Here is a 136,400-nt window from a genome sequence, read left to right as displayed (position 1 = left end):
ATAATATATATTTAAAGCTTAAAATTTATTTTAATATATAAATTAATTATTAATAATATTTTTATAATTAAATCTTAATTATATTTAATAAATTATAATTATATTAATAAGCATTTAATATACTTTATTAAGGAAATAGCTTTTTATAAATAACAATTATTTATATTTATATAAATATAATATAGTTTATTAATAAATAATAAATATTAATAAATAATAAAGTTTTATAATTTTACTTAACTTTAATTAATATTAATATTATCTTAAAGTTAATAAATAAATAAAAAGTTAATATTAATTAATATTAATTATTTTTAATTAATTTAATTAATTTAAAGTAATTAAAAGTAATTATATTAAAGTTTAAAGTAATTAACTTTTAATAAAAGAGTTTTATTTTAATATTAATTATATTTTAATCTTTTATATTAATTGTATTTTAATTTACTTACTTAAATATTTAATATATTAAAAATTAATAATTATTAATATATTTTTATATAAAAAAAATAAAATCCTTTTAATTATTTAAATAATTTAAAAATTTAAAAAAATAATGCAAAACCTTTATTTATAACTTAAGCTATTAAAATCTTTTATATTTTTAAAAATATACTTTATTATAAAATAAATTATTAATGCTTTTATAAAAAATTATATATATAATATATATAATTTAATTAAATTAAAAAATAAATGCTTATTTAATATATTATTAAATAAAAGGCTTAAAGATTTCCTTTATAATTTTTTATTAATATTATATAATATTAACTTTATTAATAAATATTAAGCTTAATACTTTATAAATTTATAATTTACCTTTAAAATTAAGTTTAATTATTTTTATAATTATTAAAAAGCTTTTTATAAAGATTTAAAGATTATTAAAAATTAATTTAAGCTATTTTATAATATAATAATTAAATATAAAAGTATAAATAATAATTTTTATAATTTTAATAAAATTAACTTTATAATAAATATAATTATTATATTAATAATAATTATATATATTAATAAATATAAAAAGATTAAATTAATTTAATTTAATAATTAAAAATAAGCTATAATTATTAAATATATTAATATAAAAAGTTAATATATTTTATTATTTATAATTATTTAAAATACTTATTATTTTATAAGCTAAGTTATAAAATTAAGTTTTTTAAATAATTAAATTATTAAACTTACTTTAAATAAATAAATAAATAATAAAATTAATTTAAAATAAATTTAATATTTTAATAAATATATTAAATAATAAATAAAGATTATATATTAAATATTAATATTAAATAATTATAAAAGCTATATATTAATTAAGTTTAATTAATATTATAAAAATAAGAATATTATTTTTATTAATATATTATTATATTCTTTTTATTTATTTTAATTATTAAATATTATATTATATTTATCTTTAAAATATATATATAATAATTAAATTAATCTTTTTATTTACGTATTTATTAATTATATTATTAAATTTAAGTTCTTTCTTATATTTATAATAACTTATAATAAAATCTTTAAAAAGAATAATATTAAGATAATATTTAAAAAAGCTAAAATCTTACCTTAGAATTTAAATTTTATTATTTGTAAGCTTAATATATATTTATAAACTTTTATATAAATTATCTTTATTTCTTTTTAATATTAAAAGTTTTAAATATTATTTAATGCTTAATAAATTATTAAATAATTAAGCTTTATTAAAGATAAAATTTTTACTTATTAAAAAAGCTTCCTTATATTAATTATAAAGACTATTAATTAAATAGCAAAAAATATATAAATAATAATATATAAACTTATTATTTTAAAGAATTAAGTTTATATTTTTAAAAATATTAATATAATATTTATGAAATATTAAAGAGTTAAAATAACTTAAATATAATTTAAAAAAGCATTTATTATTAAGGAATTTTAAGCTTTTATTTAAGAAAAATAAAAGGAAAAGTAATTAATTAATAAAATAAATAATAATATTAAAAAAGCAATTTATAATACATTAATTAAATAATAATATAATAATTATAATAAAATTAAGCATAATATAAACATTTATAAAAAAATAAAAAAGAGTTAAATTAATTAAATTTTAATTATATTATAATAAATTTAGCTTAATTAAAATTAAATAATATAAATATATTTATTTTAATAATTTATAATAAATTATATTTTTAATAATATAATTAATATTATTTAATATAAAATATAAATTTTTTATTAAAAGTTATTTATTTATTAACTTTAAAGTAATGCTAATATTAATTAAAATTAAATAAAGTTATAAAAATCCATTCTTTATTAATATTTATTACTTATTAATGAATTATATTATTAAAAATATAATATATATTATTTAATTTTAAATATTTATATAAATTATTATTTTTAAAATTAAGATTTTTTTTTAAATTTAATTTTTAATATAATATTAATTAATATTATAATAAAAATAATTAAAATATTAATAATAAAGAAAATAAAATATATTATATTAATTATTAATATTAAAACAATAAATTATTAAATTATAATAACTTTAATTAAAATAATTTTAATTAAAATAACTTTAATAATAATAGTTTTTATTTTTAATATAACTTTTATTATAATAATTAATAAAATACTTTAAAAAATAAAAAATATTATATTTATAATAAAATTAATTATTAATTTTTAAATTAATTATTAATAAAATATTAATAATATTATAATTAATACTTTATATAAATAAAGTATATTAATTATAAAATTATTAATATTAATTATATTATATTTTTTATTAAATATAAGAAATTTAATATAAAAATTATTTTTAATAAAAAAGAAAATAATTATAAAAATAATATAATATATTATTAAATTATTATAAATAATACTTTTTTTTATAATTTCTTTTTAAAAATTATAATTATTAAAGAAAATAATATTAATAAAAATAAAAAAATATAATATTTATTTTTATTTTTTAATTTATTTTAATTAAAAAATATATTTATATTTAATTTTAAAATATTATTCTTAATATAAATATTATAATTTTTTTTAAAATAAAATATAAATAATATTATATTTTTTAATATAAAAACTTTTTTATTTAACTTAATATATTATAAATAAAAAAAGTATTTATTAAGTTTAATAAAGAATTCTAAGCTTTATTTTTAAAAATAATAATAATAAAAGTTATAATTAATTTAATTACCTTTTATATTATTAAAAAATATATTTTTTTTTTATTTTATGTAAATAATATAAATAAATAATATATTTATTTATAAAATATAATAAATAAATTAATTTAATAATAATTAAATAATTTTAAAAAAATATTTTTAATTACTTAAAAATAAGAATATTTATAATATTTTTTATATATTTTTATTATATTGTTTATAAAAAAAGAATTATATTAATTATATTAATATTTTAAATATTTATTAATTAAATATTTTAATTATTTATTAAAAAATATTAAATATAATATAAAAATAAAAGCTTTAAAGATTATTATAAAGTTTTATTATTATTATTAATTTTATAATTTTACTTTATAAAAATTTAAGTTTATTTTAAAAAATAATTATAACTTTAATTATAAAATTATTATTAATATTATATATTTTTTATATTATTAATTTAATAATAATATTTTAAATAACTTAATTCTATAAATTATTTTTCATTAAAAATATATAAAAAGTATTTTATAAATATTAAATTAATATTTATTTTAATTCTTTTAATTAAATCTTTTATAATATTAATATAAACTTTATATTTATTAAATTTTAAAAAATAATATAAATAATAAAAATTATTTATAAATAAGTTTTAATAAAAGATTATTAATTTATTAATAAAATTAAATATTATTATATTTTTTTAATAAGTATTTAATATTTTATATATTAAGTTAATTATTATTTATATATTTAAAGTTATTTTTTAAATAATAATAAAGAATATTAATAATATTTATAATTTTTAAAGCATTATATTTATATTATTTATTTTTAAAGCTTATTTATATTTTATAAAAAGCTTAAATTTTATTTATTTAATATAAAAATAAATTAAAATTATTAAAATAATAATAAAGTTTTTAAAAAAAATAAATATTAAATAATAAATAAATATAACTTTTAATATTTATAATAAACTTAATATTATAAAAACTCTTAATTTATTATTATAAAGTAATATAAAAATATAATAAAAAAATAAATAATAAGGCTTATATAAACTTTTTATTATTAATAATTATAATTTTATTTTATATTTTTTAAATAACTTAATAATCTTTTAATTTATAATAATATATATTATATTATTATAATAAAATAAAAGATATTATAATTTAAATTTTATAATTAAATAATAATTTATAATATATTATATATTTTACATTAAAGTTTTTAAATATATATTTAAATTCTTTAAAATTAAAATAATAAGAATAAGTTTTAAAAATAAAAAATAAATTAAAAGCTTTTATTAAAATATTTTTAATATAAATATTTATTATTTAAGCATTTTTTAATTAAATATTTATTATTTAATATAAAAAAGATAATTATAAATTTATATTAAAGCTTTAATAAAATAATATAATTATTACATTTAAAAACTTATTTAAGAAATTTAATTATAAGAAAGTATTAAACTTAATTAAATATAATATTTTTAAGTTTATACTTTATAATAAAAAAATATATAATAATATATAATTTTTTAAATTTTAAATAATATATAAACTTAAAAATAAAATTAAAAACTTTTATTAAAAATTATATTTTATAATAGTTAATTATAATAATTATAATAAAAAAGAAGTTATATTTAATTCTTTATTATTTAATAATTAAGCCAATAACTTTTAATTATTTTAGCATTATTTCTTCTTTAATAAGAAATATATATTAAGCTTTAAGATATTACTTAAGCTTATTTATAATTAAAGTTAAAGCTTAAATATATAATACTTATAAGGTTATTATTAAAAATTTATAATAAGTATTTTTTTTAATATTATTATATATAAATTATTAAATCTTTATATAATATTATTAAGTTTAATATATATTAATAAATAATATATTATAAATATTATTATAAAGAATTAAGCATAATTATCTTTATTTATAATTTATATTTTTTTATTTTAAATAATAATATAAATAAATAATATTTTCTTTATTATTATTTTAACATTTTTAATAATAAAGAAAAAAAAAATTAAAAAAGTAAATATTTAATATAAATTAAAAATAATACTTATTCTTAAAATTGTGGTTATGGACGTGCCATAGGGGGACAGCAGCACTGGGCACGATAGGCACTATGGGCGATAGGCACTATGGGCAATTGGCACTAGAGCACCGGCAGGCAAGGGTCACGTGCGGCAATACGTGATCACCCCTAGATAGTTTATAGCCAGAGGGAGGTTTTGCAGCTTACAGCCGCAACCCTCCTTCCTTCTATATAGCCAATTTAAATACAACCAGTTTGCTATTAACCAACGTATATTAACCCAGCCAATATAATTAATAGTTTTAATATAGCTATAATATTAATAATTACTTTACATTAAATTATTATATATTTAAATATTATAATAATTCCTCTTATAATATATATTAATTTATACTTTTTATATAAATATTTAATTAAGCTTAATATAATAAAAGAAAAGTACTTTATAATTAATATTATAGCTCTTTAATAATTATATAAAAAGTATAAAATTTTAAAATTTATTAAATTATTAAAAACTATAACTTAGTTAATGCCTTTATAAAAAATGCCCTTAATAATACTTTTTAATACTTTATAAATATAAATAACATTATAATTAAGATGCAAGGCTATATAAATTATAGTTAAAAAGATAAGGTAATTATTTAAATATAGTAAAAAGATAAGAAAATTATAATATATTAAAGCTTAAACTTAAATTGCTAAAATATAATTTAATAATTTATTAATAAATTATATTAATATAACCTTAAATATTATTATTATATTATATATTATAAGGTTATTATATTAATATTAACGTAATTAACTTAAGTATATATATTATATAATTATAAAAATAAAATATTATTAAAAGTTTTTAATAAGAGATAATAAAATAACTTTTTTAATTAAAGGCAATGTATAATAAAAATATAAAAATTTAGTTTATATTTATTAATTACTTATAAATTATTTTATAATACAATGTAATTAGCTAACTTTAAATTATATTTTTTTTTCAAGAGTAAATCTTATATTTAAGATTTTTATAATAATGCTTATATATTAAGGGTTTAAATAATAAGGGTTATTATTATTTTATAAGCATTTAAATTACTAGCTTATATTTAATAAATATCCTTAATTAAATTTTATAATTTAATACTTATATATTAAAATTAAAAGTATTATTATTTATTAACTTAATTAATAATCTTTATTTTATACCTTACTTTTTCCTTTATTTAAATATCTTATTTATTAATTTTCATAGCTTATTAACTTTATTTACTTAATTTTATTAATTCATTCTTTAATCATACCTTTTAATTTCTTTATTTAATGCATGGCATTAAATATAATAAAGCTTAAGCTAAGTTAAATTAAGAAATTTTAATTATTTAAAAATTAAATAATTATATTAGCAATTTAAGGGTTTAATTTAATCCTTATTTAACTTAAGCATTATAAGTAATAAAAGTATAAATTTATAAAATGCATTATAAATAAAATATTTATATAGTAATTATAACCCTTTAAGCTTTTTAACTTTATATAATTAAAACATTTTAATGCATATATATATTTAATTAATCTTTACTTATTAATTATATACTTTAATAAATTAATTAACCTTTAACCCCTTAATAATAACTTAAGCCTTTTTATATACTTACTTTTTATAATAATATAATATAGTAAAATAATAATACATTTATAATTTAACTTATATATATAATTGATTAATTACTTTTTAATCTTAAGTTTAATTTAATTTAATACCTTTCTTTCTTTTATACTTTTTAAAAGTAATACATATTTATAAAATAAAGACTATTAATATAGGAATAATAAGTATTATTTATATAAAGAATTATTTAAGATTAAGTAGCTTTAACTTATTAAAATACTTAATAAATAATAGCCTTAGCGCTATATATAAAATAGCTAGCATAATTAAGCCTTTTACCTTCCTTTTTTTCATAATTAATAACGATTAACCATTATATTAACCAAACGTTGTATTGTAATACGTAACCCAGCTAATAATAAGGAATTCTTTATTAATTTATTAAGAAATTATAGTTTTATTATAAATTCATAAGTAATATAATTATAAATACTTAAAGTATTAAAATTTATAAATTAAAATTAGCCCTTTTGTTATTAATTAGCCTTAAAATAATAAAAATTAAAATATTTTTATATTAACTATTAATTTTAATTATATATATAAGGATTTTATTATAAATTAAGCATAAAATTCAATAATAACTGTGTTAGTAAATTTAAATATTATTTAACTATATATAATCCTTTTTAAGAGTTTTATTATACTTTATATTTTAGTTAAACTTATTTAAATTAATTAAGAGTACTTATTATAGCTTATTATAAAATTTATATATTATATTTAATATCTTTTTATAGTTTAATAATAATTTTAAATAAGTATTATATAATTAAATTTATTTATCTTTCTTATATACTTAATTATAAATATTATTATCTTTTAATTTTTTTTAAAAATAAAGCTAATTTATTAGCTTATATTACTTTCTTAATTATAATTAATATTATAATTATAAATTAAAATAGAAAATATAAAACTTTAATTATAAAGTTATTATTAATTTAAGTTTATTTCTTTATTAAAAGCTTTTTAAGTTATTAAGATTATTATAATATTAAATATTGTTTAAAAAGTTGTAATTTTAATTATATTTATAAGATTATTATAATATAACTAGTTTATAATCTTATAAAGCTATAAATGTTTTAATAATATTTATTTATCTTTCTTTTTAATCTTTTATAAAACTTAACTTTTATTAATAGCTTAAATTTTTATTAACTCTTTTATAAAATTACTTATTAGCTAAATTTATTAAATTAAATTCTTTTATTATTAGCATTTATTTATTTATAATATTAAATTTAAGAATATTAAAATGCTATGGTAATTTTTTTTTATTTATTCCTTACCTTATTAAAGCTATTATCTTTTTTTTCCTTAGCTACCTTTTAAGTTCTTAAGCGTTAGTAAAGTTTAAATAGTATCTTAGCCTTATTAAATATAATTCCTAATTGAAGAATTAATATACTAATTAGTTCTTTTACTTAACTTAAGAATATTGATGTTAACCTTAATTTAAAATCCCTAATTATTAAAATAGTAGGGATTAGAATTATTATTAAAGCAACTTTAAGGTAATAATTCTTTATTAGCCTTATAAACTTCCTGTAAATCCTTATAAGCAATGCTAAAGTAATTACTAGCCTTGCAGTAAATTAAGTCTTGTTAAATTATAAGGAGAGGGTAATTACTAATCTTATGCTTAATAACTACCTGGCAGGCCTTATTATAATAAGCCTTATAGTGTAATTTATCATTATTAAAAGGGTTGTTTAGCTTAAATTTTATTTTACCCTTAATATTTATTAGCCTAAAGGCATTGATATTAGCATTGTAAATTCCATCTTAATTTTCGCAATAATAACCTTAAGCTTAGGCATTTCTTTCCTATTAACTTTACTTATAATAATTAGCTTAACTCCTGTAATAATAATTAGCGCAATAATCTTGCCTTTTATTATTAATGCTTTTAGTATATTAATAATAACTATATTAATAGCCTTAAGGATAATTCCAATATCTTTCTTAATTATAATTATAATATAAGGGCAAGCCTTTGCTATTGAATTTAATCCTTATTATAAGTACTTAACTGGGGATATTATTATCTTATCTTTAATGAAGCTGTAGGTTAATTGGATTTGTCTTAATTAGCCCTTATTATTTAAAGCGTAATAAGTTATTAGCACTATGCTTATTATGCAGCCCCTAGCTTTAATAGTAATAACTCTTTTAATTTATAAATAAGGTTTAAATATTTAAAGATAATATACCCTTATATTTATTATTATTATAATTATCGTTATTATAAATACGCCGTTATAACTTCGCTATTATGCATAAAAATCCATTTAAAGTTAATTATTTAATTAATATTTGAATTTAAAATAGAATTGCATGCACTTTTATTAATAAGATTAAAATCTTTCTTAGGATTTTAATATGCAGTAAATGGTTTTTCGTTAAAGATATAATTAAGCTAGAAAATTGCTTAATGGCTTTAACTATATATGGGCTTATAAAACATAGCAAAACTATTAAATGTTATAATAAATGTATTTATAAATTATATAAAGTTTATTTAATTATTAACTTATTCCTTTTTCTACTTTATATTTTATTTTTTTGTAGTTGGTTCTCTTTCCTATACCCGTTCTTGGCAGCGCTTTGGGCCTTGGTTGCGGTAAGGTGCCTATTTTGCTGCTTCCTTTAGAATTGGCTAAAGGGCAAGTTTATCTTTATATTTTAACTAGGTTTTATTTTGCCTTTAGCTTAGCTAATTAGCCTTAACCCTTATGCTTATTAGCAATAAGAAGAATAAGTATAAATGGGTTGGTATTATATCATTTATTAATAAGCGTAATGCATTTTAAGGTGCTATAGTTAAGGAGATTATTATTATATAAAATAAATAAGGTTGCTATTTATATGGCTTATTAAAGGCACTATGCTAAGTAAACTTATAAAGTATTTAAGCTTTATATACTTATAATTTAGGGCTAAAAGTTTGCTTATTATACCTTGGAAAACTATCTTGCTAATATTATAAAGGCTTGCTAAGGGTATTTATTAAATAAGGGTAGCTGCTATGAATTACTAATTATTTTTAAGGAATAATTAATACAGCCTTCTTTATATAGCCCGGCTTTATAATTATACTTCTACTTATCCCCTTTAATACCTAATATTAATATAAAAGGGTCTTTAAAATAAAGAAACCCTTAAAGATATTAAAATATTAAACTTATAGCCCCTTTAAGTAACTATATAATAACTTTATTATAGCAAATACTTATTAATGCCGCTTTAATTTAGGTATTATTCTTTAATAGGCTAATAAAGTTAAGGGCTTATAATTTTATTTACCTTCCTATATATTTTAATAATTCCTCTTTACCTATACTTAAATCTACTTCTTAGGATTTATCTTTGCAGGGGGCTTGCTTAACTTTGCAGCAGGAGGAGCCTTTGCCCCCATCTTAGTAGTGGTAGTCTTGGCCCCCGTTGCAGTAGCGGTAGTCTTGGCCCCCATCGCTGTCTGCTGGGGCTTGCCCGCTAGCTGCGCGGCTAGCCGCGCAGGGAGGGTGGTTGTTATGGTTATTATGGTGCCTTCGCGGATTGGCGCGTTGGTGCCGGGAGCCTTGGCCTTATATATTTTGCGAAAGGCAATATCCAGGCTAATACCTAAGGTTTTGGGAAACTTTGCTAAAGCATGAGCAGGAAAAGTTAGTAATAAGGGCATGTTTATGGGTAGAAAATAAATGCGGCTTTATGGATAGGCGGGGAAATATTATTATTATGCAGGAGCGTTTACGTACCCTTAAACTAAGTACTTATAGGCTTTGCTAGTGTTTTTCTTATAATTGCGTTTATTTTAAGTTGCCAGTTTATGCTATGATTATTATTAAGCTAATATAAGTATAGTAATTTATAAGGATAATGAAAAGTAAGAAATATTATGATAAAGTAGCTTATAATAGTTTGGTTTATTTAGAGAATAGGTTTGGAATTTTAAGCTTATAATTATAAGTTTTATATTTAAATTAATATGGAGTTTTTTGCTAAATATAATGCATCGCCCCTTATATATTTAATTCTTAAGCTTTAGCCGCTAAGAATTAACATTAATTAAATCTTTTAGCTAATAGTTATAGGCCTAATCTTACATTATATATAGCTTTTGCGCCCTATTAATGCTATCCTAAATTGCATTATTATTGTGAATTTCAAGCCCTATAATATTATTCTTAGGGTGGTTATCTTGAAATAGGCTAGTTTCCTTCCTAAGCTATTTAGGTTATTTAGATTTAATATAAATATCTCCCTTAGCTTAAAGCCATGACTTTATTGTTAGAAATAGATTTATAAATTTATATTATTGTAAACTAAGTATATTTTAAACCTTTAATTATTACTTAAGTAACTTTTTATATCTTTATCTTTATATTTATTCTTTTAAATTTTAATATTAAAGATTAAAGTCTTTATATTAAATTTAATTCCATTTCTATTTTATATATAATTAAAGCTATATATAGCGCCTTTATATAGTTATAAATACTTAAGATTTAGTATTTAAAAAAAAAGACTTTATATAATTATTTTCCTTTTCTTTAAATGTTTTGTTTTTATTTTAATTTATTATCTATACTGCTTTATTTTTTAAAAAAAAACTTTATTAAATTACTTTTATCCCTTTTTATATAATAATTATGCCGGCCTAAACCCTAACTTAATTGGCTAATGCTTATTAAAAGGCCATTTTTAATAAAAACCTATATATAGGGGTTATTATGCTTAACTACTTATGTATTTAAGTTGGCGTGCATAATTAAGTTAATGTTTTAAGGGGTGGATTTATTAATAAGAAAGGCCTGCTTGCTCTTACCTTGGCGGTAGCGAGGATGGTAAATATTATGCAGGACTTAGGCTTGTTTAGGATTTGGGCTAAGCAGATGGGGAAATGTATCTTTTTTATCGTTAAGATTATTACTATGCTTAAAAAGGCGGCATTAAAGATCTTTAGCTTTAATATTTATAATATTAGCAATTATTGCATAGTGAAATGTAAGAAGATAGGCATTTTAATTAACTTAAGCGCGAAGAATGGGGCGTTTTAGCTGTTTAAGGGTAAGTGGGTTTGGCTTAAAGGGAGTAATATTAGCTGGAAGTAGATTAAGGGTAAGAGTAAGTTTAAAAGGGCTGTGGGCTTATTAGGTGTTGTAAGTTATTCTTCTTTATTTTCCTCCTTGCTAAAACTTTTAGGCTTTCTTATATTGCTTAACTTTTATATAAGTTTTAATATATTAAGTTTTTGGTAAAAAGAGTTAAGGATAATTATTAGTAAGGTAGAAGTCTTGGTAACTTGCCTTTTTAAATTAATTAAGGTAAGCTTAATTCCTATAGTTTTTTAATAAGCTAAACTTTCCTATATTTAACTTAGTAACTTTATAAATTAATGCAGCTGCTATGCTTCTTAATATTAATGCTTTATATAATTTTGCTATAAGCCTTATTGATAGTTGCGTAGATTTATTAATTGATAAATAAATTAGGTATCGTTTTATTGCTTGATTAAGTAATTATGGAAGATAAAGTTCTTGGATATATTCCTAAGTATGGTTAAGAAGCGGAAGATCGTTATTATGTTTGGAGCTGGCATGGATTAAATTAATATATAATGTATTGAATTCTTGGTTAATATTGTTAAGAATAATGGTGATCCTTTTAATATATAGTAGTAAGTAATTATGCACTTTGTTTAATTGGTTATTTAGAATGCTGCTATTTTAGTTTAAAGCAAGCTTATTATGGTTAAGATTATGGGATAAGCCTTTGCTGTTATATTATATTTATAGTGTGCTTAAGTATGGCTTGTAAAATTTACTTTGATAGTTATTTCTTTAATTTATAGATAGATATAAATAGAGGTAGATCTTGGGAGTTTAAATATTAGCCATAATTTGCTAGCCGCGGAGATTAATGGTGTTATATTGGTTGCAGTGGGCAGCCGCTGTTTATGCCCTATTTCACAAGACCAAAGCGATTAGAGATTTAGTTAAGAGGGCTAGCTTCCCTTAGGTGGGGCTTTGGTAAATGATTTTATAGAGTGATGCTTAACAGCTTGAATTTTAGAGGCTAAAAAGGTCTTAGGTTGGGCCTTGCGATTTAAAACCCTCTACGCCGCGAGGTAATTATCTTGCTTATCTTAGCGTTTTACTAAGGGCGCTAGGCTTATTTTAAACCCCTTAAAGTCCTTCTTTAATTCTTTACCCTGGGCCTTAGCTTTATAACTTCCCGCCGTACTTAGGGCCGTTAAATATAATTACCTTGCCTATTTAATTAAGGTTTTATAATCCTAAAATTAATGCATTTCCGCCTTAATGTTTATTAATATACTATTTATTAAGTCTAAGGCAGCTTTAATTAGTTTTAGCAAGGCTTTTATTGCATTAGGATCATTAAATACTTAAAACCTGCCTTAGAAGAAGGATATATTAACTTTATTTTAAGAGGCGTTTAACTAAGTGATAAATAGCACCTATAAGGAGATTTTGGCGCGTTACCCTTCTTAAAGTAAGTTAATAAATATAAAAATAACGCCATCTTAATTTAAGACTTTATATGTTATGTTTGCTAATTATTATAGGTTTTAACTTATATAAAGAATATGCCTTATCGTGGGGTAAGCCTAGATATAGCACTTTGCTTTATAAAGGAGATGGAGAAGGAGGATTGAGAGTTGCTTAATGAAATGGAAGGCGATGAGATGGAAGGAGGCGGAATAAGAGTAAACGGCATGCATAACACCTTATAAATGTAAAGCTGGATTTAATTGCAGTTATTTAGGCTGTTTATAATTATTTCTTGCAATTTTATGAAATAAGAGAATGCATTATAATTTAGCATAAATGCTTAATTTTATTTAATCCCTATTAATTATTGATAATTTAATAATAAGCATATTGTTAATAAAATGGAAAGTGTTCTTATAGGATGCAGCTTTTAAGTACTTTATTAATAATAAGGACTTAATAATAAAGAAGCATGGTATTCTTAATCTTTAATTGGCACTCTTTGGTAAATAAAAAAATCTATTGCTAGGTTTTAAAGCGTGTGTTGCTATATTTAGGGATGGATAAGAGAATAACGCTGTTTGCATATTACTTTATTACTTTTATTTAGCTAACTATGTAATTTACTCTCTTGCTAAATAATTAATTATTACTTTATCTATATATTTAAGTTAAACAGTTTAATAATTAATTATAATTTTATAATATATTATTAATAGTTTATAATATTAAAAGGCGCTTATAATATAATAGCCTTTATACTTAATTATTAATATAAACTATAAAAAATATATAATTTTAATAAATTAACTTATTTAAATAAGTAATAATTATAATATAATATTATAATTATTAATATATATTAATAACTTATAACGTGGTTTACCACTAAGTGGCGGATATCACTAAGTAGCGGATTTTTTACAACTTAGCTAAGTTTAAATATTAATTATATTTTAATTAAATTTAAATATTAAAATAAAAATTATATCATTAAATAGCACCTCTTTTAAATAAGGGTTTTATATAGTTTTAGGGTTAGGGTCATAGGGTTGCAGCTATTTTAAATTAAATTAAAAACTGGGATTTAAGGTATAGCTATAATAAAACAAAAGAAAATAAGCGAAATTAGCCTATATACCTTACTTAATAATAACTTAAAAAGAATGCAAATTTTACTATATATACCTTATTATATATTTTAAAATATATATTATATTTTAAGTTAAAATTAAATCTTTTATAAAGATAATTATATTTAAAATTTAATAGTAAATAGCTTAAATTTATTAGCATTTCTTAACAGCTCTTTAAGTACCTTTTGCTTGCATTCCCCGCAAAAAGCTATAAAAATCCGCTACTTGGTGATATCCGCCACTTGGTGGTAAACCACGTTAATTATAAATAGATTTATAAAAATAAAATATAAAATTATTATAAAATAAAAATTATTATATTATTTTTTATTATATTTTATTTTTTAAAAACTAAATATATCTTTTGATTTAATAAAAAACTTTAAAGCTTATAAATACTTAATATTATTATTTATATTATAAAATAAAGTATTTTTATATTATAAAATAAAGAAAAAAAAGTAATTAAAGATATAACTTATTAATAAAGCTAATTATTAATGATTTATATTATTTTAAAAATAAAAAGCAATTAACTTTTATACTTTTATAACCGCTTAATAAGAATTTTATATAATTATATATAAACCTTTTTAAGAATACTAAGGTTTTAATAATTTATAATAAGATTATATAAATTATATTTTATAAATTACATATTTATTTACTTTGCTAAGGATTATTAACATAATAAGCAGTTATTAAAATTTAAATATTAAAGTTTACTTATAATGTATTATTATAAATTATCCCTATGCTTATTTTTTATTTAATCTTTTCATTACTTTACTCTTTATTTAACTATTCTTTACTTTATAACCTTTTTCTCCCCTTAAAGTAATCCATTAAAATAACTTAAGAAACTAATACTTATTAAATATTAAGAGCTAAGCAAGACTTTTTATTACTTAACTTTATATAAAGTAAAGTATAGCTTATTTAAGTATTTTTAAGAGTTTTAATATTAAGGTTATTAGCTATAATTTTTAATAAATAAAGATAATAAGACTTTTAATTATTAAATTTTATATTTAATTTATAATAAAATTCTTATATATATAATTAATTTTAATAATTAATATAATAATATTTTAATTCTTATTATTTTAAAACTAGTTAGTAATAAAAAGCTAATTTTAACTTATAAATCTTAATGCTTTAAATATTTATAATTATATTACTTATAAATTTATAATAATATAGCAATATAAATAATAAAGTTAAAAGAGTTATTATGCTATTTAAGCTACTTTTAAGTTTATAAAAACCTTATAACCTTATTTTCTTTTTAAAACTAAGAATTAATTTCTTTCTTTTTATTATTTAAATACTTAAAATTATAAAGTTTTATTTCTTTAATAAAGAGCTTTATAATTATATTTTCTTTATAACTTTTAAGGTATAAATAACTTTCTTAAGCTTATAAATAAGCTTATAACTTTATTTAATATAATGCTTTATTTTATTAATAAATAATTATAAGAATTTACTTAAATAAGTTTATTTTTAAATAAAAAATAAACTAAATTTTAAATTTAAAAAAAATAAGTTTATTATTAAATTATAAAATTTTAAAAGTATTAAAGGTTTTAAAGGTTTTTTATTAATAAAAAATAATTTCCTTAGCTTAAGCTTAAAACTTTTTATAAAGTGTAGTTATAAACATGCCATAGGGGGACAGCAACACTGGGCACGATAGGCACTATAAGCAATAGGCACTATGGGCAATTAGCATTAAAGCATCGGCAGGCAAGGGTTATATATAGCAACACATAACTACCCCTAGATAGTTTATAGCTAAAGGGAGGTTTTACAGCTTATAGCCGCAACCCTCCTTCCTTTTATATAGCTAATTTAAATATAATTAATTTGCTATTAATTAATATATATTAACTTAATTAATATTAATTAATAATTACTTATAAGTAGTTATAAATAATAAGATAAGTAAGCAATAAATTTATATCATTATTAATTAAGCAATAATTATTAATAACGGGAATTACTATAATTAAGTTATAATATTTATATTAAATAATTAATATTAATATTATAAAGGTAAGCAATTATTAATAATAAAACCTTATTTAACTAAATATTAATAGCTATACTATAATTAAAATTAATAAAAAAAGATTAATAATATTTTATCCTTTTTATTATAAAGATTTAACTTATTAATTAATAAGTTCTTAATAATGCCTTAAATTTATTAATTATATAATGCATTTTATTATATAATTAATGCTAAAAGTACTTATAATTACTTTACTTTAGCATAAATAATAATTTATATTTACTAAAGTTAATAAATACTTTTTAATAAATATTCTTTTATTATATAATTAATACTTTCTTTTTATGCTTTAAAATAACCTTATTATATTTTCTTAATTACCTTCTTTCTTTTCCCTTATATATAAATTACTTAAATATTTTAATAGCTTAGCAAAATAGCTAAATTTAATAATAATGCTAAGGAAATACCCTTAAATATTAATAATGCTTTTATATAAAAACTTTAATTACTCTTTAACCTTAATAAAAGGTTTTAAAATTAATAAATTAATTTTAGCTATTAAGATAAATTAATAATAAAGGTAAATAATATAATTAATTAAGTAAATATTGCTATTCTTAAGTTTATAAAGGAAATAATAAGATATTAAAATATAAATAATAATTTATTTTAATGCTTTATAAAAAACTTTGCTTTTTAAAATATAATAATATTTAAAAAGTTAATTATTATTTAAAACTTTAAGAAATTCCTTTAAAAAAGAGGAATTAATATTAAAGGAAGCATTAATAAGTAATATGCTAATTTAAAAGTATTACTTATATATAATAAGTATTTTTTATAGTAAGAAAAGAAATTATATAAGGCAGCTAATATATATAAACTTTTTAAGTTTTATATTTAATAGCTTTAATTTTAAAAGCTAAAAATAATAAATACTTAAAAAATACTTATTATTTAAAAAATTTAAAAAAACTTTAGCTTTTAATATAATTCCGCTATTTATAGCTTTTTTTTATTAAAACTTAAAGCAATTAATTCCTTTTATTAAAAATAATAAAAAATCTTAAAAAAATATAATTTCTTTATTTTTAATTATTTATAAAATTAAAATAAAACATTATTTAATTAACCTTTTTATAATAAATATTATAATTATTATCTTATAAAAAAGAAACCCTTAATTAATTAAATATAAGGGCTTTTTTAAAATATTAAGAAATATTATCTTAATAAAGATTAAATTTATTAAAATACTTAAAAACTTTATAACTTAAGGGATAATTTATAAGCATTCCCCTTAAAAAGTTAATAAAGACTTTATACTTAATATTATTATTTATTATAACATTAAAACCTTTATAAGTATATAATTTATATTAAAATCTACCTCCTTAAGAAATAATAAATAATCTTTTTAATATTAATAATAATATATAATTTAGCAAGATATAAAATAAAAATAAGAATTAAGGCAGTAAATTATATAATTTATTAAATAATAAAATAAGGATCTTTCTTAATATTTATTAAATAATAAATATTAAATTTAAATAATTTTATATAATATTTCCCTTAATTCTTAAAAATTATGCTAAAATTTATTATATTTATTATATTAATATAAAGTCCTTTATTTATAATATATACTTAAAGCCTAAAGTTTATTTTAATATAAAGATTAATTATTAATAATACTTTTATAATTAAATCTTAATTATATTTAATAAAATATATATTAACTTAAAAAATATTAATAAGCATTCTTAAGAAGTTTTTATTATAATATTTAATAAATTATAATTATATTAATAAGCATTTAATATACTTTATTAAGGGAATAATTTTTTATAAATAATAATTATTTATATTTATATAAATATATTAAAATTATAATATATATTTTTTAATTTTAAGTATTTATATAAAGCATTATTTTTAAAATTAAAATCTTTTCTTAAACTTAGTTTTTAATATAATGTTAATTAATATTATAATAAAAATAATTAAAGTATTAATAATAAAGAAAATAAAGCATATTATATTAATTATTAATATTAAAATAATAAATTATTAAGTTATAATAAATATAATTAAAAAGACTTTAATTATAATAATTTTAATTAAGGTAATTTTAATTAAAATAATTTTAATAATAATAGCTTTTATTTTTAATATAACATTTGCTATAGCAATTAATAAAATATCTTAAGAAATAAAAAGTATTATATTTATAATAAAATTAATTATTAATTTTTAAATTACTTATTAATAAAATATTAATAATATTATAATTAATACTATGCATAAATAAAATATATTAGCTATAAAGCTATTAATATTAACTATATTATATTTCTTATTAAGTATAAGAAACTTAATATAGAAATTACTTTTAATAAGAAAGAAAATAATTATAAGAATAATATAATATATTATTAAATTATTATAAATAATACCTTTCTTTATAATTTCTTTTTAAAAATTATAATTATTAAAAAAGATAATATTAATAAGAATAAAGAAAATATAATATTTACTTTTACTTTTTAATTTACCTTAATTAAGAAATATACTTATACTTAATTTTAAGGCATTATCTTTAATATAAGTATTATAATTTTTTTTATAATAAAATATAAATAATACCTTACTTTTTAATATAAAAATCTTTTTATTTAATTTAATACTTTATAAATAAGAAAAGCATTTATTAAATTTAATAAGGAATTATAAGCTTTATTTTTAAAAATAATAATAATAAAAGTTATAATTAATTTAATTACCTTTTATATTATTAAAAAATATATTTCTTTCTTACTTTATATAGGTAATATAAATAAATTATATATTTATTTATAAAATATAATAAATAAATTAATTTAATAATAATTAAATAGCTTTAAAAAAATATTTTTAATTATTTAAAAATAAAAATACTTATAATACTTTTTATATATCTTTATTATATTCTTTATAAAAAAGGAATTATATTAATTATATTAATATTTTAAATATTTATTAATTAAATATTTTAATTATTTATTAAAAAATATTAAATATAATATAAAAATAAAAACTTTAAAAATTATTATAAAGTTTTATTATTATTATTAATTTTATAATTTTGCTTTATAAAGATTTAAGTTTATTTTAAAAAATAATTATAACTTTAATTAAAAAATTATTATTAATATTATATATTTTTTTGAAAATAGGCTTATTTTTTAGATTATTAATTTAATAATAATATTTTAAATAGCTTAATTTTTTAAATTACTTTTAATTAAAGATATATAAAAGGTACTTTATAAATATTAAATTAATATTTATTTTAACCCCTTTAATTAAATTCTTTATAATGTTAATATAAACTTTATATTTATTAAGTTTTAAGAAATAGCATAAGTAATAAGAATTGCTTATAAATAAGTTTTAATAAAAGCTTATTAATTTATTAATAAGGTTAAATGCTATTATATTCTTTTTTAATAAGCATTTAATATCTTATATATTAAATTAATTATTACTTATATAAAAAAAGCTAATCTTTAAATAATAATAAAGATTATTAATAATATTTATAGCCCTTAAGGCATTATACTTATATTACTTATTTTTAAGGCTTATTTATATTTTATAAAAAACTTAGCTTTAACTTTTTTAATATAAAAGTAAGCTAAAGCTATTAAAATAGCTATAAAATTTTTAAAAAGAATAAATATTAAATAATAAGTAAATATAGCTTTTAATATTTATAATAAACTTAATATTATAAAAATTCTTAATTTATTATTATAAAGTAATATAAAAGTATAATAAAAAAAGAATAAATAATAAGGTTTATATAAACTTTTTGCTATTAATAATTATAATCTTATTTTAAATTTTTTAAATAGCTTAATAATCTTTTAATTTATAATAATATAATTATATTATTATAATAAAATAAAAGATATTATAATTTAAATTTTATAATTAAATAATAATTTATAATATATTATATACTTTAAGTTAAATCCTTTAAATATATACTTAAATTCTTTAAAATTAAAATAATAAGGATAACCTTTAAAAGTAAAAAATAAGTTAAAAACTCTTATTAAAACGTTTTTAATATAAATATTTATTATTTAAATATTCCTTAATTAAATATTTATTACTTAATATAAAAAAAATAATTATATATTTATATTAAAGCTTTAATAAGATAATATAATTACTATATTTAAAGATTTATTTAAGGAATTTAATTATAAGAAAGTATTAAACTTAATTAAATATAATATTTTTAAATTTATACTTTATAATAAAAAAATATATAGCGATATATAATTCTTTAAGTTTTAAATAATATATAAGATTAAGGGTAAAATTAAAAAGCCTTATAAAAAGTTATGCCTTATAATAATTAATTATAATAATTATAATAAAAAAGAAATTCTTATTTAATTCCTTATTATTTAATAATTAAGCTAATAACTTTTAATTATTTTAACATTATTTCTTCTTTAATAAGAAATATATATTAAGCTTTAAAATATTATTTAAGCTTATTTATAATTAAAGTTAAAGCTTAAATATATAATACTTATAAGGTTATTATTAAAGATTTATAATAAGTATTCTTTTAACATTATTATATATATTATTAAATCTTTATATAGCATTATTAAGTTTAATATATATTAATAAATAATATATTATAAACATTATTATAAAAAATTAAGCATAATTATTTTTACTTATAATTTATATTTCCTTATTTTAAATAATAATATAAATAACTTTAGCATTATAGCTATATAAATAAATAATACTTGCTTTATTATTATTTTAATATTTTTAATAATAAAGGAAAAGAAAATTAAAAAAGTAAATATTTAATATAAGTTAAAGATAATACTTACTCTTAAAATAATACTTAATTTTAATAATATAAAGATTATTATTATAAAAAACGGTATTATTAATATGCATTAAAAAAGCTAAGGTATAAAGATTGCCCTTATTTAAACTACCTTTCTTAATTAAGAATAATAATATACTAAGCAATAAGCCTATAATACTTATTTAGCTTTTATTTATTAATTAAAAGCTGCATTTAACCTATTTATAGCTGCTTAAATTATTAATTTAAGTAAAGAAAATTATATTAAGCTTAATAAAAGGTTTTAATAATAAGCTAATTATTTTAAATGCAATATATAATATATATTATTTAACTTAATTATAGCTAAATTGCTTATCTTTATTAATAATTCTTTTATTAATAATTAAGATTTTAGTTTTTAAATAAGCTTTATTATTACTTTTATTAATAAAACTTAAGCTAATAGCTTTATAAAATTAAATATTTATAATAATATTATTTATTAATTCTTTATTAAATATAAGAGAATTATTAAAAGCATTTTAGCTTTTAAGATTTATAATATAGTTTATAAATTTAATATAGGTATTATTTTAATAGCTACTTTATATTAAATTACCATTTATTTTAGCATTAATATTATTCCTTTTATAATTTATATAAATTTATACTCTTTATATAAGTACTTAGTTAAGCTTAGTATAATTAAAAAGAAATGCTTTATAATTAACTTAATAATACTTTAATAATTATATAAAAGATATAAAATCTTTAAAATTTAATAAATTATAAATAATTATAATTTAATAAATGCCTTTATAAAGAATATATTAAATAAAACTTTTAAGCAACTTATAAATATTAATAAGATTATAATTAAGATATAAGGATATGTTAATTAAGGATAGTTATTTATTTAAGTAAAAGGAAAAGGTATATTAAGGCTTAATTCATTACTTATTATTAAAAAAAAAAAAAAAACGTTTAAATAAAAGTTAATAAAAGTTAATAAGTTAAGTTAATTATAAATAAGGTTGCAAAGAAAAGATTGCTAAAGCAACTTAATCTTTGCTTTTATTTAATAAAAGTATATAAAATTAATAAAAGTTTAAATCTTTCTTTTATTAATTAATTATAAATTACCTTAAGGAATGATATAATATAGTTTATATTTAAAATTACTTTCCTTTTAAGAGCAAACTTTATAACTAAGATTTTTATAATAATGCTTATATATTAAGAGTTTAGGTAATAAGGATTATTATTATCTTATAAATATTTAAGTTGCTAGCTTATATTTAATAAGCATTCTTAGTTAAATTTCGCGATTTAATATTTATATATTAATCTTATATATGTTTTTATTTATTAACTTAATTAATATTAAATAATTTCTTAATACTTAACTTTTCTTTTTTATTTAAATACCTTATTTATTAACCCCTTATAACTTATCTTGCTTATTCTTTCTTTATAATTAATTAATCTTTATTTAATTATAAAGATTAAGTATAATTAAGCTTAAGTTAAATTAAATTAAGGCATATTATAAGCTAAAGATTAAATAATAATATTATTAATTTAAGGATTTAATTTAATCCTTATTTAATTTAAACGTTATAAGCAATAAAAGCATAAGTTTATAAAATGCATTATAAATAAAATATTTATATAATAAAAGTAATAATTTATGCTTTATTAATTAATATAATTAAGATAATTTATTATATATAATTATTAAAATAACCTTTATTTATTAATTGCGCATTTTAATAAAATAATTAACCTTTAACCCCTTAATAATAACTTAAGCCCTTTTATATATTTACCTTTTATAAGTACTTAACATAATTAAATAAGCGCATACCTTTAATTAAATTAATTAATTAATAAATTTAAACTTAGCGGTTTTAAGTTTAATTTAACTTCTTTTTCTTATATACTTTTTAAAGGCATATATTAATTATTTAATTAAAGATTATTAATATAATTATAAATATATTATAAGGGGATAATAACACTAGGTATAATAAGCATTATAAGCAATAGGTATTATAAGCAATTAGCATTAAAGTATTAATAGGCAAGAATTATATGCAGCAACATATAACCACCCCTAAATAGTTTATAGCCAAAGGGAGGTTTTGCAGCTTATGGCCGCAACCTTCCTTCCTTTTATATAGCCAATTTAAATACAACCAATCTGCTATTAACCAACATATATTAACTCAACCAACATAAAGCTTAATATTATAAATTACCTTATTTACTTTAAAAAAATATATTATTATAAAGTATATTTATAAAAAAAAACTTAAAGTAATTTTATTATAATTTTAATTTAAATATATAAAAACTTATAATTTTTATATTTTAAAAGAAAAACTTAAATTTAATAAATAACTTAATTTTAAAAATTAAACTTAATAATATAATGCCTTTAAATCTTAATTATTACTTATAACTTAAGGATTTTATAATATTAAAACTTTAATTTCTTTTTAATTAATATAAAATTATAATATATAACTTATAATTACTTTTTATAATATCTTTTATAAATAATATTAATAATAATAATAATATAACTTAAAATAATTCTTATAATACTTAATATTAATATTAATAATATAACTTAATAATAAAAGCTTAATAAAAAAAGTTATTAAATAAATTAAAGCTTTTTAAAGGAATTAATATATTAAAATATTTTTTAAAACCCTTTATTTTTTTGTATGTTAAGGTTTTTAGCTTTTATTACTTTTTAACTTAAGGGATATATTTAAGCTAATATAGTAAATTACTTTTAATTAAAAAATTATTATATTAATTTAAAAAAAGTTATTTTTTTATTTTATTTCTTTTTATTTTATTTAATCTTTTCTTATAAAATAGTTTTTTTTAGTTTAATAATATTTTAAATTTATATTTAATAACTATTTTTTTATAATTTTTTATATTTTTATATAATTAATTCTTTTATTTATTTAATTACTTATTTATAATAATAATATATTTATTTTTTTACTTTTATCTTTCTTAACTTATATTAATTAATTATTTCTTTTAACTTTATAATTTTATAAAAGTATTTTATTAACTTTTTAAAAAATAACTTTATTTATTTGAATATTAATAAAGCTAAATTATATATAATCTTTAAACTTATATTAATTATATAACTTAAAATATATTAATATTTAATATATAATTAATAATCATAATTATACTTATAATTTATACTAATATTATATATATAATTTTATATATTTATTATCATTAAAAGTTAAATAAAAGATATAATAAAAAAAAAAGAAAAATTAATATTAATATAATAAGTTTTATTTCTTTTATTTTTAAAGATATAAATAATATTTATATATTTTTTATATAATAATTATAAGGGGTAATATTATAATAATTAAAGATTAATATAATATATAATAATTTAATGAGTTATAATTAAGTTAAGAATGGAAATAAATATATTATAATTATAATTAATATTTATTATAAGAAAAAGGAACTTAAAAGTAAAAAATAAAACTTAAATATTATATAAAAAAACTTTAATATTATTTATTATAAAACAAATAATAATTAATATAAGAATAAGCTATTAATTATAAGTAAAATAATAAAAGACAAAAGAAACTTAAATATTTAATAACTAATAATATATTAAGCTTATCTTTAATATAAAGAAATACTTTAATATAAAATATATAATCTTATTATTAATAAAAAGAGAATTATTATTATTAAGTATAATAATAAATATATTATTATTAAAACTTAATAATTAAAAAAGAAAAAGAAAAAAAGAAAACGTTATTTTAAAAAAAAATAAAAAGATTAAAAAGAGCTTATTTAAATAAATAATAATTAAAGGAGTAATTTAATTAAAAGAAAAATAAGTAACTTATTAATTTTCTTTTATTATTATTTTTCTTAGCTAAATATTATTAATATTAAGAATAATTAAATTATTAATAGCTAATTAAATATAAAAATATAACTTTTAAAAGTTAATAATTATTAATTACTTCTTTTTTTTAATAACTATTTATCTTTTTAATAATTATTTATATAGGAATAAAGGTATTATTAATACTTAATAATAAGTAAATACTGGCTTATAATTAATTAAATTTACTTAGCTTTAATAATTAAAACCTTAAGGCCTTAACTATATATAGCTAAATAAACCTTTATAACTTAGCCTTTTTAAAGGCAATTTAAAAATAATAATTAATTATAACATTAATTAAATAAACTCTTTATATTTAAATATATAACTTAATTAATATTAATTAATAATTATAAAGATAATTATAAATTAATAAGGCTTAAAGAAATAATATTTTCCTTAAGGATAATTATGTTAATTAATATTATTAATATATTATAAATCTATATATATATATAAAATATAATATTAATAATACTTATTATATACTTTTAATAAATATAAAGGTAATAATAAACTTTCTTATTAATATTATATATATATTTATTATACTTTAAATAATTATTAATAATAACTTTTAAACTTATTAAATATAATTAAAAAAAAGAATTATTATTTATTCTTATTAATAATATTTACTTATATTAAATTATATAAATAAATATAAAGAAATAATTTTAATTTTTTATTTATAACTTATAAAAAAGCTATTTCTTAGCTTTTTTATTACTTTATCTTTTATCTTAAAATATTTTATTTATTATTATAATTACTTTATTAAAATAAAAAAAACTTATAATATTATAATAAATAATAATAATAATGTTAAATAATACTTTTATATTTTAAAGTATTATTAAAATACTTAATTCTTAGCTTTAATTAAATATATTAACTTTTAATAATACTTAATAATAATTTAATACCTTTACTTAAAGGTAAATTTAAGCCCTTATATATTTCTTTAATAATAAGATATATAAGGTATTTATTAAGAACTTTAATAACTAAATAAAGTTTATATTCTTATTATTAAATAAGGACTTACTTTAAATCCTTAAGAAAACTTTTTAAGTAAAAGGTATTTATACTTAAGGAATGTTTAATATAAAGAGCTTAATATATATTTTTAATATATTAAGCTATTTTAAATAATTTAAAAATAAACTTTAAGAATATTATATTATAAATAAAGTTAATTAAATTTAAAACTTTATTATAAGTAAATACATAATTTTTAACTTTAATTATAACTTTAATAATACTAAAGAATTATAACTTAATAATGCTTATAATAAAGATAATAATAATCTTTTTAATTATTTTAAAAGTAAGCCCCTTAAGCTATTTAATCCTTTAAAAAATAAAAGTAATAATAAAAATAAAAATAATAATAATAAAAATAATAAGGGTAGTAATAAACCTTTAAAACCTTTAAACTTTTTTAGCTTATTTAATAATAATAATAATAATAATAATAAAGGTAATAATAATAGCATTCCTTTAATAAATTTCTTTTATATAATATATAATTATTATATTAAATTTCCTTTTATAAAGATAAAAAGTTATCTTTTAAAATTAAATATAATAATTAACTTAAGTAAATATTATTATAATAATAAAATGTTTATTAAAAAACTATATAATATTTTTCATAATAAATTTTTCCTTTTTTATAAAGTATATAATATTTTATATTTTTAGCTTTAATAATTTTAAGTAATACTTTCTTATAAACTTAAGCGATTAATAAAGATATTTTATATTTAAGCTATTGATTAAAATAATATATTTATATAAGTATATAAGAAACTTAAGAATTACTTTAATATAAATAATAATTATTATAATGACTTTATAAATTAAAATACCTTAACCTTTTTTACCTTTTAATAAAAGTATTTAAATAAAAGTTATATAAATATTTTATAACTCTTTATTAATAAAATATAACTTTATTATAAAGTATTTAAATATAATATATAAGGTAATAACCTTTTAAAAGATATAATTTTATATATTATATAAAGTATCTTTAAGCTTTATTATATAATCTTAGTTATGTTAATAAAGATTAAGGAATTATATTTTATTTTATAATAATATATTAAGGTATTAAAGGCTTAAAACTTAAATTTATAATATATAATTATTAAAGGAATTAATTAATAAGCTTATAAGTAAGGCTATGTTAATAATATTAATAATTAAGGTAAGTAAAATAATAATAATGCTTTAAATAAAATAAATATTAATATATAATATTATTTGAACTAATAATATAATAATAATTAATAACCTTAATTTATATAAGCTTTTTTTAAAAGTAATAACCTTTAACAAAACTTTTATTTAAACTACTTTTATTAATTTAAAGAAAGTAATTATAATAAAGAACCTTATGATAATAATTATAATATTAAATATTAACTTATTAATAATAATTATAATAAGAATATATTATATAAAAAGAAGTATTTTATATATTTAAAGGAAAGCTATTAATTAATAAATTACTTATTAAAAGATTATTAATATATAAAAGCTACTTATATATATTTATATAAAGATATAAGGTAGTAAATTAATAATAATAACTTTAATACTTTTTTTATTAACTTTAAAGGTTTAATTTTAATGCTTTTAATATAATAATAGCTATAATTATAAGGATTAATAAGAAAGATTAAGCTTATTATATTTTTTTTAATAAATTAAGCGTTTCTTTATAGTTTTTTTTAATAATTTAAAGATATTTAAATTTCCTTTAATTATTAAAACTTAAATAATAGCTAAGATATTTATTATAAAAAATTAATACTTTTATTAAAAGTTTTAAGGTATTATATTAAATATAAGTATAATAAAATATTTAATAACTAAGTATAAGTAGTTTTAAGCTTTTTAATAATAAATACTTTTATTATACTTAAATACTACTTATATTAATAAGGCATAAATTTAATTTAACCTTATAATAAAAATAAGTTTTCTTAATATAATAATTATTAATACTTTTATAAAATAATTTATATTTTATATAATAAACATAATTACTTCCTTTTTTTTATGTATTTAAAATATAAATAAGCATTCTTTCTTTCTTTAAAATATTATTAATAAAGTAATATAGCAAAAAAATAAATATTTAAAGAAAACTTTCCTTATTACTTAAAAGTAAAAATACCCTTAAATATTTCTTAATATAAGTAATAAAAATATATTAATAGTTTTTTTTATTAAAGCTAAACTAAGGTAGCTTTATTAAAGGTTTAAATACTCTTTTATTAATTATCTTTTATATCTTTTTAAAAGAGCTAAATATAATAATATTAATTCTTTTCTTTAAAAGTAATTTTTAAGTTTTATTATTATTATTAACTTTAATTATAAGATTATTATAAATATTATATATTTAATTAACATTTTTATTTTATATATTATTAATTAAATAACTTTCTTTTAAGCTAAATGCTTTCTTTTTTCTCTTTTTATAAAGAATATATAAAATATACTTTAATAATATTAAATAAATACTTATTTAAAACTCTTTAATTATATTATTTATAATATTAATATTAATTTTACTTCTTTAAAGTTTAAGGATATTATATATATTATAAGTATTATATATAAATAAGTATTTATAAAGGTATATTAATTTATTAATAAAGTTAAATAATATTATACTTTAATTTAATAAGTATTTAATATTCTTTATATTAAACTTATTAAAATATATAATAAAGATATTATTTTATAAGCATCTTTTAAGGCTATGAATAATATAATTAGCTTTAATAATATTATTTTAATACTTTTTATCTTTAATATATACTTATAAATTATAAAAAACTTAATTTTAATATTTTTAATTTTAAAGTAAGTAATAATAATATAAAAGGTAATAAAGGAGCTATATAAGATTTATATAAAATAATAAGTTAATATTGCTTTAAATACTTAAAATAAGTTAAATATAATAAATATCTTAAGTTTTCCTTTATAAAATAACGTTTAAATATAATATAAAAAATAAGGTTAATAAGGATTATATAAGCTATTTAATATTTATAATTATAACATTACTTTAAACCTTTTTAATAGCTTAATAATCTTTTACTTTATATTAATTCAATTATATTATTATAATAAAGATAATAAAGATAATATTTAAGCTATATTAAACCTTAATAATTCTTTAAATAAGCTTATTTAATTTAAGTTAAATTTAGTTTTAATAATCTTAAAGCTTATTTAGCCTTAATAATGTAAATAACTTAAGGGTTTAAAAAGTAAGCTAAAAGAAATATATATTATATAATAAAAGAGTAATAATTATAAACTTTTTTTAAAGCTTTATTATAATAATATAATTATTATTTTTAATAACTTATTTAAAGAATTTAATTATATAGAAATTATAAAATTAATTAAAAATAATGTTTTTTACTTTAAGCTTTTTAATTTAATAATATATAATAATATTTAATGTTTTAAGTTATAAATTACTTATAAAGTTAAAAGTAAAATTAAAAAGCTATATAAAAAGTTATAATTAATTATTATTAATTATAATAATTAAGATAAATATAATATTCTTACTTAATCTTTAATTATTTAATATATTAATTAAAAAAGTTTAATTATTTTAATACTTTTTTTATTAAAAGATATTACTTAAGTATATTTTTAATTAAAAAGTAAATTAAAATAGCTTATTTTATATTATTTACCCCTTAAAATTTAAAATAAATATCCCTTTAAAACTATTATATATATTATTAAGTTATTATATAATATTATTAACTTAAATATATATTAATAAATAATATATTATAAGGACTTAAGTATAATTATTTTAGCTTATAATTTATATTTTTTAATTTTAAATTATAATAAAAGTTTCTTTATGTTTTTTATATAAATAAATAATACTTTATTTTTAAATACTTTAATATTTTCTTAATTAAAGGAATAATAAATTAAAAAGGTAGGAATTTAATATAAATTAAAGTAAATTCTTTCTCTTATTATATTACTTAATTTTATTAATATAAAAATAACCCTTTTTAATAATAATATTATATATTTTTATTAAAAGAGCTAAGGCATAAAGATTATTCTAATAAATAATAAAGTAGTTAATTAAGCTTAATAATATATAAAGTAATACATAAAAAAAGCATATTTTACCTTTATTTATTAACTTAAAATAATATTTAATTTATTAATAATAGCTTAAATATAAATAATTAATAATAAAGATTATATTAAATTAAATTAATATTTTTTATAATAAGTTAATAACTTAAAGTATAGCTTTTATTATATTTCCTTAAATTTATTTATAATTAAATTAATAATTTTTATAAATAACTCTTTTATTAATAATAAGAATCTTAGCTTATAAATTAACTTTATTATTATACTTATTAATAAAATATTAGTTTAATAAACCTTTAAATAAAATATTATAAGTAATATTATTTAATACTTTTTAATAAAGTATTAAAGAATTACTTAAAGTATTCTTACTTTTAAGATTTATAATATAATTAATAGCTTTAATATAAATATTATATTAATAATTACTTTATATTAAATTATTTAATATTTTAATATTTTAATAATTTCTTTTATTATTTATATTAATTTATATTCCTTATATAAATATTTAATAAAACTTAATATTATTAAAAAAAAGTAACTTATAATTAATATAATAATGCTTTAATAATTATATAAGAAATATAAAATCTTTAAGATTTAATAAATTATTATTAATAATAATTTCATAAATACCTTTATTAAAAGTATATTAAATGAAATATTTAAGCACTTTATAAATATAAATAAAATTATAATTAAGATATAAAAATATATAAAATATAAGTAATTAAATTTATTTCTATAAAGGTAATATAATTATAAAATAAAAAACTATTAAGGAATAATAACTTTAATTTATATTAATAAAAAAATAATTAATTAATAAAAGTTTAAATTATCCTTTAATTAATTATATATATTTTAAAGTTATATATACTTAATTTATATTTAAAATTATATTTCCTTAAGGATAAACCTTATATTTAAGACTTTTATAATAATATTTATATATTAAGAGTTTTAATTATAAGGGTTGCTATTATTTTATAAGTACTTAAGTTGCTAGCTATGTTTAAAGAACGTTTCCTAATAAATTTAATAATTTAACTTTTATTTTATATAAAAAGAAGTATATATAAGTTATAACCTTAATTAATTAAGGGCTTTTATAGCTTTACTTAATAAAGAGCTTTTAATTAATTAAAAATAACTTTATTAAAAAAGAGCTTTATTTTACTTTATTTTAATTAATTATTATAATTTATTTAATATTAATATTATTAAGTAAGTTAATTAATATTAACTTAATTTAATTTATTTAATCTTAAGTTTTAATGTTTATTTAATATTATAAATAATAAAAGCTATTTATAAATAATCTTAAAATAAATTTACTTATAAAGGTAAAGTAATAATTAATTTTAAATAAAAAGGTATTTAAGTAATAATATATTTAATTAACTTTAATATATAAAATTATAAAGTTATGCTTTATATAACTTTTAAATTAACTTTAAATTGTTTATATATTTACCTTTCTTAATAAAATAATTAAATAAAATAAGTAAATATATTTAATTAATAAATTAATAATAATAACTTATAAAGTTTAATTTATAATAATATTACTTTTTTTTTAAAATAACTTTATACTTATAAAATAAAAGGTTATTAATATAAAAATAAAGATATTATTAATATTTAATAATAAGTAAATGCTAGCTTATAATTAATTAAATTTACTTAGCCTTAATAATTAAGCTTTTAAAGCCTTAATTATATATAATTAAATAAACCTTTATAACCTAGCCTTTTTAAAGATAACTTAAAAATAAAAATTAATTATAATATTAATTAAATAAACCTTTTATATTTAAATATATAACTTAATTAATAATTTTATTAGTTTGGCTTTTGTATAGTTGGTGATAAATAAATAAAGTATGTAATTAATTTAGCTATGATATATAAAGGGTAGGTTATAATAAAGCTGCAACCTTCCCTTATTTAGCTATAAGCTAGCTATAATGATTTATATATAAAGTATGTAATTATTAGCTAGTAGCTAGCTAGCATTAGCTGGCAGCTATTATTAATAAGATTAATTTAAACCTTGCACCTTTAAATTTATGCATTATATATATGCACTCATTGCATAAGCACGCTATGCTTATATATATTATTCCCATATTAATAGTCTTTTATATATGCATATATACATGCTTTAAAATCATGTTTTTCTTTATAAATTATTTGCTTTAAGCTAATTAAATCGCTTGGTTAATGCAAATATCTTATCCTTTAAGAAGTTATAATGGGTTAAGTATCTTATGGTTATTGCTTTAATGGGTTGAGTATAAATGTTTAAATGCAAGTATGCTTAAATATTTTAAGTGCTTAAATTGCTTAAAATCGCTTAATTAAATCATTTAATTGTTAATACTTTAAAGCTTTAAAGTATTTAAATGCCATGCTTTAATTAATTAATTATTATTTTAATAGCTTCTTTCTTTTTTTTTATTAAGTTGGTTAAGGTGCTTAAGGGATAAATTAAGCCTAAGCTAATAATAATTACTGCCATTATGTTTCCTAGTAAGGAAGAGGTTATTATTATAAAAGAGGCTATTGCCATAGGGCTTGCGTTAAGGGCATTGCTAATTAAGGAAAAGGTTGTAATTAATAAAGAAAAAGAAAAGGTATTGGCTTTTTAATAATTAGCTTTATAATGGTTAGCTTTATTTTAATTAACTTAGGCTTCTTTTAATATTTATATACTTTTAATTATAAGTAAAAGGTTATTATTATAAATTCCTTTTAAGATTATTAAAGTAATTCCTAATTATTTAATTAAGTTAAAATAATTAATGCCTTTATTATTAATATATAATTATATTTTATATATACCTTATAATAGCAAAGTATTTATTTAAATTTATAAAAAAGCCTTTAATTAATTTTTTAAAAGCATTTCTTTATTTATTTATAAAACTTATATTAAAATTTATTAAAAAGATCTTTATTATAGCTTAAATAACTTTTAAAGCTTTTAATTATATTAATAACCTTTTCTTTATTAAAGAAAGGGGTTATTATTAATGCAAAGATTATTGCTATTAAGGTAAATCTTATAATAATTAATTATAAGGTAAAAAAAAAGGAAAGAATATTTTTATATTATGCTTATAAATTAATAATTAGCTTTTAAATTATTTATTTGCAAGTAGTAATACTTAAATGCTATTATTACTTAATAAATTAACCTTTATTAGCTTTAAAGCAATTTATGCTTAAAATTTTATTAAAAGGCATTAATAAAAAGAATATTAAAAAAAGAAAAGATTATATTTATTAATTAAATATTAATTATTATTAAAAGATAAATATTTTAAAGGTTTAATTAAGTTATTTATATAGCTAAACTTATAATAAATTTTAATTATTCCCTTTAATGGTTTTAAGCTAACTAAGTAAATAAAATAATTGCATTAATCGCTTATTTTTTTTTATTAATTAATACTTTAAAGTATTTAATTAAGCATGTTAATTAAATGTATAAATTACTTAAAAGAAACATTATTTATCAATACTTTAAAGTATTTAAGCGCCTTATGCTTTATTAAGTGCTTAGGGGGTCTTTAAAAAGTTATAAGCCCTAAGAGTATTATATGGGTGCCTTAAAAGGTGTTAATTGCAAATAAGGGCTTCTTAAGGGTATTAATTGCAAGCAAGGGCTTTTTAAGGGTGCTAAACAAGGGCTTTTTAAAAATATTAAGCAAAGGCTTCTTATAATAATTATAAGCAAGGGCATTAATAATTAAGGGTGCTTTATAAAGGGCTTTTAAGAATATTATAAGGAGGGCTAAGGGTATAAAGGCAATATAATTAAAAGTTAAGCATTTACTATAAATTAGTTAATCTTACTTAAAAGTTAAGTATTTATTATAAACTAAATAAGATTAAGTAAAGCTTATTGCTGGTTTATTTAATGATTAAGGGTATCGTGATAGGGAAGGTTGTAATTGCTTAAGAGTATTGCAAAAAGGCTTTTAATAATTAGGAAAGGTTATAATTACTTAAGGGTATATTAAAGAAGGCTTTTTAACTAAGGCTTATCATAATTATTATCATTACCGCTAATAATTTGCATTAATAAACATAATTAAAGATTAAGTATTGTTGCCATGAATTGGTTTTTAATACTTAATTAAGCTTTTTAGCGGCTTATAGCATTATTATTAGCATAAAGTCCCTTAATAAAATCATTGCAAGCAAACAAGCTTTTAAGGGATAAAATCTATCTCTTTAATACCTAACTATTTATACTTATTAAGCAAGCATTAATTAGTATTGATTTAGCTTTCATATAAATAATAATAAATAAATAAAGTGTATAATTAATTTAGCTATAATGTATAAAGGGTAGGTTGCAGCGAAGCTACAGCCTTCCCCCGTTTAGCTATAAGCTAGCTATAGTGGTTTATGCATAGGGTATATAACCGCTAATTAGCAGCCAATTAATACCAGCTAGCAGCTGCTATTAATAAGATTAGTTTAAACCTTGCACCTTTAAATCTATGCATTGCATATGCGCACCCACTGCGTGGGCACGCCACGCCCATACATACTATTCCTATAAATTTAGCTTATAATAATTTAATTATTTAATTATTTAATTATATTTTATATTTATTTAATATAATCTTTATTAAATTAATATTTTTTATAATTAAGTTAAGTAATTATTATTAAAAAGTTATTTATTAATATTTTAAGGTAATATAATAATATTAAGTTATAAAGAATTATTTATAATTTTAATTTTACTTTTTTATTATAACTTTTTTTTACTTTTTTTTTCTTTATTTTTTATAACTTAATTATTTATATAATAACCCTTAAAAGTATAAGTTTCTTTTTCTTTTTATTTTATTAATTCTTTATTATTTACTTTTATTTACTTTAATATTATTTATTTTATTAATAATTATAATAATTCTTTTAAGTTATTATACTTAATTAAATTATAATTATATAAATTATTATAATATCTTTTTTAAGTAAAGTTAATTATACTTTTACTTAATTATATTATTATAATTAAAAACGCTTTAAAAAAATTAAATAACTTTAATATTTTTTACTTAATATTAATAATTAAATTATAACTTTTTCTTTCTTATATTAATAAAATAATACTTACTTAAGCTATTTAAATAATTTAATATTATTTTTTTAAATTATTATTTTAATAAAGTTATAATAAAAGAATTTTAATAATAATATTTATAAATATTTATTAATTATTTATAAGCTTAAAATATATATTTATAAAGAGTAAAATTTATAAAGTTATTATATTATTATAAATATAAGTTATTTTATATAATATATATAAGATATTATTTATATTAATTAAGTTTTAATTATAATAATAATAATAATAAAAGTTTAATTATTATAGCTTATAAAAAGGCTTATATAAGAGCTTTTTTTAAAGTAATTAATTATTTTCTTAATTAAAGATATAAAAAGGGATTAATTTTACTTAAGCTAATATAATAAGAAATATTTAACCTTTATATTATTAATATTAACCTTAAAGGCTATAATTAAATATTACTTAAATATTAAATTTACTTTAAAGTTAACTTATATAATTATTTAATTAAAAATAATTATAAAGTACTTATAATAAAACTTTATTTCATTAAAACTATTAATAAATAAATTAATTAAATAAATAGCTTTTATATTATTAATTATATATATATATATTATTATTTAAAAATAATAAATATTTAATTAAGTTAACCTTTTTAAATTATATTAATTAAATAAATAACTTTATTTTCCTTATTAATTATTTAATATTTATTAATAATAAAAAAGAAAATATAAAAAATATAATAATTATTACTTTTAAAATAAAGCTAAGTAATAAAAGCTAACTTTTTTATTAATTAAAAAAACCTTATATTAATATTTTTAATTTAAAGCCTTATATTATTTTTAATAATAAGCTTTTTTAAAGTATTATTTTTAAAGTTAATAAGGAATTAATAAGGCTTAATATTAACTTTATAAAACTTTTAATTAAAAATAAAGTAAATATATAAAAATAATAAATATAATTTATATTAATTATAATTATTTATTATTTTATAATTAATAAGTAATTAAGTATAACTCTTTATATACTTTTAATATAAGGAATACTTATATTATAAATTTTTATTATAAGCTTTTTTATATATTTATATAATTATAAAAGCTAATATATAATATTAATATAATTAATATTAATAAAAGCTTTAATATATAAATAATTAAGTTAAATTTATTATTATAATAAAGTTAATAATCTTAATTAATAAAAGATTTTATAAAAATAAATAATTTATTTTAATAATATTTAATATTGTGGGAATAATATGTATAAGCATTATATGCAGCATGCCTATACAATAAGTACGCTGCAAGCAATGCATAAATTTAAAGGTGCAAAGTTTAAATTAATTTTATTAATAACAACTATTAATTAATGCTAGCTAACTACTAGCTAATAATTATATGCCTTGCATATAAATTATTATAATTAGCTTATAATTAAATAAGAAAAGGTTATAACTTTATTACAACCTATTCTTTATATTATAATTAAATTAATTACATATTTTATTTATTTATTATTAATTATATAAAAGCTAAATTAATATTAATTAATGCTTACTTAATAAGCATAAATAGCTAAGTTTAAAAAAATAATTTATTACTTTTAAAAGCAATTATGCTAATTAATAATTATTATATATTATAAATTTACATAACGCAATTTATAATATTAATAAATACTTATTAATTTAATTAATTGCAATAGCAAATTATAAATATTATTTCTTAATTAATAATTGCTTTATATATTTATAATGCCTTAAATAAAGCTAATAATAATAGCTTTTAAGATTAATAGCTAGCTTTAAGTAAAAATATATATTAACATTTACTCTTACTAACCTTTTTTAATCTCTTTATTAAATATACTTAAAAACACCACATTAAATACTTTCTCGCGATATTTTTAAGCCATTGCAATCTTTTCAGCTTATTAAAAGCCCTTTCGCAATATCCTTACATTAAAAAGCCTCTCTTATAATACCCTTAAAAAGCCCTTACTTAGCATTTATAAGAAGCCCTTAATCAGCACTCTTAAGAAGCCCTTGCTTGCAATTAGCACCCTTAAAAAGCCCTTGCTTAATACTCTTAAAAAGCCTTTATTTGCAATTAATGCCCCTTAAGATATCCATATAATACTCTTAGAGCCTATAATTCTTTAAAAAGCCCCCTAAGCACTTAATAAAGCATAAGGCGCTTAAATATTTTAAAGTATTAATAAATAATGTTTTTTTAAGCGATTTATATATTTAATTAGCATTTTTAATTAAATATTTTAAAGTATTAATTAATAAATAAGCTATTAATATAATTATTTTATTTACTTAATTAACTTAAAATCATTAAGAGAAATAATTAATATTTATTATTAATTTAGCTATATAAATAACTTAATTAAACCTTTAAAATATTTACCTTTTAATAATAATTAATATTTAATTAATAAACATAACCTTCCCTTTTTTTAATATCTTTCTTATTAATGCTCTTTAATAAAATCTTAAGTATAAATTATCTTAAAGCTAATAAAAATTAATTTATTAAGTAATAATAGCATTTAAGCATTATTACTTATAAATAAATAATTTAAAAGCTAATCATTAATTTATAAGCATAATATAAAAACGTTTTTTCTTTCCCCTTTGCTTTATAATTAATTATTATAAGATTTACCTTAATAATAATAACAATAATAGCCTTAATGACAATAACAATGCCTTGCTATTAAGCAAAAGTAACGCTTATTATTAAGTAAAAGTAATGTTTATTACTAAGCAAAAATGGCCTTGCTATTAAGTAAAAGTAGCCTTATTATTAAGTAAAAGTAATAATTGCTATTAAGAATAGCATTTAGCATTAATTATTAAAAAAAAACTATTAAAGTAATAATTAACTAATTAAAGCACAGCATTTTAAACACTTTAAAACTTTAAAATATTAGCAATTAAATAATTTAAATTAGGTAATTTAAGCACTTTCTTTAAATAATTATAAATACTTTAAAGTATTGTTAAATAAATGATTTAATTAAGCAATTTAAGCACTTAAATCATTTAAACATATTTATATTTAAATACTTGCACTTAACTTATTAAAGCAATGATTATAAGGCATTTAACCCATTATAGCTCCCTAAAGAATAAGATATTCACATTAACCAAGCAATTTAATTAACTAAATAATAATTTAAAGGAAAATATAATTTTAAAGCATATATATATATATATATAAAAAAACTGCTAATATAGGAATAATATATATAAGCATTATATACAGCATATTTATATAGTAAATGCATTATAGGCAATGCATAGATTTAAAAGTATAAGGTTTAAATTAATCTTATTAATAATAGTTACTAGCTAGTATTAACCGGCTATTAGCTAGCGATTATATGCCCCATACATAAACTATTATAACTAGCCTATAGCTAAATAGGGAAAGGCTGTAACTTTGCTACAACCTACCCTTTATATTATAGCTAAATTAATTATATACTCTATTTATTTATTACCAACTATACGGAAGCCAAACCAATAAATATAAATATATAGCTAATAATTATAATAAATTAATAATAAAGTTTTATATTTATTTAATTATTTTTAAAATTATTTATTTTAATTAAATTATTTTATAATTAAGTATTTATACTTAATTTAATATCTTTACTTTTATTTAACTTAATATTTATATTAACTCTTTTACTTATATTTTAATATTAAATATTATAAAATTATATATTACTTTTTAAAAAAATATATAACTTTTATAATAATATATATTAAGCTTTATTATACCTTTAATAACTTAATTATAATTATATTTAATATAAGAAAAACGTTTTCTTTTGAAATTAAATATAAATAATAACTTTTATAATTAAAATTATATAATAATAAAAAAGTAATAAGATAAGATATATAATTAATGATATATAAAGTAAAATAAGTTTTATTATATATTAATTATTAATAATTAATAAAATTAACTCTTTATTTATTTAAAATTATATTATTTTTATAATTATAATTTATATTTAATGTTTTATAATAAGTTTTTTTATTACTTTCTTTTAATTAATTTTAATTTATTTATTTTTTTAAACTTGCTTTATTTTATATATATACTTATTAATATATAATGCTAGAAAATATATATAATAATATAAATATTAAGGTTAAAAGAGCTATTATATTATTTAAGCTGCTTTTAAGTTTATAAATACTTCATAACCTTATCTTTTTTTAAAAATTAAGAATTAACTTTTTATTTCTTATTATTTAAATATATAATATTATAAAGTTTTATTTCTTTAATAAGGAGCTTTATAATTATATTTCTTTTACAACTCTTAAGATATAAGTAACTTTTTTAAGCTTATAAGCAAGCTTATAACCTTGCTTAGCATAATGCTTTATTTTAATAAAATTATAGTTTTTTAATAAATTTATAAAGAATTTATTATATTATTATTTTATTATAATACTTTTATTATTAATAAAGTTTAATACATTAATTTAAAATATATTAAATTAAATTATAAATAATTATTTTATAATATAAATCATAATTTAAATTTAATTAATAAAAGAATTAAATATACTTATTAATATATAAAAAGAAATTATATTAATTATTAAATATATTTAAAAATAAATATATATTTTAATTTTATTATATTTAAATTAATTATTACTTTATAATTAATAATTAAAATAATTAAAATAATTTTATATATTAAACTTTTTTATTTATTTAATAATAATTATTTTTATACTTTTTATTTTAAAATATATAAATAATTTATATTTAATAAATTTTATAAAACTTATTAATTAATTTTAAAATAATTGTAAAAAACTTTATTTTAATAAATAAATAAATAAATATATTATTAATATAAAATATATAATATATTAAAAAATATATTATATTTTATTAATATTAATTAATTATAAATTATTTTTAATATAATATAATTATTTATTATATTATATTTTAATTATTTATTATATTTTTAATATTAAATATAATATTTTTTATAAATATGTTTAAAGACTTTATATTATATAAATTAAATTTATCTTTAATATACTTTTTAATTATAATAACCCCTTATAATTATAATAATTAAAGAGCTATTAAAAGGGCCTTAAGCCCCTTTTAAGCTAAGCTTAAAAGAGGTAAGAAATAATTTTATAATAACCTTAATACTTATAGCTATAATTAAAAAACCTTTACTTTAACCTTAATAGCCCGTTATACTTAATAAATAATTATTATTATAATTTTATTTCTTCTTTATATATTATTTATAATAATATTAAAATTAAATAAATAATACGTTAATTAATTATAAAAGGTTAATATAAAAAAAGTAATTTAAGAACTTAAGAAATTAAAAATAAAGCATTTTAATTAAGTATATATAGTAAATTAATTATAAATTAATTTAAAAAGGAGAATAAATAATTATAAAAACGCCTTAAATTATTAATTTCTATTTAAAGTTTTTAAAAAAAGGTTAATAAAAAACCTTAAATTATTTAATATTATTCCTTTATTAATAAAATATATTTATTAATAGTATAATAACTAGTTAATAAACCTTAAAAGGGCTTATATCTTATAGCTTTAAACTTTTTATAATAATAAAATTAAAATTATTTATATATTAAATTATATAAATAAAAAGTATAAAAATTAATAAAATATATATATAAAATCCTTAATATAAGGTAATTAAAGTATTTTTAATTATTATTTATAAAATACCTTTTAAATATTTAATATAAACTTTAAATAAAATCTTTATAATATTATTAAAGTAATATAAAATGCCTTTAATATAGCTTAATAATATAAGAAATAAAATTTTTAAATATTTTCTTAATATTTAAAAATATTTAAATTAAGATAAGCTTTTTAAAATAAATAAAAAAAGATTAATTTCTTTTTATTTAAGTTAATTATTTAGCTTTTAAATTATATTTAATTTACTTATATAATAAATATATTAAATACTTAAAATAATATAATAAAGTTAATTTAAGCTATTTAATTAAATATATTAAAATTAATTAAAAAATATAAAGAAATAAAATTAAAAGTTAAAAGAATATAAAAAACTTTTAATAAAAAGCCTTATATAAATATAAATAAAATATATTAAATTTTATTTAAATTTAAAAGAAAGACCTTATATAAAAGGATAAAGCTAAAGAATTTAAAGTTCTTTTTAAAAAATATTTATTATTAAGGTATAATATTAAGTAAAATAAAATAGCTAAAATGCTTAAATATAAATTAAGTTATAAACTCTTTAAATATTAATAAAAAAATAATTACTTATAATAAATATAAAAATATTTATTATTAAGTATTAAATTACTTAATATATAAAGAAAAGATATAAATAAAGTTAATATAAAGAAAGTAAGGTTATTAATAAATATAAAGCTAAAAAGCTTAATAAAAAGATTTTAAAAGTTTATTTTTAAAGAAATATATAAGGGAAGCCCCTTTAAAGTTAAAATAATAATACTTAAAAAAGAAAAAAGTAAAGGTTATAAAACTTTTATAATTTATAATAAAGCTATTATAATATTAAGTTAATATTTAATTAAGATTAATTTAAATATATAAGCTTAAGTAAATCTTATAAATTTAATATTAATAATAAAGTAAAAATTTAAAAAGTTTAAAAAGAAAAAAGTTTTAATTATAAGGATATAATATCTTAACGTCTTTATATATAATATATATTATATTTCTTTATTATTAAGAAATTATATAAAAAAATAAAAAAAGATAATTTAAAATTATATTATAATTAAGTATAAATAATATAAGTTACTTATATTCTTTAAAACTTTAAATATAAATGCTTTTTATATTAACTTAAAGTTTAATTTAAAAAGCTAATAATTATAATAAAATAATCTTTATTTAAGGAAATAAACTTTTTGAAAAAAGATATTTTAAACTATTTATTATTATTTATTAATTCGTATTAATAACTTAAATATTCCTTATTATAAGCTTAAAGTTAGCTTATAAGACTTAGAAAAAATAAAAGAAAAAGAGAAAACCCTTTTAAAAAAACTTAAAATATACCCTTAATTATATAATTTAAAGAATTTCTTTATAACTTTAAGGGCTAAGAATTTTCTATTAATAAGAATTATTATTAGCTGGATTAACGTACGTTAGTTAATAGCAAACTAGTTATATTTAAATCGGCTATAATATAAAGATTAAGTTATAGCAAAGCTGCAGCCTTCCCTTATTTAATTATAAGCTAGCTATAATAATCCATATGCAAGGCATATAACTACCAGCTAGCAGCCAACTAGCATCAATTAATAGCTATTATTAATAAAACTAATTTAAACCTTATACTTTTAAATTTATATATTACTTACAGCGCACTTATTATATAAGTATGCTATATATAATGCTTATATATACTATTCCTACACTAACAGTCTTTTATATATATATATGCAAACGCTTTAAAATCATGCTTTTCCTTTAAATTATTACTTAGCCAATTAAATTGCTTAGTTAATATAAATATTTTATCCTTTAAAGAGTTATAAAGAGCTAAGTACCTTATAGCCATTGCTTTAAAGGGTTAAGTATAAATATTTAAATATAAGTATATTTAAATGCTTTAAATGCTTAAATCGCTTAAATTGCTTAATTAAATCATTTAATTACTAATACTTTAAAACTTTAAAATATTTAAATGCCATGCTTTAATTAATTAATTATTACTTTAATAACTTCTTTTTTTTTATTATTAAGTTAGCTAAGGTACTTAAGAAATAAATTAAGCTTAAGCTAATAATAATTACTACCATTATATTTCTTAATAAGGAAGAAGTTATTATTATTATAAAAAAAGCTATTATTATAAGGCTTACATTAAGGGCATTATTAGCTAAGGAGAAGGTTATGATTAATAAAGAGGAAGAAAAGGTGGTTGCTTTATAATAGTTAGCTTTATTTTAATTAGCTTAGGCTTCTTTTAATATTTATATGCCTTTAATTATAAGTAAAAAGTTATTGCTATAAACTTTTCTTAAAGCCATTAAAGCAATTCTTAATTATTTAATTAAGCTAAAATAATTAATGCCTTTATTATTAATATGTAATTACATTTTATATATATCTTATAATAATAAAGTATTTATTTAAGCTTATAAAAAAGCCTTTAATTAATCTTTTAAAAGCATTCTTTTATTTATTTATAAAACTTATATTAAAATTTATTAAAAAGATTTTTATTATAATTTAAATAATTCTTAAAGCTTTTAATTATATTAATAACCTCCTTTTTATTAAAAAAGGGGCTATTATTAATATAAAGATTATTATTATTAAGGTAAATCTTATAATAATTAATTATAAAATAAAGAAAAGAAAGAATATTCTTATATTATGCTTATAAACTAATAACTAGCTCTTAAACTATTTATTTATAAGTAATGGTACTTAAATATTATTATTACTTAATAAATTAATCTTTATTAATTTTAAGGTAATTTATACTTAAAATCTTATTAAAAGGCATTAATAAAAAGGGCATTAAAAAAAAGGAAAATTATATTTATTAATTAAATATTAATTATTATTAAAAGGTAAATATCTTAAAATAAATAAATAATAAATAATATTCTATTTATATAAAGCTATAATATATATATATATATATATATATATATATAGCTTATTAATTAACATGCAATTCCTTTGTAAATTTACTTATATTAGAAAAACCGTGCTTTAAAGCTAGATGAAAATTAGTATGCCTTTTAATTTCTTTAATTAGGAGCTCCTTTCTTAACCTTTCCTAAGATTTATAAAGCTCTTTTTTATTTTTCTTTCTTAATAATCTTTTTTTTTAATCTTAATCTTAATAAAGGCTGCTTTTTATAAGTAAATTTCTTATAATTATTTAATAAGGGGTTATTATTTTCTTGCTAAGGGTTATAGCTGCTTTAATATAGGGTTGCAAAGCTGCCTTTATTAATATAAGGCTTTTAATAAAGCTAATTAAGATTTATAATAAGGCTTATTTATTAATTAATTTAAAAACCCTTTATAAAAGGGTTATATTATAGGGTGTATTTTAGGGCGTTATTGGCTTAAGGTTTTAAGGGCCTAGGGTTTTCTTTGGGTGTTTATTTTTGTTGGCTTTAATAGGGTTTTTAAGGCTCTAGGCATGAGCCCCTTTTTAGCTAGGGGGGTTGCGGGTAGGTAGGTTGTAATTCGCCATAACGTAGTTAAGGGGAAAATTCCTAAAAAAGGTTTTGGCGGCCGCGGCAGGGTTTAAACTTATGCCCTCTGTGGAGAAAAGCTAGATGCATGATTAATGCGCTATGCGGCCTAAATATCTTAAAAGTTTAATTAAATTATTTATATAATTAAACTTATAATAAATTTTAATTATTTCTTTTAATGATTTTAAGCTAATTAAGTAAATAAGATAATTATATTAATTGCTTACTTTTATTAATACTTTTTAAAGTATTTAATTAAATATATTAATTAAATATACAAATTAATTAAAAGAAATATTATTTATTAATACTTTAAAGCATTTAAAGTACCTTGCATTTTATTAAATACTTAGGGGGTTTTTAAAGAGTTATAAGCTTTAGGGATATTATATAAGTACCCTAAGGGGCGTTAATTATAAATAAAGACTTCTTAAGGATGCTAAGCAAGGGCTTCTTAAGAGTATTAAGCAAAGGCTTCTTAAAAGTGCTAAGCAAGGGCTTCTTAAGGGTATTGCAAAGAGGGCTTTTTAATATATTAATTATAGGTAAAGGCATTAATAATTAAAGGTATTGCAAGGAAAACTAAGAATATAAGGATAATATAATTAAAAGTTAAGCATTTATTATAAATTAATTAATCTTACTTAAAAGTTAAGCATTTATTATAAATTAAATAAAATTAAATAAAGCTTATTATTAGCTTATTTAATAATTAAAGGTATTATAAAAGGGCTTTTAATAATTAAGAAAGGTTATAATTACTTAAAGGTATATTAAGAAAGGCTTTTTAATTAAGGTTTTTTATAATTATTATTATTAATAATTTATATTAATAAATGCAATTAAAAATCAGGTATTGTTGTTATAAACTAGTTTTTAATGCTTAATTAAGCTTTTTAATAGCTTATAGCATCATTATTAATATAAAGTCCCTTAACGGAATTATTATAAGCAAACAAGCTTTTAAGAAATGAAATTTATCTCTTTAATACCTAATTATTTATGCTTATTAAGCAAGCATTAATTAATATTAACTAAGTTAATATATATTAATTAATAATAAACTAGTTATATTTAAATTAGCTATAATATAAAGATTAAATTATAGCAAAGCTATAGCCTTTCTTTATTTAATTATAAGCTAGCTATAATAATTTATATACAAGGCATATAACCGCTAATTAATAGCCAGCTAGCATTAACTAATAGCTGCTATTAATAAGATTAATTTAAACCTTGCACCTCCAAATCTATGCATTACCTGCAGCGCACCCACTACATAGGCACGCTACACGTAATGCCCATACGTATTATTCCCATAATTATTAATTATATTATTAAACTTTTATTAAGTATAATGTTTGTTTTCTTTTTTTATATTTATTTTTTAAAGAAAAGTTAAAAGTTTTAAGAAAATAGCTTAAAAAAGCATTAAGATTAAAATAAATTATCCTTAATAAGAGCTTAATAAGGGCTTTAATCTTATTTATATTTAAAAAGAATAATACTTTTTATTTATATATAAATTATTAAGAATTAAATAAAATTATTATAAAGAATTATTATTTTTTTAATCTTTAATATTTTAAATTATTTATTAAAAATATAATATTTTTTTTAAATTTAATTTAATAAATATATATTATTAAATTTATATTTAAAAAGGTAATAAATAAAAGATTATATTTTATATATATTATAATTATTATAAATTTTAAGTTTTCTTTTTAAATTAATTAATACTTTAGCTATATTTTAATTATATATTATAAAGATTTTAAAACATTATATTAATATTTATATTATTATTTATTTAAATATTATTTTAATTTTCTTTTAAAATAAAAAGAAATATAAAAAATATTTTTAAATTATTATTAATTAACTTATAATAGCTAAGTTATATATTAATAAAAAAGTATTTCTCTTTTTAAATATAAGTTAAGTTTTTAAGTTTTGTAATAATATAAAATAAAATTTAAATAAATATTAATTAAGTTAAAATAATTAAAGAATAATTATTATTAAAAACTTATTAAACTATTTAAGTTTTTTAAGGATTTTATAATTTTTATTAATATTTTATTAAAAGATATTTAAGAATATTATAATTCTTAATATATTTTTTAAAAGGAATAAAAAAGGATTAAAAATTAAGTAAAATAAATTTATTATTTTTAAAGTATAAAAAAATAAAAAAAGTATTTATATTTCTTAAGTTTTAATTTTAAAAAGTATTTTTATTTTAATATTATAACTTTATCTTACTTATAAGAATTAAATATAATATATTAAATTAAGCTTAAGCCTTTATAATTTCTTAATAATATTATATTAAAAATAAGGTAATTTAATACTTTATAATATTTTAATTATAAAAGTTTATTAATATAAAAGTAAATTAAATTATTATAATAAAGAGCTTAATATTATTATTAAAAGCTTTAAATATTAAAATTAATATTTTAAAAGTATATAAAAGCTTATTATAATTTTTCTAAATTATAATAATCTTTAAAGCTTTATAATATAAAAAGAATTAATATAAAAGTAAGTTTAATAGCTTATATATTTAAAAAGATTTAATTTTATAATTAAATATTAATTAAATAAAATTAACTTAATTAATAACTTTTTAAAGTAATTTAAGTATATAAAAAATAATAATTTATTAAACTTATTTTAAATATTAATCTTAAAATTAAAGATAATTATAATTATATAAGCTAGTTTATAAATTAACTTTAAAAATTAATTAAAGCTTAAGTATAATATTATAATTTAAGGTATTAAAGTATAAAAAAAGCTAAAAAATAGCTTTTTATTAATAATAAATTAGCTTAACTTTATAAGTTTTATTTAAAAATAATTTATTATTAAAGTTTAAGCTTAAATATATACTTTTAATATTAATATAATATATTATAAATTTTATATTTTTATTAATAAAATTAATTTATAAAGCTTAATAAATTAATAAAATATTTATAAAAATAATTTAAAAAATTAAATTACTTAAGAATTAAAAATTTAATTTAATTAAAAATAAATATAAAGTTTATAAAACTCTTTTATATTATAAGAATTATATATATATATTAAATTAAAAAGCTTTAAAATAAAATTTAATTTAAGTTAATTATAATAAATTATTAAATAATTATTAAAATTAAACTTATATTTAAAACTTAACTTAATTAAATAATATTTTATTTAATTAAGTTTAAAGGCCTTTATAATAAATTATATATATTTTTATATAATATATTAATATATATTTACTTTATATTATTATTCTTATAATATATTTATTTTACTTTTAATATTTAAAAGATTAATAAAAAAACTTATAATAAACTTTATTATAAGTTTTTTATTAATAATAATAAATAATATTAAAGTAAATTTAATTTTAATTATTATTAATTAATTTATAAAGATAAGCTTTTTTTTATAATAAATATTATAATAAATATAGCTAAATTAATTATATTATTTTATTAAAAAATTAAATATTAATTTAATTTATTAAAAGAAATTATAATATATTAAAATATAATCTTTATTAATAAGTTTTAATATTATTTATATTAACTTAATAAAATTAAAACTTAATATATATTATATATTATTATAAAAGAAATAATTAAATTAAAAAAATAAATTAAACTTTAAAGTAATACTTTTAAATATTTATTTTTAATAATACTTAAAATTAACTTTAATTATTAATAATTATATATTTTATATATAACTTTATAATTAATATTATAATTAAAATATTATTATTTTATATATTTTATAATTATAAATTATTATTTAATATATTATAAGAAACTTAGCTTATTATAAATAATATATTTAAAAAAAGGTATTAATTATTTTAAAAAAGTTAAAAAAATTAAAGATATTTTAAAAAAGTTATAAAAAAATTAAAAAAGAATTATTAAAGCTTATATAAAAACTTATAACTTAAAATATAAACTTTAAAATTTTTTAATTAAACAATAAGTAATATTTTTAATAAAATATTTATTATTAAAAAATAAAAAATTAATATTAAAAAGGGTTAAATTATTTTAAGTTATAATAAAATAAAGTATATAAATATATTACTTTATATTATTAAAGAAGTATTTTTAAATTTATAATACTTTTTATATAAACTTATTAAAACTTTAAAATTTAAAAAATTTAAAAGATTTTTTTTTTATTAAAATATAAGATATTTTTTAACTTAAAAAATAAAAGCTTAAAATAAAAATTAAAAGTAATTTAAAATTATAAAAAAGTAAAAAATTTACTTATTATTTAATAAAAAAAAAAAAATAACTTATAAAATATAAACTTATAAATAAAAAAAATAAAATATTTATAATAAAAATAATAGAAATATATAAAAAAATATAAGAAATAAAATATAAAAAGTAAAAAGGTTTTAATAAAAAGTAAATAAAAAGCTTATAAAATAAATAAAATGTTAATATAAAATAAATAAAAGGCTTATAAAATAAATAAGTTATTATTAAGAAATTAATAAAAATTTTTAAAATAAGAATAAATAATTATAAAAATTAATAAAAAGCTTATAAAATAAGAATAATTAATTATAAAAAGTTAATAAAAGAGTTATAAAATAAAATAAGTAATTATAAAAGTAAGTAAATATTTAATAATAGCCTTATAATTAAATTATAAAGATAATAAATAAAAGTAAAATTAATAAATAAAATTAATAATAGCTATTAAATTATTAATAAAGTAAAGTTTTATTAAAAAGAAAAAAGTAATATAAAAGAATATTTTAAAGCTTATTTAATAATACTTTAAAAATTTATTAAATTAATATTTATTAATTAAAATTTTAATTAAATAATATACTTAATAATATTATTTATATTTTATATATTATCTTTTATAATAATAATATATAACTTTTTAATTAATCCTTATATACTTTTATTATTACTTTTTTAACCTTTTTAAGAAAGCTTTAAATATTATTTTTTTAAAAGAAAAAGCTTTAATTAAAAGTATAAACTTAAAATATATTTTAATATAAGTTAAATAAGTTATTTAAAATTATTAATTATAATATATTTATAATTATATTATTAATAAAGTTAATTAATTATAAAGTTAATAAATTTATTAAAATTAATAATTAAAAAAGTAAAGCCTTTATAATTTTAATTTTTTAAAAAATAATTAATAAAAGCTATATAAAAAAGTTATATATAAATCTTATATTAATAATTTAAGTTATATAAAGTTAATTATTATTATATTTATAATTTAAGTTTAAAATAATTTTCTTATAAGCTTTTAATTTATTAAGGTTATTATTTAAAAGCTTTATAAAAGTTAAGGTTAATTATATTTATAACTTTATAAATCTTTAAAATTATAATAATAATATAATAAATAATATATTTATATAAAGATTAAATAAAATTACTTATATAAAATAAAGGTTAAAAATATTATTAATAATTAAAGGATTTTCTTATTATTAGTTTAGCTTTTATATGGTTGGTAATAAATAAATAAAGTATGTAATTAATTTAGTTATGGTGTAAAGGGTAGGTTATAGCAAAGCTGCAGCCTTCCTTTATTTAGCTATAGGCTAGCTATGGTGGTTTATGCACGGGGTATATAACCGCTAGCTAGCAGCCAGCTGGCATTAGCTAGTAGCTATTATTAATAAGATTAGTTTAAACCTTATATCTTTAAATTTATATATTACTTATAATATACTTATTATATAAGCATATTATATATAATGCTTATATATATTATTTTTATATTAATAATTTTATATATATATATATATATATATACTTTAAAATTATGCTTTTCTTTTAAATCATTGCTTAGCTAATTAAATTACTTAATTAATATAAATATTTTATCCTTTAAAGGGTTATAATATATTAAATACCTTATAGCTATTACTTTAATAAGTTAAATATAAATATTTAAATATAAATATATTTAAATACTTTAAATGCTTAAATTACTTAATTAAATTATTTAATTATTAATATTTTAAAACTTTAAAATATTTAAATATTATGCTTTCATTAATTAATTATTATTTTAATAGCTTTTTTCTTTTTATTATTAAGTTAGCTAAGGTGCTTAAGGAATAAATTAAACTTAAGCTAATAATAATTATTATTATTATATTTCTTAATAAGGAAAAGGTTATTATTATTATTATAAAAAAGATTATTATTATAAGGCTTGCATTAAAAGCATTGCTAATTAATAAGGAGGTTATAATTAATAAAAAAAAGAAAAGGTTACTTTATAATAATTAGCTTTATTTTAATTAACTTAGGCTTCTTTTCCTTTAAAAGCTTTTATTAATATTTATATGCTTTTAATTATAAATAAAAGATTATTATTATAAACTCTTTTTAAGATTATTAAAGCAATTCTTAATTATTTAATTAAGTTAAAATAATTAATGCCTTTATTATTAATATATAATTATATCTTATATATATATTATAATAATAAAGTATTTATTTAAGCTTATAAAAAAGCCTTTAATTAATTATTTAAAAGCATTTCTTTATTTATTTATAAAATTTATATTAAAATTTATTAAAAAGATTTTTATTATAGCTTAAATAATCCTTAAAGCTTTTAATTATATTAATTACCTTTTCTTTATTAAAGAAAGGGGTTATTATTAATATAAAAGTTATTATTATTAAGTAAATCTTATAATAATTAATTATAAGGCAAAAGAAAAGGGAAGAATATTCTTATATTATGCTTATAAATTAATAATTAACTCTTAAACTATTTACTTATAAATAATAGCGCTTAAATGCTATTATTGCTTAATAAATTAACCTTTATTAACTTTAAAGCAATTTATACTTAAAATTTTATTAAAGGGCATTAATAAAAAAAGCATTAAAAAAAGAAAAGGTTATGCTTATTAATTAAATATTAATTATTATTAAAAAGTAAATATTTTAAAGGTTTAATTAAGTTACTTATATAATTAAACTTATAATAAATCTTAATTATTCCCCTTAATAATTTTAAGTTAATTAAGCAAATAAAATAATTATATTAATTGCTTATTTTCTTTTTTGCTAATTAATACTTTAAAGTATTTAATTAAGCGTATTAATTAAATATGTAAATTGCTTAAAAGAAATATTATTTGCTAATACTTTAAAGTATTTAAGTGCCTTGTGCTTTATTAAGTGTTTAGGTTTTTTTTTAAAGGATTAAAAGGCTTAGGGGCGTTAAGTAAGTACTTTAAGGGGTATTAATTATAAAAAAGGGCTTCTTAAAGGTATTAAGCAAGGGCTTTTTAAAATTGCTATTTAAAGGCTTTTTATAAGTATTAAGCAAGAGCTTCTTAAAGGTGCTAAGCAAGGGCTTCTTAAGGGTGCTAAGCAAGGGCTTCTTAAGGGTGCTAAGTAAGGGCTTCTTAAGGGTATTATAAGGAGGGTTAAGAGTATAAGGGTAATATAATTAAAAGTTAAGTATTTGCTATAAATTAATTAATTTTACTTAAAAGTTAAATATTTATTATAAATTAAATAAAATTAAATAAAGCTTATTATTAATTTAGCTAATAATTAAAAATATTATAAAAAGGCTTTTAATAATTAAAAAAGGTTATAATTACTTAAGGGTATATTAAAAAAAGCTTTTTAATTAAGGCTTTTTATAATTATTATTATTAATAATTTATATTAATAAATATAATTAAAAATTAAATATTATTATTAATAATTTATATTAATAAATATAATTAAAAATTAAATATTATTATTATAAATTAATTTTTAATGCTTAATTAAGTTTTTTAGCGGCTTATAATATTATTATTATTATATAAAGTCTTTTAATAAAATTATTATAAGTAAATAAGCTTTTAAAAAATAAAATTTATTTTTTTAATACTTAATTATTTATACTTATTAAATAAGCATTAATTAATATTAATTTAGCTTTTATATAATTAATAATAAATAAATAAAGTATATAATTAATTTAGCTATAATATAAAGAATAAGTTATAGCAAAGCTATAGCCTTTCCTTATTTAATTATAAGCTAGCTATAATGATTTATATATAAAGCATATAATTACTAGCTAATAGCTAGCTAGCATTAATTAGTAGCTGCTATTAATAAAATTAATTTAAACCTTATAATTTATGCATTGCCTGCAGCGCACCCATTGCATGAGCACGCTGCACGTAATGCCCATACATACTATTCCCACACTTATATAATAAACTTAGCTAAATAAATAAATAAAAAGTATAAAACTTTCTTATTATAATATAAAGAAAATAATACTTTTTTATATAATAATTATAATAAAAGATATTAAAAATAAAGAAGTAATATAATATTAATAACTTAATTAAAAAAGCTTTAAAGTTATATTTTTTAAAAATATATATATATATAAATATTATATAAAATATATAAGTTAATAATTAAAACTTATATAAAACTTTAATAATTAAAATATAAAGTATTATAAAAAATATTTATTATTAAAAAAGAACTTATAAGGAAATTATAAAATATAAGTAAAGTATAATAAAATACTTTTATTAAAATATTATTTTAAAAAAGAATTAAAGAAAATTATATTAAAAGTTAAATATATATAGCTACTTTATATTTATAAATTATTATATAATATTAATATAAATATAAGTTATATATAATATTTAAAAAATTATTAAAGCTTAAGTAAGAATACTTTAAAAGCTTAAAGTATTTTTATTTAATTAAATAAGAGTTAAAAAGAAAAATTAAGATTAATATATATAAGAAATAAGTTCTTTATTAAAGAATATTATAATATTAATCTTTTTATTAAACTTAAAAGTTATAAAAATAAGGATTTTTAAAAGGTAATTATTATTATTATTAATTAAATTTAAACTTAAACTTTATATATTCTTAAGATTAAAGTAAATATAAGAAGAAGAATTAAGGATTAAACTTAATTAAAAGTATAATAAGCTACTTTTTAAGCTTTATTACTTAAGTAGCTTAAAGTAAAAAGTATTAAAAAGAAAAAATAAACTTAAAATAGTTATATTAAAAGTATAAGGCTATTTATAATTCTTAAACTTAACTTTAATATTATACTTAAAAGCTTTATTAAATAAAAAGTTATTAAAATTACTTAATATAAAGCTTTTATTATTAAAAGTTATAATAATAATAATATTAATAATATTAATAATATTAAGAAAAATAAAAATAATAAAGAAAGTTAAAAAATATTATAAACTATATATAAAAAGTAATAATAATTAAGAATTTATAATATTATTAAAAAGAAAAAAAATTATAAATTAAAATAAGTAATAATAAGCTTTTTAGCTTTATTAATTAAGTTTATATACTTTTAAATTAGCTATATAAATTTTAATAATAAGTTATTAAAGCTTATATAAATAAATTAAAAAAAGCCTTAAAAGAAATTATTATTTAAAATAAAAAACCTTAATAAAAACTTAAATAAAAAGAGTATAAAATAAATAAAAAGCTATAAAGATATTATTTAATAAAAGTCTTAATAAAAATATTATAAAATAAATAAAAAGTTAAAAGAATATAATATAATAATTATAATAATAAAGATAATATAAATTTAATATAAAGTTATAAGAATATTACTTCCTTAAGGGAAATATAATTATAATAATTTCTTATAATTATAATAATTAAAGGGCTATTAAAAAAACTTTAAGCCCCCTTTAAGCTAAGCTTAAAAAAGCAAGAAATAGTTTTATAATAACCTTAATGCTTATAATTATAATTAAAAAACCTTTATTTTAACTTTAATAACCCTTTATGCTTAATAAATAATTATTATTATATTAATAAAATTATATATATTAAAAAAGAATTAATAAAAAAAGAAAAATAAGTAAAATTTATTAAAATTATATATTATTTTTATAAGTTAAATATATATTAATAACTTTGCTTAATTTTAAGTTTATGTTACGGTTTGGGCTTTGCTCATTGTGATTAGTTAGTAAGCTTTAGCCCTATAAGAATAGGCTTTAGCATGGATGTAAATAAGAAGTAAACCTTTTCCTTTATACTTTAAATATAAACTTTATTTAAATATCTTATAATAAATAACCTAAGGTTAGCTTATAATATATATTTAAAGTCTTTTTATATTATAAATTTATAATATAATTATATAAAACCTGGTATAATGAGATTTAGAAAGAATAATGGTAGCTTGTTAAGCCTTTCCTTATTTAAAGGAACTCTTATCTTAGGAATACTTAGCAACTTAGTTAATAGAGATAAGGGCTAAGTTTGCAGTAAATAAAGAAGCAATTAGCATTAAAGAGGCTTAATTCTTTTATATATTTAATTAGCTAAAAACTTTTTATAATTAATTTTTGCTTTATATTAATTTTATAAAGATATTTAAAAGGTAGCTAAAGAACTTTTTAAAAAAGGTTTGCTTTATGCTTAAGGACCCTTTTAAGTAAAGATGTGTTAAGCTTAGCTTAATTACGCTATAATAGCATTATAAAGAGGAGATAACAGAATTTCTTATTTAATTTAATTAATTAACTTATATAATAAAGGCTTAAAGTTAGCTAAATAAGTATAAAATATTATTAATAATTAATAGCTTAATTATAAGGAATAATTAAATATATTTAAGGCTTTTTATTTTACCTTATAATAATATAAGGATATTTTTAACATTATAATAAAGAAGGATAATATTTAATCTTAAAATGGCAAAGTAATAAATATTAATATTATAATAATTTTAATAAGTAAAGTTAAGTATTTTATATATAATTAACTTAATTATTATAAGTATAATTGCTTTAATTATTATAAGAAAATAAAAGTGCAGCTTTTATTAATTAAGGCTAATAAGGAAAAGGAGTTTATTTAAGGAGGTATAAAATTTTTTTTATAAGATAAGGCTTAAAAGCAATATTAACTTAGCATTAACTTAAGTTTAAAGTAAATTAACTATATATTAGCTAATTTAATATTATAAAAATGCTTAAAATTTAGGAAATTCTTATTAATAAAATAAATTGCTTATAATTAAGCATTAATTAATTATAAATTATATAATAAATTTATAATTTTAAGATTTTAAATAAAGAAGCTTATATAAAAAGTTTGCATTAAAGAATTATAGGAATGCTATTAATTTAGCTATTAACTTATATTTAAATAATTATCTTTTATTAGCTTACTTTAGCTAGTATATTAAATTATAAGGGCTAAGGCGTATTAATTATAAATAATAAGCTAGGCCTTTAGCATAATTAAAAGGCGCTAAGGTATAATTAAATAGCTAAGTAAAAAATAATATTTAATTTATAATTAAATTATAATATTCTTTATTTTTTATTATATAGCTATTCTTTAGGGCTTATTATAAGAATTTAGAAAAGGAGGATATATTATAGTTTAGGCTTTACCTATTATAATTAATTAATGGGCTTTGGCCTTATAAGAATAAGCTTTGGCGTAGGTGCAGATGAAGAGTAAACCTTTTCCTTTGCACTCTGAATATAAACCCCATTTGAACACCTTACGGCAGATAACCCAAGGCTAGCCCATAATAGTTTAAGTTTATTTAAAATTATAAAATTATTAATATTCTTTTAATATTATTAAGATTCTTATTTTTTATTTTTATTAAAAAACTTTTTAATAATTTTATATAATGCTATAATTAAGTATAAAAATATTTAATAAAAATAAGTAATAAAGCTTAAGAAAGAGTAAAAGCAATTGCTAGAATATATATAATATATATTAGTAGGATAAAAAGATAAGAATAAGAAGGAAGAAGGAAAGGGAGAAGGAAAGGGAGAAGGAAAGGGAGAAGGAGAGGGGGAAGGAAAGGGAGAAGAAGAGGGAAAAGAAGAGGGAGCAGCAAGAGTAATGATGTCCGCGATTGCCTTAAGTGCTAAACTTTAGCAGCTGGGCGGCATGGCTGCTAGCAATTGGGTTGAAGGCTGCTAGGGAGCAGGCCCCTTATTTCGCGTGCGCGTAGCCATTATGCTGGCTGCGTGGTAATAGTTGCGTAAAGTTGAATGATTCCTGGGAGAAACGACCAAACCTTGGTGTTTATAGGGCTAAAGGGGTGGTCGAGAGGGTTTATATACCGAACGTTACGGAGTATCACAGAGTGGTGGTAAGGCGTGGGTGGATTAGAGGCGGGCGGCTGACTAGCCCGTCTGGGACGGCACAGGCGGAAATCGACACGAGACTACCTGAAACCAAGGTAGGAATATGGAAAGGCTGAATGCCGTTCAGAATCATTTCTGTGTCATGCACTGTTTTTAAATGATTCACACATTGACACCCTATATACTTGTTCACCTGTCAGGTGTACACAGCACCGTTTTGAGGCACGGTACGGACACCTACTACCTGCTTGACACCGGTAGTACTTGTTACGGCTTGAGCAATTAAACTTCTGTCACCTCTAATCTACAGACTTCTGTCTATGTCCAAATGCTATCTACACCTTCTCTAAGTATAGCAAACGATGGTTGGCAAACAGTGCAAGTGACTAGAATGCCAAAGCTCACAAACGACTCTCCACTGCAGCACCATCACCACCGGCCTCAAGCTCAGCCCTTGCCTGCTGATTGAGCCTCTTCCACATGGCCTTCCTCAGCTCATGGCCATCCATGAACAGCTGGAACCACCTCCTGTCATATTTTGGCAGCTCCCTGCCCACCCCATCAACTGGCTCCCCAGCGAGCTCCCGCACCTTTTCAAAGTACTCCTCAAAGTCAGGGTAGACCATCAGGAACTTGGGCCCATCACCCTTCTCCTCCACCCTCCTGGCCTCCCACGCGCGCATCTCCTCAACGCTGGGCAACGTCCCCCTACCCGCGAGCAGGCGTGCGGCGTAGACAGCCTGCCACTCAAAGATCTTGAACGTCAGCCCGGCCCCAACAGCACCGACGAACAGCAGCGTCGGGTCCTGCTGCCAGACGACATGCTGGTACAGCCCAGGGACTCGGTTGTTGCGCGTGGGCACCTGCGGGAGGAAGGGCAGGCTCCAGCTGTAGCCCGTGCCGAAGATGAGGTGGTCGACGTCCGGGATGGCGGTGCCGTCCACGAGGTGGACCGTCCGGGTGCCGGCGTCGACGCGCGATATCGAGGGCTGCTTCTTTATCCGCGGGTGGTTGAAGGCCTCGTCGCCAAAGTACGTGTTGAAGTTGTGGCCGATCACGACGGCGTGAACGTCCTTCGTGGCTTTGCCCGATGCCAGGTCGTATGCGATGTCTGCGCCTGATACGGAGGCGCCTACCACCACCACTCGCTGTCGGCTCGTCAGCTTGAGGGACTTTTATGCCTCAGGGGGTAGCAACAGTGCCCGGTCCGCCGCGGATCCACTCACCTTGCCTCTGAAGTCGTCGCGCCCCCTGTACATCTTGCTGTGGAGCACGCTCCCGGGGCGCGACGACTCGAATTCCTCCAGCCCTTCGATGGCAGGCACCCACGGCACATTGAAATGCCCGGACGCCACGACGACAGCACCGAACTTCTCAACCCACCACTCGTCCTTGCCGTCCTCGCCCTCCCGCCGCAGCGTGACCTCCCACTCCCCACCGACCTTAACAGCCCTCTCGACGGCGGTGTCATAGGAGACGAGCCCTGCGTAGCCGTTGCGCGCCCATAGGCCCTCGACGTAGCGCCTTAGAACCCTCCAGTGCCGGAACGGTGTGTCGGCGCCGTGCCTGCTGACGGACCACTCGCTGCGCTCGGCGGGGATGTCCTCGGCGCTGCCGCCCGTGTAGCTCATGGCCACGTCGTCGACGTTGGTCTCGAGGTACGGGTAGATTGACGACTCGGCAAACCGCGGCTGGGCCGGCCTGAGGGTCTTGGCCGGGAGCGTCTCCGGGATGGGCACGGGCGGGTCACCCTCGCGCCGGGCCAGAGCCGCGAGGTTGGTCAGGGGCGGCGGGGGCTTCGTGTCGCCAATCCTGCGTAGGACGTGAGCGAGGAAGAAAAAGGTGGTGGCGAGGGGTTGAGCAGCAGGTGAGTGCTTGGGCTTACCAGCAGCCGCCCGGGCCTTCGCGGCGCTCGAACACCCTGATCACATCGAACGCCTTCTCCTGTGCCAGGGCGTCTACTGCGATGGCGCCCGAGGGGCCGGCGCCGACGACTGCGACGCGCTTGACGGGCATCTTGGCCGCGGTTGTGTGTCAGTCTGTAAGAGCTGAAGCGCAGCACAGACAATTGTCCGAAAGAGAATCACGCTGGAAATGAAACGAGTCGAGTTGAGGTGAACTACCTGCAAGCGAGATGGGCGGGCGTGGTTGGCTGCCGTACGCTCTCAGGCTGCTGTGACCGGGGCCATGTACAGTATACCAACCCTGCGTTACAACCCCGATCTTAATTTTCTCAGACGGGTATCTACTCACTCAGCAGCCCGGAACTCCGCTGAATACCTACGGCTCCCTGCATGTCAGAATAGGTAAGGCAGGTGAACCTTCATCCTTCGGCCGACCGGATGGTGCGAGATCGCGCCATCTTGCTAAGCCGGGATTAGCCAGCGAAAAAATGGAGCGCGCCTCTATATAGCTTTCCATACTATCTAGACTGCTGGGCCATCTACTCACATAGAAGCTCAGATATACGCATAATGTATTGAGAATCCCGTCGGACGATTTTTGAGCGAGGCGAGAGTTAGGACGACATTGGCAGCATCGTTCAATTTTTGGGGCCGAGAGTCGTTAACCGGTGCGTTCATACAACCATTTGCTCGGCATGACGCACCGGGGAAGACAAAAACAATACTACACATTTATCTGTAACTCATTACGAGTTCTGAGGGCGCAAAGTGCGTTTCATTCTCAGCATATTGATCAACACGTTCTCGATTTCAGCCGTCATACAGTAGCTGCTGTTCCCGCAATTGAACCCGGAGCCTAAAATGCCCCTCGACATCGACAATGAAGGTAATACGAGTGAGCAATCCCAGCCATTTTAAGAAACAAATGGTATGAATCGGGAGAAGACAGATCGAATAAAGTTGACTGATTTTGATCGTTACGTGTTGAAAAAGCCTTCCAAGAAAAAGCCGGCAAAGCCCGTGGGGAAAGGGCTGTGAAAAAAGGATGTGTTCCACGATTTCCTTCTGCTCAGGTGAGACGGGCACACATACCATGTTGCAAAGTCCGCCTGAAATCTGAATAATAATCCTGAAAGATTCGGATTGGACTGCTAGTAAGTACCGTTCATAGTCAGGTTTCTATCCATTTTGCTGTTGCTGATACACGGGTAAACATTGGCTGGGGCTCTTCAAAGGACCATGTGGTATTCAAGTCATGCCATGCCTGTGTAGCTGAACCATCCCGTTTTCGATAAGCGCATGGCTCATTGCCTCAAATCTGGCAGGATCTTCCATCATACAAGGCCATCTTGCACAAATGTGAGAGGCTGCTGAGCTTGTGGGGGAATTGCTTACAGCGACTGCCTCCGCCGCATTTCTTGGCAAGTAATCACGGCCTTCCTCACCCCGTAGACATGATCTCAACAAAGACAACTACGCAAGCCTGGCGAGAAGTACCAATTCGGCGCCTAACTCCAAGACATGTAGCGCCATTACGACATTGGCGGGCTGGAAGTCGACCGCATTACTAGTAGAGGTGCCCGGGCGCTATGAAGAATTAAGTTCAGCTCCCTCGGTGTAGCCTCACTCCACATGCATATTTTCAGCTGGAGAACTATTAATAGCCTATATCTGGTACCACCGGACATTCTCAGACGTCACGTACAAGCCTTCGGAGCTTTGGAGAACCGTAGTCCCTGACCAACGGCCCGATTGTTCGGAATGTCCCTGTGAGGGATTACGCTGTGGCATCCAATAGATGTGCAACACTCACACATGCCTTTGCTTACTTCACTTATAACTGTTTATCCAATGTTTCCGCCTCTGCATAATGCTGACACAGAAGATCGTGCTGCAGAAATCGGAAGTTCTTAGCTTGTCCCTCATTTACGTCCTGTTGTAAACTTCTGACCGGATCCTCGACCGACTATCTCACAACATCGAAGACATGAGATTAAGATCATTTGGTCTTGTGGCAGCTACCTGGGGCACAGCTTGCGCTTTCTCACGTCCTCCTAACGACAGCGTCCAGTCGAGGACATTGGATGCCGGCTCTGATCAGCTGCCTTCCTGTGCAGTGTGTCCTTACTCACCAGCCAGTATCCAAATCATCTGCTGACCACCGCCCGATGGCAGGCCCCATGTTTTGCGGATGGTGTTTCCAGTTCGCCATGCTCAGCAACCAACACCACCTGCATTTGCCTCCACGCAGCATCTATATCCGCCGCTATAACACCCTGCCTACAGGAGAATTGTCCAACGATTGATCGACTCCACGTACGCAGATACACCGCAGTATTGTGTGACGCACCTGTTCGAGATGAATCACGACGCTTGATTGTCGCCATATGGATTTTGTTCTCATTTGCCTTCACCTCCGTCATCCTTCGTCTCGTCTCACGAGCTCCCTATTTCGGCGGCCGCCTGGGCTGGGATGACTGGACGATCATCATCCTGCTTGCTATCCAGATACCATCCATCACTACTTTCCACTTATTGGTCCATTATGGTTTTGGCAAAGACATTTGGATGCTGGAGGAGTATCAGATCATCACAATCCTCGAGGTAGGCACGTCGCCCTGTCACCCGTGGTTTCGTCCGTGGTTTCGTCCGTGGTTTCGTCCGTGATACTCACAAGATCCGCTCCCAGTATCATCTCGCCACTGAGCTCATGTACATTCTTGAGGTTTCTCTGTTGAAGATGTCCATTTTGCTACAATACCTTCGCATTTTCAACTCCTGGATCTGGGCATATACCCTCCTGGCCTTGTCAACTAGCTATGGGGCCGCATTCCTCATAGCAACACTGGCCTCTTGCAAGCCTTTCGCCTACTATTTTCACAGGTGGCAAACAGAGCATAGTGGTACTTGCATCGATATGAATAGCGAGATATACGCCTTAAATGTCATCAACATCATCGTTGACGGCACCATCACACTCTTGCCGACAACACAAATGCAAGTCTCAATGGCCTCGGCCTCCTGCCGCCGAAATAATTGAATGTTTTGATAACCATCTTATCACAGTTGGAAACTCCAAATGACTGTCAGGAAGAAGCTAGTAATTGCTTTCATCTTTCTGGCCGGCTTCGTTGTCACAGGCATCAGCATTGCCCGCTTCACAGTCTTCTTTCAGGCCATGGACGCGAACTTCACATGTAAACCCTCAGCCTCTCCAAGATTGTTTGGGTTTGTAAGTAATTAACATCATGCCCATCTAGACGGTTATGTTGAAATGGCTATTCTGTCCGTAGCAGAAATCAACGTCTCGATAGTATGTGTTCGCCGATTCTATTCTCTCCTGGCTTCCCTCCCCCCTCAATCGTTACCCCCCTACAAATGGCTGCTAATATTAGTAAAAAGGTAAGCGCATCAATACCTGCAGTTGTTTCCTTGATCCGTCGGGCCAAGGGAAAGAAGGACACTGCCCAAGGCTCCTATAGCCCTTCTGGGTATCTAACAATCGGGCGACGCTTCAATTCGAATAGAAAGAAAGGGCCACGCGACCGGTGGCATGGATTCACAGATGTTTTCTCCACTCACGCGACTGCCACCATGGTCTCAAGTCAGCCAAGATCCGCCGCCGCACACATCAGCAACGACGAGTTGGAGCTGCTGGAGGATTCCATCGTTGAGACGACAGGGCCACAGAGTTTTGGTTACGAGAGGCATGCCCGCTCCTCAGATCAAGAGGCATACTATAAGCCTCAAGCAAATTATGTCACCCCAATCTATGCGGCACATATTGGAAGGGCTACGTGATCCAGGTCCCTTGGTGTGATTCTCAGGGCCATAAGTACTGCTTAGGTATGCAATAAAGAATTACTCAAGCTTCGTTGACGTATGATTCTAGAGTGCCTTACCAAGACTCTTGAAGGGATGGGGTCTGTTGCCTAGCTAGATATCTAACGAATTAGAAGTAATGGACGTCCACTCCACTAAGAATCGTTTGAAGGGACAACTATAGCCAGCACATTGTACATACATCTACTTAGAACTGGCATTGCATCATTGCAGCTTCGAGCTCTTCGTTTCACACTCAGGATACAGTACCTCCGTCCTAGTTTTGGGTCAAAGTGACTTCAAGTGCACAGGTATGCTGAGAGTGTCGAAACGCAGAACCGGCCCCCTCTCCTGACCTCTCTCATATCTCTCTCATACAGGCCGTGGGGTCTTGTCCGCGTCGACTGAACCGTCGTGTGCTTTGTTCTATTACGTGACCCCGTCTTCCAAACATTTACGCCCCTGTCGCTTGTCTCGGCCCTGGTGAATTTCTTTCTGGAGAAACTATGGTAGACGAGGAATAGGAGCTTTTGGGCATCAGGTGGGCATATCACTCTAGACGGACCAAGTCGCTGGCATATCTGCGACTACAATAGCATCTTGCATTCATCAAAGTCCATCTCTGGCCTGCTAAGTCGTGATCTAGCCCATGTAATCCAAACGCCGGTCTATGCAGTATCGTCAAGGTCCAAACAACGCCATCGCCAGCCGGCCAGCCAGGTTTCCCAACAGTTGTTCCCGCCAGGATGCCCCAGGGTCCGTCCTCGGAAGTGATAAATCGCATTCACTGGCTGACAAGCGCACGTCATGGTGCCCCATTCAGCTTGACCATCTCATACTCTCCCGCGCCGTCCCTTCCCCTCCCTCGTCCTCTTCCCCTCGAGAACCCCTGCTCCTCATCGCCGTCTGCCGCCTGGCTGCCGCCCTCGCCACCACCGGCCGCACTGCCGTTCATATTATTATTATTGTTGTTGTTGGCACTCGAGCCGCCACCGCCGCCGATACCCCCACCCCCAAAGAAGACGGGCCTCAGCTCCCGGTACTGGCAACCCCAGACGCCGAGGGAGACGCCCACGGCGCTGGAGACGGCCATGGCGACCCACCAGAAGACGTTGCGCGGCACCTGGCCGGTGTACAGGGAGACGACGACGAGGTGGATGAAGTGGGTGGTGAGGCCGAAGTCGAGGACGAGCTTGGAGCGGATGACGATCATGACCATGGCGACGGCCCTGCGCAGGGAGTGAAGTCAGCAAAACAAGAAGAGACAAGCTCGCACGAGGACACTCCATTCCCTCCTTGAATATATTCACCCCGGACTGCGGACACAACACAACAACAAAAGCTTACATGAACAACCCCCCGTCCAGGATCCACATGAATGCGTTGAGCCAGCCCTGCGTCGTGTCCCCCCTGACGGCCGACCAGCCGAGCACCAGGTCGAGCGAGAAGCCGCGCCCGGACACGAGCGCCGTGAAGAGCATCAGAACCAGGGCGGCGAAGTAGTACAGGGCCTGCAGCGCGGCGATCTGGCCCAGGATCCGGAGCGGCGGCAGCTCCGTCAGGGCGCCGGAGCGTGGGGGCCTCCGTCTCCTCGCCATTTCGTCTCAGGCTTCGTGGTCTTGGCTGGTAGGTTCTGTGGCAGCGGTGGTGGTGGAGGATGAGGAGGAGGACGTGATGTGCCGGGTCTCGTGAGCAGTTGGCAGTTGTTCGGAGATGGAGGGTGGTTCGACGGGTCGGGGATGCCTGCTACCTAGGGCGCATTTCGAGTTGATGAGACAGACGGACAGACAGCCAGAGAGCAGGCCAGAGTCGCGGCGTCTCTTGTGGCGTGGTGGCACAGTCGGTGTTTCGATCTGGGATATCGAAGCTCGCGTGAGAATACAGGATCCACTCTATGGGGTTCTAGGATCAGTAACAAAACCAGTCTATGCGGCTGTAGGATGTCGAGATTGATGACAATGTGTTGCGTGGTGATCGCAATCACTCCCGCTGGCACCCTAGCAGGCCAGCCAGCGCAGTGGTCCCTTGCTTGCCTTCCGCCAAGCCCGCCCCAGGGAGGTAGGCGGAACCCTGGCTGCAGCTCGCCCCGGCACGCTACGGCACAGCACCAAGCTCCCGGCACTGACGTACCTGCCAACGCACCGCGACATGGCCTGACCGCCCAAATAATTCTGCCGCCCGGGAAGCTCTCTTCAGCGAATGGTCCATCGTCCCTCAAGTGAGTGGGAGTGAGTGCATCATCCATCCCACCTCGAACCCGCCCTTCCGGTCGAACCACCCTCCAGTCTCCAACGCCCCAATCGCATGCCGTACCAGGGCATCATATCACTCTGCGAAGCAAAGAAAATGGGCCTCACAGATTTCTGGAAGTCCTCGACGGACAAGCGAGCCGACGAGGTCCGCAGCGGCGCCGTGGCCCCCACGCGAACGGAGCGCAAGCGGTGCTGGGAGAGCCGCGACGCCTACTTCGCCTGCCTGGACCGCAACAGCATCCTGGACGCCATCAAGGACGACAAGGCGGCGGCGAAGCAGTGCGGCGGCGAGTCGACCGCCTTCGAGAGGGACTGTGCCTCCGAGTGGGTAAGCAAAACATCGAGAACGAGGACACACGGCACGGTGGGAAGGGCCGGATGATTGATTCGGTTGGCTGACTGTTGGGGTTTGTTTCCCCCGGAACATACAGGTGACATACTTCAAGAAGTGGCGCGTGGCAGAGCACAATAAGAAGCAGAGGCTGGCGCAGCTCCAGGCGCAGGGCGCGCAGAACGTGCAGATACAGACCGGGCCGGCCGGGTCATGATGGGACTCACATGAGCTCCGAAGGTGGAAGGGACAATTCGTGCCGTACTTGAAGGCTGCCGTGTTTGTGTGTGTACATATCACATGTGTGTATAAAAGAAGGAGAAAGCAAGTACGTGAAGGAGGCATACCAATCCACGTTGCTTTCCGATGGATCAGGGCGTTCAGGGGTGGGCGGGCAAAAGATTATAATACCAGGAAACCATTCTACTCTCAAATAGCCTCCATCTGCGCACTGGCCTCAAGTGTCGCTCAGTATTCAGAGGAGAAGATTCGATGCGTAAATACTACTCAGGAATCACCATATATGCTAGTCAGTCGTTGAAACGGGACCACATTCCAACCATACCTGCTGGAATCCCCCCAAGAACCAATGAACTATAGAAGAAACAGAGCCCCAATCTCGATTGTCATCCAATGTTAGTCTATGAGGTATCATTGAAGCTATATACAATGCCCCCCAGCATGCAAACCAGTCATCCAAATACCTCCCTCATTCAGCGCATCTCCGTGGCCTGGGGTCGAGGAGGAATTAGGGGGGAAAGCCCATTCTGTATTGCTTTTCTCTTCCGGCGTGTTCATGAGAGTATGAAACCAAAAAGAAAAAGGGAAAAGGAGACTGCAGCCCATTTGGTCTTCATTTCAAAAATTTGGTTGTTGGTGTTGATGTTGTTTTTACATCCATTCGTTGGGGGGACCAGGTCGCCTTCACTATCTTCCTCGTTTCACCCCAGTAAAGGAGCAAAAACAGCCCAGAGCTTCTGCTCTCTCTCTCTCTCTCTCTCTCTCTGTGCCCATCTAAACCTTTCACAGGAAACTCCGGCAAAAACAAGACAGCAAACAGCATTTAAACGCAACCTGGCCAATTGAACGCAGGAACAAAAGAAAAATGATCTGGATCGGTCCGACTCGGGTGGGCGTGTCAGTCGATAAACAAAGTAGAAGAATTGAAGTGGTAAAAGAAGATGAGAATAGGCGGTCGAGAGTCAGGGAGAGGAAATGGAGAAGAAAAGAGTATTGACAAGAAAGGTTTGGATTCGATGCTTTCGATGCTGTAGTGGTATCATATCGTTCTTTGCGCGAATAAACAAAAATCGGCCCCCTCCCGCAGAGGGGAAAAAAGGGTTCTGTTGCCTCGGATGTCTCTTCCTCATTATCCACCCCTCCTCTGGTCGTTGCCACATTCTCTTCGCCTGTTCTGGCCCCGCAGGACCAGAGACTCTTTGCTTCCATCCTAGGCGCTCGTCCCTCCCTGGATGGTTCTTTACGCCGGCCCGTTGACGCCAGGCAGCGGTGGCAGAGCCTTATCCAAGCTTTCCCGGCTCATCTGCCCCTTTACGCCGGCCTTGTCGGAGTATTTCGACACCTGGCTCCCGCTTCTCGCCCGGCCCATCATCTCGTGAACACCAATCCCGCTGTCGGCGCTCTCTGGCTTGGTGAGTCGCTTCCCGTGGCCAAATGCGCTGCCATTGCCTACCATGCTACCACTCGTCTTAGGCGGAGTTGGTGGTGCCCTGGAGGGCTCACGCATGTTCGAAAGCGCCGGGTTGCCGGAGCTGGAACTGTTGCGGTCCTGACCGTCCCTTGCCGGTGTCCATGGTCGCTCGTCATGGCCTGCAGTAATATTATTTGCCCTGCTTGCGCTGTGGTCATGCTCGCCGTTGGTAGATCCGTCGCTAGGCTCCTCCACGATTGGCAAAATAGCCTGGTTCGCTCCGTCATGGTTGTTCGCAATCGGGTTGTTGGTGGCCATCAGGGACGGAGCTGTAGCAGCCGCTATGGAGGGGAAGATGCCGCCGCTGGCCGAGCCAGTCGTCTTGATGACCCGCTCCGGAACCCCCTGCTCGGTATGGCCATGCTTCTCCGCCTTGGACGCAACGTGCTCTGCTCTCCGCATCGTCTCCTCTGCCTGAGGTGAGATGGCTCCAGAGCCACGGCCCGGTGGCGCAGGAGGCTCGTGGGTTGGGGCTGCCGGGATGTTATTACTCGTAGACCTGCGGCCTGCACTGTTCCAGCTTGGCACACGCTGTTTTGACTTCTCGGCGGCAGCCACGGCCTCGGCATTCTGTTTCTCCTCGGCCTCCCGTTGTGCCTCCTCGGGAGACATGGTTATCCCGGACATGAAGTTGAGGAACCGATCACCATACTGCTCTGGTGGCAAGGCGGAAATCTGCGTGCGGTCGCTTGAAAGTCCTTTCCAGAAGTGTTCGATCTTTTTGATTACACCGTACTAGAGTCAAGTCAGTATTGAGTCCCCTCAGAGAAAAGGCAGCTCGCTTTTTCGACTTACATGGGTCAGGCAGTCAATCACTCCCAAGTAATAGATCTCTTCACCTGGCATGTTGTCCTCGTGGGTGGCCCGCATGCCACCATCATCCGAGTAGAACAAGGAATCAGACTTTGCGTTGGCGACAGAGTCCTCCAGGACATCGGGCATGCCAGACATGCTCTGTCCCATGGGCACCGGCCGCTCCGACTTGATCAGCTGCCGCATCTGGGCGGCGCGGCGCTGATTCTCGAGCTTCGAAGGCGTACGCATCAGCACCTGGTTAGGGTCCTCGGAACCCTGCGCGCCGCCGGGGCTGAAAACCTGGAGGTTTTGGGCCCGCAGGTTCTCCTCGTTGCCCTTGCGGGTGTCGTGCACGCCGATCAGAAGAGAGTAGTCCATTATGTGCAGCTTCTGCATCAGCTTGACATCTTTCTGCAGCTGCTCCATAAAGAGCCGCTTCTTCTGGATGCCGAGCTCCAGGTGCCTCTGACGCCTCAGCCAGTTCAGGTCCTTCAAGGTGGCCCGGGGGTTCTTCTCCAAGTCTTCCTCCCTGTAGTCCCTGCCAATGGTAGATCCCTTCAGGTCGAAAGTGGTGTGGATATCCCGGTGTGGCGGGAACAGGTTGTTCATGACGACGAAGTGGATCTTCCTTCCCCACGGCGTCTTGACCCGATGGAGACCGTAGAACTGCGAGAGCAGCGTGTTCGGGTTCTCAGTCACATGCTGGTAGTACTCCTTCAATATCCTACGAAGGAACTTGTGCTCGCCGTGGTGGATTGTCTTGATGATGAACCTGTAGTCCCTGGAGAAGTAGAAGAAGCTACCACTCTTGCCGGGTGACCCGAGCTCCGAGAGGATATACTTTCCTGTCAGGGACATGAGGTAATCGGCCGGATCTAGGTGGAACAGCTGTCGCAGATGTCGGAAGACCCAAGGCGCGTAGTCCTTAAACTTGAAGTCGTACTTTGCAGAGGGGACAAGCTCATTTCCGGTGCTGCGATTGCGGGCCGATCAGTATCTGTTTCTCTACGCACCTAGCTCAAACACACCCGGGAGTCCGAAAATACACGCTTCGGCAAGACTTACATATCGAATGTTGTTTTGGACTTAGCCTCAAAATCCGCATCTGTCAACGGACGATCCAGCTTGGCATTCGTGCGGGACACGGCGACTCGTATGCCCGTCAGCATGTTGTAGGCGGTGACCCAGTTTGCGTGCTTCTCGTCGACCTTGGTGCCGACCAGCACACGGTCGTCATCCTCCTCTTCCTTCTTCTTCTTCTTGCTGGCCCTCTTCTGCCTATATGCCTCTGCCCACCGCATGGCGTCCTCGTCGGGGAAAGCCTCGTCACGGGGAAAGTCGCTGTGCAATGACCGGGTGTTGCGCCTGACCAGGTTGATGGAGGCTCTCCTAGCACCGCTGGGCCCGACGTTGGTGGGCGAGAAGCGACCGCTGGTAACTGCAGTGTCTTGCCCGTCACGAGACCCGCGGGGTTGGCCGGGCCTAGGTACCTCGAGGGTATGACGGTGTTTCAGCCCTGGGTTTGCTGGGTGGAGATTGGGTGTCGATGAGTTGAGACTTGTGTTACCCGACATCTGGGCAGGAGAGGAGAACCTCTGGGGTGGTGGAGCGTTCGGGTCCAGGCTGGACCTCTGGTTTGCCGGGCTCGAGGACCGGACACGGGAGCCACCGTCGGCGTAGAGACCATTGCTGCCGCCGCCAGCACCGGGTGCGTCCCCTCTTTGGCCCTGCTGCATCGAAAACCCTGACGGGGAGGGCTGGACAGAGCCGGTGGTTGCGGAGGCCATTGACGTCCTTATCGAGGGGGGCTCCGCGTAGCTGTGGGCTGAGGTGCGATCAGCCGTGCCATTGGGCATTTGTGGTCGCGGGGGAGCGGCTCGGTCTGGCGGGGAGATGGTGATGGGGGCACGGTTGGACAGGGGCTTCTGGGGGGCATCCCCACGGACGAAGCCATTTGTCTTCCAGTCGTGATCCTCCCCTTCAATGGCTCCATTGTGGCCATTGGTTGTGCTCATAGTCGAGGTCCGGGTGTCGTTGCCGTTCATGTGGTAGGCGTCCGACGACTCGGAGGTGTGCGTGGAATGGGAGGAGCTGCCGTCGAAACTATCATTTGAGACGTGCGAGTTGACCGAGTGTGGGACGTGTCCATTGACCTTGACGTCGATGTTTGGGATTCCCTCCTCGTAGTGGCTGGGGCCGTTCAGGTGGACGACTCCGGCGTTCTGGAAGTGAATTGGCGAGTTGTGGTCATTGAGGAACGATGGCATCTCGTACGGGGGAGGTGTTCGGCGTCGAGAACAGTATACTAAATGAGCGATGATGGTCGGCAAAGCCGAAGGGGTTTGGGAAGGAGAGGCGGGTAGTTGAGGATCAGGCCCAGGGTCGGACGGAGTCTGGGTCTGAATCTGGTCCTGCCTGGTCGACGTTGCAGAAAAGGGAGATAAAATCCGGAGGGAGACGGTTCTGCGAGTCTGGAATGCTGAACTGCGGTTTGCTCGCCCTACCCGAGGAGTCGATGGATGTTGGTGACGTCCTCAAGCAAGGCAAGGCGTGATATGTTGATGTGAGTGCGGTGTGGTGGTGTGGTGGTGGTGGAGGATTGGGAGCGAGTCGAGGGAAGGATTTAGGGGATAACGAGACGGGCGAATCGCGTCGGCATTGCTTGTCAGGCAGTAATCAACGGGCCGGGGTTGACTGTACTGTCGAGGACAGGCTACAAGGTCTAAGGGGGCGGTCGCGTCTGGCGCAGGGCTGTTGTGTACGCGAGCTTGGCTTGTCTGGGGGAGGAGGAGCCGGTCGGAAGAGGGGTGGGAGGTCGTCGTGGTCGTCGATGTGTTGGTGTGGTGTGTTGAGTGTGTGAGGGTGAGCGTGTGTGCAAGTCGCCAGAGAATTGAGTTCTGAGGGTGCGGGAGCGGGAGGTCGGAAAGGACGTCGTCAGTTCGCTTGGAGATTGCGAGTTTTGCTGGGGCTGGAGCAGGAACTGGGCAGAAGCAGCAGGCAGGCAGGCAGAGAGGCTGGCTGGCAGGGCGGCGGCGGTGGTGCAGGGGAAAAGAGGGAAAGGAGGTCCGGGGGCGCTAGGACGACCAGGGCATGGACTGGCTGGGCTGGCTGGGCTGGCTGGGCAAGGGTGGGTAACGGATCGGATTGGGCGGCTGAGCCACTGGGATGGGTCCCGCCAGCTCCAACCCAGCTGAAAATGCATGTCCGTCCAGGCCGTCCAGGCCGTCCTAACTCTGGCTCCCACGTTTTGCTCCGGGCGGGTGCAGGCCTGCCGGGGCACATCTCGGATGGGATACGACGGGGCCAATCAATCTTTTGACAGTCCAGGACTACTGGGTAGACTACTGCTGACAATGTCTTGCTTGCTTGGTTGCCGGCTTGCGGCGCCTTCACATGAGGACAAAACCAAAACCTCACGGTCCTCACCCTGTCAGCCTGGTGGTATCGTGGTCGAGAGCTGCCCGCGCCTCGTGGATCCCAAGCCAGTGGGCCACTTTATGAGCAGGACCTGGGTCAAGGTTGCAACGTTGTCGACGGCCCGCGACCGAGCATCCCTTCTCTCTCTCCCTGTGTCTCTCTCTCTCTCTCTGTGTTCGCCTGAACTCTATCAGCTGTGGACTACCTAGTCTGCATAGTCTAATGGTCCAATGGTCAGATCACTATCTCGTCCCAGTATGGTAAACGTATGCTTATATGCAGCGGCAGCTTGGGTGAATAATTGTGTCCCTGTCTGCTGACCGCTGGCAGTCTGTATCTCTTAACTCCCGCACTCACTCGCGGCCATCAGTAGACAGTAATGATAACTGACTCCTGTGCAACAACAATAGCAACAGCCATGGGTAACCTGACCTGCAGCTGGCCGAGCTTGTACCTCGCCATATCCACACTTTCCTGAAATAACATGCTGCAGATTCAACGACACGCAACCCTCGGGAGACAATCACGTAAAGCCAATATGAGTGGACTAATCATACCACGACTACGGTATTACCACTACTACTCTGCGTGAATTCGTAATCAAGACTACAGCCTCTCAGTCCGTAGTCCCTGCTCCTTCGGCATGTGAAGTAGTCTACATACAAGCAGCAGCAGCCCGCTAGCGACATGTCAGCCTACCAGTCTGCTAGGGCTGCCAGGTACGGGGTACAGCTGCCAGTGGGTGGGTAGTACCATAATACGGGCCTTGTCGACGATCACCCCCCTGAAATCATCTCCCAACGGTGTGGGTGCCGGCGAGCAGGTGAGCACCAGGTGAGAGAGTGAGAGAAAGAGAGAGAGAGAGAGAGCGAAAACGTGGAGACCAATAGGCCACATGTCAGACCGGGCGGGAACGAGGTCACAGCGTCGGATCGGCCAGCCTCCCTCGTCCTCTCGCTCGCCCACCCGCGTCCCTCCAAAACAAAAAAAAGGCGACATTGATCAGCACTTGAAACGACATGACAGCGTCGGCAGGTCCCACGAGGGGTGTGGCCTGTCCACTTCCTATTCCTTTTCTCTTGCCTCCAATCCAAGATTCCAGTCAATTAATCAAATATCAGCCTGTACGGAAAATATACGGCAAATACGCCTTCACAGACGGGACAAAGACACGCGCATAAATACAAACAAAGTTACCACAGTAATCCCGCCATGCGCCTTGCACACAAGGTACCACACGCATAACAAAGTTGTGTGTTGTAGACAAAGCCCAGCTAGCTAGCTCCCCGATAACCCCGGCAGGACGACCCCGTCTTGCCAGCCCGAAACCCGACGCGGCGCACGCAACGGGGAAAGCAAGGCAAGGAGGGGAGCCCCACAACTCATCAAAGACGGAAAAGGGGAGCAAAGAGAGACTGAGAGAGAATGAGAGCAACCCAAATCTCGTGGCCCGGGACCCGCCCCCGCCAAGACCGCGAACGAGATGGGGGTTGGCTTGCTTCTCACCCTGGCACAGACAGAGTTGTTAGTCACGGCCGGGTCTCGGAGCCGCGTGCCTTTATTTCCAAGGAAATACATAGAGAGGCGGAGTAGAGTGAGGGCGTGCGAGAGAGATTGCTTGGTGATGTAGACTCTTTGTGGTCATTACCGTATCGCCGTATCGCAGGTGCCGGGCTGCCTCTTTTCTGCACTGGTATGAGGTCATGGGTCATTTCCTTCATTTGTGTGAATGCAGCGCTGCAGGCGGCTATTTTCTGGGTATGATGATGATTTGGTACCAAGATGAGCATCCCAGCAGCATCATCGCCAACCTAGCCGGCATTACGATGCCCACACCAGCCCACCCAAGATATAGAATAGTAATACAACAAGCTGCAAATCCCTCTCGTCCCTCCACCGCCCGAAACAAGGCTGCCGTCCTTTCCAACGAGTTGCTGCCCAGTCAGGCCGGTGAGCTCCACCTGAGCCGGAATCTGCACCTAGGACCTCAGTCAGCCAGGTCAGCATGTCAGAGGCAAACGTCTTAAGCCCCGGCCACCACAGCCAGGCCGTCGTAGATCATCCTCTTGACCGCCCAGAACGTGCCCCCTTGCTGCGGCGCCCCGGCGGCAGCCGGCACGCAGATGCTCTCCACCTCGATCCGCCCCGTCGCGCTCTTCCTCACCGCGACCGCGCCGTCGATCAGTAGCGTGCCCTCGCCCCGGAACTCGGCCGTGTGGCCCGCCGTCTGCATCGCCCGCCGCAGGTCCGCGAGCCGCAGGTCGCCAACGTGCAGCGGCTGCGCCACTGACCGCGACGCCGACGCCATCGTCGTCGGAAGCACGTCCAGCGTCGGCACGACCGGCACCCCCGGCACCAACGCCTTCTCGTCGGACCCATCCTTGGCCTCGGTTTCGCCCTCGGTCTTGAGGCGCTTGTGGGCGGCTTCCTCCTCCGTCGCCCCGGGCAGGTGCGGGTGCGTGTCTGCGTTGCCCTCTGCGCCCACCAGCCTCGCCGTGACGGTTACGATCCCCAGGCCGCGTACGTTCTGCCATTTGAGACGTTTGACGAGTGGGTCGGCCAGCTTGACGACCCACGCATTCGTGTCTACGCTGGCATCTACCGGCACCCCCACGCCTGGCGTCAGCACCTCGGCCGTCGTCGTGCCATTGTCAGCAGTGGTTATCTCGGCGCCCAGGAGCTTCTTGCAGTCTGTCGCAAGTGCCATCGTCTCCTCCTCGTTGCCAGACACGAGTATGAGCTTGCGCGGCTCGATGAGCGGGATCAGCATGTTGAGGGATCGCTTGTCGTGCAGGCCACTGAAGTCGACGAATGCGATGCGGAGGTTGATAGGGACGGTCTCTTTGGTGACGACCAACTTTGAGGGGCCCAAGGTTTGGCACCTCTTCCTCTTCCCCGCCGTCAAGCTCGTCGTCTACGGCTGCGGAGCCCTCCGAAGGGGCGGCTATAGGTACATCGTCGGACGCGGCTCTGTTCAGTTGGGGCCGCTTGTTGGTGGTGTTGGCCTTTTTGCCGAGGTCATCCCACTTTCGCTTCTTTCCAATGCCCTCGACTTCCTCCTTCTTTACGGCTCCTGGTTCCTGCCCGTCGTCATCACGCTCTTCCGCTTTAAGAAAGTCTTCTGGTCGGATAAGATCGCCAAATTCGTCGGTCCTTTTCCTTCGTACGGGGATGGGGAATATTCGCTCCCTGCCTCGCTTCCCACGCACATCGTAGTCATGCACACCTGTCTTCTTCACCAGGACATTGATGCCCAGGTCCTCGTCCTTCAGGACCACCTTCTTCCGGCTTGCTTGTCCCATAGTCGTCGACACGTTCAGAGCTCTGCCTTGCTGTTCGGTCTCCGATTCTTCTGATTCCGTGGATGATTCGGATGATGCGTCGTCTACGCCATCTCCAACTGCCTCGAGAGCGGTGGCACCGCCGGTTTGGAGCGTGGCCTGTAATTGCCTCTGCGTAGCAAGCCACTGCTGGTAGATGGTCAGATCGTTCCCATCCAGAGGCACCCGTTGTGCCTCGGCGAGTTCGAGCTCTCTCCCTCCCCCGTAGACTTGCTCGGGAGTCTCCCCGTTGCTTAGCTGCTCGGCCGCGACACCATCTCGGCGCTCTTTCCACCACTCCCACAGTGTCCTGGATATCGACGGCGTGTTCTGTAAGCCGAGGTTCGGTTTCTCGGTGAGCACCACGAGGTTCTTTGAGTCCTGGGCAATGGACTTGAGAACATCCTTGGAGAAGCCCCATTCCATGCTCCTGTCGCTGGCAAGAACGACCATGCCTCGTGTCCACCCCTCTTCGGTCGACCTTCGAAGAAGACGGTCGACCTGTGTCTTTCGTTCTAGCAGTTTGAGGTGCTTAAAGTCGAAGGGGCCTGAATTCTTGCCCTTGTTGCCGTCTCCATTGATGTTTTTGGAGCCGTCAGCACCAGCCTCGAATTCGCGCACGATGCTCTCATCCATCCACTCAAACATGCTCCTAGCGTGGCGTAAAGTGCTGCTGATATTCCTCGCGGCAAGATAGAGGTGGGCGCCACTCAGGCTGCCAGCGGCATCCTTGCCCTTTGCTGCCTCTTCACGCCATGCGTGCTCCATGAGGTACGATAGTTCAAGGACCCTGGCGCTAGAGTCGACGGGGATCAAGACTGTGCCGCCCTTGGCCACACAAGCTCGAATGTTGCCGAGCAGCTGCTCGTCTCGCTTGGTGCGAGCCAGTGATGTCGGTGTTCTGCTGCTACACACAAGCGCCGTGGGCTTGCGCAACTGTTCGATGACCTCGGCTCCTCCGTGACCACCTCCTAGCCACGCCGCGCCCGCAAAGACGTTCTCTCGGGCCTGATTCCAGTCGACAGCGTAGACAATCGACTCCAACCCATGCTGAACATGCCATATCGTGCCACCAAGGGTGTGTCCGGAGTTGTAGGCGGTGATGGTCAGGCCATTGAGCGGGGGCGAGAAGGGAGACGGAAGGGGCTGGTGGGGTTGAGAGTACTTCAGCGGCTGGACAAGGGAGAAGTAACGGGCAATTTCTTCGGATGTTGGGGCCTGTCGCAGGAAGTTGTCATCAGGAGACGCTGACTGGGTGAAGGCATACGAGGTCTCAGCCAGGGAGCCATGGTTGATAGTCGTCGCAGCTGCCGGAGTCGAGGCGTAGAGGTCCTGCAGCAGTGTTCGTCCGAGGTCGATGACTGGCCGGGTGGCATAGACGGGGATGCGGGTGAAGAGCGGGAAGTTCTTGCAGCAGTGGGCGAAGGCGGCGAGGTGGGAGACGGTCGCATGCGTAAGGAGAATCAACGACAGTGTTGGGACTTGTCTGTATTCGTGTTGGTTCAGCGACTGCAAGCATGGTCGGGCGATGGATGCGCCTGTCGAAGGGGCTTGTGGCATACTTCTCGAGCTCTTTAAGCTTGTCAAGGTCAAAGGTCTCGTCCCATCCGACGTCGATGAGAACCTTGACGCCTCCATCCAGCTCCAGCAGCGACTGAGATGCGGTGGACTCTGAAAGAGCCCCCTGCAGGGGGCAGAAGGTGAACATGGTCGCCCTGAATAGCTTCTACGTTGCCATGCGCATCTTTTCCTCTGAACCGGGTCGTGGATTGCGCTTGTCGATGCGCGCCGCCAAGATCAAGAGCAGGAAGAGAGCGGATTAATTCAGTATAACCCTACTAGCCACGCCTGGTGGGCTTGGTAATGAGTGGGAAGGTATTCAATGAGTACGTGCGGCAGTTTAAACTCGTCACACTTTGGTTTCTGTTGGTGTTGTTGTTGGCTCTCAGGCAGCACAAAGAAAGACCAAGGCAGGTTGATGATCCCTGGCTGCGATGCGTTGACATGGATTGACGTGCAGCCCTCCCCAGAAAGTTAGCAATGCACAGGCCGGCAAGCTGCAAGTGATCAACACGAGGGGTGGTAGCTGCGGCAGGCAGGCAGCCTGGCTGCTCGGGAAGAGCACGGATCCCTGTCTAGTGTTCCTGGTGTCACTTTTTGGAAAGGCCACCTTGAGCTTGACCATTCGGCGACGATGCGGGCGAGGGCAGTCTCCCGTATTTTATTAATACCCAATCAACCTGGTCCGTTGGAGACACTCTCTTGATATACATTCGCGCCTGTGAATACACCTCGATACTCATCTACGGCCATGCTGCTGCTCGTCCAAAGCCAATGAGCCTGTTTGCATCTCGTCTCTTCTCTTCTCTCTCCCTCTCTCCCTTGGCGCAAACACGAGCATCCTAGACGCACCTCGGCGATCATCGACCACCGCCACCACCACGCTGTCCCGCAACATCTGACACCCTAGCCTTTGCCCACCCTCGTCCGACTCCCTTCTGCGCGAGCACTATCCTCCAAGCACTGCAACAGTCTCATTGCGCAAACCGTCACGATGGACCACGCCATGTACCATTCCCTTGGCATGGGCCAGCAAGATCCCAACGATCCAAACAGCCAGTACAACCAGTCGAACCAGGGCACACCTAATCAGTTCCAACCACCCGTTGCTCCCAACCCGTACCAGCAGCAGCAACAACAACAACAATTTCCACCTCAGCAAGGCACTCCTCAGGGACAACCATATTATGGGACACCTTCGTCAATGCCGCCTGGCGGCCCCTCGCCCCAGCCGACCCAGGGATATTTCCAGGGCCAGCCCCAAGCAGACCCGAACGATATCACGGCGCAGATGGCAGGCATGTCGCTCGGGGCCGAGGGACACCAGGTTGGTGTGGGAAAGAGGAAGAAGAAGGACAGGCACGCATACCACCAGGTCGAATCCACCGGTTCGTCTCAGGCATTCAACGGGATACCTCCCGCGGGTACACCTGCTACGGCCTTCCTGAACGCCGACCCCTCAGGAACCACCGGGGTTCGTTGGCCAGCCAGGCTATTCACCGCAGCCGCACCAGGGCCAATTTCCGGCTCCCGCCAATGCCCCATACACACCAGGTAGCGTCGCCTCTCCAGCAGAGTTCGGTGCGAGGGACGGCATTAGCGAGGCTGCTGTCTCGGCTGGAGGGCAGAACAAGGTCTCCCAGGACGAGCTCCCCAGTGTACCCGCCGCCCGAGACGCCGCGCAACAACACTACCTCAGCAACATCTATCCTACCTTCGAGAAGCACGTGCCGCCTCCTGCTTCCGTTTCCTTCGTGGCCTTTGATCAGGGCAACTCCTCGCCGAAGTTTGCCCGACTGACCATGAACAACATCCCCGCCACCTCAGAGGCGCTGCATACAACTGGACTGCCCCTCGGTCTCATGCTTCAGCCGCTGGCCCGGGCTCAGGCTGGCGAGGCCGAGGTCCCCGTTCTAGACTTTGGCGACATCGGTCCACCTAGGTGTAGGAGATGTCGAGCATACATCAATCCTTTCATGATGTTCCGTTCGGGTGGCAACAAGTTTGTTTGCAACCTCTGCACATATCCCAATGATACCCCGCCAGAATATTTCTGCGCAACTTCACCGCAAGGCATTCGCGTCGACCGGGACCAGCGGCCGGAGCTGTGCCGCGGCACAGTCGAGTTTGTGTGCCCCAAGGAGTACTACAATAGGGAGCCAGTGGGCCTGAGGTGGCTCTTTGTCATCGATGTAACCCAGGAGGCTTTCAACAAGGGTTACCTTGAGGCTTTCTGTGATGGCATTTTGGCCACTCTGTACGGTACGGACGAATCAGAGGAGAAAGATGAGAACGGCGAAACAAAACCGAGAATACCCCCCAACTCGAGGGTTGGCTTTGTCACTTACGACAAGGAGGTGCACTTTTACAACTGCAGTGTGAGTCTTGGAGGCCATCTTGCCTGATTTTGATGCTGACTGTAAACTTCAGGCCGCGTTGGAGCAAGCTCAAATGATGATCATGCCCGATATCGAGGATCCATTCGTACCCCTGAGCGATGGGCTGTTTGTTGACCCCCATGAGTCAAAGTATGAACCCTGTTGTGGCTTATTTTCGTTCAGAGGCAAAACGCTGACCATGGCATAGGGCTGTCATCTCGTCTCTGCTCACAAGATTACCACAGATGTTCTCAGCCATCAAGAACCCGGAACCCGCCCTGCTGTCCACTCTCAACTCAGCCGTCTCGTCTCTCGAGAAGACCGGAGGCAAGATCATCTGCTCACTATCAGCGTTGCCAACATGGGGCCCTGGCCGTCTGTTCATGAGGGACGATGGCAAGCATCCAGGTGGCGAGATCGACAAGAAGCTCTTCACGACTGAGCACCCTGGCTGGAGGAAACTCGCCGAGAGAATGGCTGCCGCCGGAGTCGGAGCCGATTTCTTCCTTGCTGCACCCACTGGGGGCTATCTTGACATTGCCACGATAGGTTACGTCTCTGCTATCACCGGCGGTGAGACCTTTTACTATCCGAACTTTGTGAACGGAAGAGACAATGCCAAGCTGTCTCTCGAGGTAAAACATGCAGTCACCCGGGAGACCGGTTACGAAGCCCTCATGAAAGTGAGGTGCTCCAATGGCTTGCAAGTTTCTGGATACCACGGAAACTTCATCCAGCACACTTTTGGTGCTGACCTCGAGATTGGAAGCATTGATGCGGACAGGGCAATTGGTGTCACTTTCAGCCACGACGGCAAGCTAGACTCAAAGCTGGATGCTCACTTCCAGTCGGCGCTGCTGTACACCACCGCAAACGGCGAGCGCAGAGTGCGGTGCTGCAATATCGTGGCCAGTGTCAGTGACAATGCCAAGGAGAGCATCAAGTTTGTCGACCAAGACGCCGTCGTGTCGATCATCGCCAAGGAAGCAGCAACAAAACTGGCAAGCACGTCAGCCTCATTGAAGGACATCAGGCTCGTACTGCAGGAGAAGACCATCGACGTGATGGCCGGCTACAGGAAGCACTTTGTTTCGCAGTCGTACCCACCGGCGCAGCTCGTCATGCCGGATAAGCTCAAGGAGCTCTGCATGTATATGCTCGGCATGATTAAGTGCAGGGCTTTCAAGGGCGGTAACGAGACCTCAGACCGACGCGTGCACGAGATGCGAATGATCCGTGGGATGGGCTGCCTCGAGATGAGCTTGTACCTCTACCCGCGCATGATAGCCGTGCACAACTTCCAGGAGACTGAAGGCTTTGCGGACCCATCAACAGGCCAACTCAAGCTGCCGCCCACGATGCGCAACACCTTTAGCAAGGTCGAGCCCGGCGGTGTGTACCTGATGGACAATGGTCAGCAGTGCATCCTGTGGTTCCACGCGCAGACGTCGCCGAATCTCATCCAGGATCTCTTCGGCGAGGACAAGACGACACTACAAAGCCTCGATGCATACACGAGCGACCTGCCAGTGTTGGAGACGCTTCTGAGTGCACAAGTGCGGAATATCATCGAGTTCTGGAAGACGCTTAGGGGCTCCAAGGGCTTCACTGTCCAGCTCGCAAGGCAGGGCATCGATGGCGCCGAGTACGAATGGGCGCGCGGGCTAGTTGAAGACAGGTACGTGACAAGACGTGACAAGACGTGACTAGGACGAAAGAGCACTTGCTAACATGGCGACCAGGAATAATGAGGCACAGTCGTATGTGGACTGGCTCGTCAACATCCACCGCATGGTGCAGCTCGAGCTCGCGGGTCAGCGCAAGAAGGAGGTCGAGATGGAGAACTCGGCCATGGGCACCTTTGCCGGTCTGCGGCCCGCCTACTGGTAGAACCCACCAGCGCCGTGGTGCTGGAAGAGGGTGTCAGAGTATTTGCATCGCAGAGAGAGGCGGTGCACATTATGGGATGCTTTTATCTTCACTCGGAGTCGTGCCTGGTTGGGTGAAAAATATTGCAAAGCGATGGTGACGTTGACTTGGGAAGTATATGTTGCCGTATGATATAGCCGGCAGTATGACGGTGCAAATCAAATATCACAAGATTTTTTCAGACCCCCTTTCCATCCCGGGGCAATCAGCTTGCATTCAGTGGTGCAAATTGACAGGACCGGACGTTGTTGAGCGTCGTATACTTCTGTCTGGTTTTGGAATCTTACAGGTTCGTGACTGTCGCACTCGAGGGGAGGGGGGATACGGACAAGACACTCACGCCTGTTGCACCGCAACGGTCCTGTACCTAAGCAGCAGAGAGATATCACGCCGCACATTGTTCTCGCGACAGGGTTCCACTGAAGAGTCATCCCAGCCCATGCCAACAAGCGAGAGACCAGTGGGGTCAGTCGGTCACTCAGTCCGTTGGGGCGGGATTTCAGGCAGGTTGTTCCTCCGGTGGGTGAGTGAGCTGTCAGCCGGGCGAGGCAGGGAAGGATGAGACAAGTGATCGAGCTCCTCCTAGTCCTCCCGGTCGGTGCCTGGGCTGGATAGATGCGTGAGTGGGGCAGACGGACGGTCAGACGGACGGACAAGAAAGATCGAATCTTTTTTTTCCGATCGACGAAGAAGGAAGGAGGAGCGAAGAATCGGATCCAAAAAGCAAATATCCTCTCCCAGAAGGGAAGCAGGGCGGCAGAAGTAAAGAGAGGCTCACTTGGTGATGGTGCATATATGCGCGTATTGGTGTGCCGCGTCGTGATGCAGGCTGCCCTGGTAGATCGCCGGATCCTCATCCCCTACGTGCGTGTGTCTGCAGGAGGTAAGGAGAGAGAGAGAGAGAGAGAGAGAGAGAAATGGGGGAAATGTCAAACAATAATTAATACAGGTAGATGGATGGGGCAGTCGCGTCGAGCAGGGCCAGGGGTGGGGGGGAGAGACAAGTGGACGGTGACGAGGGCGTCGCATCTTGCATGTCAATCTGCGTCTCGCGCTGTCACACATTACCCTGCATTAGGCGACCGTTGGATGATGGGGGGCTGTGCAAGTCGTTGGGTTTTTTTCCCTCTTCTACTTGTCTTATAATCTCCGAGTGTGAGTCGAGCGTGTGTGGGTGTGTGTGTGTGTGTCTCCCCTCTCGACGTTGAGCTGCTACGTTGCACACGACGATGGGCCCAGGTCTGCACACTGTGTTGCTCTCGTCTCTGGTGGCTCTCCTCCTCTGACGCCGATTTCGATCCAGTGGTCTCAGAATCATCGTGTGAAGGACGCAATCCCCCTTCCCCCCTCCCCCCCACACATGCACTGGGTGTGTGTGTGCATGCTGGCCCCGAACGAGGCCCTGCCTGGCTCAGGAATGCATCGAGGCTTGATGCATGGATCGCTTAGCCTCCTTCAGGCCGTAGGACCTCCCCGTCGTGCGACCCGACATGCACGATCGGTGCGACTCGATCTCACTCTTGCGCTACGTTCCGCCAGAAACGACCGACGATCCCTCTTCTTTTCCTTTTCTTCTGCTCATCCTGGTGGGAGAGGTGGGGTGGGGGGCACACGAAGCGGTCGAGGGTGTGTGTCGTGTGTCTCGTCTTGTCGTGTCTTCTGCTGTCGTAGCGCTGGAGAATTATGTCAAGGCAAGCCACACTCTAATGTTCGGCACTTTTGCGCTGCCACTAGAGACAGCCAGCACATCACACCGTCATCATGTGCTTCAGAGTCAACATGAGGCACATCTGTCTATGCTCACCGGTCCACGATCAGGAGGGATATCGTGTCTTCTTATCTGCAGGAATGACGGACCCCTTTGCCCGAGCCTCACCTCGCCTCGGTGGGTTGGACACAGGTTCTCATATCGCTTACACCAGGTCATCCAGATTCTAACCGTGCTTATGGGACTGTGAATCTGTGGCCTGAGTTACGTCTCGGCAATCTGAGACAGTCGAGCATCACTTCGATGTCTTCACCGCTATGATTTGTTATCTTTGGCCAGTGTGTCGTGGTCAAGGCCATGAGGCAGACCATTCTCACCGTCTCTCATGAGATCTGACAGCTGGATTCCCAGTGCAGTCTTAGCCTGAACACTATTCAGAGACTCTCTACACACTCTATATAGTTCAAGGGACAAACCGGGCTCAACGTCACTTCTTCTCGTTCATCGATGTGCTGATGCTCATCTCATTGCAGACAAACGTCAGCATTGATCCATCTCGCCTCCCGAGTTTTCCCAGATCAGTGTCTCAGCGCAAGGGGCATGACTGCAAGCGCCGATTCCACGCTCGAAGCCGTTACTAGATTGTGCCCGTCTGCGGTGGTCTAGGCTGCCTGTTTGCGTTTTATTCTGCATCAACCCATCCGTCTCCGCAACTCGTTCCCTGGTTTGCCCACAGCACAGGAACCCTGGTCCGAGAAAAGCAACGTCATGCCACCACCCGCCGGGCTGTATGTGGCATTTTCCTTCTTCGCATGGTGAACTAGTGATGCGCGTTTACTTTTGGAAGAGACGTTACGGCTGCAATGGGAACTTGTCAGACCCGTCGAGGCACAGGGGAGGATCGGACGGTCAATCGATCAATCAATCAATCCACCACTCGTGTCAGCAGAGACAGGCGCCCCTTTCCGCGACAGCAGTCCGAGACTCAGACAAGTTGATGTGTGTGGGTGGGCCGTGGAAATCGACCCCCAGTTAGGCGAGGTCACATGAGCTCAACCCGTCTCAGACGGTTCAGCCTCCTTGGCTACACCGCATAAGCAGTCGAGGCTGGAGGCGCTTCGGGTACGACGTCGTTCCGCATGCCTTGAACTGCCATCACCACACATATACACTACGCGCGCGCACACAAACACAATGCTCCTAGGAGGAACGCCACAGATCACAGATCTTGGATAGGGCCTGCATTCCTGCAGCCCTGAGAGCACGGTGGGACAGATGGGAGGCTGACGTAGGCGGTGAAGCATCCAGGAGAGACACTCGAGTTGACACGGCGGTTGGAATGAGGAAAAAGAAAAGACGTCAAATTGTTAGATTAGTGTGCAAGAGTAATAGAGTAGAGTAACTGCAATCGGCCGGTCGGCCAGCCACCAGCCGGAGCAATTTTTGAGAATCCCAGGGAAACCGAGTATCAAGACACGAACGAATAGTTCCCATCCCCGACAGAATTAGAAACCCAATACAAGCCAGAATGTGCGGCATCCTGCGTCCAAGTCCCTTGACCGGACCAGCCAAAATAAGCCACAACCAACATCCAGCCTACTGCCTCCTGCTGTCTCCAGCTCTTGACGTGTGTGCAGGTCTTGGCCTAACACACAAGATTGCCCAGCCCCATCCTGCCGTCAGGCTGCTGGGTGACTCTCTGGATCTCGGCCGGGTTGAAGACACGCTCGAAGACGGCCATGTCCGTCGGACAGGCGGGGACCGAGGACGAGCTGGACGACTTGCCCTTTCCCTTGCCCGAGCTGCTGCTGCTGCCGCCACCACCCTTGTTCTTCTTGGCCGCGTCCTCGAGGATGAGGCGCATCGTGCTCTGGGTCGGGTCCTCGAAGACAAAGGCGACGTTCTCGATCCTGCCGCGCAGGTTCGTGTCCCACAGGAAGACCTCGCGCCACAGCTCGGCCATCTCCTGCGGCGGGTTGCGGTACCAGTTGCCCAGGCCGAAGTCGCCGATGACGACGTTGCGGATGTCGTTGTACGCGCAGATGCTGAGCGCCGCCCGCAGCTTGTTCTTGGCCATCTCGCGCTCGTCGTCGAACGAGTACTTGGCCCCGCCCTCCTTGAGCTTGGGCCGGCACATGGGCGTCACCGACACCACCGGCAGCGCCCGCCAATCCTCCAGCTTGCGCTCCTCGTACCTGTCGTGCGGGCCGCGGAAGACGACTGTCCCGTTCGCACACAACAGTTGTTAGCGAAGAAGGGGCCAACAGATCCCGCGTTCGGTTTGTAAAGTCACGAGAGAGGAGCCTTTGACTTACCAACCCTGTCAGAGTAGATGCCTCCCGCCCAGGGCAGGGGGTAGTGGCTCCCGGTCACGTAGGACGCGGGGCCCGGCGTCGCGATCGTGGCGGACAGCGTGCTCCTCCGGCACAGGCGCTCCTCGTAGCCCACGACGCCTGTCTCCCAGTCCCCGCCGGGCCTCTTTTCGTTGGCGGCGCAGATGAATGCTACCCTTGTGTTGTTGTTCCGCGCTGACCAGCTCGTTGCAAGATCCACGGGATCATCCGAGTGGATCCCTAGAATGCGTGTTAGTGAGACCATGCGGTACAACCAGGCACAACGTGTACCCAAAAGGCCGGAGCCCCGGTTGTGTAGACGTACAGAAGGTCGGGTTTGCGAGACCCATGGGCCTCTGTGGAAACTGATCTGGTGTGAAGCTCAGTGGGTTCGAAAAGAGGTAGGAATACAGCGGCCATGTGTTGGCGTAGTGCTTGCGAATGTAAGGGATGGTGTTTCTCTTGGTCTGGGCAGCCACCTCCGAGGGCTTTGGCTTGGACGATCTGGACGAGCTACCGGGCGGCATCTTGTCAGAACCGGACTCCTTCAATGACCACCGTGGGTTGTAGTTGCGAGCAGCGGCGTCAAACAGGAGGAGAGCGGTACTGATCAGCCGTGATCACCAGGAATGGCGGTAGAAAGGGGGGATGGGGGAGAAAAGAACAAGAAAGGAGTGTCAGTTGGTGTTGGAGGGCCACGTTGGGGAGAGGATCATCGATGGACGGTTTGGGTCAGCCCATTATATAACTGCTCAGCTTTAAACAGGCTCGGGAACCAGACACAAACCGCGGGCGGGTGTGGTTGCAGATATGTCTTCGATTTTCGGCAGCGGTGGGCGTGGAGCGGGCAAGGACGGACCATCCCAAGCGAAAAATCAAAGACTGTTCAAGGCGCCGGTGTAACCGGGGTGCTTGAACATATCCACTCATGTCTTGAACATTCAACGGGAGGCCCAACAGTGGTGACGAGCCACGAGGGCGAGTTGTTGAGAGCTGTTTATACACAGCCCTTTGTCCCGGGGCTGCCTCTCCTGCGGCGCTCGCTATGGTGCGAGCAACAAGGCAGCAGATTGGCGTAGGACCACCTGATCCAAATTCATGGTTGGCGGGTTCAGAGAGTGATATGAGGTTGCAGGCGGCCGTCCGCGACCTGCTACTGCAATCTGCCGTCTGTTACACCAGATCTGGATTTGGCTGCTTTGTGATCTGTTCCCCGGGGCCCCTCCTCTTCCTGCCTTGTCTTTCTGCAGGTCAACGCTGCAATGAAACAATAGGAAACGGCACACGTCTAGCGGCCGAGTGGATGGCGGCTCCGGTCGATAGTGTGAAGGGGCGTCTTGCCGAACAGATGGGGTTTAGCGAGGAGCCACACAACGGTTTTCTGGTTTGTATTCTTCACGAGAAAAAGACGAGGGGATAGAAAAAAAAGGGTCCGTGTTTTTTTGTTGGCTGTTGCTAGTGCCTCGCCGCTCAGCATCCCTCGAAAAGAAGAACAAGGTCATCTGCCCAAACGAATCCGGCCGCTCGCAAGGGCAGAGGACCGAATCAGGAAGCTTGTCGCCCTCTGTTTGCGAGCCAAGGCCACCAGTCGAATCCGACAGCCTGGGACGTCCCACATAGCACGTTCCAGTGGAGCCGCTGCAGGCCGAGTGTCAAACGACGAGACCTTGCCCGCAGTCTGTGACAGTCACGTCCAACAGTCAGTCCCAGCAGCTCGGGGGTGGACGGCCAACCACACTGGCCTGCTCGACCTGCTTGCCCTGGACAGCGTCCACTGCAGCATTTCAAGGCCACCTGATGGGAACAGCTTGACAGTGACTTGTAGCACAATCACAGAGATCAAGCTCCGGGCCGCCTGCCGTGAAGGAGAGGGCAGTCAACATGCACAGCCCAGCTTCGCCCTGCCCAACCTAGCACCAGCACGTAGAGCCTCCCCTGGGCCACTTCTCCCGGCAGGGCTTGGCAAGTTGAGTCCGTGACCGGGCGAGACGGCGGCACCCGCCAGATGCTAAGTACTTTTGACAAGTAATATACTCCACGGGACTGGAGCAGCGAGTCTCCGTTTGCCTTGGGCCAGGACGAACTCGCTGGAACTGAAATGGTCGCGCGGCATTCGCGGAAGAGAGGCTCACGCCGTTGGCAAATGCTCCCTTCCGTGTGATATGTGATGGAATAGAATGGAAGACAAAGGGATCTTGATATTACCTGGTGCGTAGCAAAGAAAACAGGAATGATCTGCAGCCGTCTGTCTCCCAACACCAGCGACACCGCTCTCGGCCGGCCAGTTTGAGGACGAGGAACTCGTCTACGCGTGAGCCTGATGGACACTGTGGATGTACTGGAGAATTTCAATCTGAGTTTGCAGCAAGACTTCGGTGCAAAGGCAGTGCAAAGCACCTTGCCGGCGTGGTAGCGAAGCACGTCGACGCCCTGGTCGATTCGGTCAGATATGAAGCTGCCGTGGTGTGGTTGGCCGGAGACCGTTTTCAGGCAAGACGGTCTGTGCTCGCGGGAATTGTCCTATCACCACCTTCGTGACGATACAATTGGGTCCCAAACATCATAAATGGCGTTTGACAGCGAGTCCCAATATGAACTGAGGTCGAAATATGCACCTGCTTGGCTTGCAGGATGGGTGGGTGCATGTCCTGTGTAGTCTACCTGTAATGAGGTCTCTATCTTGCAAACGGTCTGACGAAGGGAATGGTCTGTGCATACTTGTGAATTACGTAACGTCCAACACGCCCGAGTTTCTTTTCCCGCTGATGAGCTGCACCTGCACCCTGCGGCAGAGTCTAAGTTTGCCAAAGACGTCACTCGAGCGAATTATCATGTCGAGGTAACGTGAGGCCGATACGATGCAGATCACGCGTCCATCTCACTGAATCTCCGCCCGCCTTTGATCCTGCTCCACCTCACCCTCGACCCAGTTCCTGGCGGAGACATGCGTGCATTCCACTTGGCGCTCGCTGCCAGGCACTTGCCGTTGAGGAGCACAGCAACCGTCGCGTCTCGTCCAGCGTTCTCGCCGTTGACGCGTCGATACGTTACAAGTGGCAGTGGCAACGTTGCTTCTAGGTCCGTTGCGAGGCTTCTCGAGTGGAAGCCCCAGGAAGAGGTCCGCGATGTCGTCGTTAATGGCTTCATCCGCTCGGTGCGGTCCATGAAGTCGCGCTCCTTTGTCGCCCTTGGAGACGGCTCCTCCCTTGCTTCTCTGCAAGCCCTCGTGCCCACGAACCAGGCCCAAGGGTGCGGATTGTTCTTCCAGACCGCTTGTCTCGGGCTGACACTTTTCATACTGACGCGTCGTCTCTACACAGTCTCGCCCTCGGAGCCGCCGTTCGTCTCACCGGGGCCTGGGTTCCCTCAAAGGGCACCGGCCAGTCCCATGAGCTCCACGTCGATAGCGTCCAAGTCCTGGGTCCTTCCGACCCCAAGGTGCATTGCCGTCCCGCCTGTTTTCCCTCTGCGAGCCTGCTGAGACTTCGGCAAGCCTGAGATGTTCTGTGACTGACCATCCTCGCCTTCAGACATTTCCGATTCAGAAGAAGTACCAAACCCCTGAGTACTTGCGAACGATACCTCATCTTCGGCCGAGAACTCCTTTCAACTCCGCACTCCTCAGGCTTCGGTCCGAAAGCATCGCGGCATTGACCCAGTTCTTTGCCACTCGTGAATTCGTCCAGACTCACCCTCCTATTCTGTCCTCTTCTGACTGTGAAGGCGGCGGAGAGGTTTTCAAGGTCGCCCCTGCGGAACAAGACGAGGGTGAGGCGGCCGACTCGTTCTTCCGAGCCCCCAAATATCTCACTGTATCAACCCAGCTGCATCTTGAGGCACTCGCACAGGCTGTCGGCAATGTGTGGACTTTGTCCCCGACGTTCCGCGCAGAGAAGAGCGACACGTCGAGACACTTGAGCGAGTTCTACATGCTTGAGGCGGAGATGAGCTTTGTGGATCAGCTGGGTGGCGTCATGGATGTTGTCGAAGACATGCTACGATGTATGACCACAAGTCTTTACGAGTCTCGGGTGGCTCAGGAGCTTCGATCCCCAGGCCAAGACAGGGCGTCCGGCGAAAGCGCTGCTGACAGAGCCTCGCCAGAAGAAGTCGCCAGAAGATGGCAGGGAATGATGCAGCCTTCTTGGCCACGTGTGACGTATGCTGAAGCCGTCGACATTCTGGAGAGAGACGCTCAATCGTTCAAGCAGCCGCCTTCGTGGGCCGCAGGGCTTCAGTCAGAACACGAAAAGCACATCGCCCGCGTGGTTGGAGAGGGGAAGCCGGTCTTTGTTACCGACTACCCATCAGAAATTAAGCCCTTCTACATGCGTGCAACTCCGGAAACCGGATCAGCAACCCGCCGTACCGCCGACTGCTTTGATCTCCTGGTGCCAGAATATTGCGAGATTGCCGGCGGCTCGATGCGTGAGCATCGCCTGCCACAGCTCTTGGATTCCATGAAAAAGCACAATATGGCCACACCTTCTCTGGACAACACCAGCCCTCCGACTGTGGACGACCCTATGCCGCCGCCCGGCAGCTTGGATTGGTATGTCGACTTGCGGCGTTGGGGATGTCCTCCTCACGGGGGTTTTGGACTCGGCTTCGACCGTTTACTCAGCTATCTGCTGGGGTCCAGAGCATCCGGGACACAGTGACCTTTCCCCGTTGGTACGGTCGGTGCGACTGTTGAGTGGGACACAGGCACGCTGGATCTGGACGGACTCGGGCGCAGATCGGGCCATCTGGACAGATTTCCATGCTGTGCTCGTCAAAGCTTACCTACTTGGGATGACCAGGACCGATCGTGCTACCAACCACAATAACCGAGTCCTGCAACACCGCGCCACTCATGTCTTGCTGGCAAATAACCATGCAGCCTTCCTTGCGAGGATTATGGAAGACCGTTTCTTGTCCTTGCAAGGCTTCAGGACGAGGCTTGCAGATGACAGGTTTCGAGATGCTTTCCGGGCGACGTCCTCGTGCGACCCCTCGAGAGATTACGGCCTTACTACGAATAAATTCCCGTAAGCAAGCGGTACGGCTGCACATTGCCGCGTGATATTGCTCACGGGTTGGTGAGAAAGGTCTTCGCCCTGATCTGGGGTGTCGTCCCTCGTGGAAATGCTGTCATAATCTATCATCGCGTACTCCGAATTCATTCCCGTTTCCGACCCGGGACTAAAACCATCATGTACAATATCTCGATAATGTACATCTCACCTCTTTGTTCGCCGTTGACTCGAAGGCCGAAAGCGAGTCGCCGATCCCCTTCCATCCTCTTTCGCCGTCGCGCCGAGTGGCTCACTTTTGCTAGGGGCTCGCTGGAATTATCAGCCTCGCGTGGGATATCCAATGTTAGAGGCCGAGAGCTCAGCATATTTACAGCAAAGCAGATATGCGGCTCTACGAAATTGCTTTTTGGCAGTTTGTGCCAGTTCACAAGCCTCAGGCGTTAGCATCTCGTCCCGTCCCAATTTCCTTATTCCCGTTGCACAGTCTGGGTCTATACAGTCGTCCCAACAACTCCTGATCTAAAGGATGGCACTGCCAGCACTCGGAAGCATGGAGCAGTAGTTCTGCTTCGAATTCACTGTCAGGTTCTGTCCTGGAGAGAGTATCGGACAACCCTCGGTTTGTCGCTTCCAGACGTGTGACCCACGACAGCTGAGCATCGCCAAGTCAAACTGTAAGGTGGAGTGGTTGAGGCCGCTGGGCTCGGAAAGACCTGTGATCTACGGCGATAGTGGCCTGAAGCCAGGTCATGCTCTGCTTGCTAAGCAACATCCGCCAACTCACTAAGGCACTGCCAGTTGACTTTGTCCCTCGCGACCGCATCGTGTGTTAGCGAGACTTTCGCACTGGCGTTATACGTGGGACAGCCAGCCGAACGTGCGAGTGGAACAGTCTTGGGAATCGTCACAATTAGCTCTACGAATGTGGATTCGCCGCGAACTCGTGGCCGTCTACACGAATCACTCGTGGCTCGGCGGTCAATCACGCGTGTCAATGACCGATGTCCGACACATCCGAGTGTACGTAGTCGGGCAGTCATCGTTGACAACGGACTCGAAGGCGATGTTCAAGAGCATTCCTCGGACAAGGGCTACCTGCTAGTCAGGAATTGCAAGAACAAGCCGCTGGACGTCTCGTATCGGACGTACATCAGTAGTCTGGTGAAGTCTATTGACACTCATTCAGCCCCAACCGGGGAAAATCTCGCAAAGCTTGTTCAACTGCCATTGTCTGTCGTCGCGGGGATTAATGCATGCCGGCTGACTATCTGTCAAGCGGACCGGCTAGCAATGCAGCCAGAAACAGCAAATGGCGGACAGCTCAAGATCCCGACGTGGGCAGCGACGGTCGGACGATGATTAGCCAGGTGGCTGTCCACATAATCGAGCATCGTGGCGTCTCGGGATTGGGAGTTTCACGGACTCCGCGAGCTTGGAGGGCTAAATCATCCAAGACTTTGACCGCCGATGACAATAACTTCATTCTTATGCAGCGCTTAGGCCATGAGTCGCCATCTCGGGGATCTAAAGCAATGCACTGTCTGTGCATATTTGCAGGCGAAACTATACAGTACATCGCCTGTACCTCACCTCGATCATCCCTTCGGCGGCGGCGGGAGCTACCGCAGAAGTGAACCTTGTTTGGTCTTTTGGAACTGACCTAGGCTCCTCGCCATATACAATTGAGTTCATGACAAAGTTAAGCCTATGATGTCACCGACAGCGTTCGCCATTGAGCTGAAATAGCAACTCGTTCAATGCCACGACTATGCGTAGGTCTCGACCCTGCGGCTGGGCATTCCCCGGGTTGCAGGAGAGAAAAGGCGATACTTTACGTTCACAACTCCAAACCACCAGGCCACAGCGCGCGCCTATCTATCTAGGCTTTACATTCACCATGCATCGCTTGTTTGGCTTATGCTCCAGGTAGGTGCTGTGATCAGGTCAGACCCCTCTGGACATGAGTCGATGCGTCCCATTCCAAGCGTGCCCATTCCCGACGATCGCATCGGTCTTGGTACCTCTTGTGCACAACGAGAGACAGGTCGGGATGGTGGACGGCACTCGAGACTCCGATAAGAAGAGGGGCAGCTAATGAACAGAGGATGAGCAAATCGATGATCTACGAACCCAAGAAACTTGGCGGTTCACGCGAGGAGCTCAGGCCTCTTGGAGGGGATCATCCGGAGATTCCGCAGCCAAGACGAAAGGGGGTGTCTCGAGACTGGGGAAAGGTGGGAGAGATAGTGTGCATGTGTTCCCATTGCCCGAGGGGCGCTAGGATGGGATCAAACGGGTGAGCGACAGAGTTTAAACAAGCTCAGACGAAGATCAATCTTTTGACGCGGCTTGGTTTGGTGTGTGGACTGGGGGACGGGCACAACCTATTCGCGCTGATCGAGGGTTTGAGAAAGGGTTATAGTGAAGGGTTATCACTATACGTGAGCACGTTTTGCCCTGTCAACGTCTCACATGCTTCTGGAAAAGCTTCGCCTGCAGTTCCCTAGATGGAGCGGTGGTGACGACTTGCGGCGGTAGTCCCTGACGGGGTTTTATGCAAGGAAAGACTGGACGATGCTTTCCTATGTCCTGACTTTGCCTTTATGCAGGGCGTGCAGATTGGGCGCCCGAGCTTAATCTTGTGCTGCACGATAGACGAGATTAATGTTCTGGGCAGGTAGATGAAAGCGGCCGGGCTGTGGAAACGACCTCGTTTCGACTTTGGTTTGGAGTTCTTCTGCCCTGGCGTCTCGTATGGAAGGCACGGGGAGAACATGAGCAGGAATTGCGGGCTCCTCGAGGGTCTGCATGGCAAACCCTAATTTCATCCAACCTCCTCGGACCTCAGAAGCCTGGCCGAGATCTATCGAAAGCCCCGTCGAACTATCATGCTTCCAAAGGTCGCGCATCTATCTCCAGCACGCACGTCCTGAGTCACATGTTGGTCGAGGAAGTATCTCTCGCTTTACATGCCCTGAAAGGGTAGCCACGGCCGCTGGCCATCTCGACACTTAGATGGCCCTAGCAGGACGTCGTATGGGGCGAATCTACCAGCGTCGCATTTGAGGCGTCGCAAGGGCCGGCGTTAGGATGCTGTCAACCTTAGGGCCAGCGCCGGGGGGGCACAAATTGACCCGGACCCTACCGGAGTGGCTGGCTTTTTGGATCCTTTTTATTGAAGAGGGCCGCGTAAGCTTGACCTCTAGCGGCTCCGCTCGGTTGGACACCCTTTCTCATCACACACACTGAGCACCCACATGGCAAATGCCGCTTTCCCTGCTGGCCCTCCCTCTCTCTCCTTCTGTGCCAAGGACTTGTACCGAGAACTTGGTACTGTGACAGCCCACGCCTGACGAGGCCCCCCCTGGTATCAGAGTGCTGCCATCCGGAAGCCGTCCCAAGCCACTCGCGATATGATGCTGACACTACTATAGCTGCCCGCATTTATTCAATCAATTGTCTCCGATCATGGTCTCAGTGGCCCAAACCACATGATATCGTCTCGCCATTCCCCCCCCCCCGGGTTGCCAGTCCGAACGCTCCTCCAGGCGATGGACCATTGGAGGCAGGATCAATCTCGGAAAATAAGCTGGTATGAAACCACATCAGATCATAGTGGGACCCCCCTTCCCTACCTCAGTGCGGACAAGTCCATGCGCACACATTGGCGCTCCACCCTTGGCTCCGCGCTAAACAAGTCCTCGAATTAAGCTTGTTCTGCAAGTCGGGATTAGGAGCGGCGGCAGATGCCAGGGAACAACAGGCAGGCAGGGGGATGGGGGGACCTTTGCAGACATGCGCTCTCGAGAGAAAGCACAGGATTCTCCCTCTATCTCAGTGGACAGGGGGCCCGCTGACGGGGCCGGAGGGGGGAGCATGTCTGTCCCCCAACTCCACCATGAGGTGAGAGACGGAGGCTGTTGTGGTCACCTTTCCAAGGAAACCTTGGCTGGCTGGCAGGCTGGATGATGATAGTCGGCCCCCGTCTCATGCACGTCCGGCATAACTGGGTCGACGAGCAAAGGGCCAAGACGAGAACTGACAGGTGTGTTTTGCCGTGTAGGCCGCCGTCGCTCCCCTCAGACTCCCCCTTCCCCTCTTGGCCCTCGAAGATCTGGTGATACCAAGCGAGCCCTGATGTCAGACTTGGCTCCAAGCGGCCCCTCGGCGTGAGCAGGTGCGGAAAAGCCAATGGGTTGGGTTGCTTCCTTCCCTTCCATCGGCCCTGCCCAGACCCCAGACCACAGCGGTCAGGCGATGTGCGGCATCCTTTTCTTTTCCTCCCTGGCTGGAGCTAGGTTGGATGCGACCGTGAAAGGAATTGGTGCCGGCGCCAAACCCCTTCCTCGGACACCCTATAGCCACCACCATCATCTCGGCGGCGGCGGCGGCGGCGGCGGCGGGCAGGCGGGCGGGCGGGCAGGCGGGTCGAATTTGGGAACTATTGCCAAGCCCCCCCCCCCCGTATTAAGCAAGCGAGCGAGCTTAAAATTTTTCTTTAATTGAAGCGTAATAAAACCTAAGCTTCGTTTGTGCAGGCGGAAGACGCGTGCGGGTCCTACAGTACAGTTGTCAGTTAAACCTTTGGTTCCTAAACTCCCGAGGATTTCCCAGAAAGCGAGGGCACTCGCTGCTGCTGTGGACCACCAAGGTTTCGAACCTGAGCGCTTTTGTGACGTGCAGGCAGGGTGTTGCGAGACAAGAGGCCTTCTCTTTCTCTCCACTGGTCCACGATTTCCGACTTCACAGCACAGCACGTAGACTACTGTAGGTCTCAGTACGGAAAGTGTCGGATCTCCTCGGCCCCATGCCAGGGCTCACACTGTGCGTGTGGGTGGTGTGGTCTCGTGCCGTGAGCCGCATTCTTTGCTCAGGTAATTTCTTTCTCCGAGCCGAGAGCCTCGCAGCTCCGGCATCGTACCACGATGAGACAAGGAATCACAGTGCGGCGTCCTGGGAAGGAGGGCAGCTGTTGCCTGAACTCCTTCCTCGCTCCTCCTGCTCACCAATATTGGCTGGCCAGGTGCCAGCCAGGCCCACGCAGGAGCAGCATGGGACCATTCTCTATACGTGTAGGTAAGCATGGGGGGGGGTCGGCAAGCAGCATGATGCGGCGGCATGCGGCATCGAGAGAAGCTTTGTTAAAGATGACCGCCAGCAGTAGTTGTAGATTCGACCCTTGATATTTTTAAACAGGTTGTGGTGTGTTTTTCAAACACCGCAGGTGTCTGGAGTAAGGCCACGCCTCCGTCATCCCCCCCCCCCTTCTCCTTCGCCTACGTACACAGTAAGGCTGTCAGATCTCGAAGCCACAAGCGGAAGGTCAAAGTCAGCTCCTCGTGCTCTGCCGCATTGCCGCATCCGTTCGTTGCGCCGCAGATATCTGACTGCATGTCGCATATGCACGCACATGCGCACCCACACACACACGCATACACACAAACGCCCCGAAGCATCAATTTGAGAAAAGGGGGGGGGGGGGGAAAATCTGACAAAGCCGGCACATATATGCGAGCGAACCAGTGCAGGTTCCGAGCCCTACCTTGGCGCCCACTACCTCCCCAAGCCGGCATGTGGTGTTACACCGAGGATCCAAATCTGACATGCATGTAACAAGGAATCGCACAACATGGCCGACAACTTTATCTCATTCCGTAGGGCTGCCCGCCTACGCCATCTCTTGTCTTCCTTTCTTTTTCTTCTTCGCCTTAGTAATTAGGTGCATCCCCACGTAAGAAAGCCTGATCACATCGGTACAAGCCTCGTGTCACCATCTGCATCAGCCCTTTTTTAATAGGGCCGGCCATACGAGGGCTGCATGTGACCTGGATACGACGGGTAGAAGGCCCCCACTAGTATTCTCCTCCTGCCGCGCCCTAAGGGCAGCAAGGCAGAAAAGAACAAGAAAAAGTAAGGCCGTTGGAAGCTATTCGTCGTCATCCCCGCCCAATATGCCGATCTGATGGTCTCACAGAGGCAGACGGGCGGGCGCGGCGACACAATTCCGCGGGCGTGTACAACTATCTGCGCTCGATACACGCGGCTAGCCGAGACACACGAGTGACACTATTATAAGCATTTCATCACCCACATCGGCTTACCACGTATATTACTTTACTGCTCAGGCCAACGCCCGGCCAGTAACACGGGTGAGATTGTATATCGTAGTCGGGCAGAGGCCAGGCCATTTCGTGCCGGCCGGGTTTTTCAGTGGTTGGTGAGCAGGAGGACCCCATCGTACAATCTGACCGATCCCGCACGGCCAAGGACAAGGCGGACGCCATGACATCTTCAGCCACTGCCTACGCGAAGGTGTGGTGGGCACCACGGGCGTGAGGGCTGGCGCACGGCACGCACACGCACACATACACACATACAGACACGCCAGAACGCCAAAAGGTCCCGAGGAGAGGAGCCGACATGCTTTTTTGACAATTCCGGGACATCCTTCGGCATGTTGGGGCCCGACTCGGCAGGCTCGCATCGGATCTTGGGTCAGATTTAGATGTTGAGTGTGACCATGATCCCCTCCCACACCCACAGACCCGCGACGGATGGACGTGGCGTCGTATCTAGCCGGTGTCATCTACCTCTCTATCGTCGCGATGGGGCGAACGACTGGGGGCGGTCCGGCTCCCCGAGTGGCAGGCCCAACAAGATAGCGGGCGTGACTACCTACCCACGCCATGACATCCATTGCTAGATGACACGACCGTCCGTCTCGGGATGCAACACACGCACACCACCCACATGCCGAGAGACAGAGCAGCTCTGGGGTAGCCTCCTCTGGGTTAATTTACTACTAGAGAGCCTACCACGGAACAACAAACTCAACCTGTTCAGGTCATGCATCCACCGGCCGTGTTGTCCTGTTTTGTCTCGTGCTGACCACCGACCCCGGAGATGGTTTGGCGATCACGAACAGCACGACAGGGCGAGCGCACACACGTGCGCATCCGGACCCCCGGGGTGTGGGGGATGGGAAAGCTGACCGCGTGGCCTTCGCTCCGGAGCTAGGAGCCAAGAGCCAGGCCCGCAGTGCGCGCCCGAATCGGACCCCGATGTAGAAGAAGACGAAGATGTGAGAGGAAAAGGCTTGTCGGGCAATCCATCGAAGCCTGTCTCGGCGCAGTGAGCAGGCACAGCCCATGGGGAAGTGTTACACCGTACACGTGCATGCATGCTGAGGACATTTGGCTGGCTGGCTGGCTGGCATCTTTGGGCACGAACTGCACTTGGCAATAAGATGCGATGGTCCCAAAACGAGTGCGAAAAGATAGTGTCCCCATGGACTGCTTTGCTTTGCTGTGCCGCGCTGCAGCCGGCTTGATGGGATCATTGTTGTATGCGTTGCAAGGTGGTGTTGGACATGACTCGGCCCAGTGGTTTGGAGACCACCCCTGCCCCCAACCACGCACGCCCCAACGGAGAGATAAGACGAATAAAACTATTGGCAAGAATGGATGTCAGAGGACGGGCTGAGGGTGTGTTGGCTTGGCACCGCCTCCGAGGCTCTGTCCTGAGAATGAAATGGGCGCGATAGCCTGCCGGCGGGAAACGGGAAAACAAGTCTTCCTTATCTGGCACTGATTGGTGTTGGGAGGTGTTGGTTGTGGGTGGTTGGTTGGTTGGTTGGTTGGTTTGGCTGGTCTCGATTTTATTTCTTGGCGCCGGTCCAACACGCGAAAAGGGAGAAACACGCAGAAAAGCCACCGAAAGATTTAAGCTCGCCATTAAGCTCATTAAGGTTCAGGCGCCGCCAATGCATGACAACCTTCTTTGAACGACCGACAACCCCGGGACCGCGTGCACGTCCTTTGTTTGTTTCCAGCCCCCCCCCTTCAATCTCAACAATCCCCCCCTCCGGAAAAAAAAAAAGGGCTTTTCCCTTTTGCCTCGTTTCCCATGCTCCAAATTCTAATTTGGGGACCACTTCCACCACGCCCCCCTCCGATCATGTGGTTTGAGATAGATCTCGAGGCTGCATACTGTTCCACGAATAAATACCCTCTGCCTAGCGAAATATGGTTTTCTTACCACGCACTGCATCGGAGTCTACTGCGAGACTTGTATGGCCTTTATTGATTTGCAGGCTAATTTTACTTGGCGTCCATTGGAAACCTTGGTTTCCTCCGGGTGGTCTGATCAGATGAAGCAGTCACCGCTCCGCGCCAACCGCGAGCATTCTCCACCTGGGCGAATGCTCGAATTCGGTCTCCCAGAAGCGTGATTTGATTAACTCGGTGTGTCCCAGGGCACACCGAATTCGTGTCGAGAGTCATCTCAAACGAGGCGTCCAGCTGCACACTTGAGCAACCATCCGAAGTTTTTTGGCTCAGGGCTTGGGACGGAAGATTCCCTCTCAGCCTCATTGAGATGTTTCATGCAGGACATGCTCTGCTGCGACGCTGTAGCTTTGGATGGGGGCGGCCGCAATTCCTGGGTAGGAGGCGACGATCCTTTTCCGACCAACAACCACCACCAACCACTTGACCGACCGCGGATGGGGACTCGGGCGCAAGATTGTTGGCTCGATCGGCCACAGCGCCAATGATTTTGGTGCCTACCGCAACAAGGCACACAGGAACCCAGAATATTTCCCAGCCATTGCTCGACCCGCCTTGCGAACCAACAAACGCCCCTCCAACCCCCCTCGCACGGTGTGCCACGTTGGACTGGCGATGTAACTCGGGCAAAGGCGCAACCACCGGCTGGTGCTCCCGCAGTATCTGGGGCCGTTTCTGTGCCACGGGCGTGCCTAGGTAACCGCCGACGTGCCGCCGCCGCTGCTGCGCCGGTGGGCAGTGAGGATGGACCCCACACAAAAGCCAAGGTCGAGGGGGATGGGTCAAACGGCTGCTGACCTCACATCGTGAGATGAAGCAGTCCACAGCAGGGTTTCGGCGCGGTCAGTGCGCTGGTGTTCCAATCTCGGGTGAGGAAATGATGTTCCTCCGGATAAACTCTTGTGAAACGACCTCTTGCTTGTGAGCCATCTTCCGCGTGTGGTGGAATAGCCCGTGGGAGAAACCTTTCACCCAGACAGATACCAAGGTAGTAACAACCTCCTGCGTGCGAATCAGAGCAGGTTTCGTAGATGTGGACAGGCTACCCGAAGCAGCATCACCTCCCACTGACAGCTCCACTCATGAGACCCGCGTCTGGATCTTGAGGGCAACTTTACGCGGCGATGCACGCGGGAGGCGGCCAGTTCAAGCTCTCTCCTGACACGGCGGGAGCGAAATAAGCTTATCAGCCATCTCGCGCCCGGCGTAATTAGATTGGATTGAGCTTCGTCCGCCCGCGGCACGGGCTGGGAAACACGTAGATCTGGCATGCGATCGTTTCCACGGGCCTCGTTGCTTATTATAGACTGAGCCCGATGACTTCAGACCATCAATGCACCCTCTGTTCAAACTCTGTATTGTACTGTAGCGCCGGGCAAGGACAGACAGATGCAATAATAACGATGGGCGAAGGTTCGCCGCCTCCCATTGAAGGCTAACCCCAAGCGGCCGATGGCATCACACGAATGGGTGACACCCTCTGCAACCGTCTTACGCAAGACACGCTCTTTGCACTGACGGCTCCTTTAGGCAGCCCAGGAGCATGTGACCCGAGACACAGCACCCAGGACATAGCACCCAAAAAGGACACCGGCCTTATCAAGGCCGTAATGTGGAAACCCGGCGGGAGGAACGTGAGCAGGAAACACGGTCAGCTGCTCCTCGGTGCCCTACTCTTGGGGGCCCAGTGACATGGGGTTTGCCCATCGCACAAGCCGTAACAACTTGAGCGAGAGGAACCGCAAAGCCGAGAGAGGGCCACAGGGCGCAACTATGCCGTCGTGCCGCCCTCTCTCGGTCCCAGCAGGAGGACCAGGGCCGAACTCGAGCCACGCGGTAATGTCCGCGGCGGCGGGTCCTGTTGGGTGAAGCGAGAAGAAAGCGTGCTACCGAGTTACGCGTATCCCGTCGCACGCTTGCACGTACGAGGAAGGAAGGAGACGAGAGACGTTGAAACCTGCGGCGGGACTCATCTGGGGCTGGCGGGCATGCAAGATGACACAGTTACAACTTTTCCCTTGCGAAACGAGCAGGGGCCCTTGGTCAATGGGGACAGTTCGGCATTACGGGATAATCTTCACTACCTCAAGTACAGTAGCTAGCTATGGGGTTCCCAGGAGGAATAAAGTCAAATAAAAGTTTACGTGGGTTGCTTGAGGAGGCCATCCACCTGTTCGTGGGCCTCCATCGCAGGAGCGCCGCGGCGACGAGAACTTCCATTCCCTTGGAGGCTCTCATCTAGCTGCAGCCCCCCCCCCTTCCCGAGAATGGGAATTAATCTACCAGTCAGCCAGTATCTAGTAAACAAGACAGAGAAAAAAAGTCCCCATTTCTCGACCGCAGGCTAGTGAGCAAGAAAAAGTCCCTTCCTCCCCCCCCCTGGCCCAGCCCCGTCAAGGGGGTCCCCTGCCAGCTTACGAAGCCCTCATCAGAAGGGGGCCCCACCGCGAGAGGGACGATCACGATGATCTCCGCCCCACACGCGACCATTGTTAAAAGACGCTTAAAAGGTAAAGTACGGATTGGGCATGGCGTCAGCGCGCAAGGCACTTCCGCTTTGGGAGGGTGGCCCTCCTGCCTGGTCGCATCGGCGGGCCCTTGTGGGGGTGGGATTTTTGTGTGGATGACAAGGTGGATGATTTGAGTGGATGGTAGACAGGCAGGCTCGCAGGCAGACCGGCAGGCTGGCAGGCTGGCAGCCCGGGTGGGCGAGTCGGTAACTGCTTCTGGCTTGGGGGCCAAAAAATCTGAGGACTGGGGACCCGGTTATGATGGGCCGTGGTCTGCCTCAGTGTGGTTTTGGTGGTGTTGGGGGAGGGTCCCACTTCGGTTGTTGGACATGAGAGTGCAGATGTGTCGTCATGTCTGGCTCGCCTGCTCTGTATGAAGCCTCCGGCAGCAGGGCAGTCGCGTGAGATGGGACGATGGAGGGTTTGGATACAGTGGGGCATCGAGGTGCATCGCAGGAGCGACAGCTATCACTTGTGGACCGACTGTTTGATACATGGACTTGTGCCGGCGGGCGGCTTGAGACACACTGGCAGCAGAGGGAGCGGCATCACAAGTACGAGGCAACCAAGTCCGCCCACGGCCGAGACGAAGTTCGTTACGTGGAGGAGCAGAGACGAGCAAACCAAAACAAGGCACAATGGCCTTAAGGGCGTTTATGCATCCCCGGAAGCGGTTGTCCTTGGCCAAAATAAGCAGAGGGACCGCTCGATATGGCGGCGATCGGTGAATCCTCGACGTGGCACTGGACGAGCCCGCCCTGACGGCCGAGTCTACTGTGAGGTGAAGAAGGTGAAACGTATCAAGAGGCTTGTCTCGTACCATCATGAGAGGAAACAGCTTGACCCGTCGCGAAAGCCACACCAACGCCATTTTTTTTACTCGTTTGTTAAACCATGCCGTCTTGCTGCGGCTGCGCCCACTTGGGGAGTCGCAGACAGAGACAATGTCGGACGAGAAGGGGCACACAAGCACATGCCTCTCCCACGGCAGAGCCTCTGCGGCAGCCGTTGCAGCCAAATCAAATCAAATCAAATCGAATCAAACCAAATCAAACCACCGATGCAGCAACGGATAATCGGCTCGGCATTTTGGGGGGGGGGCTGGCTTTGTGGTGCGACCTTTCACGTGTGGTTGCATCGTCGCACCTTTCCCCCTTCTAGTACATCATGAGCGCAACGGGTCTTGGGTCTGGGGTGATCGGCAAGGTGTGACGGTGCTGATCTCGGGGCATTAGATTAGCCTGCATTTTAATTAGGTAGATTGTGTCTGTTGCGTGCGATGTTGTATCTGCCTGGGCTGGTGGGGACACATGCACACACACGGAGACAGACACCGTCGACCGACCTGCGTGCGTGCCTGCCAGCCTGCCAACCTGCATGGAGTCAGTGACGCAAGGAGTCAGCGATAGTGCATACGGACAGCCAGCCCCAGCACACAATGCTCATTGACAATCGACAACGCGAGAGGAGGCCAGCTGGCCTGTTCAGCTCTCGAGTGCGAGAGCTTGATTGCCGGATTCGGAAACCTTCCTCCATCCCGTCTTCGCTCTCCGCTGATGCTTGGCCACCGGTTGGCAATAATAAGGGGGTTCCGACCCTGGTGCTCGAGCCTAAAATCTTAGCTGAGCCATTTGGCTTGGCCCTTGTGGCACGCCACCGCTATGCGTTTGCCTCGTGACAGCTGCGGTCTCGGGAAGAGAGAGAGGGAATCAGACAGAGGGAGAAAAGGATCCGTGCAATTTAATCCATATCGATTGGAAGGACGTCCAACATAAGATAGCGAAGGACAAGACTTGGCAAATAGGCAGGTAGGGCCGAAGGGTGGGTTTCCAAGAGCCGGGCTAGATCCTGCGAAGCCCGCCGTCCGCCACCCGTGAGATTGTGTTTTCTTTTTTTTCTAGTTGATCTCTGGATGACACCCTCATCCAGGAACGTGTAATCCTCCTCCTCCTGCTGCTCCCACCTCGTAACAATTGTCCAGATGGGGGAGGAGATGGCGTGCTTACGGCCCCAAGGATCAGCATCTCTTGTGTAAGTCCGCGTCTGACCTGGTCAGACTGGGGCCAGGCTGCCACTTTGTGAACCTCACCCTCACACCTGAGAGGATTTTGTGAGAGGCAAACCGGGGGTACCGAGTAATAAGGCTCTTATCTACTATGCACGTATTACTACGTGTGCGCGTAGACGGGAAGGCCAGAGTTGAATCGCTGGTACCGATGCGGGAAGGCAGGCAGCCGTCAGAACTGCGGCCCCATCGATCTCGGCCCTCTTTGGCGATGCCGGCTGGCCACAGCGTTACGGATGCGCGGTGCCGTACAAGAAGGAACCCTATCTCGCGCTTGTGTTGCGTCCAGGGGCGTGGTCTTAGTCGACGCAACCATGCCGGTGATGGTCGATGGCTGGCTGACTTTGACACTCGGGTCATGCTCACGCGAATACGGGAGCGTAATTGAGGAATGGTTCGCACAGTCAAGGAGGGTGGGGAGACAAGGACCCGGCAAGAACTATCGTCTTGGGTTTCTCGTGGCTCGTGGAAGCGACGGCAAATTCACAACAATAGGATCGTTGGGATTCTTCAGGAGGGCCACCAGCAGGCAAGCAGCCGCCCAATGACGGGCGACCACAGTCCGACTGGCTGGGAGACAAAAAGAAGGTTATCCTTAGCACGTCTTGGCAGAGCGCTCAGGGTAGCATCTGATCCAGAGAGGCGTCGAGCTAGGCCCTGGGCAGTGCCAGCGGCGCCTGTTGGGGGAAATAAGCTTGAAATTAAACCATATTCCCACGTCAAGTCCGGCACCGTCAGCCAAGCCTTTCTTTTTTTTTTCCCCCTCTGCTACCGCTGGTATTACTGCTGTTACGGCTGCTGCTGATGCTGCCTGTGTCTTGTCCTACTTTTTTTTCTTTTGGTTCCCACGCCACACCGACACGTAGGCATCGAATAGACAGAATTTGATGTAGCACAACCCCCCCCCCGGCCCAGTCCTGTCATGTCATACCGTAGACTACCAGGTCATGTCCTGTCGAGTCAAAGTACCGTACCTGCGTAACCTGGGTGCGGCGCAGTACTCAGAGACGCCGAGGGCCCGGCTACACAGGAACCCTCGGGACGCGGGGGCCGGACAACAGATTACACCTGTGGCCGCCCAGGCTGGGCCACAGCATTGGCATTTTGCTTGGTTTGCTTGGTTTGCTTGGCCCCTGCTGATCGCGCGTGCTTGGCCTGGTCTTGGGGCCCCCTTCTGAGCCTGTCCTGAGGGCGTGCCTAGGCCCCTGGGTGGGCTGCCTTGAACGTGGCGCCGGCCCGTTTACTTTCTCGTCACTCCTGATGAAAGGCGGGGCCTCCCCGCCGAGAGCAAGAGAGAGAAAGGGCGATACGAGGCCAAGCCATACACAGCCAGCCAGTCATTCAGCCGCTTCATGCCTCGCTTCCACGCATCCCGTATTCCGGTTTTGTCTTGAGAGAGTGCCACCGCCCGTCCCATCGCCTCATTACCTGAGCTGCATAGTCTAGTAGTGGCCTTTCTTATTACTGTCCTTAGCCCTGACTCATTGTTTGGTAAGAAAATCACACCTGCAAGGAGAACCGACTCAGTCCAGCCCCCCCACGTCGTCTGGCTGAGACGAAATAAAAAAAGGACCCCACTGAAGATCAACCGCTTCGCTGGCATCCGGTATCGACAGCCGTCAAACACAAAACTTGATAGGACAGGACCGCAGGACAGGACGATCGCGCCGAGAGCTCTGCCAGACGGGAAACTCCCTCTTTGAGTTTGGGCTACGGGCCAACAGCTCCCACCCAGGCTGCGTGAACCCCCAATGGCAGGATAACAAAAGGGCTTACCCAGCCACCAGCCTGCAGCGCCGAGCCGAGCGAGCCGGAGTGGGAAAAGGAGGGTCTGCGAAATTAACAACAACGTCATCATCACCGATCGCGAACCATTCTTTGCGCTTGCGTGGGTGCGTGTGCGTAGTGCATGTGTGTGCTTGACCCCATGTGAGTGTGAAGCGAAGCGAGGGCAGCTGGGCTGGGCATTGGACCGACGGTAAGCTTAATTAAATGCCTTTTGGGGGGTGGTGGTGGTGAGGGGAGTTTAATATCAACCTTATTTCGACCGCTCATCTCCTGTCACCCAGGGCATAGTCCGACAGCCCGCCCAGTCCGTTCACTTTTTTATCATCACACCTACTACTACTAGGACTAGTCAGTCTCTAACCCGGCGGGCGGTGCGCCTTTGCTGTTTTTAGACCGACAAAAAGACCGGACCAAGAATTAAGGTTTGCCTTGGCGAGGATCTTGGTGAAGATCGAATCCAAGCTTTTTGACGTTAGGACGTTTCAAACTGTAACCCGCGAGTCTAGCTGGCGGCCAGGTGCCCTCCAACAACTAACTCCCTTTCCTTTTTCTCTCTTGGTGCAGCCTGGGCGGGCGAGCCCTACGGAGGACTCGGAGCAGCGCGCGTCCCTCAAGCTTTGGTGCCGTTGGGTCGGCGGCGGGCCAGGCTCAGACCGGACACGGCATATCAAAGCTAAACTCGTTAAACTTATTTCTTTTTTCTTTCCCTGCCTCCTGTTCAGGCGGGTGCAGGAGTCATTCCACACGCTATTTGACTTTGCACCAATGGTCTGAAGGGGCAGAGAAAAGAAGGAAAAAAAGGGGTCAACAGAGTTCGCCCGGCATTGAGCAAGATTCGGGGTTCGATCAGCAAGCAGAGGTGGTGCCAAGAAAGTCAAGACTCTTCCTTTGCCTCAAATCGCCGTCCCATCCCGAGTCCAAGTACCTGGAGGGGGCTCCCAAGACTAGTTTGATTTCCCAGAAGCGCCTTGGTATCTCTTGTTACGGAGCACTTGAGCGCCTCGAGACCTGCACAGCCTCGATCCCTCGCATTCGCACTGGGCCACGGGCTCTGGGACTGGCACTGACACTGGCACCAAGTCATCCCAAGTTCCGCCCAAGAGATTCAAGAGAAAGACTTGGCTCTGGCCTGAACCCGATTGCTGGGACGTCGAGAGCGCCCGGGCGCTGGAAATACTCCGTGTTTGATATTATATATCTCGTGTAGAAGCCCCCAGGCAAAAGCCGCCACAAGAGCACGGCCTGGGTTGTGGATCCGTTCCTCTTTTCAATTTCCCCAGACTATTGCGTCAACAAACGTCCGTCGAGCGTCTCCCCCACTGCCCAGAAGGAGAAATAGAGGGGTGAGATCGAACCACCCGTACATACAGATCCCCCTTGCGGAGGCATCGAATCCCAAGACCCGACCGACCACACGCCACTCGCAGCGCCGAGAAGAACGGCAGTCAGCAGCAGCAGCAGGAGCAGCAGCAGCGTAGTCAGATTTAAAGACGGCCAAAAGGACAGCAGGAGCCGAAACCGGACAACCTGTCAGCCCCAGAGGCGAATCGCAGGATCTCGAGAAGGAACCGATACCTGGAGAAAGGCCTTTTGTTGACCTCGGGCGGCCTGCTCAGTGGGCAACTGGGACGTTGGTATCCGCCGATCGTCAAACCAACACCTGGCTGCAACAAGGCCAGAACACAAAAAACCCACCGAACAAGAACTATTTTGGAACCATCGGTACCCGCCGGGACTCGACCTGTGGACTCGACCGAAGTTACATTTACGTTGGCTTGAGAGGCGTGCGCCCTGTTGGCTGTGCTTGCATCGCACCGCATCAAGTTGCCTGCAGCATCTCTCAATCGCTCCAACAACAGCCCGGGGTTTTTGTTCCCCCCGCGGCTGGTCATTCGAGCGTCTCAGGTCCTCGCCCACAACGGGCTTGGTGAATTTCTGGCCCCGCGGGAGCAGATCCTCGACGGTGGATGTGGCCGCGGCGAAGAGGCCTCGATTGGGTAATTGATCACGCCAGGTGAGTGAGAAGAGGAAGCGACCGTCGAGGTCGGTGTCAGAGCCAAAGTGAGATTGATGGATGATGATGATGATCGTGCACTCTCCCGGGCAAACTCCTCCCTCCCACATTCCGAGCTGCGCACCCACTGCACACGCCATCATCAGCATCAGCACTCGTCTAGCCACAAGCCATTCCAGGGCCCAGACTGCACTACACAGTACACCATCTTACTCTCCCTTACTGGGGCCTTCTCGATCGGAAGAGCTTGTTCGCACAGTCGTACTCTTTTGAGGCTCATGTCCTCGCTTCAATGTTCCTATTCTTATTTTAACATTCTCAAAAGACCCCACCTGCCAGCCAGCCTCTTGAGGGATCCCATGTGGGACCATACCAAGGGCCCCCCTCCCCCCTCGCCCTCGCCCCTTCCCTCCTGCCCCCCCCCCCTCTTTCCCTTTTGGGTACCTTCCAGCCCAGCCTTGACTCCCTGCAGCCCCAAGTGCGGATGCGCAGATCCCCAACGCTTGAGCGACCGATTGTGTTCCAGTAAAGGAAGGCACTAATCTGGGTGAATAAGTTAGCGGCAGCAGTCCAAGCCCGCCTAGGGATTGAGCCAAGCTTCTTTGCTCTTGCCTGACACGACCTTGTCTGGCCGCCCGTACCGTGCAGTACCGCTGCTGCACCGCACCAGTGCACAGGTACCTGCCTAGTCTACTTCTCACGCATCAACGCACCCGGCCTTGGACCTTCCAAGGTTCCTTCCACCGACCGTTGCGACAAAACTCTCGTCCTCGAGACAATTCTTTTGATCTTCTTCCCTCAAACAACACAACTCCACCAAAACTGGGATCGAGAAGTCAATTGCTTCCGAGTTTGTCCTGGAGTAAACTACGGCATCCTCCTCTTGCTGTGGGATTCTCCGTCATCTTCGGCCTGGACCTGGTCTGCACACTCACGCACACACTGACAGGACAGGCACACCTTTTTTTCTCGCTTGCCGTGTGTCCGAAAATAACCTGAATTAACCTTAAATTCTTGCGACACCCGACCCTGGATCGCCAGGCTGCAAACAGCCTCTCGCCCTTTCCAACGCCAATCCTGCCTCCACTCCGACTGGCAGTACAGCACGGAGAGAAATCGTCTGAACAGGTACGCGTAACCCAAACTCCCACGCCTTCATGCTCTCGACGGGCCCATCACATTTGCATCCACCAACACGTACTGCACCAACAACCACATCACATCCCATCATCCTGTCCCATCCCGCCACCCCCTTAGCCTGGCCTGGCCTGGCCTCCCCCAGTGGGAAACCGACTCAGGTCAGCTCGGCTCGGCTCAGTCAGGTCTATTGAAGCAAGGCAGGGCAGGGCAAAGCAAGGCAGGCAAAAATGCGAGCGCCACCTTACGATGACACCCTTTCTGTTGCGCTCTCCCTGGCCCGAATCGGACCTTGGTGCTGCTCTGTTCGGCAGGGGGCCAACTGCTCCGCCCGACCAACAGTCAGCCTCAAGCACACACGCACAAACACGCATCACCCATCATGCAGTGTGCTCATGGGGACAGGCGCAGCGGGTGTGCACGCAAAGCTGTGTTGCGCTCCTGGTCCTTGGTCCCGGTCCCGGTCCCGGTACCACTGAGATGAGTGAGATGAGAGAGATGATAGAGATGAGATGAGGCTCAAGAACGGGTTCCCCGATACACTGCTGAGCACACACACACAAGACTGCACATGTGAGCAATCAATCAGCCAGCCAGCCAGCCCAGAAACGGACTTGTCTGGTCGACACATCGCAAAATGCATTCACATCAGTCATCACCACTCATCACCACTCATCCTCCATCCCTCACCCATCACCCGCTGCCTGCGCGCAAGAGTCAGCTCGTCTGGCCTGATGGGTCCTGCTTCTGTCATCTATCCCACCCCTCGGCCACTCCTCCATGACAGTGACAATGACAATGACGATCCCCCTTCGTGCTTCCCGCGCCAACCTTGACTTGCCAATCCATCTCTCTCGTGCGCATATCCACTTGGTCATCCCCATCCACACCCATACCCACATCCAGACCAATGCCGTGTGCAACGCCCGTATGCCGTTGGTTCGGCCTCTCGGTCATTTATTTTAACTTCTTGTTTTTTTCCCTTGTGTTGTGGCATTTCGGGCTCTGGTCGCATGTCACATCATTGCACACAATGGCCAAACCAACGCCCCTCCAACCCCCCTATTTCGCGTCCCTTTGTCTTTTCTATTCCCTGGCATTTACCATATCCACGCGTCCACCGACCACCCAAATCTCGGGAGGCGTGCAAGGACCATGGGGCCTCGGAATGGAGGGCTCTGGACTGGATTAAATACCCACTGCTGCGACCCAGGCAGGCTGGCGAATGAGTTACGCCCTTCATGGGGGCCTCGGGTGATGGCAACCCTGACTGGGTGGGCAAGACAAGCTCAACCTTGCCTGGGGGGGCGTCCCTGTCGAGAGTGTACGTACTGTACCGCACCGTACCGTATCGTACTGCCTGACTACACACGATCCCTCACTCATCCCGGCCCCAATTTTTTAAGTCTGGGCACACGGCTTGGCATGGCACCAAGGAGTTTACTTGGTACTTGGCTCGGAATTACCACGAGCCTAGCACCGTCCCTGCAAGGAAGAGGGCCACAGGGCCAAGCCAGCCAGAGCCGGGCATTGCACCGTACTATTATGTCCAGCACACCTGTATCCGTACTCTATCCTGCTTTGGCTCTGGCTCGCGCGTGCGGCGAAGTGTGGCCTCATTGCGCGTACCACTCACTGTACGGGACCGCTGGCTGGTTGGCCGCTGGGCCGCTGCTCCTGAACCCTCTCCTCTGCTTTCCAGATTACCCACTGGGCCAGCCTCCTAGTGCCCTCTGCGTTGCGTGTCGTCCTCCCCAGGGTGGATATGCCATGCCAGTGTTTTGGCCGGCGCCGTGTGTCAGGATTTATTATATACATGGACATGTGCGCACACACGCGCTGCTCCTGCAGCTGCAGGCCTGCTCCCACTTCCACAACCACAAAGGGCCAAGCTTTCTTGACCGTCCCATCCTCCCATCAGAGAAGCCTGTCACCCTGTGCGTCTCGAAGGACAAACAGTCCCACCGGCTTGTTGGGACGTCTGAGACTTTTTATGAATCGCACTCCCCCCCTCTCGTCACCCTCGCTCAGCTTGCCGTCGCACACCCACCACACCCGTACACCCCTTCGTCCCTCTCGTCTGTTCTTGTCCGTTCTTTTCTCCCTGTGTTTTCCTTTTTAAGCATTGCGCAACCTCGCTCCCTGACATCGAATTGCCGTCATCGTCAATCGCATCTCGACTACCCTTGGGATCAGCCGGGACTAACATCACTGCCCGTTAAAGAGGAAACAGCAATACAAGAGATCCACGGCAGCCCTCCACACCAAATTTCACCACGGGCAGCCTGCCTCGGGTCCAGAGAGGGTCTGCTCACTGCATAGTGCCTGCGGCCCCCCTTCACGCAGCCCCTGCCAACCGCACAGCGCAGCGCGACAACGCCAATCAAAGGCCGATCAGCCGGGTTGCTCCTCCCGGTGGGGCGATTGACATAGCGCCGCGCAAGCCTCGCTCCTCCTGAGTTGCAGGACAGGGTGTTGGTGCCCTATCCAGACAACCATATTTTAAAAGTTACTTTTCTCGATTCGAATAGCGGGCCCACCCTGCAGATCTGGGGGCCATCTAGATTTCGGGTGCACTTGTATTTAGGAACTTCAGCAGCCTGCCACACTGCTGGGTCCTGACCCTCCTCACACGTCTTCCCACTCCTCAACCACCACCCAACCAGCCTCCCCCACACAACACATGGCTGTGCGACAGAATAACATGATGGAAACATACCACGGCCTCGTGCGGACTCCCGCAGATGCGATCAAACTATTCGAGGCCTGCAGGCTCGGCCTGCTGCCTCGCGTGCAGCGCAGGTTATCAGAGAAGGAGCGCCAGTCCATCCGGTCCGGGTCCGTCTTCGTTTGGGATGAGAGGGAAGCCGGTATGCGCAGGTGGACGGACGGAAAATCATGGAGCGCCAGCAGGGTCTCGGGCAGTTTCCTCACTTACCGGGAGATGGAGGGCAAGCGTGGCGGCGGCTTCGGCGCATCACGGAGGAGCGTCGGCAAGACACCTGACTCTGGCCGCGGCAGCGACGAGGACAACGACGACGGTGAGCCCGACGGGTACCGGTACAAGGCCGACGGCCTCATGAAGCAGTCCTTCAGCATCACCACCTCGCAGGGCCAGCACCTCCACCTGATCTCATACTTCTCCCGCCCGCACCCCAGCGAGCCAGAGCTCCCACAACCCAGCTCGGACCCCAGCCTGAGGCACATCGTGCCCGTCAAGGGCATGTACCCCGAGTCGAGCATGAACGAGCAGCCCGTCCCTGCCATGACCAGGACACCTATGGCATCGGCATACGCGCCAGCAGCACCACACCCAGCGGCATACCACCCACAATACGCACAACAGTCACCATACCCAGGCTGGCCGCCCTCGCCTGTTGCGACGCCGCCCTACAGCCACTACACAGTGTCTGCTCCATACCCACCAACACAACTCCCACCACCACCAGCTGGCGCTCCATACCCGCCACCTCACCACGGCCACCCGCACCACTACCTCCCAGGGCCTCCCCCACCGCACCTGCCTACGACCGTCCCCAGCTGCCACCGCCGGGGTCTGCCTCGCAACCAAGAGTGACTCCCTCGATGCTGCCACACTACAGCCAAGGGCCGCCACAGCATAGGTCGCCATACCTGGCGCAGATCAGGATAAACGAAGAGTCGCCGCGCCTACAACAACTGCAGTTGAAGGCCGGCGGCGCCGGACGGACGATGCCCGGGCCCCTGCCCTCGGTGCACAGCTCGACGCCGCCGCCTCGCGCGCTTTCGCAGTCGCCACCCAACGTTAGCGGTAACAAGGCCAGCCTCTCGGCGCTGCTGCACCCAAACCCAACACCATCGAACTCGGAGCCAACGAGCGCGGCGGGCAGCAACAGTGCGACGAGCAGCCCACGTGGAACCGGCGCAGCTATGGGCAGCGCTGCTATGGGAAGCGCTGCCTCGGCAGGTTTGATGGCCAAGGGTTTCCACGAGGACGCAAGAGCATTGGACGTTCTTAACAAGAAGTTCTCCATTTGATTATCTGTTGGCGGAACGGGCTCCCTAAGCACACAGGAGCATGGTCACGGTAACCTGGGATGGAGTGGGGAGTCATTTTGCATTGTTACGGCGTCCAGAGCAGGGACATTGAAATTGGCGAAAAGCTTTTTGCTTGTATTCGCGTTGCGGGAAAGGGGATTTGCTGTTTTCTTTGTTCCATTTTTGTGTTCCATGGAGGCATGGCCAGGTATCACATTTATCCAGTCGGTTTGTGCCACTGGCGAGGCGTCACGGAGGAAATACCAGGAGGAAGGATATCGAGGAGCTGCCATCAGGCAAGGCGGAAATATAGGAGCAGGTAGCATTATCTGGTGAAGTGATCTTCAACCAGCCTAGATAGCTTTTGCGAATATTGGAGCTATATTTTCATCACTTATTTTTTCTGTCTCAAAGTCTTTACCGAATGTGATTATTGACTCGACCAGGCCTCTTGCTTCCCTTCAACGTCACCCGCATCCTGCGCACTTGCTTGCCTGCAATTTGTTTAGGGCCCGTCCATTCATTCACTGCTTCACTCACCCAACAAGCGGCCTCCGTTCTTTGAGCCCAAGCTCGGATTTACCACCACCCACTTGTCTACACCCGATCCGAGTTACTATGCTCCAGCATGTTTCTGCTTACCAAAGGCCGGCCCCCCTTCAAAAGTCGTCGTCACCGGAATCCGGCAAGACGGAAAGGCGCCGGGGCACGCTCCTCTCGATTATCCACCGCAACCGCCCGTCCCGTATGAATTTTTTTTTTTTTTTTTTTTTTGGTCTGGAATTTTCCTAACCCTCCTGTCCCGCTGCCTCGGTATCTTGGTCGTCACCTCTGGGGCCCTGTTTGATGATGATCGTGTTAGCGATGGGGACATGGGCCCCGCCCGTTGCATGACCCTCCCTCCCGTGGCCTCCCTCCTCGCCCACGCGCCGAATCAGCCCCATCACGCATATGGGACGCGTAGAGAGGTTCATGGCTTGGGGCCACGGGAGTGGTGGTGTCGTTCGCCCACATACCGGAGGGGGAGGTTTGCGTGGACGGTGGACGGGATGGATACCCTTTGCTCTGGGTTACACCACCTGCCTGCCCACAACTGCGTTATCTACGACGATCTCATGGATGCGGCTCTTTCGGCGGGCTGTGTGGGCGGGCGCTCCACGGGCGTGGTCTATTTTTCCCTTGCTTTCCTTCCTCGCTGACCCCGTGGTGAGCGGGAGCTTGTTGTCCCCTTTCCTCCTTTCCTCCCTAGCCCTCCGACCTTCCGTCCCACTCCCCTACCATTTCTGATGCAGGGAAGACAGTAAGTGCCAAGGAGTTCGGATGGCATGGGATGCGAGGAGGAGCCACCATCCCTCCTCCCCCCACCGTGTTTGCTCCTAGTGCTGGCTGCCAAGATAGGGGGCGAGTAAGCTTAATATCGCGAGTCGTAACGCGCCGACGACGCCAAGTGGGAGAGACAAACGCCCCGGGGTCTTGGCTTTCCTCCGAGGCTTGCCGACCTAATAATGACTGACTGACTGACTGACTGACTTGACTTCACGGACTGACTGACTAATAAAACTGGCTGACCCGTCCTATGTACACAGTATCTTTACGTATACGAGCCCGAAAGCCCATCGTCTCAACCCTCTTCTCGATCGATGCAATGTGTGCGCTGAATGAATGACTCTTGTTTTTGCGGGTTAGGTGGGATTGAATGACTGAAGGGGGGTTTATTGTGAGCACGTATTACTGCTACCGTCACATTACACAGCAAAGAACTGAATCGAACGATTTTTTTATTTTTTTTTGGTCGATCTAATTCTCAGTCGAAGCCTGTGGGAACGAAGATCCTAGATCTTGCTCAGGGCTGTCCATTTTGCGCTGCTCGAGGCGGTGGGTCGTCGCTCGGATTGCGAGTCCTCGCAAAGCAGCCTCCACATGGTCTGTTCCAGCATTGTCTTCACTAGTGTTCTTCTAACGTATGGCTGTGCTGGTGCCCTTGTGGCTCCTTTGGTGAGCTAGAGCCAATATTAAGATAATTAATTATTCTGACGTCCTTCGCTGGCCCCCCTAGCCCCCACTTGGTTAACCTCGCCGTCGGGGAATTGGCCCTTCTAGAACAGTTCGATTTTGTGGGGGGCCGTTTTGTTTGATGCAAACAGAACGGTGGGATGGTCAAGGTGATAGAAGGTCTGTTTCGGCGAGGGGACTGCTCCCGTGGTGACGCGTAAATGTCGGTTCATGGGGTTGTCTACAAGGTAGCAAATCGAACCACGGGGAAAGCTGAAAGGGTTAGGAGTTGCTCTCCGTAGGTGTTGGTCCTGGTGCAGACCCTCTCCATCTGGTCAGACTCGGGCCTTGAATACGCATGCCTCATCCCATGAGGAACGAAGGTTTCTTCTTTGTTCATTCACAGTCACAAAAGTCGTCCCAAGTCTCACCAACGGCTTGTCCGGCGCCAGTATGTGCTTCGGATCCGGTTTTGGGGGGGGGGGAGAGTGGCCAAATCACCTGTTAAAAGTCCCCAGAACAGGCTGCGAAAATTGCTGCTTTCAAAGTTGGTCCACCCACTGCTCCCCTCTCACTCATCCACCTCCCCACCAGCTCACGCGCGCACATACACACACACACACTACACACATGCACGCATGGACACAGACTGCCGGACGGGCTGTGCTACCGGGGACTTTAAGGGAGCGCCGCCGGGCCTGCAGGGCGGTCCTATCACCCACCCCACCCAACGTCCGCTTTCCCCTTCCGGCCGCGACGATCGCCTCATCAATCTTACACCAAACCGTATGGCTTTCAAGAGAACCGTGCCCAGCCCCAGCCAAGAGTCGGCCAAGTCAGTCCACCAAACCACCCTGGCGTCAGGGGGACCGGCGGCAGATCCCAACCTCCAAGGGTCTCGCCTACGGCGCCCCGGGGCCTCGGGGCCAGGTCACCTGCGGGATGTCCTTGATTAGAGATGCTCGCTACCGTACAAAAAAAAAAAAAAAAAAAAAAAAAAAAGCCCATCAAAGCCTTCCGTGCGCCAGCCCTGGGGCTGCCCGGCATCGAATGTTGTGAAACGTCCATCGCAACCTCCCCCAACGGTCGCGGGTAACTAACGTCATGTTTGGTTTGTTGTCTGTGTGTGGGCTCCAGGGTAGGTTATGATGATGATTGTCATGTCGCTCTCTTGTCTTGTCTGCCCTGCGCCACAACCACTTCCCGATATATCTACAACAATCCTAGAATAGAAACGTCGCAGGGCGGCCGTCGGGCCTTGGGTCTGGGGACCGGGACCGGGACTTCTTGGCCCGGTGGGTCTTTTCTCCCTCCCTCTCTCTGTGCCTCTCTTCTCTCCCTTCCTCCCCCCCTGCTTGCGAGCGCCCCACCAAAACCCACCAGGGCCTTGCACGCTCGCATGGTACCGTGCAGTTTTGTCCGAAGTTCAGGAGGGCCGCCCAGCCGCGCGTTTGTTTCTGGCTGCCCCATTTGGTAGTTGTTGGTCGTGTTGGTCGTCGTGTTGGTTGATGGGGGGAGGACAAGAGAGGCCCGCCCGCCCGCCTCTGTGCGGATACAAATGGGCGGAAGGAGGTGAGGGCGTCCAAAAGTAGCACCGAACGAGGCGCCGAGCCAACCTCATGTCCATGTCTTTCCCCCTTCTCCACATCCCACAGAGCAGCTTTGCTGGCTGGTGACGACATGGGAGAGGCCTTTTGCTGCTGGGCGGCTCTGGGAATTGGACTGGACTGGCTGGCGCGTATTTGCCCTTGGCTTGGCGCTACGAGTAGGTATCGCGACGCGACCGGCGGCGGCCCCCCGTCTTGAGTAGATTGGGGGGGCTGGCCTCATTCCGTGGCTGGTGACTAGGTGCGGCTGAGGCGGTTCGTGCAAGTCATTCGCAGGTACGCAAGTCTACCGTGTGTGTCTATTTCTACTATCTACCGTGGGCCGGGGAATGCCGCTGAGTGTCCTTTCCACGGGCATGCCTGTCGATGTCTGTCTGTCTGTCATTCTGTCTCTCTGTCTCTCTGTCTCTCTGTCTCTCTGTCTCTCTGTCTCTCTGTCTGTCTGGGCCGCCGGCGCGTGCGATTCTCTGGCTGTGCACCTTGATTGGCAAGTGGGCAGAGAATAACACTGGGTCAATGACGGACCGTCATGCAGCTCAGCACAGTTCCAATTACGTAGGTAGAGGGAACTCGGAATACCCGGTGCGGTGCCAAGGCGAGGCACTGATTCACAAACAATAAGGTTGTTTCAACGAGAAGAGTCGAGCTGGGACGCCGGCCAGTCGCATAGGCACGAATTGGGAGGGGATTGGATTGGAGAAGGCGTGCAGGAACAATCCCCGTGCTTGGCTGCAACCCTTATCCACAAAGAGCCCCGAAGCTTGGCGTGCTTGTCGCGAGTCGGTCGTCAGACGAAATAAGAAGAGAGGGTTCGTTGACCTCTTGTTCTGTGGGGAGCAGGAAGGGGGGGGGGTCTGGCTGTGACGAACTGACTGTCTGTCTCGCAGGCACGGCACGCGAGCGATTCGTTCGACGGGAGAATTTACCTTTGATGAAAGGGAGCTGGGAGCTCGGTGCTCAGTGTGGATCTGCTCTTGGCCCGTCCTTGAGTTTGGCTCGCAGGGCCCCATACCGTATACACTCGCTATCGCTCCCCATCATCCCCTTTCCGCGCGACGATCACACCGGGGGCGATGGAGGCGGGATGGGTTGGTGAATGCGTCAGGCAAGGCCAATCGGCCATTTTTCTTTTGAAACGAGGGGGCCGAGCCCGCTGCCCTTGATCATCGTCATCTTTGTTCCCCTTCGTAGCTGTGGGAAAATGTGGGCATTGGGGACAGCAAAGACGGGTTCCATCGAATGGGGCCCCTCCGGCAGGTCAGTGCAGGTGTCATGGTAAGTGGGCTCCCTTTGCATCTGCTGCAGGAGATCGGCGACGGGTTGCCCGGACGCATCAACTTAGTCTGGGCCGCTGCTGCTGGCCAGGGGCAAAAATGTGGAAGGAGGCCAATTGATATGAGTCGAGCAGTGTCATTATAGGGTCTGGATGGAGTTGACATTGACGTAGAACAGTCTCGCAGAGCCAAACTTGATCAAGTACCAATGCGTTGGAGCAGGGTCCATGGAGCCGGTGTCCGTCTGGTCTGCTGTGTAGGACTGTGTGGAATCGAGCCCGGCAATTTGGCGACTCCAGATTCTCCTATTCTTGCTCAGCGTGGGTAAGGGGGAGCATGCCACCTACCGCTATCGGGGCATGGGAGGGTGCATGCCAGAATGCTGCTGATTGGCATGTCTCATTTCAGATGTGTAATAATTAGCATTTACAATGAGTGAATCTCATAAGTGGGTAAGCCCATGTCTGATGAATGACAGGTCGAAACATTGACTGTAGCGAAATGCGGTGTCTTCACCTTGCCTCACGATCCTGTCACTTTCGAGATGACCGAGCTTTGACCGAGCACAATTGTGGGAAGATTCAGCAATGTTGCTGCTGCAGGTGGGAATGGCATTGCCATCGGCCTTGGCTGGTGCGGTAGTACAAAGTCCGCATGATAGGCTGAGACGTTCGGATGATTGAACCATTTGCGTAACGCAGGGCGTGAACATGTTAATTTCGAGCCAAAGATTGCATACTGCGCGTCGATTGGTTTCAGAAGTGGCCACGATGGAGTTCGACGTGCGCAGTTCGCGACCGCGGCTCCGGCTTCATTCTCGGTGCTCCGAGTCTACCCTCGTTACTCCGAGTCTGGTGCCTCCGCAGATGACCCTTGCACTAAGATTCGATTACAAGATTTGTTCAATGGGTGGGATGAGGGTCTGGTTTAATCCTACCTGGCTGAAAGCGGTAGCGTTGTTGATGGAGGAATAACATTGAAACTTTGTTCATCCAGGATACATTACGACTTGACCGTCTTGTTGGGATCTCAGCGCTGTTCAAGGTAAATACTGGCTACATCGCTCAAAGAAAAACATCTCAGGCGATGTTGGCCCTGGTAGTAATAAGGTGACTGCGCAATTAGTTCAACTTTGGATACGTTGGGAAGTCAACGCACTTCCTCTTGTTCAACGTCGGAAATCTAGGATACCTCGTCTGATCACACAACATCCAGCAATACTTTGCGAGTTTTCATTAAATAGTTTTTTCGATCAGCCGATTATGGGGGCAGAGATGGTATGAATAGAGTTCCCACGGACGCGGAAATGTAACGTTGAAATGAGGAAGGGGAAGGAGAATTTTGAAACTGGTAGCCAATACACTTGCAGACTGTCCAGTGATAGACCAGGGTGAAATCGAGCGTCCGGTACGAAAGCGTACAATCACTCCTCGAGCACAAACGTAGGCTCCAATAGCATAGCAAATATCTCGAGTTGGCAACTAGTAATCTCGCAGTCACCTATTACCTCGGTTGAGAAGGTTCTACAAGGGCATTAGTTGTTCTGGCTTGGGCTCTGCAGCTCCCGAAGGCACACTTCCTTTCCAAATGTGAATGATACGGACTCATTAAATCTACCTCGATTCACTCTGGTGAGCTGATTCAACGCGTATCTCCTTTGGTCAAATAATACTGCTCTTTCCCAGGTCCACGGCGGCTAGCTGTTGCCACGGCTGGTCACATGTTGCGGTCACTCCACAGCTCCAAGAAGAAGCTGTTGTTGAAGGTAATAGGCACGCATTCCAAAGTCTGCATCCAACAGTATCGGACACATTTCTCCAACTTGGCCCATTTTGCTGTTCCTACCACTCAAGCGCAGGTCCTTTGCTGCTAGCTTGGGCACCGGACGTCAACAGCTCAGGTTCCAAGTTTCCCGCCACAACGATGAACGAGTGCACTTCCTGATATAATGTATATGATGTAGAATGGCATTAAATTTGCGAACAAAATAAACATTTTCTGTCTGCGCGCATATAATACACATGCGCAGCTCACGGCGACCCCAAGTTTCTGCGCGAAACCTGACTCTAGATGGATGACGTCTGGTCGGGCGGCCACTTGTATTGTACAGGACAACTTATCAAGCTTTTTGCTCAGGTGACGAGTTTCTTGCCCCGAGTCTCCATGCACACTGATTCAATTGGCTACCATCCTGCCTTTGGGGCCTCGCGAGCCGTGTGTGATGCATCATCTACGATCGACTCAATGAATACGCACCGCACTCGCGACTCGCGAACACAGCCTGAGACGTGAAAATGCACCTGGAATGAGTCGTCAATCATAGAGTAGTTACGGGTCTAGACTTTTGTCAACTTCTTGGATTGACATCCTTCGCGCGCTGACCCGGGCTGAAGACATTGTCAGGTGGGTTGGGGAGTTTGGCTGGGGCGGCATATCTGTTAAACCATAACGCAGGTGTCCTAATGGGGGGCTCATGGAGAACAGAACCTCCAGTAGAACAAAAGGGTAAAAGTCCCCTTGATTTTGATTTTTAATATAAATATAAACCATGAAAGTATGGCCTATTAATCCTTTAATCCCTTAAGGTTTAAGGCTAAAGATACTAAAAAAGTTACTCCATGATAGCTTTTAATAATAAGCTTAAAGTATCCTGCTAATTAGCCCATCCTGCTTTTAATTACTACTAGGGGCGGTCATCAGCAACACTATTAAATTGCGGGGAGGCCCTTAAAGCTTAAGATACCGCGGCCCATCAAAAGGCAGGGCATCAGCACCAAGGTAATAACCTCAGGGATGGTAAAAACTCTTAAGATTAGGTTATCCGCAGCTAAGTCCTAAAGGGCTCTAGCTAGGGCCTTATGGATGCAGTTTATTAACTAAATGGCAATAAGCTTTATTGCAAAATGGGGCTTAAGATATAGTTAATCCTGCTAAAGATAGCGCCTAAGGACAAAGGGCTAAGCAAAGCCCCCAAGCCCTAAAATATAAGCCAAGTTTAACTATAACTTTAACGTTAGCTGGGCTGGCTTATTAAAATTTATATACCATAGGGATAATTAGCTTATAGCGGCTAAGTGTTTATAGTAATATTGCTTTTTAATTTTTTAATATTAGCTCTTCTTATTATATTAAAGCAAAATTTAATAAGCGTTAAATTATTTACTTATTAAATAAAAAGCATTACTTATTAATGGGAAAAGTTAGTAATAATAGTTAGTTAATATAGCATTAAGTTATAAGTGCTATATGGCAATATAACTTGGATTAAGGAAGGCTATAAGATGTTAATTTTAAGCAAAGCCGTGATAAAATAATCTTTTATGGCCTATATAAAGCGCGATAAGGTGTAGGTAGTATTGGTGCTTAATTAGGCTGCTTAAGGGACGTGCTAAATCCTTAGGAAACCGGGCTTAGCTAAGGAGTGCTTGCAGCATAAATTAGTTAGGGGGCGATTAAGCTAAAAGAGATTTAAAAATAATACTTTTAACAATGCTTAATAAGTAATTATATGTAATGATTGCTTAATTACCATTTTAAGTTATGAATTAAATAAGGAATGTAAGCTAGGTTTAAACCATTATAAGATAGGTTAGTTTTACCCTATTAATAACCTCGTTGCAATGGTAATTTAGCTTAGTACGAGAGGAACCGCTGATTTAGATAATTGGTTTTTGCGGTTGTCCGACCGGGCAGTGCCGCGACGCTACCATCTGCTGGATAATGGCTGAACGCCTCCACCTAGGCAAGTCAGAACCCATGTCAGAGCGCGACGATACCTCCCGTGCGTTGTAGACGAACGAGAATAGGCTCTGAACTCTCACCCTAACATGCAATTCTTTTTCAGCATCAATTTCTGGTTTGCTTTTTGTTTGGCTGCACGATCTATTCACGAGGCATCAGAGGCAGGTAACACATGGTGCTAGAGCGACAGGCCTCCAGACCAAGTAAATAGTTGGTTATGTGGCACATATAGACAGTTGACAGAAAACGCGCATAGACGACTGACAAGTCTAGTGCACATGTATTGGACGGTGCTTCAGACCAGTGGCACCGCACTTGTCGGGATTCGGCATAGTCGTGGCTTGCCTCGGTCAAGGACGTCTTATCCTGGAGATACTAAGACCAGGCTAGCCCGAAGTGAGGTGGCAGACATGAGACACGGCCATCAATAGACAGCGGCTTAGAGTGTGGTCTGAGCTGGGTCGCATTCCAGAAGGGGGAATCCAGTGTGTATAATTGATTCGTTGAACGTCACCGTGCCTGAAGATCTTTGAGCCAGAGGTGTCATCGGTAGCTGTCTTTGACAAACAGTGCTTAATCGGGGGGAGCCCCACCTGACGAAGCATCCCAATTGCTTGCTGCCTGGTACGGTTGTGACTCATACAAGGCCTCGTAAACCAGCAAGAAAAGCAGGCGCGGCCTCTTGCTATCGTATAGTGGCACACACGCACTTACGTCTTTAGCACAATTGTGACTTTGTTTGTCCACAAGGTGGCGAACTACGTTAGGGGGCCACGCGTGATGTAAGTCAAGGCATTTGGCATTCACTCACGTGCATTACGTGCTTCACTCTGTGCATCCGTCTCCGCGAAGCAGCGAGTTGAGATGTCAGATTTACGTTACTCATTGTACAGCTTGCGAACTATCCAGATGAATCACTGCCATTTGATCCCGTGACCTTCTAAACTCATCACAAACACTGGAATTGTGTTGTACGTGTTGTTGGTAACAGCCGCCGCCGTGGACGCATCTTTGTAAGAAAACGGATATTCGCACAGAACAAAACGGATAATACACAGATACCTCTTATATAATACTCATACAGCTAATCAGAGCGTAACACCCACGCCCCATTCCCAAACTCACATCTAATTTACACACCTACAGGCGTGGGGATGTAAATTGGGTGTAGGTGTGTTGGGTCTGGGTGTGTTGGGTCTGGGTGTGTTGGCTGTGGGTGCGTTGGGTACAAGTGCACTAGGCGCGTAATGTATCTGTTTACCATCCGTTTCTTTCTGTGCAAACATCCATTCTCCTTCGTAATGTGGCTCTCGGCAGACAGGGGCCATGTTCGCCTTGTGAACGAGGAGAGACGGCGACGCCTCTTGGTGAAGAAGATTTCGATGGCACCGAGCTTCAACCGAGGCTCTACTGCACCCCTCGGCAGATCTCTGTTCATGAGCCGGAACCGCAGCCTTCCCGGAGGCTTCCCGCAGCTGGCAGCGGCCGACCTCACACCGCGTCACACCCCTACATGGAGCCCTGGGCATTCATCGCGTGACCCAGCCGTCGCATGGGCACCCTCTCGGCCAGGGCCATCCGTCGATGTTGTCCGTGATGTCGGCTGGCCGTGCTGGAGGCGAGGCGGTCGAGCTCTGGCGACTGGGGTCTGTGTGAATTTAACAAGAGTGAGCCAAGCCGTGATGCGTGCTGCGCCCGGTCGGCTATGTCGTGCTCGATGTATTTCACGTCTGGATGGCGGGCACGGTAAACCAGAGTGGTGCCGTGGGCTATCCGGGCGTGAGAGGCGAATCTCATCTCGAACAATGTCGACTGTGCCAAGGTGATTTCGGCAGTGGCTGGCGATGGAGGCCTGCGTTGTGATTCCGACCGGACATGCGGCGGTGGCGATGGGGGATCCGACTGCCGAGCTCATGACACATACAAAGTTTCGTTGGTGCTCAAGTGCAGCAGGGCAGTCTCGTTCCGTCCCGAAATTTCCGCGTCTCGGGGCAAGGAATCTAGTAACCGAGATGAGAGACAGCTGGGCCGTCGTGGGTGCTCTGGTGTCGCAAATGGCGCGCCGGGCTCCCCTCGGCCACGTTGTTGTCAGACGCCCCATGTCGTGTCACCAACCAGCCACCTCCGCAGACTGTGTGATTCGGCGAACGCCGGCGACTGAGCCGTTGATGCGAACACTTGAGATCTCCACTGGTCTCGTTGGGCGTGAAGTCGGCACGCGCAGGACTGACTGTCTTGCGTCCTGACCTGGTGTGGGGTCGGAGCTGTGCCGCAACGGGAGGGAGCAATGGCAGGTGCGAGGAACGCCGCTTTGCGCTTCCCAACAGAAAACCTCAGGTGTCTGTCGGAAAGTGTCGCTGATGGGGACGCTATTCTGAAGCCTCTTGTAAATGATCCCCAGTCAGAAGTAATTTAGAAGGGAAATCGTAGAAATGCCTCGGCAGACCATGATCCTGTGCAGAAATGCAGGTCGACTGGTCTGGGCGCGTTGCTCACCACAGCACATCGCGTCCATACCGTGCAGCCATGGCCGCCAGATCACATATTAAATGAATGAGAATCACAAAAGAAGCTCACTTGAGCATCCTCAGACTTTTAAAGCCATTACGAAGGCGATAAAGTTGAGGGGCGGTCGTGGAAAGAAGAAAAGAGGACTGCATCGTGGACGCGCGATCGTGGGCTGGAGCGCGACTTGACCAGAAGGCGTGCATTGCGACACGGTGGTCCGGAAAGCATGCAAAAAAATGTGCATGGCCTCTAAATTGATCCATTGGTGAAGCCCATAGCATGAATTGAGTAAAAATCAGAGTTGTGGTGGCCTGGGGCGAAGAAGTTGAAATTCGGTCGTGAATTTGCGGATAGCTTCACGATGCAGCTGGGACGCGACCTGGCGACAACACACGAAAAGTGACATCGGCTGGCCCCACTGATATTGGGCACTTTGCCAGCACCGATAATTTCGAAAATACGCCTAATGGAAATCTGACGTTTCATTTGATCAGGGCCTTGTATTGTATTTCTAGAAGACATGGGTTGTTGGCTCGCCATTGGGAATGCGACCGAACAAGTCGCAGTCGGGTTGAGCTGGAAAAGCGGCCTCGAACGTGCACATCTCGAGCTGGGCCGGGGTGCGGACGCCCAGCAAGACGGCGAGCATGGGGGGAGCTGCATCGGCCGTCAATGCACGCGAAATGCTAAAAGAAAAGCTTATGGAAAAAGAGCCAATAACGAAAAAGGGTGTGCCAGAGGCAGGAGAACGGAAGAAGAGGGAGAAGGCCGGGACGGTCCAAAGAGAGAATCGGGGGGAGCGAGGTGATTGACGTGAGAGCAGCGTGGACGGCATGGCGATGGCAGCGGGCTGATTGTGAGAGGAGGGGGTACAACAGGCGAGACGTGAGGTCGAACTGGTGGGCCCAATCGGGCATAGCGCCAAGTCCCTCCCGGACAGGGATGCGGATTTCTATTAATTCCCTGCTAAAACGTGCATCTGAGCAGCCGTGCAAGTAACGGATCGGCCGAGATTCTGTTGCATCCGCGCGTGGGAGACCAGCAGTTTAGCCGCACTCCCCGTTATTTTTACGGCCCCATGCTGATTTCCTATTATACCCCGGCCATTCCAGGCATGCTGGGTCTCTCGGGGCCCATATCGAGAACAAGACTCAGGGTCCTGCTCAGCAAGCTTCGAAATGACCATTTGAAACAGCGGCACAACGCAGAAATAATTACCGTACCTACGCTGGGGATATATGGTAAACGTGAATAAATCCCATCACTATGCCACGCCTGTCTCATGCAGCACTTGTTGCAGGTTCCATGACACACGTGGGGTGGGGAAAGGGAAAACCTGCCCGTGTGAATCCCATCTCGGTTCCTGTCGTGGAGGACGAATGCTTGTGTGGTGTGTGAACATATAATAAGCTGGCAGCTCGACTGCGCAGCCCGGCCCAGACCAGCCCCCCCAAAGCCAAGCTCAAGCTCACGTGCTGCACCTGCACGGCAGTGGGATGCGAGCTTGGATGGGGGCCGAGTGGGTGAAGATGTGCGTTGCGTGTGGGTGAAATGGCCAGCCACGGGCAGAGGCTGGTGTAAACTGCAGACTGCAAACTGCGAGACGAAACAAGGTATGAGCCAGGAAGCTCGACTGTGCACGGTGATAGTCACGGTAACGACGAAGGAGGGAGGGCAGGAGGTCGGTGTTGGGGGCCAGCGGAATACTAAAAAAGAATAAGGCATGATGCACAGGACCGGACAGAATAAGACAGGACAAGACGAGACGAGACGAGACGAGAGGCAAGTCAACAAGGTTGACAGACAGACAAATAGGCAGACTGGCTCGGATCCAAGGCAAGGTAAGGTTTCGGGTGGCACTAGCAGGAGGAAGAGGAGGAAAAAGGAAGACAGACGGAGGGGAGGTGGAATGGATTGGATAATTGATGGTTGGGCAGCTCATCCCCGGAGCTCCCAAGCTCCAAGCTCCCTGAGCTGTCTGGATACTTCATTAGGTATTAGACTGGGTATTTTTCCTGGGGGGAAGGGGGAAGGGGGAGGGAGGGTGGAGGGCGGAGGGAGCAGGAAGCGTGGCCTAGGCGCGGGCGTGGGCGTGTGCGTGTGCGTGCATTGCGGTTTACTGATTGTGCATCCTCGACCCGTTCGCCCCGCTCTCGTATATAAACACAGGCGCCCACCACGACCGCTCCCTCCTTCCGCCCCGTCCCCTCCGATCTCTTCCTCTCTCTCTCCCCATCCAACCCACGCGCATCTTCCGTAGACAACATCAATTCGGCCACCGTCCATCCTGTCGCCAATTCCCTCCATCTCGACTCCGGTCATCAACACAATCAATCCAACCAGTCCATCCCAAATCCCAATCTACCAAAATGCCTCCCAAGAAGACCGAAGGTGCCACCAAGGCCAAGGCTCCCGCCTCTCACCCTACCTACCAGGTTTGTCGCCTTCGCGTCGGCTGTTGTTGAAGTGCACCATCATCTAACATGCTACAGGACATGATCGCTGAGGCCATCACTCAAGTATGACTCTCCAACCCATCCTCTCCGGCGCATCACGCGGTTCACCTGTGTGTTGGCTGTCACGCCTCTGATGCTGCACCACGATGCGTCAGGGCAGCAACCCAAGGCAGCCACCACAGCTTCACGCCTACTCTACCGTGTCTTCATTTTCATTTTACTGACGCGTCATTTCAATCTACAGCTTAAGGACCGCAATGGATCCAGGTGAGCCAGCTTTACCCCAACTTGGCCCTCGTGTGTTTCATGCCCCGCATTTGGTGCATGAGGCCATCGTGACTCGGCCTCGATGTGAGACAGAACCAACGCTAACATTCTCCCCACAGCCGACAGAGCCTCAAGAAGTACGTGAAGGCCAACAACAACATTCAGGCCCAGACCGACTCCATGTTCGACTCGCTCTTCAACCGTGCCCTCAAGGCCGGTGTCGACAAGGGTGTCTTCGTCCAGCCCAAGGGTAAGCACTTGCCTCATGATGCTCAAGCCTCACCTCACCACCCCCCCTCACTCCTTGCCCTATTGAACAATGTCGTTCACGTCTGTCATGAAAATTTCGTCGCATCATCCTTCACCCATCTAACACCATCCTCTAGGTGCATCCGGTGGTACCAAGCTGGCCAAGAAGAGTGCCCCCGTCAAGAAGGAGGCTGCTCCCAAAGGAGAAGAAGCCTGCTGCTGAGAAGAAGGAGACCGCCAAGAAGGCCACGGCCAAGAAGCCTGCCGCCAAGAAGGAGGGCGCTGCCACCAAGAAGGCCGCTCCCAAGAAGGCTGCTTCCACCGCTGCCCCCAAGAAGGCTGCGCCCAAGAAGAAGGCTGATGTGAGTGCCTAACCTGACTCGCCATCGCGATGAGTGAATCCGGCCGACTGACAGACAACAATAGGCTGCTGCCCCGGCGGTCGTCGACAAGCCAGCTACTCTTACCAAGACCAAGTCTGGCCGTGTCGCAAAGACCACCACCAAGCCCGCGGCCAAGGCTGCCGCCACCAAGAAGGCCGCGGCTCCCAAGAAGGAGAAGACGCCCAAGAAGGCGGCTGCCTCCACTGCTGCCGCCTCCACGGCATAGACTGGGTTAGAATGAAGGCTCTCTGCCATCTTCTAGCGCACACTTTGAGTTTATTGTTCCACGCGTGTAGGGCGGTTCCATTGGCGTTTGGGGGAAACAGGATTGTGGGTTCATCAAAGGGTCTACGTTCAGTGTATCTTGCTTGGGTCGGCGAAGGCGTGCGCATTCCAAGGTCGCGGGCCACCAACGAGTGTATTTACGAGGGGCCGAAGCCCATGGCCTGTCTCGGCTTGTGGGGCTGCGGTTCGTGTCGCGTCACTGCGCTCGGCGCGGCCGAGATGGTACGGTGAGGCCCAACAGCAAAGCAGACGGGTTACGGAAGGAAGGGGCTGATAAAGGGATGGGCATCTGTAATTTTATACCAACGAGTCTTGCTGGTGTTGCAATTGCAGGTTCGGTTAAGTTCATGACAGCTGTTTCGTTGCTTAGGCGGCAGTGGTTTTGTGTGGGTGAGTGAGTGAGTGAGAGTGGTGTGCGTGTCCAGTTTGTTGGGAAGATGGGTCTCCCTCAGTTTCCAGAGTGTGGCGCGACGCGTGGTGCAGGGGGCTGGGTTTGTTTACTTCTCTGCTGCAGGCCTCACGTGCCAGAGATTTCTTAGCTCTTCGCGGTCGCTTCTGGAAAATTCCGGTAGGACTCTAATAACTTGAATTGTCAGAGATACCTAGTGTGTTCTTGAATAAAACGATAATATGTTCCATGCAGACAGTTGATGCCTTCAACCCCAGGGCGATGCATCCGGGCTGGCGAGCAGGTTCGGCCGCCGGCGTGTTGAAACGTTTGCCCATCGCCTCCCGACCTGAGGGTTTCCAAGGCTATCTGTCCGTCCATGGCTGTGGCTATTTTCAGACCGGAGACAACATTGGATTGATCTGTTGTGCACTCGGTTGCTTGAATTTTTCCATCTTTTGGATTAATCAATACCAAGTCGTGCTATTTTCCCCAAGGCCATATTACGCAAGTCATCTTGTTGCACGTCATGTTTCAGACCCTCCCGAGATGGCGCCCCTCATGCAGCGAGACGCATCGTTGACAATTGAAACGGAGCGGGCAGCGGGCGGGCGGGAATGAACGAGGGGTGTGCTGGTCTGGCTGGCTCCCTGCCCGTTGGACCATGACGTTTCGACCCACTTGAGGCTGATGGACGGCCAGCCAGCTCACTCACTTTCACAGCTTTCTCTGCAGTATCCCGCTGGTCAGGTACTCGGGTACTCCTTGTGCCAGTTTGTGTGTCTTTGGTAATGAATGGGAACTGTTCAACTGAGATGGAATAAGACTTCCATCTTCTCGGGTAGTATCATTAGAAAAGATGGAGACGGCACGTCAGACATGTGAAGATCAGGCTCTGAGAGCAAGTTCTTGTTACGGTGGTAAACCTTGGGAGCTCAAGCTCAACTCACGGTGACTTACTGGGTCGCCTGCAGCTTGGACGGACAATGAGACTGGATGACTGACTGATTGGGCTGGCAGGCTGGGCCCAACCTGGCCCACCGTTGACGCAATGGCCCGTGCAGCGCCGATAGGAGAGGACGATCTTATCTTGCCTGACCCCTGCTGCGGTACGAGACGGGCAGACGGGGCTGACGGGCGCGCCATAGCACGGGACGGTTACCGATGGGGAGACGTTGACCAACGGTGACTGTCGCTGTGTAACTGTAACTCAGACCTCACAACCTGCCGACTCACTCACTCACTTCGTCTGCGCAGCACAGCACAGCACATCCCGCGACACCCCATGACACGACATCGCACGGCACGGCACTAATCACGCAACCTGTATACCTGCTTGAAGACAATCAATCAATCAATACGTCCATCAGACCCATCAACCCACAGCTCCAGCCGACAACCTGCCGTGGGATCAACCCCAACTATCCGCCCCTAAATCTGTCTCGGTGCACCACCTGCAGCCAGGCTTGGCAGCCTTGATCCGATCCCGTTGCATCCGCCCCCCAAAAACGAACCCCCACGAGCCTCACCACCACTTGCGGCCCTGACGATGCTACAACACCTCCGTGACATGACAAGACTCCCAGCTTGAATAAACAACGGCCGCCATGGCTTCTGAGTCGGGCTTCGGCTCCCACAATCCCTTCCGTCGCAAGACAGCCGCCTCCCCAGGCGCTGGAGCTCAAGCTCAACTTGGAGCTGGGCCCGGAGCTGGAGCTGCCCCGCCTTCTTCGTCCTCCGTATTACACGCAGACACACGAGCTCCCGCTTACGCCGCCGACGATCTCTCAAGGCCGCAGGCACCACATCGTCCAAGCGGCAACGACTTTGCGAGATCTTTGGACTTGCTTCCCAAGAGCGATGCTCCTCCGCCCGTCACTTCCTTCCAGAAGAAAAAGCCCGTCAAGAAAGTCAGGGTGCAGAGCCCTCCGCCGTCGAGTCCCGAGTCAGCCAGCGCCGAACGCTCGTACCCCAAGTACCCGCTACCCCCACGAGACGACGGCGACAGCAGCAGTGCCAGCTCCCCGTCGATCAATGGCGAGGAAGAAGACCCCTTCCAGAACGAGGCGCCGCCCCTCCCCGAAGATGTCCTGGCGCCGATGCAAAGGTTAGAGGCACCCCAGCCGCAGCCCCATACCGGCCGTGGGCCGCCTCCCAACCCTTTCCAGAAGACATTGGAGGACATGGAGCAAGCTGCACGGGACGGCGGGCCGACTTCAGCAGAGCATGCCTCACCGGCAGGGAAAGGTCTGGACGTTGAGGCATTCAAGAAGCTACTGCTGACGGGGCAGGGGCCCGCACCCGGAGCTGCCGGCTCGACAGGCTCGGCCACTCTGCACCCCGCAGGCATGGCTGGTGATGGAGGGAGCATGACGGATGCCTCGTCGATCTCACGACAGTCCATCTTTGAGAACAACAATCACAAGAATCACCACGGACGTCGCACGAGATCTCCGAGCCAGAAGGCGACGACGAAAAGCGTGGCCTGATAAGCCCGCCCCAACCCAAGCCATCCGGCGCACGGAAGAAGCTGCCACCTCCTCCTCCGGCAACAAGACACGGAAAGTCTATCAAGGTCGGACCGGTCGGCCAGGACCGGCCACAAGCATTAGAGCGCCGGACCTCTGGAGGATTGGCTGATACATCGTCCGGTCGAAGGGCGTCACTCAGTCCCACGGACGTCAACAAGCCCCTTCCTGCGCCTCCAGCGCGGTCTGAATATGACCCTAAGGAGAGCATATTTGACAAGGAAGCCGCAGGCAAGGTGCCCGAGGTCGATATCGACCCTGAAGCAGATGTTGTGCCGTCGCCGCGACCACCCACCCCACCAAACATGTCGCACTCTTCCTCTACCCCTGTGCAAAACCCCACGTCGACGCTGAGGAAGCCCGCCCCGCCCCCGCCGAGAGGGGCGCACGGCAGGACCGAGAGTAAAACACAGGCTGAGCTGCCGGAAGAACCGGCCACGCCCTCTCGCTCTTCGATGGAGTCGGTTAGGTCACGATCGTCTAGCATACGACTGAGCACCGCGGCTCCAGTGCCACCTCCGCCGAGGCGGCCAGCAGGTCATCGGTCATCGCCGTCTGTCTCTAGCCCTGTTACAACCACTCAACCATCAGCCTTTCCATTGCCAGCTGGACCTCTGAGTCCTACTGGTGAAGTGCCAGGCTTCACACATGTCCCATCCCACCTTGCTACCGATACAAGTAGTGCCACGACGGGGTCAACCACGTCTCTCACACCCCAACAACACCCAGGCGTGTCCAAAATATCCCCGCCCCCGCCGCCACAACGGAACTCATCTCACCGCAAGAGTGCCGCCCTCTTGCCCAATAGACCAACGTCGTCCAGCTCCGCCGAGCCACCCGCGCGGAAGAGCGGCCGCGAGGGCGTCGTGCCGCCACCTCCGCCCCCGAGGAAAAGGGGCAGTAGCCGCGGCAGCATGGAGGGCTCGGCGCTGGAGCCCAAGAGGACCAGCATGGAAAGTGTGAGGAAAGTGTCGGGGGACAGCATCGCCGGGAACGTGCCGCCCGTGGCCGAGGAGATGGAGGCAGCCGACGCTACCGCGACGGACGAAGCTGTCCAGGCGATGCTGGCGGACCTCGATGCCCTGCAGAGGGAAGTGGAGGCTGCGAGGGCGGCTGCTGCTGGAGGTGGTGCTTAGTGATGAAGGGAGTCAGTCTACCGCTTCATAACTCCTTGGATTAAACACTGGGTGGGTAAAGATTGAATTTATTAGGGCCGACTGGGCCTCGTAGTGCATTTTGGTCCTTTTGGCAGGCTCAACATTTTTAAGATGGCTACTTGTATATAGACGGACGGCGCAGCATGAGAGCGCGAGTGTGGCATGCTCTCTTGTGATGGCAGCGATTCTTTTGACCTGACTACATGACATTATGAGCCAGGATGTATATTTAAGGCGCGAGGTCGTTACAATTGTTACTGTTAATAGACTCTTGACCATTACATCGGTCTGATGCCTCCAGGAAGTGAAGAGAGCACGGCTTCTGGGATCGGTGGAAACGGCCATGTCTGACGAAGCCGGCTTTCTTGACACTGACCGCTGGCTCAAGGGTGCTTTCATATGTTTGCATCATTTTAGCGGCACGCACACATTGCTCGATGCAAGACGCTGAATTTGATAAAGAACTCTGTTCCATATGGAAGACTTGATGCACGAGTACATTCTAACCCAAAACTTTTACGCCGGACTCCTGTTTATGCAAGCATTCATCTCTCTGTCACAAACAAACCATGCTCATGTCGGCCTCCTGAAGGGGTGTGCCTCCGTGTTGAGGACAAAGTCATCGAGGCTGATCAAGTCCGGCGGCGACAGCGCCAGGTAAAAGTACTTGAGCGTCTCGGCGAGCCAGAAGCTCTTCACGAAAAGTCAGCCAGCAGGCCCAAGAAAAGCATTTCACATCACCATCGGGCCTGGTTCACTCACCTCCATATAATCCTCCTTCTCAAGAGGGTACTCTGCGCGCGTGACATCCATCACCGCCGCGTTGGCGTACTCGGTCTCGGTGCCGTTGGCGACGGCCCTGAACATGTCCCACGCGGCCTCCTGGAACTCGGTGCGGCCCGTGACGCGCCACAGAACAAACAGGCTCTCGATGGCCTCGGGCCGCAGGATGTAGCGCTTGTCCTTGGCCGAGACGACCCCGAGGGGCAGGTGGTCCTCGCGGTCGAGCCGCGCGGCGCGCTCCTCCTCCCAGCGGCGCTGCGACCAGGGGCACGTCTCGCGCGACTCGCACGGCACCGCGCGGAACCGCTCCGGCATCATGCCCGTCGGCATGACGCGGTAGGCCCACGCGCAGCCCCTTGCGAGCCTCGCGCCGACGTCGACGAGGTGGGCCCGGTTCTCCAGGACGCGCCCGCCCAGCGCGTAGGTGCCGCCCAGGAAGCACGCGAGGTGCTCGCTCTCCGTGTCGAGGGTGACCTGCCCGCGCTGGGGCGCGTTGGCGTTGGCGGCGAGGAGGACGTCGGCGCCGTCCGGGAGCATGGGCCGGAAGAGCATGTGCTCGTTCCCCGCGTCCATCCAGCCGGCCGACATGGTGGCGTACTTTTGCTCGTGGCCCCCGAGCAGCACGTGCATCTTGATGGTGTACTCGAACAGCGAGTCGGCGCCGCTGCCGAGCGAGAAGAAGTAGCCCGAGACGACGTCGGGGGCGCTCATCGACACCCACTGCGGCCACACGCCGGGGATGTTCGTCTGGTTCTGGCCCGCGTGGAAGAGGTCCGCGATGGGCGCGATGGCGCCGTAGTACTTTGGGTCACCAGTGAGCTGCGTCAGGCGCGTGAACTCGAGCAGCAGGGTCCCCGGGGACGCGGACACGACGCCGCCCTCGACCTGCAGGCCCTCGCCCGACTGGCTCTGGCCCATGTCGAAGAAGTCGACGGGCATGCGCGAGGCGGTGTTGAACCCGGCGAAGAGCATGTCGCCCAGCTCGACCGCCTTGGCGAGCAGCACGCTGCGCCCGCTGAGGTCGTACGCCGCCATCAGGCCGCCCAGGTAGCGGATGTTGGTCTCGAACATGTTGACTCGCGGGTTGGTGGACTGCCCGAAGTCGACTGCGGCATCACTGGGTTAGCTATAGGGGATCTGGGGGCAGAGGATGTGTATGATGAGGGGGGCAGGTGGAGGAGAAGGATATTCTCTGCTCGTGGCCTGTCTCGAAACCTTCAGCTTCACAAAGGGCCTTGGGACAAGTCACGGACAGGCCACGAACACGGCAGACGCCTCACCCACTCCCTTGGAAAGGTAGCAAGGTCAAAGCCGAGTCCCGGGGGGCTGCTTACTGCGCGCCACGGCGTCCACCGCCTCGTCAAACTCCTCCCGCATGCCCATGATCCACAGCGTGTCCAGCGCGTCGACCAGCGTCGCCGCCCACCCGGAGAACTGGTCGCGGCCCCCGCCCGACACGGGCAGCAGCGCATCCTGCATCCACGCGAACCGCCGGTAGCTGCGCCAGCTCTTCTGGAACACGGCGCGCACCTCGTCCCGCCTGGCCTCGCGCACCGCCGCCGCCGCCGCCGTCTCGGGCGGGAACCGGTGCTGCACGGGCGGGAGGACAGAGCCCTTCTTCTTGCCCTTCTTAACCTCCGGGCCCGTGGGCAGCGGAGCCGGGTCGCTTGGCGGCGGGTACTTGAACTTGATGGCGGCCCAGTCGAAGCTGCTCGTGACGTCCCAGACGCGGCGGGCCGAGGCCTCGTCGTTCATGAGCCGCTCCAGGCGGGCCGACTCGGGCTCCCGGCGGGAACCCGGCCCCCAGGAGGTGTACACCAAATACACGAGGAAGACGCCCAGCAGGGTCAGTGCCACATCCTTCCTGCCGAGGCGGGCCCGGCGGCCCCGGCCGAAGGCGGCGAAGGGGGAGCGCGTCAGGGAGGGCCCTGAGTTGCGCTTCTTCCTCGCCTTGTAGGGCGCTGGGGGGTACATTGTTTATTAAAGTTGTGTGTGGGCTATATATCTTGTTTCGCCCGTCAAAGGGAACGGTGACGGGGGAAGGATGGTTTCAGGGAACGGACAGAGATGCACTGAGAGGAGGGCTCATAGGCAAAGAGAGGACAGCAACGATCATGAGAGAGATTCCATCCTCAGGCGGGACGAGCACCCGCTCGCTGAGGCAACGTTGGAGGTCGGGAACCAACGTGCCCTTCGGCGTTTCAAGTACCGCCATTCCGCCCCGTTTACGATGTGGCCCGGCCCATAATAAAAAGGCTCAGGGCGCACTTTCTTTGTGTTGCTTGGTCCAGGTGGCCGATGCCAAGAGCGCGGCAGAGTTGGGAGATCGGCCGAGAGTGTTTCGACGCTTTCGGGAGGGTGTGTGCCTCGCTCTTCATCTCCTTCTGGCCTAGCTTTGACGCAGGTTCTCCAAAACCTTAATTGAAAGCCAAGAGGCTGTGTGTTATTATTGGGTGCAGAGACGCCACTGGTGATTACAAGCAGGGTGGTGGCTATGTAAGCGTTCAGCCGTTTACAGCACTATACTCTGTGCACAAATGAAATCGCGGCCAGAAAGGTGCGTGCCTCATCAGTCTCGTTGGGGCTGTTGCTACTCTCATTTGCAATCAAACGTATCAAAATGGCGCTAGTGGTCTGCATCTAACACCTCGCATCAAAAACCATACTCACTTCGTTTTTTATATATTTTCACCTCCTATATAATAAATACCTTCTTAGTTTAATTATACTCTACATAAAATAATAGCTGCTTCTTTTTTAATTCTTTTAATATTTGTTTAAGGAGAATGGAGGAAATATTAAGTGTATAAGGTGTGTAACCATGTGTTAATATTTAATTTTAAAGAAAATTTAAAATCTTAAAATATATAATGATTTTAAATAAAAATAATTAAATTTACCTTGGGTACCTTAGTAACTTTAATATAACTTTTTAATTTTATTTCCTTTAAATTTAGCTTTAACTTAAGTTATTTTTAACTTTAATTTAAATATAAATTTCTTTTCCTTTATATACTTAATTTTATAATAAAAAGAAGGAATAAAATTAGAAAAGAAATAGCTTTCTTCTTATATATATATTAAATAAATTAAAGCTAAATTAAAAAGTGCGTATAAAAAAGGTGCGAGGTATTAGATGCAGACCATTAGCGCCATTTTAATACGTTTGATTGCAAATGAGAGTATCTGGTAGTGGGCCTCAAACCATAAATAGCAATGATTATCTAGGTGTGCAAAATCGACCTGAAGGACCAACAGTCATCTCGCAAGATTTATTCTAGGGCTGCTGGACATACCATTGGCTGACAATATCTATTATCGGAAATATAAGATATGAATGCCCCTTCAAGCGTCGGCGTCCCCGCTGAGGACTGTCGCACTTGACAGCTGTGTTGTGTGCATGTGTGCTCTGCGACTCTTGAGAGACTTTGGCCAGCTTGTGGAACTTCTTCACACCATGATTCCTTACGACAGATAATAAGATTCACGGAGTTGCTGAGGACTGTGTCTTTGTATATGTTTTTCTAATTGAGCCCGACGCACAGAAGAGGGTCTTTAAGACGGGAAAGTCGGCCAATTCCGTCAAATGTTATATTTCATGACATGTTGGCCTTGGGCCCCATCCTGGTCGCCAATTCAATCGCGCAGTGCAAACAGGCGCATCTGCACATTTCTGGGTGGTGAAATGGGCCCCGTCTCAGTTTTACAGACTGACTGCAAAGTCGAAGGTCTGCGTTCGTGCTTACGACGGCCTGCGGCGGCCTACGGCAAGACGGCCACCCTTCACAACCGCAGCACCTGACCCCCATGCCGCACCGAAGACCATAAAAGCAGACGACGAGTTCGTCCACGGACCGCTCTGTTCTGAGGGATTTATCTGTCTCGGGTCTCGTAGCTTTTCATCGAGTCATGCCGGGCCGCCCGTCTGGCGGTTTGCGTACTCTGGGTCTTGGAAATAGGCTGACAGCACAAGTTATCTTGCGCCTTAAACCTAACTGTTGGTAGGTCTCTCATACGTACGATAATCATATAGGAAGCAATTATATATTATTATTATTCTGTCTAAGTTCTAAGAGGCTATATGCCCTAAAGGGGATAATTAAAGTAACCTTTTAAGTATAAGGGTTGTACTTACTAATACTTGCAGTTTTTTTCTTTTTTTAATAAGTATATATAATTCTTATTATAATTAATAATCCTTATTATAATTAGCTTTAAAATTATAATTTATTGCATATTAAGTATATATAATTTTTATTATAAGAAAGCATTGCTAAAAAGGCTTAAAATTATAACTTATAAGTTTTAAAGCAAGTCTTAGCAATCTTTATTATTATATTACCCTTTAGATTTATAATTATTATTATTATATTATTCTTTAAATATTATATTTATTATCCTTAATATTTAGCTATTAGGGTTGCTTTTTTATAAAGATTATTAACTTTTATATAATAGCCTTAATTTTAAATCTTTTCTTTGCAGGGAAAGTTAATGCTTATAAAGCTAGTATTAAATCCTTTAACTTATATTTATTTTTATTACATATCTTTATAATATAAATATTATTATCTTTATCCTTATTCTTATTATTAAAATGCATTTAATATTACTTTAAATTAATTTCCTTTAGCTACTTTTTATTTTCTTAAAATTAAGCATTATAAGCAGCTTAATTATTTATTATTTCCTTTTTTTGCTTTTTATTATTTTTTTTAATTTTCTTAATAATTATCTTTTGCTTAAGTTATTTAAATAGTAATATATATTTCTTAATAAATTCCTTTATATATAGGCCTTATATATATTTATTAATAATTTAATATAAAAAGTTTTAAAGTTAAGTTAGCATAATAATTTAATCCTTTAATAGCTAAATCTTTTTAATTTAATATATATAAAAGATATTTAAGATTAAAACTTTTATTAAGTTGTTTATTATAAAAATTATAATGATTTAATATTTAAAATAATAATTACTTTAATAATTCTTATTATTAAAAATGCTATGCAATTTTATATTAAGAGTTTTAATGCTCTTAATATAAATGTATAACTTTTTAATTATATTATTAAAAGATATTTGCTTATTTTAATATTAAAAGTTATTAATAATTTAAATAATAATTATTATAATAACGTTATTTAGGAAAAATATCTTAGCTTAAGCTATAATTATAACCTTTAGCTTATTAATTTTAATAATTCCTTAAAAATTTATTTTAATAAGTAGCTTGCTTTTTTTAATGCTTAATATAAAAGTAAAGTTAAAGGCGGTTTTTATAATCTTTATTAAAGTTTTATTAGCTTAGTTTTAATTATTTTTATTATTAATAATAATTAAATTATTATTAATATTAAGTAAATAAGAGTTATTATTATTAATATCCTTATTAATATTTATTAAATAAGTAAGTAAATAAGAGTTATTATTATTAATATCTTTATTA

General features: G+C 38.3%; 15 protein-coding genes across 15 annotated transcripts; 7 read left to right on the top strand and 8 right to left on the bottom strand.

Annotated features, from left to right (window-relative positions):
* Positions 1-57,658: 57,658 nt before the first annotated feature.
* Positions 57,659-59,273, bottom strand: INS49_013996 (uncharacterized protein; the record flags this gene model as incomplete). Its single annotated transcript, XM_043174688.1, has 3 exons — positions 57,659-58,405; positions 58,484-59,069; positions 59,143-59,273. 3 exons carry the CDS (start codon positions 59,271-59,273, stop codon positions 57,659-57,661), a joined length of 1,464 nt encoding a protein of 487 aa, XP_043021633.1.
* A 2,967-nt stretch (positions 59,274-62,240) lies between these two features.
* On the top strand, positions 62,241-62,559 carry INS49_013995 (uncharacterized protein; the record flags this gene model as incomplete). Its single annotated transcript, XM_043174687.1, has 3 exons — positions 62,241-62,358; positions 62,422-62,474; positions 62,557-62,559. 3 exons carry the CDS (start codon positions 62,241-62,243, stop codon positions 62,557-62,559), a joined length of 174 nt encoding a protein of 57 aa, XP_043021632.1.
* A 1,229-nt stretch (positions 62,560-63,788) lies between these two features.
* On the bottom strand, positions 63,789-64,581 carry INS49_013994 (uncharacterized protein; the record flags this gene model as incomplete). The annotated part of the gene is made up of 2 exons (XM_043174686.1): positions 63,789-64,212; positions 64,331-64,581. The coding sequence occupies 2 exons, from the start codon at positions 64,579-64,581 to the stop codon at positions 63,789-63,791; spliced, it is 675 nt and encodes a 224-aa protein (XP_043021631.1).
* Positions 64,582-65,329: 748 nt separating this feature from the next.
* On the top strand, positions 65,330-65,783 carry INS49_013993 (uncharacterized protein; the record flags this gene model as incomplete). Its single annotated transcript, XM_043174685.1, has 2 exons — positions 65,330-65,563; positions 65,667-65,783. 2 exons carry the CDS (start codon positions 65,330-65,332, stop codon positions 65,781-65,783), a joined length of 351 nt encoding a protein of 116 aa, XP_043021630.1.
* A 1,263-nt stretch (positions 65,784-67,046) lies between these two features.
* INS49_013992 (uncharacterized protein) lies at positions 67,047-70,339 on the bottom strand (the record flags this gene model as incomplete). Its single annotated transcript, XM_043174684.1, has 3 exons — positions 67,047-68,012; positions 68,073-69,045; positions 69,138-70,339. 3 exons carry the CDS (start codon positions 70,337-70,339, stop codon positions 67,047-67,049), a joined length of 3,141 nt encoding a protein of 1,046 aa, XP_043021629.1.
* A 3,173-nt stretch (positions 70,340-73,512) lies between these two features.
* On the bottom strand, positions 73,513-76,517 carry INS49_013991 (uncharacterized protein; the record flags this gene model as incomplete). The annotated part of the gene is made up of 3 exons (XM_043174683.1): positions 73,513-74,346; positions 74,408-76,295; positions 76,372-76,517. The coding sequence occupies 3 exons, from the start codon at positions 76,515-76,517 to the stop codon at positions 73,513-73,515; spliced, it is 2,868 nt and encodes a 955-aa protein (XP_043021628.1).
* An 846-nt stretch (positions 76,518-77,363) lies between these two features.
* On the top strand, positions 77,364-80,637 carry INS49_013990 (uncharacterized protein; the record flags this gene model as incomplete). The annotated part of the gene is made up of 5 exons (XM_043174682.1): positions 77,364-77,843; positions 77,884-78,747; positions 78,800-78,897; positions 78,956-80,425; positions 80,490-80,637. 5 exons carry the CDS (start codon positions 77,364-77,366, stop codon positions 80,635-80,637), a joined length of 3,060 nt encoding a protein of 1,019 aa, XP_043021627.1.
* A 3,392-nt stretch (positions 80,638-84,029) lies between these two features.
* INS49_013989 (uncharacterized protein) lies at positions 84,030-85,244 on the bottom strand (the record flags this gene model as incomplete). The annotated part of the gene is made up of 3 exons (XM_043174681.1): positions 84,030-84,604; positions 84,700-84,957; positions 85,043-85,244. The coding sequence occupies 3 exons, from the start codon at positions 85,242-85,244 to the stop codon at positions 84,030-84,032; spliced, it is 1,035 nt and encodes a 344-aa protein (XP_043021626.1).
* Positions 85,245-87,661: 2,417 nt separating this feature from the next.
* INS49_013988 (uncharacterized protein) lies at positions 87,662-89,378 on the top strand (the record flags this gene model as incomplete). The annotated part of the gene is made up of 3 exons (XM_043174680.1): positions 87,662-87,966; positions 88,038-88,155; positions 88,248-89,378. The coding sequence occupies 3 exons, from the start codon at positions 87,662-87,664 to the stop codon at positions 89,376-89,378; spliced, it is 1,554 nt and encodes a 517-aa protein (XP_043021625.1).
* Positions 89,379-99,327: 9,949 nt separating this feature from the next.
* Positions 99,328-100,291, bottom strand: INS49_013987 (uncharacterized protein; the record flags this gene model as incomplete). The annotated part of the gene is made up of 2 exons (XM_043174679.1): positions 99,328-99,471; positions 100,220-100,291. 2 exons carry the CDS (start codon positions 100,289-100,291, stop codon positions 99,328-99,330), a joined length of 216 nt encoding a protein of 71 aa, XP_043021624.1.
* Positions 100,292-109,998: 9,707 nt separating this feature from the next.
* Positions 109,999-111,332, top strand: INS49_013986 (uncharacterized protein; the record flags this gene model as incomplete). The annotated part of the gene is made up of 2 exons (XM_043174678.1): positions 109,999-110,888; positions 110,939-111,332. The coding sequence occupies 2 exons, from the start codon at positions 109,999-110,001 to the stop codon at positions 111,330-111,332; spliced, it is 1,284 nt and encodes a 427-aa protein (XP_043021623.1).
* Positions 111,333-116,344: 5,012 nt separating this feature from the next.
* On the bottom strand, positions 116,345-116,667 carry INS49_013985 (uncharacterized protein; the record flags this gene model as incomplete). Its single annotated transcript, XM_043174677.1, has 2 exons — positions 116,345-116,510; positions 116,636-116,667. 2 exons carry the CDS (start codon positions 116,665-116,667, stop codon positions 116,345-116,347), a joined length of 198 nt encoding a protein of 65 aa, XP_043021622.1.
* An 8,156-nt stretch (positions 116,668-124,823) lies between these two features.
* Positions 124,824-126,035, top strand: INS49_013984 (uncharacterized protein; the record flags this gene model as incomplete). Its single annotated transcript, XM_043174676.1, has 6 exons — positions 124,824-124,889; positions 124,947-124,973; positions 125,155-125,177; positions 125,297-125,507; positions 125,564-125,788; positions 125,853-126,035. The coding sequence occupies 6 exons, from the start codon at positions 124,824-124,826 to the stop codon at positions 126,033-126,035; spliced, it is 735 nt and encodes a 244-aa protein (XP_043021621.1).
* Positions 126,036-128,089: 2,054 nt separating this feature from the next.
* Positions 128,090-130,146, top strand: INS49_013983 (uncharacterized protein; the record flags this gene model as incomplete). The annotated part of the gene is made up of 3 exons (XM_043174675.1): positions 128,090-128,837; positions 128,909-129,547; positions 129,740-130,146. 3 exons carry the CDS (start codon positions 128,090-128,092, stop codon positions 130,144-130,146), a joined length of 1,794 nt encoding a protein of 597 aa, XP_043021620.1.
* A 594-nt stretch (positions 130,147-130,740) lies between these two features.
* INS49_013982 (uncharacterized protein) lies at positions 130,741-132,924 on the bottom strand (the record flags this gene model as incomplete). Its single annotated transcript, XM_043174674.1, has 3 exons — positions 130,741-130,860; positions 130,930-132,056; positions 132,285-132,924. The coding sequence occupies 3 exons, from the start codon at positions 132,922-132,924 to the stop codon at positions 130,741-130,743; spliced, it is 1,887 nt and encodes a 628-aa protein (XP_043021619.1).
* Positions 132,925-136,400: the final 3,476 nt, after the last annotated feature.

This window comes from Diaporthe citri, assembly GCF_014595645.1.
Source record: "Diaporthe citri strain NFHF-8-4 chromosome Unknown scaffold_7, whole genome shotgun sequence".
Taxonomy (NCBI): domain Eukaryota; kingdom Fungi; phylum Ascomycota; class Sordariomycetes; order Diaporthales; family Diaporthaceae; genus Diaporthe; species Diaporthe citri.
This window is presented reverse-complemented; position numbering and strand designations above follow the sequence as displayed.